This window comes from Sarcophilus harrisii, chromosome 5 (genome assembly GCF_902635505.1).
Source record: "Sarcophilus harrisii chromosome 5, mSarHar1.11, whole genome shotgun sequence".
Lineage (NCBI taxonomy): Eukaryota > Metazoa > Chordata > Mammalia > Dasyuromorphia > Dasyuridae > Sarcophilus > Sarcophilus harrisii.
In genome coordinates, this window is record NC_045430.1 from 17,967,396 (window position 1) to 18,111,574 (window position 144,179).

General features: G+C 39.7%; 3 long non-coding RNA genes across 4 annotated transcripts; 2 read left to right on the forward strand and 1 right to left on the reverse strand.

Moving 5' to 3' along the window:
- Positions 1 to 19,550: 19,550 nt before the first annotated feature.
- On the reverse strand, positions 19,551 to 53,482 carry LOC116419670. 2 transcript variants are annotated; one of them, XR_004229945.1, is made up of 3 exons: positions 53,315 to 53,481; positions 27,026 to 27,090; positions 19,551 to 20,484 (listed from the first exon to the last, which is right to left on the reverse strand). It is a non-coding gene; the product is annotated as an uncharacterized LOC116419670 (long non-coding RNA). The 2 variants fall into 2 exon arrangements; XR_004229944.1 differs by lacking the exon at positions 19,551 to 20,484 and adding an exon at positions 26,241 to 26,465 and having other exon boundaries at positions 53,315 to 53,482.
- Positions 32,362 to 41,408, forward strand: LOC116419672. The gene is made up of 3 exons (XR_004229947.1): positions 32,362 to 32,604; positions 40,378 to 40,439; positions 41,319 to 41,408. It is a non-coding gene; the product is annotated as an uncharacterized LOC116419672 (long non-coding RNA).
- Positions 46,641 to 84,428, forward strand: LOC116419671. The gene is made up of 6 exons (XR_004229946.1): positions 46,641 to 47,159; positions 48,301 to 48,872; positions 51,238 to 51,462; positions 51,708 to 51,864; positions 70,416 to 70,491; positions 83,737 to 84,428. It is a non-coding gene; the product is annotated as an uncharacterized LOC116419671 (long non-coding RNA).
- The last annotated feature ends 59,751 nt before the right edge of the window (positions 84,429 to 144,179 follow it).

The window sequence follows — 144,179 nt, forward strand, 5'->3', positions numbered from 1 at the left end:
GCTGGAGGGGGAGGAGGGGAAGGGAGCGGGGGGTGGGGGGGGGGGGGGAATAAGGGGAGGGAGGCCCTGGGCGCAGGATTAGGAAGCAGCCACCCATTGCTCACCCGCCCCCGCCCCCCATTCTCCCCTGCAGGCCCTTAATAACCTGTTGCTCAAGGCTAAGGGCTGACGTTTCCTCTGCGCTTCTCTAATCTAAGTCACTAGGGAGGGGCGGCGAGGGAGGGTGGGTGTCTCTACGGGGCTCCCCGAAGGGAGGGGGGAGGAGGCGAATAGGCTCCGACATCACCAATCGCTGCAGCCTTTAGGGAGAAAACGAGCCTGGCGGCTGATGCTCGCGAAGCCATGCTCGGCCTACATCAGCAGAGGAGAGCTGGAAGGAACGGCTAAAGGTTACTGGCGCCATCCCCTACCTCGCCCTTCCACTCCCCATCCCCACCCCCACCCCATCCAGGCCTTGCCCCAGCTGAGCTACGCAGCGCGAGGCTAGAAACAGGCGGCCCCCGACGCAACAGCATCCAGCAAATGCTCCACAGTATTTGCTGCTGTGTCGCATCGCTTGTTTTCAGCCTCGCCAACCGGGAGGGTCCCTGGTAAAAATCTGGAAGGTGGGAAAAGTCCTGTCCCTGGAGGCAGAGGAGCGGGCTGGGAATCTTCCTCTGCCCTTTACCATCTGTGAGACGTTAAGCCCAATCCGCCTAAGATTCTTCATCTGATGGTGGCCCCTGAGGGCCTCCAGGCTTTCTATCTCTGCACCTGTGTGACCTTGAGCAGGTGACTTCATCACCCTGGGCCTCCGTTTCCTCAAGTGGAAAATACCCGGCCTCTGAGATCCCTCCCAGATCTAGGATCCACCCTATGATCTTTTAAGGCTCCGGATCTCCCTTTAGATTTCCATCAGATTGAGGAGTTCGGACTAAATAACCTCTGAGGTTCCTTCCAGTTTTGATCTTTAATCCCTGGCCTTTCTGGGAACTCCATACTATTGTCCCCAAGAGCTTTATCCCCACCCACCAAAGCTCTGGCTTTAGAGTTTCAGGCATTTCACTGCATCAAATCCCAGTGTCCCTGAAGTCACACTTGGTAAGCATATCCTTACACAGCCCAGACTGGCCTTGCCTGTCTGCCAAGCAGATGGTAAGGAGAGGCAGCTGGGTGACCTTGGGCACTCTATGTTATCCCAAGCTCCCCCGACTTAAAAAAAAAAAAAAAAAAAAAAGATAAGGCTTGACCAGTTGGCCTCTGTGGCCCTTCCCAGCTCTCAAGCTGTCCCCTTGCCAGTAATAGAAAGATCTCTGAGCTTGGGGAGAGACTTGGATTTCAGTTTTGGTCATCACTCAGCTGCACAGTTCTCATCAAGTCTTCTCACCTCTATGTGGCTTCCATTTGGAAAATGGAGATCTCAGTATCTGCACTATCTCTTCACAGGTTTGTTATGGGGAGTTCTTTCTTCTCCCTAAATTCCCAAATCCCAATCTATTCATACACACATACACACACATAATTTTTTAAAATCTTATTGAGATGCCCTGGTCTAATCATATTCCTCCAGATAACTAAGATTATCCAGCTGTAAGCTTATTAGAAAATTCTTGTATGCCCTGGAGAAAGCCCAAACAGTGGAAATCACTTGTGGGCGATTACCAGGGGGCATCCTTGCTTCTCCTCCAAAAGATCAAAGGTGGCTACAGGTGGGACAGGGATTTCATGGTTTCATGGGTGAATTTCAAAGTTACCTTGAAATTTGAATCCAGAAACTGCTTCAGTGAGGAAAAAGCTGGAACCTCTCTTTTCTAAAGTGGGAGGAGGAAGGCTGGTCTGGTATTTGTTCCAATACAAAGACATAAAGGAAGTTCTAGAAGGCTCAGAGTATGAAGGATAGAGCAGAATAGTAAAGAAGGATTCTGTTAGTCTCCTAACAGAATGGAAAATCTTAAGAAGCTTTGATACTCAACAGGGACCCTGGCACAGTAGGAAATTTGCTGGTTTTTTAAATATTTATTACCTGTGTGACACAAGTCACATACCCACTCTGTACCTCGGTTTCCCCATCTGTAAAAAAGCAGGGGAGATCAAATTCAATTATATCTAAGGTCCCTTCCAGTTCTAATTCTATGATTTTACGGTTACCTACATGACCTCGGGGAAGTCACTTCTCTCCGAACATCTGTTTTCTCATCTACAAAATGAAGGACTTGGATGCCATAATCTTGAGGGGTTTTGCTAGTTCTAAATCCTATGATTTTTCTAAACCTCAGTCCAAGGATCATTTATTTCATGCTTCAAACAGAAACCAGCATAGAAGGAAGTGGCCTTCAAAATGGACTGATGGTGTTCAAAGACAAGCTTTTTGAAACTGAATTGGCTGGGGGAGGAGAAAGAGAAGGTGCAGAGAAAGGGGAGGGCTAGAAGAGACTGGCTTCCTCATCATCCCTTTACAAAAGGAACGCACACTGCAGCTAGCTACATCAGAGCTATGGAAATCTTGCAAAGGCCCAGCTGGGCACCCACTACAGGGAGAGCCCACAAAGATCCTACAAATAGAGTGAGATTTAGAATCTGTACTTTGACAACCCTTTTGATCAGGGGCCCTAAGGCATTCACAGTGTCCTGGTCAGAAATGGTCTGTATTCTCCTCTGTCTTTTTGTAAATCAGGCTAGCCCTAGAATTTTCCCTTCAGAACTTTGGCCTGCAAGGAGCCAGCATCCCTATAAGCAATAATTCCATAATGTTCTGCCAAGAAAGAGTAGCATCCTCTGATTAATGATTCATTGGGTTTTATGTTGGCCTGGGATACCTATACCTATGGGATTGAAGGAAAATTTATAGTTCCTTCAATCATTGGGATTTTAAACCTGGAAAGGATTTTAAAGATTATTTAGGTTAAGTATTTGAGTTTAAAGAGTAGAAGTTTGACCCTCAAGAGAGGTTAAGTACCTTGGTCCACAACACACAGAGCCGATACTCAAACCCAGTATTTCAGCTTCAAATTCAGTGTCCTCTGCCCTTTTACTTCCTTTATGTGCGTTATCATGTGGAAAGAAGATGGAGGGAATGGGAGAAAAGCCATTGTGTTTGGCATAGAGGTCAAGAAAGGATTGTAATATCTCACAAAATGGTCCTAGTTGCCCTCCATCTCTAAGCCATTGCCTAGAATACAGGAAAAAGCCATGGAATGAAAATCAGAGGACCTGTGTTCAAATCTCTACACTTGATACTTACTACTCTGGGAATCTTGGCAAGTGATTCCCCTTCCCTGTGCCTCAGTTTCCTCATCTTTAAATTGAAGGCCTTAGACTAGTCTTTGTAGTCCCTTCCAGCTATAAATCTATGGTCATCTAAAAAGCATCCAACCCTCTTCTACCTCAGTTTCCTCATCCTTAAAATAAGGGATTTGGACCAGTTAACCTCAAAGGTCTCTTCTAGCTCAAAATCTATGATCCAGTTTGCTGTCAAATAAATATAAGATGTGTGGAAATTCAGGTACAGTTTCATTTACTGGTAGGCACTAATGATTTTAGTAAACAGATAATATCTGTGCTTTTTAAAAATCATGGCAGCTATTTATGCATAATATATCTTCTATCTGAAGGGTTTCCATTTTAGGTTTCTGTTACATTGTTTTCCATTCCTCTTACTCTGACAGGGCAAATTGTAAGTATACTAAGATACAGCTATGTCTATGGTACATAAAACATTTTGGATTTAGGTTTACAAGCAAATCTGAGCCCAATGCCTTTATAAATTCAGAATCTGCATTTTGTAAAGGATTTTTAAAAGGAGAATGTGAAGTGATCATGCATTGTTTGAGCATCCATTTATTCCAATCCCCTATTTTTCACATAAGCCCAAGCCAGGTTAACAATTCAATCAACAGGCATATAGTAAGCTCTTGATTATGTGTCAGAGAGTATTCTAAGCTCTGGCGATTCAAAAAAAAATCAAAGACAATCCTTGCTGTCAGAGAACTTACAATCTAATAGAAGTGGCAATACATGCACAAAAATATGCACAAATAAGTACGTCAGCTACATGCAGATTAAATGGAAAGTGATCTCAAAGGAGAAGTGCTGTAAACCTAGGAAATCAGAAAGGCTTTTTGTAGGAGCTGATTCTTAAAGGGAGCCAAGGATTCTAGAAGGTGGAGGTGAGGAGATCGGGCAAGCCAATGCAAAGGCTTGACCAAAAAAATATAGGGAGTTTATAGCAATATGGGATTATGCTTACCACAATGAAGTGCAATTACATTAGCTTGCTTTAGTCAGATTTCTCCTGTTATATTCAGTTCTTTTTTGTACCTTCACTATGAAATTGACCATTATGAATGGTATCTCAGTGGGATGAATGGATTAGATGGATAGATAGATTGATAAATGGATGGATGGATTAGATGAATAAATAGATTGGATAAATGAATAGTTACTTAGAAAGAATGGATAGATAGATAGATGGATGGATAGATGGATAGATGGATGACGTTTCCTCTCTTCCAATCTTCATAGTTCATCCAGGTATGAATTAGGCTAGATATTCTTCAGATCTCTTTACACTAAGATTTTCTGACTCTCTCTGGACCTACAGGAATGAAAAAACTGAGGCTATAGCTCACCAGTGTTAGAGAAGGCAAAATAAAATCTGACTAGTCTTTAGGCAATGCTTGGAGATCACTTTTCTGCAATATGTCAGGAAAGAATTTTGTTCTAGTCTGACCTCAGTGAGAGCACAAATGGCATCCCCTCTCATTTCACAGTCTGCAATCCATAGCCGAGATATCTATAGGACTGGGGATGTGAATGTAACATAGTGAATTGCATCTGGGAGTCGGGTATATTGGGTACAAATCCTGTCTTGGACAATAATTCTATAACCCTGGGGAAGTCATCTAATCTCTGAGCCTCCGTTTCTTTATCTGTAAAATAAAGGGATTGGATTTGGCCTCCAAGTTCCCTTCCACTTCTAAATCTATGATCCTATGACCAGAATATTGGGTCCTGGTGCAGAGGAAATAGATCTGGTATCTAGAATATTCCAGGCATATCATATTATAGATTTAGAGGGTTTGGATGCCTTCCAGCTCAGAGATTTATGATTCCAGCTATATCCCTGGCACATAGTGAGCACTTAATAAATATTTTTGAGTGATTGATAATCTCCAGTCTGAAAATTCAGGCTATATAGCTTCTGTCTCTTCACTCTGCTGACTCGCACTAGGAGAGGGTCCCAGACATTTTGTTCCAGACAAAGGCAGGGTCAGGTGCAGCAGATTTATGTAAAGGGGGAGGCAGGATGAGGTAGGAATGATGGGTCATTTATACCCCAGTCCAGGTCTGACTCTGAATGATACTTCCTGAGGGAGCTGATCTCTGGGAACCTGCTCAAAGAGTTTAAGACATCATCTGCCATTACTGCAGACATTACAGGAAATGGATATTGGCGCTTTGGTTTAATTAGAAGCAATTCTGCAGCTGCCTATTTTCCTGTAATATATAAGATATATGTCTGTGTGCATATTATATGCACATACATAAATACATACACATATACAAGTGTGTATAAAATCATGTTGGCTATGGCTCACTGGAGAACTAGAACACGAGAGGATCAAACTGATGAATGTTCAAAAAGGGTAATTCCGGTGACAATCAATAATCCCTTGTCTTTATTCCTTCCAGGTGAGGTCTAAGAAAGGGTTAAACCACTAGCAACAGCATTCTGCCTTCCCAGAATGATTAGCCAATGAGCATCTTTCCTGATGATGTAATGTCCTGGGCTGACAATTCATTGGTTCCATCTATTGTTTCTCTTTGGGGGGGGGGGTGGAGGGGGAGAAGCCCAAAGGGTTAATTATTCTGTGCACTGGATAGATGCCCTTTTTTTCCTTCCCCCTCCTTTCTGCCAGCGGTGTGTCTGGGTACAAGGCTCAGTGGAATCATCGATTTCTCCTTCTTTCCCAACAAACAGCTGCAGCGCCTTCTCTGTACTCACATCATCCCTTCACACCCAGCAATGAGGCACATGTCCCCTGTAGTACTACTGAAAATAGGGGGTGGGATGAAGGGGGGAGATAGATTGGAGGAGAATGATTTAAGGAAAAGAAAAATTACAGAGTTGAGTAAAAAAATCTTTCTCTCTCCCAAAGGGGAAGACAGTTGGGTTCCATTTTGCCTTCCGAGAACCTGCTGGCAGGCACTATAGAATACATGCTGGTCAAACGGAGCCCAGGCCACCAGCCTAGATGGTGAGAAGTCTCCTAATCTGGTGAGAAAAATCGTATTCACCAACAGCAATAAATAAGAGCCTTTTGCCTGGTAGGACTCCATCTGTACTACTCTGCTCTCTTCTGGGTACCACATTTTATCAAGGGGTATTTTTTTTTAAATCTGGAATGTATCTTTAGGATAGAAACCAGAGGGTCCTCGTGATGAAAGGGAAGGGGGAAAGATGGGGAAGAGAAAGATGGGGAGGGAGGCAGAGAAGGAACAGGAGGGGGGAAAGGGAAGAAATAAAGTGAAGTAAGGGAGAGAAATGCAGATGAACGGGGAGAGAGTGAGAGATAGGAGAGATCTTCAAATATAAGCTTGTCAATCATAAAATAAGCATTTGTTAAGCATTTCTTATTTATATCAACTAGCCCGCCCTGGATTTAGAGAAATAAAGTCAAAAACAACAACAACAACAACAACAAGCACTACTCATAAGAAGCTTATGTTCTAAGAAGCATTTGTTAATCACTTACTTATTGTATGCTTCAGGATATAAATACAATAATTGAAAACAATCTCAAGGAGCAAAATATATAGACACACACATATATATGTATCTATATGTATCTATAATACATATATTATTGTATATGTCTATAATATAATATAACATGAATGTATACATATCTAGATACATATATGTAGTTAGATATGTATCTATAAGTATATCAAATCAGTTAACAAGCCATTTGTCAAACAACTACTGCTTGTCAGAGAATGTTAGGAAACAAGGATACAAAGTTAAACACTAAAGCATCTCAGCCCTCAAGGAGTTTCCATTCTATTAAGTAAAAAAACAACATTGATCCCATATGAAAGGAATTCCCAATTAACAGATAAGAACGCTAAGGCCCCAAAGAGTTAAATGAACTGTGTCAGAAATAAGATGTGAAGCCAGGGTATAAATGAGATCCAAGTGGCATCTTAATAAAATATCAGACTTGCACATTCAAAGCATTCATATGGCAATTGTGGGGATTATACTTTAGTGCCAGCTTCTTAAATTGTGGGTCATAACCCCATATGGGGTCTTGTAACTCAATGTGGTGGTGGTGGGGAATGTCATGACTGCTATTTATTATCAGTAAATGTTTGATTTATATACCTATATACCCAGGGTCACAAAAATTTCTCAGGCAAAAAAGGGTTAGGAGTGGAAAAGTTTAAGAGACAGAGACAGAAATCAGTCCAAGCACGAGGTATAAACCCCTGAGCTAGGACAGTGGTTTGGGTATAGATTGGATTGCATGGCTACCGAGTTTCCTTCCATCTTTGATAATTTATGCAATCAATGAACGAACTTCGGGAAGTCCATTCTCTCAGAATGGACTTAAACCCTTCCTGAAAGTTTGTGCAGTTAAGGCCCTAATCCTTTTCCAATGTCAAAGGCCTGTTTATAGGAATCTGTTTCCCTTTAATTAACTGAATGCAAAAGGCAGAGGTTTAGTTCCTCTGCTGTTTTCTATTTTTTTTTTTTTTTTTTTTGCTTCTATAGATTGCAGAGCTTGAAGAGTAACAGAAGGCTAAGAACATTGACCCCTACAATACTCAAAGCTGGGACTGCCCTTAGAACATGAAATGCTAGACCTGAAAGAGTCTTTAGAACAGACAATGTGATTAGAGGAATTTTAGAGCGCAGTGTCAAAACTGGGAGGGCCTTTAAAACACAGGATCTCAAAGCTGGAAGGAACCCTAGAACATAGGATGTCAAAGCTGGAAGGGATCTTAGAATGGAGAAAGTCAGAACTTGGAAATCTCAGAAGTGGGAGGGCCTTTATACATCACATGTCAAAGATAGAAGGAACCTTAAAACACAGGATATCGAAGCTGGAGGGGGCTTTAGGACAGAGCATGTCAAAGCTGGAAGGAGTCTAGAGAAGTTAGAACTTGAAGGGATCTTAGAACAGTAAATTTCAGAAGTAGGGGGGACCTTAGAACAAGGAATTTCAGAGCCCTAGACCAGAGAATGTCAGAAATAGGAGGGACCTGGGACATCTTCTTGCTCAGTCACCTGATTTTGTAAATATGAAAATTGATGCTCAGAGACCAAAAAAAAATAATTTCTCAAGGCTATATAACTAGAAAGAGGCAATACCAGTACTCACATGTTTTAAGATGTGACCTCTTTATTCAGAAGGTCACAAGTCAGCAAACTTTCCAGAGTAGAAGTCAAAGTTGTCTATATTCTTTTCCAGAAGGCATTCAGAGTTGGGGGCAACATGGGAAGGGTGAGACACTGGGCCCTTCTCTTTGCCATCTTGTGACTAGAAGTGCATTTTCCTTCTCACATTGGGTATATGGAGGAAGAAGGTGGATTCTGACACCTGCCCAGATGGGATGACAATGATCTAATGCACATGATGACATGGCCATAGGGAGATCCATGTTAGAGTCCATATACCACTGAAAATTAGCCAGAGTGCAATTTCAACTTGTCAGTTTTAGACTTTTGAATTCTAGTTTGGATTATTATTATTATTCATTACTAATGTGTCACTGACTGTCATAGGGAAAGGAAGACAATATGTATTTATTAAATACCTACCATGTGCTAGGTGCTTTGCAAATATTATCATTTGATTCTTACAATTCTGAGAGGTAGGTACTATTATTATCCCCATTTTTTTGATGAAGAAACTGAGGCAAGTAGAGGTAAGCGACTTAGCTGGTAGTTATCTGAGACTGGATTTGTACTAAGAGTTTTCTGATTCCAGGACTTAATACTCTAACCATTGAATCATCCAGCTTCCCTACACAGAATCTCATGGGTATGTGCTGATAAGGCACACTTGTAGCTCATTATTTATTAAATGCACTAAATGTAGTGCATTTAAATAATGCAGTACATTATTTACATATTACAGAGTTGGAGGTACTGATGTTGAGTCTCTACAAAGTCTTGGAGAAAAACACTTTAGGAAGAGGCCAAATTATGAATTATGTGCCTATTTGTAGGGTGACTGCAGCTCTGCAAAGTGCTTTTATCCCAACGGCCCTGCAAGGAAGTGATGAATATAGTATTGTTCCCATTTTAGAGATGAAAAAATGGAAAGTGAGAGGAATTAAATGACTTCCCAAAATCATATAACTACTGAATGTCAGGTGTCAGATCTATGATCTAAACCAGGTGTCCTTGGCTCCTCGTCCAATATTCCTTCCACTTTTCTATATTCCTTCCTGAGATATGTAGAGGGAATAAAAAATTCTATTTCTCTCAAGGATCAGTCAGACAAATACAAATATTCCCATATATCAATATTAATTGTTGAATTTGTTTATTTAAAGCACTTTATTAAGCGCTTAACATGTACCAGACACTATGCTAAATGCTGAGGATACAAATATAAGAAAGAAAATCGGTGTCTCCCCTCATGTAGTTTACATTCTAATAAGAGAAGATAACATTTATAAATGGGCAACTGAAAAGGAAGGTACCTCAGGGCAAAGTGATAAAGTTCAGAAAATGAGAGGTGACTGGTCTGGCCCCTTCCCCAAACAATAGAGAGTGAGCCTGGGCTCTTCCTCAAAATGGAGGTCCCAGAAAGAACTCACCAATGAGAGAAAGGACCTATAGAATTGAAGAAAAGCAGCATCTGAGTCATGTTGTGAAGCCCATATTAAACATCTACTTAGTCTAACCTCCTCCCAATGACTTTGTGACACAGTGTATAGTGTAGTTCGAAACATAGCAATAAGTGCTGGAAATATAATTCCCAGGATCCTATAATTCCATTCTTGACATTGGGCAATACGAAAAGATCCCAGAAGCCACCTAAATTGAACCCATCCCATTTTTCAGGTGAAGAAACTGAGACAGAGTGGTTCCATGATTTACCCAGGATTATACAGTTAGTGAACATCTCAGACAAAATTCTAAGCTAGTCAGTTCTCTCTCCTGAGTCTCAGTTTGCTTATCTGTAGAATGAGAGCATGGATGACCTCTAAGGTCACTTCTAAATCTTAATCTACGACACTATTAATGCTAATGCAATTGTCTAGTTTCTACCAGCATGACCTTGGACAAGGAAGCCATTCCATTCTCCAGGCTCAGTCCACTCATCTGTAAAACGAAGGGGCTGGACCAGTGGATTTCTTTGTTGCCTTTGAACTCCAAATCTCGATTTCTCAAAAAGAGATTAGGCCATTTCTATAGCCCAACCAAGAGGAGGAAGGGACCAGTCAATGGAGATGGAATTCCAGGACAATCCCAATGGGCCCTCTAAGAAAGTGACGTTCTGCTTTCTCTGAATGAAGCAAAGCATGTGGGTGATTAAGCTCTTTGGAGGAAAGCTGTTTAAACTGTTGAGGGGGAGATGTGTCAGATGGGAGCTGGTGACCTCCAGAAATAGAAAAAAAAAAAAACGATTGCAGCAAGGCGAGTATCTTTTGACTTCTGGGGCTGAATCGCAGTCCCGAGGATGCTACTGGCTAGGAATGGGAAACAGCAGTGGAGAGCTGGAAAGAGAGCTTAGATCCAGTCCAGCTTCCTTATTTGATAGATGGGGAAATAGATAGATAGATAGATAGATAGATAGATGAATGGATGGATGATTGATTGGATAGGTAGATGGGTGGATGGGTGGATAAGTAGGTAGATAGGTAGGTAGGTAGGTAGAAAGATAGATAGATAGATAGATAGAGATGAGGTTCTGTGGAGGCAGTACCCAGCCAGAGGTCATATTTATAAAAAAAAAAATCAGGATTGAAACCCATGAGCCATAGGATCATAGGTTCAGAGAGTCAAAAAAATCCTCCAAGCCACCTAATCCAACCCACCCAATTTTATAGGTGAAGAAACTGAGGTGTGGAGTGGTTATGTGATTTGTCTAGGATCATACAGCTAATGAATGTCTCAGGCAAAACTCCAAGCTAGGTCTTCCTCTGTCAGTCTTTTCAAAGCTATTGAAATTTTTCAAGCTTTATTTCTAGATTAGAAAAATCCACACACCCCCTCAATCCCCTCTCCTTGACCTTGACACTGTGGTAAAGAGATGCAATGGAATTATGCAAGGTACAGAAAATAATCATAGCTCATCTCAATTAGATAATATGGTTGAAAAGGGATTTTCCACTCATCAGCATTATGAGGAGAGTGGTATTAGAGTGCCGTAACTACGGTGGAGTGACGGACACTTTGCCTCATGATGCTGACAATTCCAGGGTTTTCTTAGCGACGTAGAAAGAACAGAGCCTAGCAACTAGATATTAAAAATAATTTCAAATAAAATTTTAAAAAATTTAAAACAGATGACAGACTAGGTTGAGTTACCCACATGTGCACGTGCACAAACATGCATACACACAGACCAGAGCCATGACTTGTCCAAGGTCACACAGCTAGTAGATGTTTGCCCAAATCTTCTGGATCTAAGAAAAAATATTTGTCTACTGCCCTAAACTCCCAACTCCAAGGCTTTGGTCATCCTTATCTACTCCCACTAATTACCTTTGGCCCTCCTGGATAATGGCAATCCTAGCACCGCCTTTAGGATTCCTTTCTCTAACTGCATGTCTTTTGCACTGCTTGGAAGGCTCAAACAAAAAGCCCGAAAGAAAGATGCTGAGTTGTCCTGCCTGAGCAGGAGGAGGGAGGAGAGGAGCTTGGGAGGGGGAGGGCGGCATAAGTGAGGGGTTTGGCTAGGGACTGACTCATCCAATGGGGCCAGGCTGTTCTCCAGAGAACCAGCGGTGGAGAGAGGGAGGGGAAGGAGGAGGGGGAGGGAAAGGGGAGGGAAAGGGGATGGAATGAGGCAGCATTTTACTCCAATACCAGACTCACAACGTGAGGTCTCTCAGTGCTTTTCTTGCCTCTCCTACCTGACTTCCCAAGACAAGATCTCCCTCCCAGTTCTTCAGATGTTACTTTCCTATAAAATGGGCTCGATATTTGTTCAAGATGAATCTTTTGGGGCTGCCGGGATCAAAGACCAAGTAAGTACATGATTTTAATTCTAGTCCTAGGCTGTAGAGCTGGGAGGGATTTTAGGGACTCTGTTCCAACTTCCCTGGGTTTAAGAGAAGAGAAAATATAAAACTCACCCTGGGGAGGTGATTGCCCATATTTACACAACCTGGAACCAGGGGTTGGGGCAATCCATTACCCTTCTATTTAGCTATAGAAGGGACTTCTCCCCTCGCCATCTACCTACCTTCAACTTAAGTTAGCATTTATAGCTATCGTTATTTAATTTATAGTTTTTGAAGTTATTTAATTTAACTCATAAAAGTACTGTGAGATGGGTGCTACTATTATCCCCATTTTAGAGACGAGGAAACTGAGGTTGTGTTTTTATGATTTGCCTGGTTCCTTATAGTAAATAGACTGCTCGTTTTCAGGAATATCTTATTTCAAAATCTCTCTCTTGATAGCAGCTTTAGCTCCTGAAAAAGTCCCAATCTCATTGAGCCTCAGTTTCTTGATGTGGAAATAAATGAGATGGATTGATGGCTTCTGGGGTCCCTTCCAGCTCTGCATCTAGGATTCAATGAGCTAAGTAGGTTGCTCTAAGAATTATTGTCTGAAACGCGGATCTGTCCGCTATCTGCCTGATAAATGAGGATTAGATCTTGGGCAGTGAAAAGATTCCTGTTTATACTAGCTCTTGGGAAGGGGGAATCTTTAGGGATTCTGCCTGTTCTGAGGGTGAGGGGCCTGAAGCAGGCAGGTGTCCTGCCATGGGCCTCCCTGGATTTTCTGGTACAGGAAAAGGAGAGGGAAGAAGCTGGGAGGGTTGATGATGCACACAAGGGAAGGAGGGCCCCAGTGGTCCCTTTGAAAGTGGGCTGGCTTTACCTTCAGCTGCATTCTCAATGCGGCGGAGACCTCCATCCACCGGCTGGTGCACTGCTGTTCCCTGCAGGAACTGGGGGAGGGAGGAGGGAAGGAGGGAGGGATGGCGGCGGCGGCAGCAGCAGCAGCAGAGGGGGGAGGAGGAGGAGGAGGCAGCTTGCTGCAGCAGCAGCCTCGGTTCTAGGGCTGAAAAATCCCTTTGTTGTCTGAGTGGGACAGTTTGGGCGAGATGCCAGGCTCTTGGGGATGAAGGGAGTTTGAGGATGGCTTGGGGGGCTTCTTATGGCAGAACGGGGGAGTTCTCTGCTCCTGCTTCTCAGGTCAGCCCTCCGGATCGCTGGCTCGGTCTTGGGGAGAGAATGATTGCTGCCTGGCTGGGGCCCAGATCTCTGAGATGTGCCACTGGAAGCTTTTTCGGGGGAGAAGGGAGGTGGTGATCCGGCCTCGAGTCTGGGATCCTTCCTCAGCCCTGCCCGCTCCCTTTATTCAGCTGCAGCCTGCCTCTGGGGCTCATGCTCTGGACTCCACAGACCTCAGTCTTAATCCCCCCTCTGAAGCTTATTGGCTGTAGCATCGCAGCTATCTGGCACTCAGTTTCCTTCTTTGTAAAATATATTTTATCATGAATATACATCAGAAAGGCTGCATGGAGTAGTGGGTGGAGAATGAATCGGAGAGTCCTGGACTTCCATTTCTTTTTTGCCTAAGGGGAAGAGGTAAGGAGCGGAGGGGGGATCGTAGTGGAGAAAGAACCTGAATTCAAATCCCACATAGATACTTAATAATTATAACCGAGCAGCACCTGTCTAGCCTCTTCACTCTGTTTTCTCATCTATTAAATGGGGGTGATAATAGCTATATACCTCCCAGGGCTGTCCTGAGAAGCAAATGAAATTACAGTGGTTTTCAAACCTTTAAGTGATGTAGCTTGTGATCCTGTGCTTATTTTTGTTTTGAAACCTTGAATTGTTATAAGAATGCTAATGATTCTATGTTTGTTAATTTAACAAATGTATATTTAATAGGTACACTTTGAAGCACATAGTATAGTCTGGCTGTTATAACAGGATTCCTTTTATTTTTTCCCAAGGAAACTGGGACCCAGAGAGGGACAGCCACTTCCAAGGTCACACAGCTTAAACTGAGTGGCCACTTGCCCCAAACCCTTCGGGGCGGTTCTAGAATGGATCTGTCTACATCTGGGAATGCTCTCATCCCCCAGGGGTGTCTGTCTCTCCTTTGGCCTTTGAAGCTGCTCTTGAAAGATTTTTTGATTCAGCTTGGCCAGAGTAGAAGGGCAGTGCTGAGCCTTCTGGGAATTCCCAGCCCAGAGGCTCCACACTGATAAGAAAGGGGACAGTGAAGGCTCCTGGAGGAGAAGGAAGGGAAAGAAGAAAGAATTGGAAGGAAAGGTAAGTGGAAAATGAGACACAGTGATGAACAGGACATCTTGACTCTGTGGGTGGAGTGCAAATACCAAGTTCCTAGAACTTGGAAACTCAAAAATTATCTTCTCTCTGTCTCTCTGTGTGTAAGTGTATGTGTGTTTGTTTCTGTCTGTTTCTCTGTCTCTTTTTCATCCCCCCTCTCTCTATTCTTTTCCCTCCATCTCCTCTTTCTTCTCCCTCTCCTTCTCTCTTTCTCCCTTTCCCTTTTCCTTTCTTTCTCCCTCTCTCCTCTCTTTCTCCCTCTCTTTCCTCTCTCCCTCCCTCTCCACCTTCTGTCTCTATCTCTCTGTCTGTCTCTCTCCCCCCTCCCTCCTTCCCTCTCTCCCTCCCCCTTCTTTCCTCTTTCCTTCTTCCATCTCTCTCTCCCCATCCTTCCTCTTAACTTTCTCCATCTCTCTCCTCTCCTTTTCTCCTCTTTGCTTTCTCTTTTCCTCTTCTCTCTTCCCTCTCACATGCCTTTCATTTCCCTTTCCTCCTCCTCCTCCCTTTCCCCCTCTCTACTTTTTTCCCTTCTTCTTTTTCCCCTTTTCTTACACTAGAGGTAGCTGAACCCCAGGAGGTGAATTGACACTCATCTGGTCACCAGCTAGTCAGTTGTACCACAACTGGCTTGGAGCCAAGATCTTTTGACTCCAGTCTCAGAGTTCTTTCCACTCCACTAACCTGCCACAGAAAACCTGGGAAATGCGGTTGATAACTTTGTACAAAGAGAAATGGGATTTGTTGCCCTTAGCATTAACTTTGGAATTTTTAATTCTCCACAGTGCCTACTCTGTCGCAGGCAATGTGCTAAATTCTCTTCACATAAATAAATGTTTTGTATATATTTATATAGTGGAAGAGCAATATCTATGTCTAGATACATAATCTCTATTTGTATATCTGTCTCTATACACATATACACATCTATTTTTGTATATATGTATTATAAACATGTATTAGGTATACACACATGTATATGCAACATACATATACATGTATTCTATATGTATATTGCACTGCATATAATATACACATGTAATATACCTATATACATGAATCATATGTGCATTTATGTATACATACACATGCACAACATATGCACCTGTATACATATATATGGAATCTCAGTTGATCCTTACAACAGTCCTGGGAGACAGGTGATAATATCCCCATATTACAGTTGAGGAAATTCAAATTGTAAGAGATTAGATGACTTGCCCAATGTCACAATCTGTTTTAAGGCTAGATTTTAACTTAGGTCTTCTTGACTTCATGCTCAGTGTTGTATGCATGGGACTACCCAGATGCCTCCGTATTTTTTTTTCATTTTAATAGTTATGAGACAGAAACTCCTCTCTCCTTGTCTTACATCCATTCCTCACTGAGGTTTGGAAATTTAGGACCTGTATGATGCTGAATAAATCAGTTCTCATCTGTAGCTCTCATCTCCTCATCTAATAAATGAGAGGATTGTATTGGATGATCTCTGAGCTTCCTTCTAACTCCGGATTTACAAACCTATGGAGGGAAGTAACTTGCCCAACCTTCGCAGTCAGTAGTCCATCACTCAACCAGAAAGCATCTATTAAGTGTTGACTGTGTGCCATACAGTCTATTCAACACTAGGAATACCAAAAAGGATTAAAAATTATTACAACAAAAATTCCCTGCCTTAGGGAATCTTACCATCTAGTGGGGAAGACAGCATTTAAAGAAATGGGACTATCTAAAATATATTCTGATTGGATGAAAACAATCTTTAAAAAGGAAGGTATTAGTGACCAAGCCTAAACTTGACTCAGTTACACACTATGCTATCTCATGAATAAATGCAGTCACATTTACTGAGCCAGACACTGCCTGGTGATCAATCCAGAACTAAGGGCGTTTCGCCCTCTCTAAGGTGTCTAGCCCCCCAGGCTCTAATTGTAACTTTCTTCCTTACTTGTAAAATGGGGTGATAATAGTAGTATCTATCTCATAGGGTTGCTATAAGGATCAAATGAGGTAAAATATCTGTGAACTGTTTTTAAAAAGGTAAAATGCTATCTATTGCTACTATAAGAAACTAGAAGATTAATTTGGAACAGAAGGCATGTAATTTTTAAAACATTAAGTAAATAACAAGGAAAATCCTCACACACACCCCCATATATACATGAGCACACTCTTCTACAGATTTCCACTGCTCTGGTGGGAGAAGCAATCTACATAAAGAACACATTTAACTTAGGAACACATATGGGAGAATGTGATCCACTCAATTCATATTTCTAGGGTTGTATCCCAACTGAAATCCTCCTCTAGAAGGAGGGACACAATATGATTTAGATTTAGAGAAAATTTCAAAGGATTCTCAAATGGAATAAATAGGATCCCATGGAATCAACTTTTAATAGGAAGTCAGCCCAAGAGAAATGATGTTCTCTCAAGAATTAAATTCTGAAGACACAAAGAGAAACATTTCTGTTAAGGAAGAGAAGGCAAAGTTTTTAGCAGAGGTTGATTTAAAATTCACAAGCAACTCAATGACCAATTTACTTTCTTTTCAAGTTTACTGGAGGGAAGGTCCATTAATTGAGGATGAATATAAAATTATGACATGATTCCATAAGAAAAATGTCAGCAACACTAAAGTTGAGAATGCTAAGTGTCACAATAATTCATAATTTTAAGCTTTAGGCCATATGATGGCCCCTCATGTCCACGTGGTTCCCTCTTATACTACCTAAGGGACGTTTTAGATGTAAAGTTAAGAACATAATCAGAATTGCTCCGAGTCTTGAGTTAGGGGGAGAAAACACTTTGTCAAAGGTTTAATTCTCTGTTTTACATTAATATTTATTCCAAGTTATCTTTGCCTCTTTCAATTAAGGGAAAAATTGGTTTATGAAAAATATTTGGATTAACAGAGAAAAATTAATTTTCAATGTCTCTTGATGAGCATTGCAAGGGGAAGCTTAGGAGAAAACAGACTTTTTTGTTTTTTATCTTTAATTTTTTATAATGCCTTTCATTTATTTATTTAGTACAAATGGTAGAAACATCATAATCCCTTCTCCATATCTCCCTTCTCTGATACCACTCAGTAATATCTTTCTCTTTCTGCTTTTGAGGTTCTCACTACTTCAGCTCTGTATGTCTCTACTCCATCCTTTCCAATGCTATATCCTCCGGTTTTCTCTCCAATTCAGAGACACCTTCTTACTATACAAATAGCTCAGGGTATGGCTAAGCCCTTCACTCAATACCTTTATTACTTCAGTGACCTTTGGGAGCCACATTCTCACCAAGTTCTAGTTGACTAATTCATTCAAGAAATATCCTTGCCTTACAAAGGTAATTACTTTAAAGTGGGATGGGGTGAAATCAGTAGAGGCTTTCCATAATATTAAGAAGGCAAAAAGAGTTTCACCTATAAAATGGGAAAAATGGAGACTCAAAGAATGAAATAAAACCATTGCTAGTGGTGGTTGGGATGATAATGGACAGAGCCACTTATCTTTTATTTGAAATTTTTGAGGTGGTTGAGTTTTGTTTTGTTTTAACTAGGTGGACCATTTGACTTCTAGGATCTCCTCCTACCCCAAGATTCTGTGATTTGGTAATTCTGTATTCCAGAGTAATGTATGACTATCCTCTAAGACATTAGTACAGATGATTGTGAACCACACAATCCAGGGCAGAGTCTATGGCCATTATGAGTTGATAGAATGATAGAGTAGCCCAAAAATGTAATGAATTCATACGATGCTTGGACAGGTATTTAGAAAATATAGGTTATGATAATGCAATTTCATGTTCTGATCCGACCACACATGGAGTATTGTGTATAAATCTCAAGCATACATTTTAAGATGACTTTGACAAGTTCAGCCTTATCTAGAGAAGGAATATGGCCAATGAAGTACCACTCTCTGAGAATAAGATCAACACTACACATGACATAAGACCAACCAGCTACAAGAATCCTAATTATAAGCAATCTCTTCTCCAATAGGATTTGGCCATGCATAACTGATGAGATTAAGCTACATCCCTGTAAGTCACTGGGAAGCTGCCAACCTCAATGGTAAAACAATAGGTACTCTTTACAAAAGTACACAGAAATGAAGGATTCTGGGATGACCAGTGCTAGCTTATATACAAAGGGAATGAGGAGGTGGAGAAAGAGTATTAGAGATTAGAATTCTTCATTATTTCATCCATTTTAGTCCATGGAGATTCAGACCCAAGAGGTAACTGGTGTGATAGAGAGGAAAGAACAGGAGACTTGGAATCAGAGAACTTGACTTCAAATCCAGGTTCTGAAATTACCATGTGAATAATAAGTCAATTCCTCTTAGTCCCATTTTTCTCTTCTGTAGGATGTGATCAACATAAGGAATATCTTTGATTCTAAAGAAGCAATGATAGAACATGCTTTATGCATCCTAACCAAGAGGTGATGGATTTAGGATACATAATGAGACCAATTAAAAAATGCAAACATAGCCAATTAGGGAATTTTTTATGCTTAACTATACATATTTTTTCTTTTATTTTTTATTAGACAGAGGGTGGAGATGAGAGAAAATAGATTTCTGTTCATTTAAAAGAATTTTAAAATGTGAGGGTTAAGCTAAAGCATGTCTAAGGCACAGCCTGGCTATAAATCTATTATGTTATAATTTCATATCTCCAGGTAATCAGTCCCCAGGTCTTTAGTCAGCAACTACTTGATAGATTTGACACACAACAACAATCTAGACAGAAAGTCTTTAAACAGGCAGCTCTTTAGAGTAGAGTAGAGGTAATTCATCAAATTTTTAATAGCTTGATAGAAAAATTCCTGAAGGACATGCAACTCTGTTCTAGTGATGCTATTCAGTGAGCTATCTTCTTATCTGGAATTTGGTTTCCTGAGCAGTAATTGTAGTAAAGATAGATGGAACTAACTAGTTGAACTTTGGAGGGTAGAGGAAGTATGATGCAATAGAATGGAGAATGAAGTTGTTATTGGAGGACTTGGATTCAAATCCTGCCTCTGACACATACTGATAATGTGGTTATTGGCAATTCACTCTAAACCTTGGTTTCCTTATCTTTAAAATGGGGGAGATGGGGTATTATCCCCTATATCACTTACTTCTTGTATTAAAAGGAATAATATATGCAAAGCATTTCGTAAACATTAGTGCATTATGAAAAGTTTAATGACAAATACAATTATTGTTGATGATGATAAAGATGATGATGATTATTCTAAAGACCTTTTTCCCCTAGCTATTGAGGTATTGACTTTCTGGTATACAGTGGTCTCATGTGAGTGAGAGCAAACTGAGGTAATTTCTTTGATTAGACCATTGGCTCTAATCCTATCATCTGCTTGTAATACCAAACAGTTGTTTTCTATTCTTTAAATTATAATTTATTCATTCCTTTTGTTTTGACATCATCATCATTTTCTACTTTCATGTACCACCCCTATCCAACAAATCATCCATTGTAACAAAAAATCAAAAAATGGAGAAAAAAAATACAGTGAAACCAGCAATCAACAGAATGTACATGATTCCTCATCCATATCCCCCATCAAAAAACAGAGAGAGCTTCAGATACTTCAGGGGAGCTCTTGTGTTTCCTCTGAACCTTCCCTTCTCCAAGGGAAAAAAAGGGGAAAGATAGATTTACTCGTCTCTTCTTCAGGGTCAAGTTGTGGCACTATAATTACATAACATGCAATTGCAGGTTTTTGCTCTTTCCATTTGTGTTGTAGTCCTTGTGTATATTGTGTCCTGGCTGTACTTGTTTCATGTTGCATCAGTTCACTTAAGTCTTCTGGTACTTCTCAGAATACTTCATATTCATTTCTTATAGCATAGAAATGGCATTCACGTCCCACCTTTTGTTTAGCCAGTTTCCAATCAATGGACGTTGATTTTATTTGCAGGACTTTATTATCACCAAAATGACTGTATTTCTTTGACCTCAGCCAGCTGTATTTAATGACGCTCCCCAAAACTGTGAAGCAATCCAAGCAATAGATTGTCTTAGTATCCAGTGATCGCTTTAATATTAATGTTCTCTATATCAAACTGCCTACTACCTTGAAAAGAAATGGAGGAAGGGAGAAAAATTTGGAATTCAAAAACTGGTAAAAAATGAATATTAAAATTTTCTTGACATGTAATTGGGAGGGGGATGAAATACTATTTTTAAAAAATGTTAATGTTCTGTACCTGGCTCCATATCTACCTTTTCCCTGCTTCTCTGGTTCTTAAGGGCTTCTCACTGATAATTATGAACACTTTTGTTTCAGACTCTCTGCCTTGACTATGTATTTCCCACTTTTCCAGGGTGATTGTAAGAATAATGGAATCATAGATTTAAAGATGGAAGGGATCTTAGAGATTTCATAGATCCTTTTGGAGGTCCAATAAAACCTATGGCTCTCTTTTCAGAATCATGTTTGTTAATACATGAAATAAAATACATCAGGTGTCAAATGAAACTAATTATGTTGGCAGTATAAAAATATTTGCTAAAACCACATTTTACAGACACCCCCCCCCCTCAGTTTAAGAACCATTTCACGTAGTCCATCCCTCTCATTTTACAGATAAAGAAACCAAGGCTTGGAGAGTTCAGTTTTCCAATGTTATATAGCCTGAAAATGTCCAACGCTGAATCTGAACCTCAGATGGCTCTGAATTTTTCAAACATTTGCCGACAGCAAAGCACCATTTAAATGTCAGATTCGATTACCTACCTTTTGTTACCTCTGTTCTTTTGTTTTCTGTTGGCCTACCTGGCCTACCTTTTCCAAAGCTTAAGAACAGAGTACTCTTTGGTACATAGCAAAAGTAAAAGAGATGTTTCCATTGAAGGAACGGAGGATCTTCCCTTGGAGAAGGGAAGGTTCAGAGGAGACATGAGAGCTCCCTTGAAATATCTTTCATATTAGGGATTCCCTTTGTTCTGCTACCTCAAAGGTTGGGACTAAGAGCATGGGAGGGAGGAAGAAATTGCTTAATTATAAGAGAAAGCTTTCTAATAGTAAAAATGTCCAAAAACCAAACAGACAAAGAGTAAAAGAGAGCTCAGTCCTGACTGTCAGGCTACTGGGGAAGAATTCTCCCTCTCTCCCCAGACAATTACTCTATGGTCTTACCTGGTCTTAGAGGGAGACAAGGATACCCCAGGGTACATTAAAGAGAGCTTTGTAACACAACAGTTTAAACCCACGCTTTTTAATAACATAACATTCCACAATGTATAGCAACTAAGACAAATGCCAAATACTGACCCCTGGATTTATGATTTCTAGCTATGTGATTGATCTTGATCAAGATACTTCCTCTCTCTCATCCTAAGTTCCCTCATTTTTAAAAATAAATGTTAGGTTAGAAGAACTCAAAATTCCCTTCCAAATCTAAAATCTATGATTCTAAGATGGGTAAAACTATACAAAACTGGACTGGCAAAAGTCTATATGAAAAAAAAAGATATAGGGGTCTTGGTGAACTTGCATGCTCAATATGTTGACATTTACAATATGGCCACTATAAAAATATATATAATTTTAGTCTCCATTAAGAGAGATGCTGTGTCCAAAACTGGGTGGTTGATGTTGCCACTGCCTTCGGTCACAGTCAAGCGACACAGTAAATGTTTTGTCCAATTCTGTGTCCTGTGTTTCAGAAAGAACATTAACAATCTGAAAGTTCTCCAAAGGGAGGGCAAATGAGACTCTAGCAAGGTTTCTTAAACTGTTGTTTAACAACACAATCGAATATGGGGTCATATAATTGAATGTGGGAGTCATGAAATTATGATTTATTACCAGTAAATGTTTGATTTGTATACCTGTTTTATATACTTATATACCTGGAATTGTGTAAAAATTTCTTGGGCATAAAACATTAGTGTGTAGAAAAAAGTTTAAAAAGGCTTGCTGTATAGACTATGCTATATGATGATTAGCCATCATATTTTCTGGGGATATTTAACCTGTGACTGGGGAAAATGAACAAGAGCTCTTTTTAAATATTTAAAAGGTTTTCAGGTAAAAGAGGGGTTAAAACTCATCCTTCTTGATCTTTAATGGTAAAACGAGACCTTATGGGTACAAGATAAGGGAGACAGAATTTGGTTTGATAAAAGGATAAACAACTTCTAAATAAATTACTGCTTAAAAGCAGACTTGACTGCCTTCACAGGTGGTGAGCTTCTCATCTTATAGATGTTCAATAGGAGAATAGAATGATAACCAGCCCAACCTTACCATCAAGGGTATTACATCAGAGATTCTTATTCAGATTTGAGATGAACTAAGTAAATCTAACTCATCTTGCTTATTTCCTTCGAGACCCAGAGAGTCATTTTATCTCCCTAAATCTCAGTTGCCTTCTATGTCAATAAGAGGCTTGAACTCAATACCCTCTTGAAGCTTTTTCTAGCTGGCCCCCGGTCTAGGATTCTGTTAATCCTATGAACTCTGACCTATCTCCCATCTCTGAGATTCAGTGCTTTAAGGACCCAGCATCACAGCTGATCAATTTTTCCATTTTGGGAAGACTTTTGAAGTCATTAAACAAGATTCCCTAAGGTCATCATAATCTCCTGTCAGCAGAGACTCCATTGCAGGTATGATTTCCTGCTCTCCCTCAACATCAAGGGAGCAGTTGTACTAGTCCTAATGAGAGTCATCAATCATCCCAACTTCAGCCCTAAGGCCTTGAAAATTAAAACCCATAAATCTGGGCCCCAGCTGCCAGGGAAAACAGACCTTGGCTATTGCTTTGTAGCAATGATGTTAATGCTTTAACTAAACCCCTGGAATCTGTGTTTGGGGGATTCTTTTAACTCCACTCAAAGAGGAGAAATGCAGCCTGGGAAGTTTATGTAAATTAGCCTTCCCAAAATGGGCAAAGTCTTGCAAGGAACCAGCTGTTCAGCCTTCCTTTCCTCTGGGATGGGATTTCCATTTTTCATATTGGATATATGAGAAATTAGAGATAGCCCGGGTATTGGGGAAAGGGTGATGAACCAGGAGTGAAGAGACAAAAATTCTAATCCTAGCTCTGCTAATTTATAACTGTATGACCTTAAGGAATTCACTTCCCCTCTGTTCATTAGTTTATTGATCTGTAACACAGTATCTGCTACCCCTTAAGCATTTAATATGTTTGTTGATTGGTTGATTAAAATATTAAATCCAGGACCTTGGATAATGTCAAGTCTCTTCCTTCTCCAAAATGGCTAAATTCTCTTTGACTAAATAATTCTCTGTCAAGAATACAGAAGGATTCATCCCACCCCTGGGAGGGAGATGGGACCCAATGATATCCAAGGCTCTGTCCAATTCTAATGTTTATATGGTGAATTTTAGCACGCCAAGTTCTTTCTCATCCATTATTTCCACAGAATGTAAGCTCCTTAAGGGCAAGGACCATCTCAATTTTGTATTTACCTATTTATTCATCACCTCACACAGTGCCTGACAGAGAGTAGCTGCCTGCAAAAGATGCATTGATGGATCTCCAGAGCCTAGTACAGTGCCTGGCACATAGGAGCTTCATAAATGTGTGTTGATTTATTTATTGATCTCCAATGCCTAGCACTGTGCCTGGCAATAAGAGCTTCATAAAGGAGGTGTGGAGTGATTCGATCTTCAACTGCTTAACCAACGTGTTCATTGATGTATTCCTTTCAATGCCTAGCCCGGTGCCTGGCACATAGGAGTTTCATAAATGTATGTTCATTAATTTATTGATCTCCAATGCCTAGCACAGTGCCCGGCACATAGTGGATACTTAATGAACACTTGTTGAATTCTTTCATTTCCTCATCGTATTTACCTGTGAGATTACAGTAACCTGGAAAAGAAAACACTGGTGGGAGTGAGCAGATGAGAGGTCACTTTGAGCTCTCTAATAATGGGGAATCCTCTTGTTCACCAGCTGGCTCATTACTCATATAAAGATGCCCTCGTCCTCCCCATTCCCAGAATGTACTTCCTTCTTTCCTCCACCCCAAGGATCCTTTTCTTTAAGGTATAACTCAGTTACCGGCTTCTATGTGAAACTCTTTCTGCTCCCTCCCACCCCATATGTCCTTTCTCCCAAATTACTATGTATATAACTACTTTACAAATATATTTGTGTTTATTCATTTTATCTGCATCCTGTATGTATATATGAATATAAATTTTATATATTGTTTGTATTTGTCTCTCTGATTAGACTGTAAGCTCTTTGTGAGTAGAGACTGTACTTTCTATTTTTTGACCTAGTAGATGTTTTATAATCGCTACTAGTTTGTTGATCAATTAGATTTAGCTTAGAATACTTTTACAACATTTTGGGGGATGTCATCATCTGCCGTGTGCTGCAGCTGGCTGATGTCTGCCATTATCTTCCATTGTTCTCTTTTGTTTATTTTCAGTAAGTTTTTATTGGTGTCTGTTGTTTTTTTTTCTGAGTATCACTCGCTTCCCCTGCCCTAAACCACTCTAAATAACTAGTAGTGTTTCTATTATTATTATTATTATTTTCTGCTGAGGAAATTGTGGTTAAGTGACTTTCCCAGGGTCACACTCCTGGGAAGTGTTAAGTGTCTGAGACCAGATTTGAACTCAGGTCCTCCTCTGCTCTATCCAGTGTACCACCTAGCCGCCCCTACTAGTAGTGTTTTTAGACAGAAAGGGGGTAAAATAAGTAAACTGTTTAATACATTAATGAAAAAAAGAGAAGGATGGAAGGGAAGAAGAGAGGGAAGAGAAAGACACACAGAGAGACAGAGACAGAAAGAGAAGGAAAAAGAAGAGGGAAGAAGGAAAAGGAGAAGGGAAGGAGGAGAAGAAATGTGGGAAAGAGAGGGAAGAAAAAGAGAGGGGTGGGGGAAGAATGTTCAGTAATTGTGTGCCTCCCACCTCTGCAAAGACTTGGGAGACACATTATCCTCTTACATCTCTTCTGAGCCATGTTTGTAATTTTGTAACATTAACTTTTAATATTTCAATAGTGACTTCCATTTACATTATTTTCAACACATCTTTTTTTTTTTTACTGTGTACATCACTCTGCATCAGTTCTTGTAGATCTCTCCGTGTTTCTCTGTATTTGTCATATTTGTTATTTCCTACAGTTTAGTCATATTCCATCACATTCATGTACCAACATTTGTTTAGCCATTCTCTAATCAATGAATGTCTACTTTGTGTCTGATTCTTTGCTATTGGAAAAAAAAAAGTGCTGCTATAAGTGTTTTGATGGATATGGGAACTTTCTTCTTATTATAACTGACTTCCTTGGGATACAAGCCTAATAGTGGAATTTCTTGTTCAAAGGATAGCAACATTTTTTACTTTTTAGTGTCCTAATTCCAAATTGTTTTCCCCAATTATTGTTCATTTCACAGCTCCAACCAACAATGTCTTAGTGTGCCTATCATTCCATAATCCAAGATCGATGCCATTTTTTGTCATCTTCATCAATTTTCAGAGAGTATTTCAAGTTACTCTTATTATTAGTGATTTATACCATTCTCTCATGTGGTATGAAAACTTTGTCATTCTCTTGAAAACTGGTTTCATATCCTTTGGCCATTTTTCTGTTGGGGAATAACTATTAGTCCTATGTAAATCTGTTATCTGTTTTCATCTGTTTTAGATCTATTTAATACAAAGGTGTTATGTTTTATTTTATTTTTCTTATTTGACAGCTCCCTTTCTTATGCTGGAAGTATTCATGTGTGGAAGGTTTTCAGTTTCCAAGTTCCTAAATGTCTTAAAGAAAATTCAAGTATTTCTTTTGCACAGATATAAAGGAAACACAGTCACTGACTTATCAAGGCCCAGCTTTGAATATAAAAAGTATCTGGGGTTTACCCATTCTACTCATTTGATTACAACATTTACAGTTAGTTAGACTCCCAGTTAGAGAAACTTCTAAACTTGAGGACCAGTATCATGTGCAAAGTAAACATCCAGGAGGCAGTTCCTATGGAAAAAGAACATTCATCTGCTTGCAAACTTTCTCATATCTACTCTGCTTCTCTCCCTCTCTTTTTCCCTTTCTTCCTCAGCCTTATCTCTCTCCACCTTTTTCTCTTTTCCTCTTTTTTTTCCTTCTCCCCACTTTTGTCTCCCTTCCATCTTTTCCCCCCTCTTTTCTTTCAAACTCCACTTTCTCTTTCCCCCTTTTTCTTTCTCTCCTTTTCTCTCTTCCATTTATCTCTCTTTTTCATATTATATCTTACTTCCTCCCCACTATCTCCCTCCTTTCTCTTTCTCTCTTCTCCTACCTTTTTCTTCTCCCACCCCTCTCTTCTTCTTCCCTCTCTTTCCCACATTTCTTCTCTTCCTTCTTCCCTTCTCCTTTTCCTTCTTCCCTCTTCTTTTTCCTTCTCTTTCTGTCTCTGTCTCTGTGTGTCTTTCTCTTCCCTCTCTTCTTCCCTTCCATCCCTCTCTTTTTTTTCTTCCTCTCCTTCCTCTTCCTCTCCCCTACCTCTCATCCCCTCCTGCCTTCTCCCATTTTTTTCCTCTTTGATTTGACTTTACCTTTCAGTGCTCTGGGCAACTCCTTAAGACTATCCATTGTGGGGCAGATACAGAAGCTCTCTTTGCTGATGAAACCAAAAATTCAATAAAAACAAAAATAACTCATTAATGGAGAATTTTAAGATTTACAAAATGGTTTCTTCCCAATGGACTTGTGAATTAATTGATATATAGTTATCATTATCTTTATATATAAGGAAACTAAGACAGATGAATAATCAGTGATCATTATAGTCAATAATCATTTATAACAGTGAGTGTTTTCATATTTTATGTTTATATAGTGACTATTTTACATGTGTTATCTCATTTGATCCTCACAACAAATCCAAGAGGTAAGTACTCTTATTATCCCTCTTTTCCCTATTTCTCCCTATATTTTCTCCTATATTTCCCTATTTTTCAAATAAGAAAATTGAGGCAAACAGGGGTCAAGTGACTTTCCAAGGATTCCCTGCTAATAAATCTCTGAGACTGGAGTTGAACTCAGGCTTTCCTTGTTCAGGGCTCTTATGTATTGTCCCCCAAGCAGGCTCTAGCCCAGTGTCAGGACAAGTATGACTGAGAAATTTCACTTGTAAGAAAGAAGTTGTGGGAAAATCTGTATATGGTAAAAACCCCAAACAGAAGCTTCAGAAAGAATAGTGGAATAATAGAATGTATCGACAAACGGTCATAAATGTCCTGCTGGACTTGGAATCTAGAAAGCTTCTAATCTCCTCTCTGATGTTCACTGACTTAGGATCATGGGACAGGCCATCTCACCTTTCTTAGCTTCAGTTTACTCATCTGCAAAACAGAGCTGATGATGATGCTTCTTCCTTTACCTTAGGTATAAGGAAAGAGCCCTGTAGGTCTTACTGTGCTTTAGGGTATTAATAATAATACAATAATTATGAGTTAATTATTTGTAAAGCACTTTAAGGTTCACAAAATGTTTTCCAAATATTTAGCCACAACCTTGTGAGAGTATCCCTCTTTTATAAATGGGGAAACCAAAGTTTATAAAGGTTACATGACTTGCCTATGTGAATAGTATTAAACTGAAACCTTCCAAATTACTGGTCAAACATTTTATCCACTGCACCCTATCACATAAATGTGGGGCTGACAGAAACTTGAGAAATCATTAAATCAAATCCAGTTTATCATTTTACAATTGGAGAAACTGAGGTCCAGAAAGATGAAGGAACTCGCCTAAGTTCAGACAGGGATTAAGAAGCATTCTTTGAACCCAGGCTCTTTGATTCTAAATGTTGTATTCTTTCTTCTCAGCAATCATGTCCTGCTCTAGTTTTTTTTCCCCTTTCAAGGCTAAATACATCACACATATAAAGACACACACATCCCGGCTTCTTCAAATCCTAGGCTACATTTCTGTGACTTCAGTGCTGGTTTCTTTCCAGAAATCTCTTGAATGTCTTTATTCCCATGGTAACTCTGCTGACATGCCTTATGAATCTGCTTAGGGCCCTGACATGTAATCTCCTTGAAGTTTTAGACGACTTGTTGAATTTAGATAAATAGATGCATAGAATATGCATAGATAGAAGGATAGAGAGAGGGAGGGAGTGAAAGAAGGAATGAGGGAAAGAAGAAGGGAAAGGAGAGACAGAGGGAGGGAGAAAGGAAGGGAGGAGAGAGGAAAGGGGGAGAGAGAGAAAGAGAGAGAGATAATGAGTAGAAATATTGGTGGATAGGTATATATGGATGGATAGCTAGGTAGGTAGATCAATAGATTATGGAAAGATATATATATATATATATATATATATATATATATGAGAGAGATGGATGGATGGCAGAGAAATATATATATATATATATATATATATATATATATGATAGATAGGTAGATCCATAGATTGTGGAAAGATTGAGAAAGACATGGATGGGTTGACTGTAGTGATAAATAGTTGATAAGTAGATAGATGGATGGATAGCTATGTAGATAAATCAACATATGAAAAGATAGAGATGGGTGGATGGATGGATGGATGCATAGTAGAGATAAGTAGATGATTGATTGGTTATGGATAGATAGGGAAAGAGAAAAAGATGACTGGGTGGATGCTAGAGATAAATGATAGATGGTAGGTATATAGATGAGAGATAGCTAGGTATGTAGATAGATTCATAGATTATGGAAAGATTGAGAAAGATATGGTTGAGATAGATTATGGAGAGAGGAGAGAGGGAGGAAGACGAGGGGAATGGAAAAGAAGGGAAAAGGGAGGGAGGGAGGATAGATGTGGATAGGTAAATGGCAGAGATGAATAGATGAAAGGTAGGTAGACAGATCATCTGTTAAGCACTTCATCATTTGTCAGGCACAATTACAAATACGAGTAAGTAAGATGGTCCCTGCCCTCAAGAAACTTAGAATGGGGAGGATAGCACGTAAAAGGGAATGGGAAAACAAGAAGGAATTGGTAGAATTGAGACTGGTAGAATTTGGAGATGTCTAAGAAGTTTGAGGTCAAAACCTGGATCTGACAAGATGGGATGAAAAGTCTCCAATCAGTCCAATGTGGTTCTGAGAGCAGAATTCAAGGTTCTTTGAATTTTACCACATCATTTTGAAATTCCCCAGAAATCTTTTGCCCACCACCTTTTACATGTTGGGTTTTCCCATTAGAATGGAAGCCCCTTGAGATCAAGAGGTATTCTACTTTCTTGTATTTGTATCTCTAGCACTTAGCATTATTTCTGGTTTGGAATAAATGCTTAATGATAGCATAATATATTATAGAACATATATATTACATAGCATATATTCATGCACACACACAAATACATATACACATGCATATCCATCTATCTTAGGTATATGATTTCCTGTTTTACTTATAGACTTATCTCCTTCCCCTTCCATGTTCTTCCTTTTTGCATAGCTTGGAAAGGGAAACCAATTTCTTCCCTTCTTGCACTTTGAAACTGATGGCTCTTGAAGACAAACATCCCTTTGCGCTCAAGCACAAGGTCTGGTACATAGTAGAAAATTAATAAATGTTTGTTGTTTGTTTGGAAGCTACTGAAGACCCTATAAATATTCACGGAATGGACACTGGCAAACTTTTACAATTGCTACACGTGGCAGTTCCAATAATGACTGTTGAAATCACTCACATCACCCTCTGGGTCTAAGGGAAGAGGCAACATTCTTATATTTTTGACCTAGCAGACAAACACTGAAATCCATACGTTCTTCTATAAAGAATTCTGGACTTGAAGTCAAGAGACTTTAGTTTAAAGATCATGTGACATCATGGGAATCACATATCAAACCCGGCTTCAAATCCCAGCAGAACATAAACAAAGTGAGACAAATAAGGCTTTGCCCCATGCAAGTGGATTTTTGGACCCAAACTATGATTTCACTCTTTTGTGTAACTCCCTTCAATTAAAGAAACTCCCTGTACCAATGGAGAACAGCACATGCTCTATAACTTGGTGTGTTAAGAATTGTCAAAATGCCCCAGAGGCACTGAGAGAGCATATGCTTGTCTCAACTTTGGAGAATGATGGAGGAAGTCAGAACCAGGGACTCTCCTTTGTTCTTACATCCCCACTGCCTCTTACAGTACCATACATACAGTTGGTGCTTAATAAATGCTTGTTGATAGATGTCTTTCTTCTAGGGGCTTTATTTCCATCTCTCTGGACACCTAAGCAGAGACTGAGGAGGAGGATCCAGGTACCTGAGTCTGGGGGAAGGTAGGCGAAGCATGGGGTTAGTCTGTTCCCTATGAACAGACCCCAGCCTGGCCTTTTCTAACAGGCACTCCCTCAAATACACTTGAGGGGTGGTTTTCTGCCTCTTCATACATATTCAAAAATTCTTAATTATGATTGGAACTTTGGTTCTCTTGGAGGAATAGCTTATAATAGCCAGAAAGCAGGGAAAGGATCTTGGATCTGGATTTGAGGGTTTTTTTTTTTCCAAATTCTGATACTTATTAACAATATTAACTTAAACAGGTCATTGAATTTATCCTGTCTTCAGTTTCCTCATGGAATTAAGGAAATCCAGATGTTTTCAAGATTCTAGGTCAATGATGCCCATGATTTTTGTAACTTTGAATAAGTCACATTGCCTCTCTTTGAGATTTAGTTTCCCTATATGTAAAATTAAGAGGTTGGACTAGGTGGCCTTTCATAACTGTAGAATTTTAATTACTTTTACTTTGAGCAAACCACTAAATTATTATATGACTCGGTTTCCAGATCTGCACAATAAGAGGCTTAGCCTAGATAGTTCTGATAAGCTCCAAGTCTGGAGTGTTTGGAACCTGGACAAAATTTGTTGTGACTTTCGGAGTTTCATGAATTATATAGGATTCAAGCCCAACACAATAGGCAAACAGGAGCTAATGTACAAATAGCTTTTGACCAACTAACTGGTGAAGGTCAGTATGGAGAGAATTCAGAACATATTATTTATTATCCCATAACAGTGTATGAGCAAATTTCTAAGGCTGCATTAAAAGCTTGGAGGTCTCTCCCTGGACAGAAGGATGGAAGTAAAGCCTTTACAAAAATAGAGCAAGGTCCCAATGAACTTTTGCAGATTTTGTGGGACGTTTGCAAATAGCTGTAATAAGAACCATTGGAGATAATGCTGCCACAGAAATAATGACCAGACATCTGGCTAAGGAAAATGCCAATGAGGTTTGCAAAAGAATTATATGGGGACTAGACAAAGATGCTCCTTTAGAGGAGATCATAAGACGCTGCACCACATGTGGGCTGTTTGACTGGGACAAGGCACTTCCCCTCTCTGTGCCTCTGTTTCCCTAACTATAAAATTAGAAGGATGGACTTTGAAGTTGAACTTCTGAGGACTCTTTGTTAAGGAAATGAACTCCTAAGGCTAGATTTATCAGGAACAAGCCTTTACTATAATATTGTAGGGAAGAGAGATCCCAGGTCAGAATTTAGAAGGGATGTTCTCTCTGCAGAGACTGATATTTGTTCTCTTCCAAGAAAATATCTTTAACAGCTTACAGAGAAAAAACAGATACAACCAAGAGAGAGAAGAAGAACCATAGTTAATTCCCTTGAATAGTTGACTTCCATTCTGGAGGGATAATAAAGAAGTGTTCCAAATTTCAAATAACATTTCCAATTCTTATAGTCACTCTACTGCTTCTACAAGGTGAGTCTTACTACTCAATTAAGATTCAGAAGTAGGTTTTTTTATTTCTGTATAAGATGTCCCCTCTGGGATTTATTGATATGTTTTATATATACATAAATAATTATATATTGTGTTTTAATTATATTTCTTATATATACATATATTATAATACATTATAACATAAGGAAACATATGTAAATATATGTATGTATAAATATATATGTGTGTGTGTATCCTTAAAATTTGTAGCCAGGGACTATCTGTATAAGAATCTTTTCATTGATAGAGATTGATTGACAAGAGTTCAAGAGCCCTTGAAAGAAGAGAGATTTTGATCTTCTGGATTCCAGCTTCGAGGGAGAGAAGATACCTGGTTCCTAATTTGTCTTCGAAGGAAGGTCCCTGCAGAGAAAGAGAGACTCTGGAAAGAAGCCAACAGGTAGAAGGGCCCACACCTTAATCATATCCCCAACTCCAATTTGCTACACTAGAGACTTTAGGGGATTTCACATTGGATAAAATCTAGGACTATTGGTTGAACTGAGATCTCATTCCCAGTCGGAGAGCTCATTCACCCTGTGTTTGTTTTGTATATTCTCATTGATAACTTCTTGATTTCTGTTTGTTCTCTGCTTCGATAAATGAGTTCCTCTGTTAAGAGATACTGATCAAGAATATAACTTGAACTTCACATTTTTTCCATTCTCCAAAGGTTGGCAAGCTAGAGACCACCCCTGTTTGTACTTTAAGCTAAGAATTCTTTATAAATACAAAGAAAAACCTTGTTTAGAAATATAAAAACCATTATTGGAGCTGTACAAAATAAGGATATGAAGTTTACCAACTCTTGCCCTAAAATAATGATATTGGAGGGGGCAGGCAGATATAATTATGACTGGGTACCCCACATCCCCACAAATAGACAGATCAGCTTTGTGGCCCCAAATTCATCCTTTCTTTCTGGCAATATTTAAAGTCTCCCTTGAAGAAAGGTGGGCTGAGAAGACCCTCGAGCTGATTATACCTCCCCAGCAGCCTCATCTAGACATATGCATACATGTGGATACATATAATGTATGTGGACAACACACAAACACATACTCACCCCCCCCCATACAGTGAATAAATGGGAGTGTTCAAATACATTTTTCTCCTTATTGTGGATTTTTAAAGCATATTTTATATCATAATTCTGGCATCAGGTTTTAAGAAGATGGAAGTGTTTCAGAGTAATAAGACAGTAAAATTACAACAATAACTTCTTTTTAGAGAATTTTAATGTTTGCAAAGTGCTCTATTAGCATCCCCATTTTCCAGATGAGTCAACTTAGCCTGAGAGGTAATATGACTTGTCCAAAGCCACACAGGTAGGAGATATATGTTACTCATATATTTCAAACGCAGATCTTCCTGACCTGAAGTCAAGTATCTCTAAACCAAAGAGCACAAAGATGGTGATTTGAAGAATTGAATTGCCCAATGAGGATTTTTGTTGACAACAAATTATTGTTAACAACCAATTATTGTTAACAATATTTATTAAGAAATTATGGTTAACAACAAATTATTGAGGCAAGGGTTAAGTGAATTGTCCAGTTACACAGTTACTGGTGTCAGGTGTCTAAAGTGAGATTTGAACTTAGGTTCCCCTGAGTATAGGCTAGTGCTCTATCCACTGTAACACCATCTAGCAGCATCTCAGAATTTTTCGGCAAGCAACATGGAGAACAGTAGAAATTTGAACAATAGAGTCCTTTATCCTGTTACCCTTAGCAAGGCAGGCTCAATTCAAGGCTGTCTGGTGAATGCAAAAAAATTGTAAAATATTGCCAATATACCTGTTTTGGTCAGGGGCCTTTGCTGATAGAAGAAGAAGAAGAACATGGTTAATTAAAACAGTATTAAAAGTGGTCCATCAGATTTTTATTTGAAAATCATAGACTGACCTATTATAGCAATAATGGGACAAAACTGCCCCATCTCTGTTTGATTTCAGGTAAGAGTCACATATATCTTTTGGAATGGCACTTAATGCAGCAGAAGTCCACATCATTCAAATAATATTATAGCCTAGTCCATAATCTAACAGGTGAGAAATTTTCCCATTAAAAAGCAATTTGTCACAGTGGAGAAACTGAGTCAGGAAGCTCTTGCCATTACCTTTGTACGGTTCCTGAAATGCCTATCTAATCTAGTTGACTATGTTATTTGGAGGTAATTTTTGCAGTGGTGTTTTCTTTCCAATGGCAGGCAACTAACTTAATGATATTTCAAACAATTTTACCTAAATTCCATGCTAGGTGGTTCAAGTTGGTAGACTGAAAAAAAATATGCTCCCATTTATTTTTAAATTAACCTGGATCAGATAATTTAAGGGATATATTAAGTCAAGGGATTCAAGGACACTAAAATGAATAACCACTCCCTCCAAGGGATTCCTCGAAAGACTGGGTCATTAATTAAAAACTGCTAACATTTACATAGAATTCAAAGCACTTTACCTATGTCATTTGATCTTCCCAACACCCCAGTGACAGAGATGCTTACTATTATGGGGAAACTAAGTAAAAGAGATTAAGTGACTTGCCGATCCTCACACACTTACTGAGTATCTGAGATGGGATTTGAACTCGGGTCTTCCTCATTTCAAGTTCACTAACTAATACCAATGAATTTCCTCTGTTTTGGGGAATCTGTTATTGCCTCTCAGAAATAACATGAGCCATAAAAATTAATTGCATAGCTATAATTAGCAGTTAGATGAATCATGTCCCAAACATGTCAAGATTATATTAGAAAAACAAAAACACAGCAGGAATATCAGAATGAGGAAATTCCAGATGAACTTTTTCAGAACGGAAAATAGTGGCTGCATTTAATTTTCAGAGCAGGTCCCTTCCCATTAAATTGAAGTCAAGATTCTCAGAGAGGAAGAAGGCACGTTCAGTCTTAGGGGACCATTTGCATGGTAACTGAAGGAGAAAAAATAGCAATAAGAGGCTTTTCCTCAATATCCACTGCTTGGATCATATGAGAGGTCATGGGAATATTGTGGCAATCGATAGCATCACTTAAAAAGAATTCCAGACCGGGCAGCAGGAATTCAGGAATTGGGGTTGTGTATTGAGAGGGAAAAGATTAAGTCATATGAGTGTCCCACATTCTTTTGATGACATCAAAGAGTTGAGTTTCCCAGAACATAACAGCATTTTCTTTCTACCTCCTTGAGAAATCATCTTTTTTAGTACATTGACCAATGTCTGGAATAACAGAGGCATTTTCTATGACTATAATTCCAGAAATCCTCTAATAGTCTGTTATAATCATCAAAAGGTTTTTGTCAGGTGTCTATTTACAGGCTACAATTTGGTTTGCATCAATGTGTGGAGGGCAAATCCTAAGAATTGTTTCAAAAAGATAACGGTGAGCATCTTGGAGGATTTGGTCATTTTGAATATTTGGCCAATTGACAGATCGCACAAAGATGTCCATTACTTATTGGATGGCAGACATGACAGTAGTTGGTACAAGTTGGTAGACTGAAAAAAAATCTGCTCCCATTTATTTTTACATTCACCTGAATTTTTAGATAATTTAAGGAATATATTAAATCAAGGGATAATGACAAAAGATAACCAGAGCACATGGACCAAAATGACACCATCCTTTTAAGGATTTGAATGCTGGTAGAGAGATATTTAAATCTTGGAAATAGTTTCACATTGGATTAGCACAGGGATCATCTTACAGATTTCATCTCTGAAAGAGTCACTTGATTTCTTAAAACTGATGTTGAAGATCTACTCAAGAGCCATATATATCTGTCAATAAAAAGTTATTTAAAAAAAAGAGTCATATATAGACTACTTCCCAATTATGGATTTTTCAAGAAGTCAGATTCACTTTAAAATGGGTCCTTTGGAGTATGAACTATAATAAGGAATTCATTTTCAGAGTCTTGGTGCTTCTCTCTGAGGAGTTCAAGTTATTAGGAACCCAAAATTCAAAGTGGATCCAAGGTTCAAAAGTCTGCCTTAATCAGAGCCAACATGGGAGAATAAGCTGACAAAGATGGGTATATAGGGGAGATAAGAAATAGAAATTTGTTCATTCCATTGGAATTTCAATTTCAGTCTTAATTTTGCTGCTTTGTTTTGGAGGCATTGGTACCATTGCTTTTCTGACTTTGTGTCTCCCATGGTAGCTATACCCTCATCTGTTACAAATGGGATCTGTAAAAGATTTCATGATCAAAGGATCTTTCTAAAGTTTCTTTGTGACAAGGATCCCTCTGACATTCTTGTAAAGTGTACAGACCCCTTCTCAGAAAAAATACTTTTAAATAACTGAAAGAAATGCCAGATTTCCAACAGAGGTTAATGAAAATAAAGATATAAATTTTCCCATGCAAATTTATGAACCCTCCGAAATTTATCCAGGAATCCTATGGAGCCTAGGTTACCAACTCCATTCTGAAGAAAACTATAGTTAGTTAAGTTAAGTAAAAACAAAAAATGTGGGACTGGACACACATATAATTAGTATATCAAGAATTTTGAAAAGAGGTTTTGGAACCAATTTCTTGCATTACTGAATCTTAGAAATTTTCCATGTGCCCCTCAACATGAGAACCACCGTTGTTCTTGAAAAATTCTGCTGGTTCTTAATTAATTCTAGTTGGTCTTGACAAATTTTGGTTGCGCCTGATGGATTCCAGTTCTTCATAACAGATTCTGGTTTATCTTAACAAATTCTTGTTCAATATGGACAGATGATTCCAGTTGATCTTGACAGATTATGGTTGCTCTGGACAGATTCCCATTAATCGTGACAAGTTCACTAAACTACCACACTGACCCTCTCAAGGTTACTGACTCACAGTAGTCACAGGGTAGAGGCTGACCTCTCAAGTCTCATCTGATAACTGGGCTAGATGGATCTGAGGATCAACAGCCACAAGAAAGATCAAAGCCGGGGAACAAATTGGAAACAGAAAATGTGTTTATCTAGATCTCACCCCTTGAGAGGCCTTTTGTCATCCTATTGCCATTTTGCCTTTTGACACCAAAACTGTCTAGGAAATAAATCCCTAAGGCCAAATTTATCAAGAATATGCCTTTACTTTATTGCCAGAAAGAGATTCCCCAAAAACTGAGTCCCAGTATACATATCCGAGAGAACAAAGACTATCGATTAGCACCATTAACAGCAAATGGGGAAAACCAGATACAACACAATTTAGAAGAGAGGAATTTCAAAGAAGAGTAAGCAGACTCTTGAAAAATTCAACCTTGCTGAGAAAATCCCCTTATATATGTAGTTAACGCAAAGAAGCATTCTAAAAATTACAAATTTCTGAAGTTACTTTATTCCTTTCCCAAATGAAACTTATTTTTAGATAAGTTAGATTTTTAGATAAAGACATTTTTTAAATGTCTTGATCACGAGCTTCAAACCATTAAGTTTTTGATTTCAGCTCTGGTATTTACTATTGTGAAAAGTGAGGAAAATGCTTTTATCAACTTGAGTTTCACTTTCTTCGAGTATGAACATGAGAGAGTTGGTTGGGTGGCTTCCGATTTCCCTATAGCTCAAAAGCTGTGATCTTTCTCTGTGGTCCAGACAATTCAGCCACTACATACGCATTTATTATCTGCTAACTCTGTGCCTGTCACTGTGCTAATTAATATTGGATGGTATCAAGAAAAAAAGGCAATTCCTATTTTCATGAAGCTTATATTCTCATTATGTATAATTTATCTACTAAATTATAGGTGGATATATTCTTCATAGATGAAGGAAGTTCCCATAGTAGAAATTCCCTAAACTGGTCAAAGAATGGCTGACTTAGAACAAGAAAAAACTATGAGACTATCAACTAAATTTAGAAACAATTAATCCAAGGCTTCTTAAACTTTTTCCACTCAAGACCCTCTTTTCCCCAAGAAATGTTTTCCCTCGTCAATTAAATTAAATTAAAACAAACATTTATTAAGCATTACCATGTCTTTTGTTGGGTTTTAGGGATTCAAAAACAAAAGATAAAAACAATTCTTCTCTTAAATGGCCAAGAAATTTTTATGAGAACTGGGCATATGAGTATATAAAATAGGTATATATAAATCAAACATTTACCGATAATAAATACATTTTGTAGCCTCCACATTCAGTTACAAGGACTAATCCAAAGTTTAAGAAGCTTTGATCTAATCTATATTTTATCAGTGAAGAAGCAGAACCCCAAAATGAAGGGACTGGCCAAACATTTCATGATGACTGGTGGCAGAGTCAGAATTTGAACATAAGACCTCTATTTATTTTCCTTCACACACTAACTTGCTTAGTCTTATAAAAATAAAGGAGGTGGTGGTGATTATTTTAAAACTGGATGAGGGGCAGGGATATGTAATTTATGACCCTTCAGAGAGACCGAGTCTGAGTATTCCCAGTTCAAAAGACTCAGTCAAAACTACTTGAAGAATCTGTCTGGAAACTCCAACCCTTCCATCTGTTCTATGCCCCTTTGTTCCTGAGAAGGAAGACCAGAGAAGAGACTCCACTGAGAAGAGACCATGTAAGCCAATAGGAACTCTTGGGAGACCACAGTGAACCTTTGATGGTAGAGTACTCCTGCTGAAAGAGACCTGGGGAAGAGAGAGGAACCTGATCCTCTGATGTGGGAACCAAACAGTCTTTCAATAGATGGCTTTATTTGACCTTTCCCAGGAAGGGAAGCCTCTCTTCCCTTGGCCATTTCATCCATCAGTTTCTGCTGTTGACCTTCAGTCTTCAGCAGAGTCCTTTGTTGCCTGTGGTCATCAATCCATCAGCAGGATGGAAGGTATGCTCTGGCTATGAATTTTAAAATTTTCTCCTGATATGGAATGGTACTTCTGAATAACACGAGTGGAGAAAGAGGACATCCTTTAATATCCATCTCTTTTGATACCCAAAAAAAGAATGTATAGGAGGAGAACATTTGGGGGGAAACAAGTAGAGAGAATTGTACATCCAAAAGATTGAAGGCTTAGAACTGGAAATGTCCTCAAGTTATCTACTCCCATCTCCCAATCCCATTTTTCAATTTCTAGCCTAACCAACTGCTCACATTGTACCTGAGCTTCTATCTCCACACTTTTGTGCAGACTGTTCTCACACATTAAAGAGGTCATTGAGTCCCTAACTTCCTTCAAAACTCAGATCACTTGTCTAAGCTCCCTCCCCATACCCGTTCCCACTAGCACCACTTATCATAAATCAATTTTGACTATCAGTTACTTTGAGTCTACTTGATACATATTTTGTTTTTAATTTTCCTTGCACACGTTGGTTCTCCACAATAGAATGTTGTTTTTATTGTTTGCCCTTTTTTTTTCTCAAAGAGAATCATGGTTTCAGGGAAAGGAACCATGATTTGCAAATAAATTGGACTTAAGTGAGGGAGGGCTATGCAAGTTTACCTGCCTCACTTTCCCCTCAATGAGTCCAATGGCCAGAAAAGAGATCAGGATGACTGGAAGTGCCCCTGGATGCAATGGGAGACATTCCCTATTTAAGCTAAGGTATTCATGTTTCTACTGTCTAGCATGGTGTTAGTAGGGGCTAATTAAGAAATTGAATGAATAAACTCACAAAAGTTAGTAGGGACCTTAGAAATCATTTGAAACAAAGCTTCTTAAAGTGTGGGTTGCAACTCCATAGGGAAATATGTGAAATTATGATTTATTATCAGTAAATGTTTAATTTGTATACTATACACACACATATAGGTGAACACTCTTGTGTATATGTAAGTTACGTAAAAATTTCTCTAGTAAAAAGAGGTTGCAAGTAGAAAAACTTTAAGAAGCCCTAATCTAATCCAACCCTAAAATTTAAAAAAAAAAGATTTTTTATAAATCTTTATTTTTACATCACCTTCAGTTTCTAACATATTCCTCCCCTTTCCCTACCCAGGGAAATTTATAACGGGGGAAATGGTTCAACAAAATCTAACTCCTCAACAGAGTCCAAGGATATATGAAGTGTTCCCTACCTCTACAAAGAATAGAGAAAAATAAGTCTGTTATAATTCCAGTGGATTCTGTTTTGTAATTTTGTTCATTTCATTTACATTATGCCGATCACTGTTTTCTTAGTTCTGTTTACTCTCTATCTATTCATATCAATGAATCAATCATTTTAGCATTTATTATTATCCTCTGTGTTCCAGGAATTGGGTGTATAAAGACAAACTGAACCATTGCTGTTCTCAAGATGTTTACATTCTAATGGGTGAGGAAGCATGTACCTACACAAATAAAAACTAATTATAGACAAACTAAACATAAGATGATTTTTTTTTAAGGGAGGGCATCTGTGGCTGGAGAGGTTGTTCTCTGAATTCTTAAGATTATGATTTTAAGCTGAAAGGGATCTGAGAAACCATATATTCCAAACCTCTTCATTCTTCAAATGGGGAAACTGATAGCCAGGGAATTTCCCAAACTCATCCAGGTGGCAAGCATTGGTGGCAAGCATTAGGGGCAGCTCATCTGATGGGAAAGCAAATATTCTATGAATTTCATATGCCACACTTGAGCCATTCTGCAATCAACAGCCATCTCAATTATTTCCATTCTCTGCAATAACCAAAATTCTGCTTTTCATATTTTGGTACCTATGGAGTCTTTTTTTTTACTCGTTACCCATTCTTAGGGGTACATGCCTAGCAGTGGAGTGGCTCCAGTGGCACCTTATACAGGAAACATTTCCTGATCCTCTTCCCCAACTCTATTCCTAGCTGCTCCTCTCTTTTACCCTAAGGTTGCCCCAATATTTATTCTGAAAGTAATTTCTATATGTATATGCATGTATGTATATACTCCAAAATATGTGTAGAAGAGAACATTTGGGGGGAATTGAGTGTGTGTATGTTTATTTTTTCATATGTATATGGGGAATCAAGTATGTATATGTGTGTGTGTATATATATATATATATATGGAATCAAGTGTGTGTGTGTATGTATATGTGTATGTATATATATATATATATATATATATATATATATATATATATATATTATCAGGGAAATGAGCCATGGTTTGCAAATGAATTGAACTTAAGTGAGAGAGGGCTATGAAAGTTTACCTGCCTCGTTTTCCCTTCCAGTGCCATCTGAGTCCAATGGCCAGAATAGAGATCAGGATGATTGGAGGTGACCCTGGATGCAGTGGGAGACCTTGCCTTTTTAAGCTGAGGTATTAATTCATTTCATTTATATATATATATATATATATATATATATATATATATATATATATATGTGTGTGTGTGTGTATGAATATATATGTATATATACACATACACATATATAATCATATATATTAATAAATATTTAATTTAATGTGTTAATATTAACTATAAATAACAATATATTAATTAATAAAAATAACATACATGGGGAATCGAGTATGTATGTATACAAACACACACACACACACACACACACACACACCCCTCTCAAAATGTAAGCTCCTTGAAGGCAGGACTTTCTCTGCCTTTGTCTTTATATCTCCACTACCCCCCCCCCCCCCGTACAGTACAGTTCCTAGTACATAGTAAATGCTTAATAAGTTCCTGTCAATTAATTGACATTAGGGTCTCTGGATCAAAAACTATGCACATCCTCTTTTTCTTAGCATGATTCCAAATTGTTTTCCAGAATGGTTAGACCAATTCATAGCTTCCCCAACAGTGTATTCATGTGCCTGCCTTTTTACAGCCCCTCCAGCATGGATTATCTCCATCTTTTGCCATTAGCAGCAAATTTCTAGATGTAAGGTAAAATCTCAGAAATTATTTAGAGTTGCATTTCTCTGATGATGAATGGTTTTGAGCTATCTTTCAGATGGATGTTAGTAGTTGACAAGTCTTTTGAAGACTGTGTTTATTTGACCATTTATAGGGGAAATAACTTTTGGTCTTATATACTGAACTAACCTAGATATGTACATGTATGCATATGTATGTAGACACATATATATATAATATATATATATACACACTCTCATATATATATATATATATACACATGTATGTGTAAATAAATACATATATTGGAAATAAATATAATATATTTATATAAATATATAAATTATAGATATAAAATTATAAAAATATAAATACATTTGATACAATTTCAGTCAGTCAACAGACACATGAGACTTTTTTTCTTTATTAAAGTTTTTTATTTTTCAAAACACATGCATGGATAATAATTCAACATTAACACTTGTAAAACCTTGTGTTCCAATTCCCTCCCCCTTTTCATACCCTCTCCCCAGATGGCAAGTAGTCCAATATATGTTAAACATGATAGCAATATATGTTAAAACCAATATAAGCATTCATATTTATACAATTATCTTGCTGCACAAAAAAATCAAATCAAACCAGAAAATAAATGAGAAAAAAAATTAAATGCAAGCAAATAACAATAAAAAAGAGTGAAGATGCCATGTTGTGATCCACACTCAGTTCCCACAGTCCTCTCTCTGGGTGTAAATACGCTCTTCATCACAAGATCAGTGGAACTGGTCTGAATCATTTCATTGTTGAAGAGAGGCACATCTGTTAGATTTGATCATTGTATGATCTTGTTGCTGTGTACAATTATCTCCTATTCTGCTCATTTCACTTAGCATCAGTTCATGTAAGTCCTTGCAGGCTTTTCTGGAATCATTCCACTGATAGTTTCTTACAGAACAATAATATTCCATAACTTTCATATACTACAACTTATTCAGCTATTCTCAAATTGATGGACATCTATTTATTTAGTTTCCAGTTTCTTGCAACTACAAAGAAGCTGCCACAAACATTTTTGCACATGTGGGTACCTTTCCCTTCTTTAAAATCTCTTTGGAAGGGCAGCTAGGTGGCTCAGTGGATAGAGCACCGGCTTGAAGTCAGGAGGATCTGAGTTCAAATCTGGTTTCAGACACATAACACTTTCTAGCTGTGTGACCCTGGGCAAGTCACTTAACCCCAGTTGCCTCAGCAAAAATAAAATAAAATAAAATCTCTTTGGGGTATAAGCCCAGTAGAAACACTGCTGGATCAGAGGGTATGCACAGTTTAATAACTTTTGGGGCATAGTTCCAAATTGCTCTCCAGAATGGTTGGATTCATTCACAATTTCACCAACAATGTATTAGTGTCCCAGTTTTCCCACATCCCCTCCAACATTCATCATTATCTTTTCTTGTCATCTTAGCCATTCTGAGACATGCTCTCAGAGTTGTCTTAATTTGCATTTCTCTGATTAATAATGATTTGGAGCATCTTTTCATATGACTAGAAATAGTTTCAATTTCTTCATCTAAAAATTGTCTATTCATATTCTTTGGTCATTTATCAATTAGAGAATGACTTGAAATCTTATTATTATATTTATATATATATAATATTATTATAAATTTGAGTCAATTTTCTATATATTTTAGAAATGAGGCCTTTTATCAGAACCCTTGAATAACACGAGACTTTAAGCATTATGATTACCCATTCAAACAAGCTAACTTTGGAATAACAAAATTTCCAATGTATTATAGGAAATTCTTGATCCTTTTACCTAGCATGGTTCTTGACATATAATGAAGTTGGACAGTTAGATGGAGAATGTGTTGGACCACAAGTCAAGAAGGTCTGTGTTCAAATCCAACCTCAACTATTTATTGGTTCTATGGAGAAGTAGTTTAACCTCTGTCTGCCTCAGTTTCCTCATCTGTAAAATGAAAGTGATAATAACTACTTTCCAGGATTGCCATAAGGATCAGAGGAGCTAACTTATGTAATGTTTATATAAATGCAAACTATTAATATTATTTTCTAATAATGAAGTGCCTGTTAATTGACTGACACTCAATAGGACTGGCCACCCATAATGGAGAAGGAGATGTCTTCTTATTTCCTAATGAGCTAGTTGCAGAGAGCAGGAGAGGGAGGGGGAAAGTGTTTCTCTTAAGATAAATGAGACCCAAAGAGAGGGATTAATTAATCCAAGCTCGTTGACAGAACCAAGCCATGCTCTTTCAACTACAGCAGACACTCTTGGCGTATAGGATTCAGAGTCTCTTCTTTTCCTTTAGCTAGTCCCTGGAACAAGTTCCATAGGTACCTAGTGAGTTCTGAACCCAAACTGGGAGTGTCCTATTTCTTACATGGCCACTGTCTCCCTCTGGTGTCCAATGCTGAGAATTTTCATTGAAATCTTCCATTGACAACCATCTTAGTTAACTGAGGATGCAAGTGAGAAATAGGGGGGAAGCATATTCACTGTGCAAAGTTATCTCCTAGGGCAGTGGTTCTCAAACTTTTGTTTTCATTATCTTTATCCTATTAAAAATTATTTAAGGATCTCTCCAAAGAGTTTTTGTTTATCTGGATTATATTTATAGACATTTACCATATTGGAAATAAAAACTATTTTTGAATTTGTAGATCCTCTAAAAGGGTTTCAGAGATCCCCAGGATTCTCTAGACAATACTTTGAGAACCACTGTCATAGGGAGGTCTCACAGAGCCCCAGGATGGTAGAATTGGGAAAAAACCTATGAGATCATATAGTCCAATCTTCTCACTTTATAGATATGAAAGCAAAAGTCCAGAAATATTCAAAGATTTTACCAGCTGGAAGGTTCAGAGAACAATCATTTATTAGTTTCACCTAACTTCGGAGTGCCTCAGAAACCTTGTCTTCCACAGACCTCTTCACCTGCTCGGCTTTGAACATCCCAGTTTGAGGAGGATAGTGAGAAAGCTGAAGATTGTCTAGCAAAGGGCAAAAAGGGTGATAAAGGGCCTTGGGGGGACGTGTCCTATGAGGATCATTTGAAAGAACTTAGGATGTTAAACCTGGAAGGGTAAAGATGTAGGGTAGATTCAAAAGACTCTGCCATTTGTTGTAGACATTATCCTATCAGCCTAAAGGATGAATTAGAGAAAGGAGTTAAAGAGGGCCAAGGGAAGTCAAAGGTTATCAAAATAGTCCTGATGGATGGTGACATTTTGAAGAAGATAGAGAGGATAAATGCAGGCTCATGGATAGATGATAAGGAAGGGATCACTATGGCCCCATAACTCAGCTCTCACTTGATACATGAGGAAAGAATTCCTGGGTTGGTTAAATGATTTTCCCAAGATCCCCAAGGTGCCAGAGGCAGAATTTGTACCTAATTCATGAGAGAACAGCTGGATGGTGCCATAGTGGACAGAAAACTGGACTTGGAGCTAGGAAGACTCATTTTCATGAGTTCAGATTTTCCTCAAGCACTTATTGTCTGTGTGATTGGGCAAGTCGCTTCACCCTGTTTGCCTCAGTTTCCTCATCTGGAAAATGAACTGGAAAAGGAAATGGCCAACCACTCTAGTTGAAAAAGGGGTAAGCTGAATCTGCACCGTGTTGAGGTTGAGGTACCAGTGAAGTAAAGTGGAGGTGTGGGCCTGGAACCCAAAATCAGGACAAGGACTTAGAATAGAGATAGGAAAATCAGTTTCAGAGATGATAGTTGGAGTCATGGGAGGCAATGTTACTACAAAGGGGGAGTATATAGAATTGAGAGAAGACAAAGGAGTTAGGTGGTTCAGTGGTTAGAGTGTTGGCCCTGGAGTCAGGAGGACCTGAGTTTGAATCCTGCCTCTGATGATTACTACCTGTGTAATTTTGGGCAAGCAAGTTAGTCTCAGTTTTCTCATCTGTAAAACAAGAAACACGGACTGGATTGACCTTGGAAATGCCTTCTGTCTTCTTGGCAAATGACTTTACATCTTCCTGCTTCAGTTTTCCCATCTATAAAATAAGGGACTAGATCAGATGGCTTGTAAGATCTCCAACTCTAGAGCTATGATCCTATAAATTCTCACCTTGAGCTTCATAAAAAATAAGAATTAATAATAACTAGTATTTATATAGTGCATTATAGTTTGCAAAGTTCTTTAAATATGTTATCTCATTTAACCTTCACAACCTGGGATGCTATTATTTATCTCAATTTTTCAGGTAAGGAAATTGAGTCAGGGTGAGATTTATTGTCAAAGGTCACACCGCTATTAAGAGTCTGAACTAAGATTTGAACTCAGGTCTCCCTAACTCCAAAGGTTCTCTACTGTATCATCTAACTACTCCCAGAGCAATCGGTGAAGGAGCCAAATATTCTAATACACAGAGAACAGAAAAGAAAATTACAGATGAACTGATAAGCTTCTATTATATACAGTTGGATTTTTAAGTGTATATTAAATTTAATATGATAGTTCAGGACAGTACACTTCTCATCTCTGTCCTGAATGTCATTTGGTGCTCTACTATGTTCTTTTAAAATATTTCACTAATACTAGGTGGTGCAGTGGATAGTGCCCTGAACTCAGGAGGACCTGAGTTCAAATCTAGCCTCAGATACTTAACACTCCCTAGCTGTGTGATCCTAGGCAAGTCACTTAACCCCAATTGCCTCAGCAAAAAAAAAAATTCACTGATATTTTCATTTTTGCAACCTCCTAATTGTATCCCCTTCTCCATTCTTCTCCTTTCATTTCTCATGGTGCTATAATACTGCATTGCACTCATGTAACCATTTATTCAGCCCCTCCTTTGATTCCAGTTCTTTGTTACAACAAAAATTACTTCTGTAAATACATTTGTACATATGGAATCTTTCCCTCTGCCTCTCATATTTTAGGAAATGTGTCTAGTAGTAATGCCACTGGCCCAGTGCTCTTGTGGAAAGAGATTGTACAATTGAATAAATGGGTCACAAATGGTGATTTTGTTGTTTTTAAGGATTGAGAATTTATAATCTTATTTACAGGCAAATGAGAAGAGATCTCAGGTAAAGGAGAAGCTAAAGATATTTGAGAGACAGAGGAAATTTCCAGAGCAGAAATCTGGAGAAGGGGAAAGAAAATGTGATCATGGTGTCAAATGGGTAGAGGAATTAGTCTTATCCTGAGGTAAGGATATCTTGCAAATATCATCTTTTATTTTTTATTTTTATCTTTTATTAGCTATTAAAAATTACATATTCAGCTGATGTTCATTTCTCTCAGAAGAATGTTCTAATATAGAACTGTCTAGTTTTGAGATAGACAAGGACATTTTAAAATTATTCATATCTATTGTTTTTTACATCTCCTTCATTTCCAAATGTGTTCTCTAACTAAAAAGCCCATTCCATGTATCAAAGGATAAAAAAGAGAGTGGAGATGGGGATGCTGAAAAAAAGTTATAAATAAAGATGAATTTTAAAAGGAAGGGGGGAAATAATAACTACTCAAGAAAATTAGTCAACACATCAATTGAATTGGACATTATATGCAATGCTCCATACCCCAAGCAAGGGAAACGTTTTCTTCTCTCTCCTCTGCAGGGCCAATATTGATTATAATTGCACAGTTTGTGTTTTAATTGTAGTATACATAAATCTGTGTGGGTGTGTGGGATAGGAAGTAGATGTATGAGAGGGAGAAAGAAAGAGGGAGGGAGATAAAGGGAGAAAGACAGAGAAAGAAGGAAATGGAAGGGGGAAAAAAGATACATGGCAAGAGAGGAGAGAAAAGAGAGGAAGGGGAAGGAGGGAAGAAAGGAGAAAGAAAGGGAGAGGGACGAGAATGGAGAGAGAGAGATGGAGGAGAGGAGAAGGGAGGAAGGGAGAGAGAGAGACAAACAGTGTGTGTGTGAGAGAGGGAACAGAATTATGAGGGAAAAAGAGAGTGGAGGGAGAGGGAGAAAGGAAGAGAGAGAAAAAAGGAAGATAGCAAGAGAAGAGAGAGAAAAAAGGATGGAAAAAGGAGGGAAGAAGAAAGGACAGACAGACAGAGATAGTTAAACATGGTGGGGGGAGAATGTGTTTTCTTGGTTCTGTTTAGAGAAACATGGTGGGGGGGAGAATGTGTTTTCTTGGTTCTGTTTATCTGTTTACATTATTTCATAGAAATCTTTCCCTACTTTTCTGTAGTCTTCATTGTTTATTATAATATGCAGTTTGTTTAGATATTTCCTAGTCACTGAGCATCTACTTTGTTTTCAGTTCTTTGCCATTATAAAAAGTGTTGTTATAAATGTTTTGCTTTGTTTTTTTTTCTTTGTCTCCAGCTTCCTTGAGGTATATGATAGCAACAGAATCTCTTGATCAAGGAGAATGGACACATTTCTCACTTTATTAACAGAACTCCAGATTGTTTTCCAAAATGTTTGAAGAAAAGGTAATTTCCCCCTATTTTTTATGGTTGTTTCTACAGAAAAGGAAAGACACTGAAATTGAGGAAGAGGCCATTTTTATAGGACTCTCCTGAAACATTTAGCTCTCTCCTCTGGCCAGTCTCTTACCCAGGTTGTCCTTGACCTTTGACTTTGATATACTTATCCTAGCCATGAAGGACCCCAAATACCACTATGAGCTTCCTCCAAGGCTGCTTGACAGCAGCTTCATGGCCAACTTGCCAACGTCTATATGATGGACCCACGTTGTTCTAGCAACCAGTGATGGCGAGAAGGCACCTGCACTACCTCTGTCTTCTTCCTCTGGCTCCAGCCCCTTCAGTTCCCTCTCTAGTGCCATGAACTAGATCATACAAGCAGCCTTGAAGATGATGGAGCCTCCATTACCCACCCATCACCCAGAAATTCAAGATCCTGTTGGTAGTGGATGATGGACATACAGACTGGTAAGCAATGAACTTGAGTTATCATTTAGGATCTTGTAGAGACAGGTGATGTACCTTTGAGGTACCCTGAGGTAATAATGGGAAAGGTCTGCCAAAATCTCAGAGCCTCAAGCTGCCACTGTCTCATAATTTGGTGGCTCAGGACAGGAAGTGGGAATGGATTCAGTCTTTGTATTTGTGACCATAGTTCCTAACACATAAGAGGTATTGAACAACTGCTGATTGATTGATTGAAGCACAGAAATTAAAACGTTTCTCCCATGAAATCCAGGATCCTTTGATTCAACACCACACACACACACACACACACACACACACACACACACTCAAAAAGTTTGATCTTAGGACAAAAACATTGCCTAAGTGTTGCTGATTCTGGGGTTTAAAAAGGAAAGAGGTTAAAGTCCCTAGAAATAGAATCATAGAGCTAGAATGAAAAGCGATCCTGAAAGCAACTGCCTTGTATAATTAAAAACAACAGAGATTAAGTGACATGCCCAATATATTACATGAGTTTTAGACATCAGGTACTAGATTTGAATTGGGAATCTCTAACTCCCAGTGTTCTTAGAGTAGCATAGGAAATAGAGGATTGGCCTGGAATAAGGAAGTTCTGGCTTCTTAGCTCAGACACATTCTAGCTATGTTACAAGCATATTATTTACCTTTTAGTACCCCCATGAAACTTTAAATTGTTAAGTAGTCATTGATCTGTATTGGGGGATGGAGTTACCACACTGGGAATTCCTCAAACTGATGCAATCACCAGTACAGACCAACAGCATCATGGTTCTCTACCTGAGCCAGTCATACCTAGAAGATTGGTTCGGTTCTAAGTACTACATTTTGGGAAGGAAAAAATACAGGAAACTCAATTCTATACTACAGGATTCTCAGTTTAAGGAATCGAGAATGTTTAAGCTGGAGAAGATAAGACTTAGGTTAGATGGGACTATTGTTTTCAAGTATTTTAGAAGTCCTTATGGTCCTACTGGATTCACATTAAAATCAATTTGTCCCTAGCAGGCAAAACTAAGAATAATGTTACATATGTCTGTGTAGGTTTAAAAAGCATTTATTAAGAGCCTACTGTGTGCCAAGCACTTCATAAATATCTCACTTTATCTTCATAACTCTGGCAGGTAAGTGCTATGCTTGTTTCTGTTTTACAGCTAGGGAAACCAAGGCAGAGAGAAATGAGATGACACACAGGGTCACATAATTAGTAAATAAGTTTATGAGGCCAAAAGTGAACTCAGATCTTTCTGACGCCCACTTCAATGGGCTGCCATTTTCCTTTTGAAAGAGGCAGCCTTCAGTCTAAGACAAAGGAAAACATAATAGTAGTTATAGCCATCCCCAAGTAAAATGGACTCCTTTAGTGGGGTCATATGTTTCCATAATGATGTCCTTAGATTCTCATTATTTTTTATATATTACAGCTGTCTCTCCTATCTAGCACCTGCCTCTCCAAGGATCTTTGAATTTTTGTAAGGATCATATGAGGTATTTAATTAATATCAACTGCTTAACAAGCCAAAGTCCTATGTGAAATACTCATTATTTCATGAGAACCAGCAGTTCCCATAAGCTATCAGCCCATTATTACTTAACATTCTTGCTACAAACTCTCTTTTTATTGTTATGTATCACTCTGGTCAAGGGAGCCTAGATCTAGAGCTAGAAGGGACCATAGAATTTATCTAGTTATGTAATATTCTGGTCATAGGAGCCTATATCTAGAACTGGAAGGAATCATAGAGTTTATTTGGTCATATATTACTCTTATTATAAGATTCTTGATATCTAGAATTAGAAAGAACCGTAGAGTTGATTTGGTCATATATCACTCTGATCATAGGATCCTAATCTAGAACTGGAAAGAACCATGGAGTTCATTGAGTTAGAACCCTCTCACTTTATAGATCAGGAACCTGAGTGCCAGAAAGATAAAAAGGGCTCTCAAAAGACTTGGGTATTAAGTGTCAGAGTTGGAATTTGAATTCAAGACCTCTAACTAAGTTTAGCCACACTGCTTCTCCAAATAACCCTTTCCCTTGTCACTCCCCTGTATTTTTATAGAAGTCTCTAGATCTCCTTTCAGAGCTTTAAGGGATCATCTAATGCAATCCCTTCCATTTATAGATGAGGAAAGTGGCAAAAAGAGATAAAATTACTTGCTAAGATCTCAGCAGTAAGTCATAGTGAGGTACAGTTGGAACCTCAAGCCTCTGACTTTCAGAGCTATTGCCTTTTCCATGACACTATTTTTCCTTCCTTTACTACTGGTCCTTCCTTCCTTTAAGGACCAGTAGATCTGTATATGGCACTGTAATGAATGCATGAATGCATACTGTATTTTCAGCAGTCTTCTGGCCATATTTGAGACTCGATTGGATGAAGACATGTGGAAAATGTCTTTTTTCACACATTCAACTTTGCTTCTGTGCCAATTCAATTCAACTCTCATTCAGTAAAAGACAACTGTGGGCAAAGTACTGTCCCAGGTGCTGAGGACACAAAGTCGAAAATGAGACCTGCCCTCAAGAAGATCACGTCCTACCGGAGGGATGAATATTCCCATTCACAAGTAAGTAAATGGAAAGTATTGTCAATTACATCAAGCAATTTCTTTAAAATTTTTAAATTTTATTTTGTTACTAATTTATTTTTATCTTATTTTCCAATTTTAAATATTTGGTTTTTCTTCTCTATTCCCCCAAAAGGCACAACAACAAAAAGAAAACCCTCATAAATAATCATAATTATGAAACAAAGTCTCTCATTGGTTGTATCTAAAAATGTCTGTTTCATTCTGCATTTTGATCCCATCAGCCATCCAGGCAAGAGGGAGGCAGCAGACTTCATCACCAGGATCCTGCTTTGTTACTACATTTCCTGGAGTTCTAAAGTTTCATTGTTATCAAGCAAGTTTAAGGGGAAAACGTTGACTCTGAGAACGAGAGGGAATCAGTCCACACAATGGCACAAGGTAATTACTCTGTCGCTAGACGGCTCTAATGTCCCTATATCTTTTGCTGACAAAATTATGGGAAACAAACTTGCTTGTGTCTATACCCAGTGTCTATATACCCTAATTGATCCTCAGATGCGGTCAGAGGAATACTGCTGAAAATAAGTCGTCATTGCAATGCTCAATATGACCACCAGATGGAAGTCATGTCTCACTTTCTCCCTTTGGATCAGTCCTACATGAGCAGAATTTCTGATGGTCAAGTTCTTCCCGGTTCCTTCCTTCCCCTAGCAAACAACCCGACCTTGTCATTTAGGACATTTACTCAATGACAAGGGAGAAGTCATTAGGTAGAAAAAGCCAGCCCACATGGCTCCCATTCTTTCTCTGTTGAGAGATTAAAATGGAGAAGGCAGGGAAATGATAAAATGATATACATGTGAACCCAGAATGCAAAGCTGGGGATTGCCTGAGGGCCCCTGTAATCTTAGAGGAGGAATTTGGCCTCCTTCTCGCAGTCACGCTGGGCCTGAGCTTGGGATCAACTCCTTAGATCTCAGTTATTCATGCAAAGATATTTGGATCTCTGTGGGGACTTGTGGGAATATTCCTGTATTGACCTTGGATGCTCACCAGGTGGGCCATCGGTCCTAGTTAGCCAGGATTAGTAGATTTTGAGTAATCAGGGATACTTGGCAATGGATTAAATATCCATTGAATGAACTTTAGAACTGAGCAGAAGCTTAGAACACAGACTGTCAGAGCTGGAAGTAGTCTCGGGAACAGATTATGTTAAAGGTGAAAGGAACCTTAGAATATAACAAAGTGACATAGCTGGGAGGTTCATATATCGTCTTCATTTCACACTTTCCTTACCTGTAAAATGAGATTAGACTAAGATCTCTTCCAGTTCTAATTTTTTTGAACTGGGTCCAAAATCTGAAATTATACTAATTGCTAATCTGACGTCCCTTCTACTTCATCACATACAATCAACCGTCTCATTCAGGGCTTTGGACAGGAAAGCATGGAAGGGACCTGAGGGGGGATGGTGAGAACATCCATCCTCCTCTCTCCCTGCTCTCCCTTGAAATTAATACTTTTCACTGCTCTGAAAGGTCCCTCAGAAAGCATACCTATCAGCTGACTTGTGATGGACAGAAAGTTGAGGAGTTTCTATTTTTATGGACTTATTTCTATTTTTAAATGGCTGCTCTCTTGATGGTGGTAAAACAGGCATTTGGGGCAACTATGCTCAGCTGTTCCCCTTCCCCCTCCCCGGCTGCTTTATGAGGCTGTGTGTGTACAGGTTGTGTGGCTGAACTGTATAGTGTGTTATGTTTTCAATCCAACACCCTGAAAAGGAATAAACAGCAAACCAGCTTTAGAGAAGCTGCCCCGCCTTGGATTGAGGTTTGGGGATGGGCGGTGGGTGGGGCAGGGACATGGATAGGAGGCTGTCTCCTACCTGAGAAGAACATCCCTGATCTTGGCCTGCTTCAACATAGACCAGCCTTCCTCCTTCTAAAGCCGCAGTGAGGCCGGATGTTCTGGAATGCTGGCTGCCCTCTCCCTTTACCTCACCCATGGCATTGTGCCCGGAATGTCCACTATTCCATTGGAACAATGACCAATTCTTACCTTTGCTTTTCCCCAGCCCCTACTTATTGGTTTTCCGAGAGGTAAGAGAAGGGGGAAATTTCATATTGGAAAATTCCACAGCTTCCTGCTCACTAGCCAGTTCTGTCTCCTTTTTCTGTCTCCCTCACCCCTTCTTTTCTCTCTTTCTCTTTTTCTCTCTCTCTTCTCCTTCCCCTTCTCCCTCTCCCTCTCTCTTTTTCCCTCCCTTACTCCTGCTCTCTCCCCCTTTCCATCTCCTTCTCCATCTTCATCTCTATCTCTGTGTTTCTTTCTGTGTGTCTATCTCTCTGTCTCCCCCACCCCACCCCCAGACTGGGGAAGGGGAAGACATTTTCCTAACATAGTTCCAACTTAAATTATAATTTGCCTGAAATTGGAGCCTCTTTTCTATGCATTTCTGCATCCTTAGAACTACTGAGTTGCCCCCATAGAGCCCTCTAACACCTTCTCCCCAGGCAGCCCTTCTCCCTTACTTCATTGATATAAAGGCCACTTCTTCTGAGTTCTCCTAAGACCTCAGGGGTCCAAGATGGTGACAGTCTTAGCCACCATCCTGGACTCTTTTCTCTTTCCATTGAACACTCTTGCAATTGATGATCTCACTGGCTTCCGTGGATCAAAGTAACATTGCTATGTGGCTAATTTCCAGATCTGTATATTAAGCCCTAATATCTTTGTGGATCCCCAGAGATACATTGCCAGATGCCTCTTGGATATCTTAAACTGGATGTTCTCTAGATATCCAAATTCGGAACTCGTCGTCTTTCCCCAAAACTCATCTTTTGATTGGTTTTCCTCAAAACCCTCTTCCCTATAACTTCCAAACTTCAGTCTCTTAGAACCCAGACTCACATCCTTGGGCTTATTATTTATTCCTACATTCGCTCCATATAGTTAATCCATTACAAAATCATCTTCTTTCCAATAATCCAACATGGTTCTTATATATTTCCTCCTCTCCACTTATACAGCCAACCCTCTAATTAAGGCCTTCATCACTTCTTGTGAGCCTCCTGCCTCCACTCAGCTGCCAAGGTGATTTTTCTAAAGCATAGGTTTGATTACATCACTTACTCTAACTTAATGAGCTACTTATTTAATCATGTCCAACTCTTCATGACCCCATTTGGGTTTTCTTGGCAGAGTGCTTTGCTGTTTCCTTCTCTGATTCATTTTACAGATGAAGAAAACTGAGGCAAACAAGTTTAAGTGACTTGTCCAGGGTCACTCAGCTATTAAGAGTCAGAGATCACATTTGAACTTAGTTCCTCCTGACTCTAGACCTGATGTTCCATGTTCTATGGCACCACCCTCTAGCTGCCCTAATACCTCCAAGATGAAATATAAATTCTTCTCTTTGACAGGTAAAATCACTTATAATCTGGGCCTGTTTTTAGCTTTCAAATCATCTTACACTATATTTGCATTCATATTATGATCTAGTTACACATACTTAGTTACAGTTTTTCTTTGAACATTTTAGCTCCCAACTCTATACCTTTATACTGGCTATCCCTCATGTCTGGAATGTTTTCCCTTTTCACTATTATTGCCTCATTTCAGATCTTCTTTTAAAACTGAATTCACATCCCATCTTATTTATTTTCATTCATTCATTTGCAATTAATTTTATTTATTATTATGTATTTTATTTTATTAAAATATTTCAAAAATTTTTGAATTCCAAATTCTTTCCCCCCTTTCTGGTCCTTTCCCCATCAACCACCTTCAGGAAGTCTTTCCCAGCTACCCCTCTTCCCCACTTCCACTCCTTATAGTTGCTAAAGTTTATCCCTAGTCACACAATGACTCTGTCAATCTTGTACATACATAGTTGTCTGCATGTCTTCTCCTCCAATAAATTATGAGCTCCTTGAGAGCAGAGTCTGGTTTTTGCCCTTCTTTGTTTCTCTAGCACTAAGCACAGTGCCTGACTTACAGTAGGCATTTAATAAATGCTTGACTGACTCATCATTAGACAGTCTTTGAGAATGCCCAAAACTGAAATATTCAGCCCCCTCCAACCTCCACTAGGCTCCAACCAGCCTAGTGATAGGATTCTCTAACTTAACTAGGCCAGCCCCTCAAATAATTCAGGCCCCAATCACCTCTCCTCTAGATTACTGAAGTAGCCTCTCAACTCATCCTATCTCATCTCCCTTAATCTGTCTTCCACATGACTGCCAAAGTGATTTTCTTAAAGTACATATATTCTCTTTACTCAATAAATTCAAAAGGCTTGCTGTTGATTTTGGGATTGAGTATAAACTCCTTTGTTTACCATGTACATCCTTTCACAACTTGTCCTACCACCTTTCTAACTTTCTAATAAGGTATTTCCTTCTAGGTCCCTTCATTCCAAGATGACCTTCTCATTGATCCTTTTACACAACTTTCCATCTCTTATCATTCAGGCTGTATCTTCTGCCTCCCTCCTCCCCTTGAGTCCTTAAAACACTGAGCTCCCCTCAAAGTTTACCTTAAATGCCTTCTGATGCCTCCAAAAGTACCTTCCTTCCCTAAAGCATTTTGATATCTAATTGATATGAATTTTGTGTGTGTGTACTGTATACCCATTTATAGGTCTGCTGTATACACAATGTATGTCTTCTGTGTATACATTGTATATATCTGCTGTGTATACGCTGTCTATATCTGCTGTGTGTACATTGTATGTCTGGTGTGTATACACTGCATATATCTGCTGTGTGTGCACTATATATGTCTGCTGTGTGTACATTGTATATGTCTGCTGTGTGTACATTGCATGTATCTGCTGTGTATACACTGTATATGTCTGCTATGTATACATTGTATGTCTGGTGTGTGTACACTGCATATATCTGCTGTGTGTACACTGTATATGTCTGCTATGTGTACATTGCATGTATCTGCTGTGTGTATATTGTATATGTCTGCTGTGTATACGCTGTCTATATCTGCTGTGTGTACATTGTATATGTCTGCTGTGTATGTACTGTATATGTCTGCTGTGTATACATTGTATGTCTGGTGTGTATACACCGCATATATCTGCTGTGTGTGCACTATATATGTCTGCTGTGTGTACATTGTATATGTCTGCTGTGTGTACATTGCATGTATGTGCTGTGTATACACTGTATATGTCTGCTGTGTGTACATTGTATGTATCTGCTGTGGGTACATTGCATGTATCTGCTGTGTATACACTGTATATGTCTGCTGTGTATACATTGTATGTCTGGTGTGTGTACACTGCATATATCTGCTGTGTGTACACTGTATATATCTGCTGTGTGTACATTGCATGTATCTGCTGTGTGTATATTGTATATGTCTGCTGTGTATACATTGCATATATCTGCTGTGTATACACTGTATGTCTGGTGTGTATACAATATATACACATACACTATATGTCTGCTGTTGATATATTGTATAAGTCTGTTGTATACACATTGTTTCCACCAGTAGAATGTAATCAACTCAAGTTCTGGATTTCACTTATGTCTTAGTGTCACTAGTGTCTAACACACTGCTTGGAACTAATTTTTTCCTAGACCTGTGATTTCACAAATGTAAGAAAGATTCTACTCATACAGGCCATTCATTCCCTTATGGTCTTAGAAAATAGTCGGGGGGGGGGCAGGAAGGGGGAAAGAAATGGTCCAAGGGCACTGGAGATTGAAAGAACTTAAAAACTCACTCAGAATCACACATTCTGTCTGTGTCCAATGTAGGACTTGAACTTAGTCTTCTTGACTCTCTGCCCAGCAATCTGTCCCCTACATCAACTCTGCTCCTACCTGATTTAAAAAAAAACCCATAGATAAATGTCTCATTGAATCCACTTCTGGTGGATTACACCTTCACAAATCTTTCTTTCCAACATGGCAGTCCCTGTCAGAATTTACCTTCTACCAGCATCATCTGCAGTACCCCAAGATAACCTCCACATTTTTGATAGCAGAGGAAATATAGGTAAAACCTAATTCCTAATGTACAGTTTAAATGATTGATAATCACAGAATCTCAAGGTTAGAAGGAACCCCAAAGGCCAACTTCTCTAATCTGTCCCCAAACAGGAATCTTTTCTATGTCCTCAGTATTTGGGTATTTTACTTTAAAAACCTCTAGTAGGAAAACACCTACTACCTCCCTTCCAGGAAACTCCATTTTGGTGTCACACACAATTTCTCTTAAAGACATTTGTTATATTACTGCGGGGGTTGTTAATGGAAACTCCCACAGCCAGAAATGCCTTAACCTAAAGGAAAGCATCATTACCGGCTCTAATAGTATAATTTCAGACACCACAGTAGGCCAGTAGGAGAGCCAAGCTTTCCAAGGCTCCACACGTCAGGCCAAAAGCCTGTTCTAATTAAGCATAAGTTTGGTGTAAAGCCTCAGTCTCCTAGAGAGAGGACAAACCCAACAGACTGTTGTTTCTAGGAACATGGTAGTTTGGAGGAATGTAGAGATGATCTGGTCTGGTCCCTTCATTTTACAGATAAGGAAGCAGAGGCTGATAAGGCACTTTGGCCAAGTGCTTTATTTGTCCAAGGTTATAGTAAACGGTGGGACAGGTCATTTGGCTTCAAATCTTTCTCACTGACTCATGAGATATAGACTGAAGTTCACTGGTTAGAAGCAAGTCACCATTTCTCTGTGCTTCCATTTTTTTTTCATCTATATAATGAAAGAGTTAGTCTTATGTGGCCTTGATGGCTTCCTTCCACTCCTTCTCTAAGTCTCAGTTTCTTCATCTGTAAAATGAGGGGGATGCACTACATGACTCCATGGGTGCCTTCTAGTTCCCTGATCCTACTTTATTTACTAATTATAATTAATTTAATATAATTGATTATGGTCACTCGTTAATTATAAGACTACGCAGTACAGTGGAAAATGGGAGACTTGAGTTCAAATCTCAGTCCAACCATGATCCCAGAATCTCAGACCTAGCAGGAGCCTCAATGTGCTTTTTCTCCAACCTAAATATCCACAGGGATCTCTCTCTATAACATCCCCGACAAATGGCCAGCCAACTACTTCAAGAAGAACTCTATTCAAAAAATACTCACTATTCCTTGAGGGTAGATCCTTAGGGGAAATGTTATCCTCCATTGAACCCAAATCCGACTCTCTGCAGCTTCAAGCTACTGCTTCTAATTGTACCCCTTGAGGACAAATGGAACACAACCAATTCTCCCAGATGGCCTTCCAATGACTTAATAGTGATTGTCATGTCTCCAGGGTCTTTTCTTCAGGCTAAACATTTATTCAGCAAGTGTTTATTAAGTATAGAATCTGTGGCAGGTAGTCTGCCAGACGCTGAAGATATAGCAGGTAAAAAGAGAGATGATCTCTACCCTCAAGGAGCTCCTGTTCTATTGTTGGGCCAGAAAAAGAAGAATGACAGCATGTACATAGATAATTAAGTGCAAAATGTGTGTGTGTGTGTGTGTGTGTGTGTGTGTGTGTGTGTCAGAGAGAGAGAGAGAGAGAGAAGTGGAGATAGAGATAAGAGACAGAGATGAAGAGACAGAGAGAGTTGAATAGTGAAAGACAGAGACAGAGATCAAAAGAGAAGTAGAAAGAAAAAGAAAGAGATAGGTGGAGAAAGGGGGGAGAGAGAGAGGAGGGAAGTGGAGAGGTGGAATGGGGAGAAAGACAGCAAGTAGGCAATCGTTTTTGTCAAAAAAAGTTATTTATTTTTAATCTTTTATATTTTGAGTGTTATATTCTCTCCCTATTTTTACCGACCCCCACCCACTGAGAAGGTAAACAAAATGATATCAATTATATATGTGAAATCTATTTCCATATTAGCCATATTAATTTTTTTCTTTCTTTTTTTCCCATTTTATTTTTTTATTTTTTTTAAATAACTTTTTATTGACAGAACCCATGCCTGGGTAGTTTTTTTACAACATTATCCCTTGCACTCACTTCTGTTCCGATTTTTCCCCTCCCTCCTTCCACCTCCTTCTCCCGATGGCAAGCAAGCCATATATTTTTTAAGTAAAAAAGTTATACTTTAGTCTTCACTGAGTTCATCACTTCTGTCTTTGGAGATAGCATTTTTTCTTTTTTTTTTTCTTTTCCTTTTTTGGGGGGTAGGGGATTTAAATAGTCTTTTTTTTTTAATTTTCCAAATACATGCATATAGTTTTCAACATTTACCTTTGCAAAATCACAGTCATTTCAATAGACATGGTGGGGGTGGGAGAATCAGCCAGGCAAGAGATTATATTTGTACTGAACCCTGAAGGCAGCTGCGGATCCCAGAAGGTGAGGAAGATGCTCCTTGTAGGTGTGGGGAACAGCCTGCTCAGAGGCAGGAGCTCTCACTTTGTAGATGAGGAGCAGCAATTAGGACAGTTTGTATAGAACACGGGGAGCATACAAAGGGGTGATGTACAACAAACCTACGGAGGGAAACTAGAGTCAGATTGTGAACATCTTAAAATGGCAAGTGGGGGAGTTTGTGTTTTTATCCTGAGGGCAATAGGCAGCCACTCAGTTATCTGAAACAGGAAAGGTATACAGTCGAACCTGAAGCATTAGGAAAAAATCACTTTGGCAGCAGTGGGGAGGAAGGATTAGAGCAGAGAAAGATGATGGTGATAGGGCAGGTGTAAGGTGAAGAGAACCTGGACCAGGGAGGGCTGTGTGAACACGGAGGAGGATAATGACGGAGGTGATATCCTAGGGAGGGATATGTCAGGCACTGGCAGTTGATTGGATGTGGGGGGAGAGGTAGGTGTGAGGATGAGGCCAAAGCTGGAGCCTTCCTTTTTTCCCCTTTCCCTCCTTTTCCTTTTTTCTTTCTTTTCCTGCCTTCCTTTTTCCCCTTTCCCTCCTTTTCCTTTTTTCTTTCTTTTCCTTCCTTCCTTCTTTCCTTTCTCTCTCATTCTTTTTCTTTTCTTCCTTCCTTTCTTCCTTCTTTCCTTCCCTTCTTTCTTTCCTTCCTTCCTTCCTTCCTTCTTCCCTTCCTCCCTCCCTCCCTTCCTTCCTTCACCCCTTTCCTTCCTTTTGTTTCCCTTTCTGTTCTCTCATACTCCGTCCCTTTCCCTTTCTCTCTCTTTTTCTCTCTATTCCTTCCTTTTCTCTTCCTTCTCTCTCCCTGCCTGTCTCTCTATATGTATCTTTCTCTCTCTCTTCCTTCTCTCTTTCTGTCTGTCTCTGTGTGCCCATGTCCTTGTCTGTCTCTGTCTCTTTCTGTTTCTCTGTCTCTCTGTGTCTGTCTTTGTCTCTGTCTCTCTCTGTGTGTTTCTGTCTCTGTGTGTATGTGTGTGTCTGTCTGTCTGTCTCTCTCTGTATCTCTTTCTCCTCTCTCTCTCTCCTCTGTGTGTCTCTGTCTTTCTTCTTTCTCTCTTCTCTCTCTATCTCTGTCTCTCTGTCTGTCCCCCCCTTCCTCTCTCTTTCTCCCTCCCCCTCCCTCTCTGTCTCTACTTCTCTCTTTGTCTCTGTCTCTTGATTTCCCTCCCTTTCTTTTTTCTCTTTTACCCCCTTCTTTCTTCCTCATCCATCCATCTCTCTCTCTCTCTCTCTCTCTCTCTCTCTCTCCCTCTCCCTCTCCCTCTCCCAATGTAGAATAGCACCCCCAATTCTCCATCTTATAGAGTTTCCTGTGGCCACTGGGAGATTAAATGGCTTGCTCGGAATCACACAGCTCTACTGTGTCAGACAGAACTCAGGTTCCGTCCTGTTGGAGGCCAGCCTCTCTCCGCTGCACCCTCATGTTCCCCACAACACAGAGCAGGCCCCTAATCCTTGGTTGAGAGATCTTGCCCCTCCTCCATGCCTTGGCGGAGTAGACCTGTCCTAGGCTGCCCCACCCTCCTTCCACCCTGGAACAAGCCAATATTCTTTGTATGCTTTGTGTTGGGACGGAGCCCGCTGCCAGGAACAGGATTCCAGCAAGCGCGTGCACACACACACACACACACACACACACACACACACACACACACGTACACGCACACATACATGGGAACATGAGGAAATGGGGTGGCAGGACTCCATGTTACTCCAAAGCAGCCAAGCTCTGGCTCTCTCCTGATGACCTCAGCCCAGGAGGAAAGTTCCCCCTCAGGCCTGCCTGACCCACCCTGATGGGGCATGTCAAGCAGCTTGCCACTGCAGGCGGGAGAGCCGTATCTTCAAAGATGGAAAGAGTTAGGAGCTCACTTTATAAAATTGTATCCTTTGAAATACATATCTGCCTCCAAGAGAAGTAGAAAACTTTTTTTTTCCCTTCTCTCTCCTAAGAAGCAGCCGAAAAGCCATACACATGTGGACAGAAAGCTGGTCCCACAGTCAAGAGGACCTGGGTTTGAGTTCAGCTCCAAGGCATTTAGGCTGGAGGACCCTAAACCTGTAGGGGAAAGAGAAGGTACCCAACTTCCCTGGTTGAGGGGAGTGCCCACACTATTAAACTCTGGTCTAGTGACATCTGACAGTGGACTTTCTAGGCCCTCAGTTTCCTCATTTAGAAAGGGATAGGGCCAGCTTTTCCACTCTCTGCCAAATGATATTGAGCAAGTCAAGTTCCTTCTTTACCTGCATAATGGGAAGGAGGGATGATCTACATGCATTGGGTTACATAGTGAAATCCTCTGACACTCGCTCAACTCCTCTGGCCTCAGTTTGTTCATGTGTGAAAAGAGAGAGTTGGGTTAAATACTCCCCAAAGTACCTCCCGCCTTGTCATCATTGAAAGGAACCAGGTTTGCTATTGGCTACCTATGTAACCTGGAAAAAAATCACTTAAGAAGAAGAAGGATGGATAAAAGAAATTAGGAAGGAAACGTGCATTTATTATGCACCTACTATGTCCTGAGCACTTTACAAATATTATCTCATTAGATTCTCACTGGGACATAGGTGCTACTATTGTCCCCATTTTTTGAGCTAACCTTTATGTAATTTCTCAAGGTTTGCAAAAGAATATGCATGTATATGTGTATATATATGTATATATTTATGTATATATATACATTTGCATATACAAATGTATTTGTAATACAAATATTATATATGTATATATGTAATCTCATTAAAATATGTACTCCTTGAGAATACATTTTTGCATTTTCTTTGTATTACAAATATTATATATGTTTATATACATATATGATCTCATTAAAATATGTACTCCTTGAGAGTACATTTTTACATTTACTTTGTATTAAAAAGAATTGTTCTTTGTATTACAAATATGATATATGTATATATGCATATATGATTTCATCAAAATATATATTCCTTGAGAGCAGAGGCTGTGACATTTTCTTTGTATTCCGAACTTTTCTCCTAGTTGGTGCCTAATAAATGCTTGTTGATTGCTTGATCCTGGGATGAAATGCTGCCTCATTTTACAGATGGGAAAACTGAAACTGAGAGCAGCTACATTATTTGCCCAGGATCATCCAGCTAAATGTCCGAGTTGGAATGGGATTTGAACTCAGCTCTCCTTGAATCCAAACCCAGCACTTGAGCCACTATATCCCCATTTGTAAAATGAATGACTTGAGTAAGGTGGTCTCTAAGATGTTCCTCTGATTAACCCTTTGACTACTTCTGTTGTTGCAGTTTCTCATCCAAGTTCTTCCCAGCTACAACTTTATGTTCCTAGCACCATGTAGGGCAGCTTGTGGTGCCATAGTGCCTAGGGCCCCAGAGCCAGAGTCGGGAAGAGCTGAATTCAAATCCAGCCTCAGACACTTGTTAGCTGTGAGATCCTGGCAAATGACTTCACTGTTTCCTCACCTCTAAATTAAGCTGGAAAGGGAAATGATAAACCGCTCTAGTGTCTTTGCCAAGAAAACCCCAAAAGAATTGGACGTTACTTCAGTGACTGACAGTTCCACATAACTAGAGAGCAGCAAGTCCCTCCCAAGCCTTTTTTCTGCCCTCCTAGTCTTTCTCTCTCCAGAGCATAAGCCTTCTTGAGCAGGTGGGGAAGGAATCGGTCATGGGCAGATTCTCGCTCCCTGAAAAAAGCTCCATCTGCCGCTGGAGATGCTCCTGAGCTCTCCCCTTCCCTCCTGGGCATCTGACTCATAGCAATACTCTCCTCCTCCTCCATCTCTGCCACGGCCCCTCGACTCCAAGGACTGGGAACATTTGAAAACGGATCCAGCCTAGAACACCAAAGAAATTCTTACACACGTTTTCCCAGGTTTCCAAACCCTGAGACTTGGATAATCTTCTCTTCCTCCTTAGCTTGGCCCATGATGGTGTCTAGGGGCCGGGGCAACACGCCACCCAGTAAGCCCAGGCAGCTTCTCAGACTTAACAGTGGCCCAGATTCTTTGGTTTGAGGGGGAGTGGGGAAACGAGTGATTTTTTTTGAAATGTGTGACTTTGGCAGGCCTGGCACGGAACCAATGGGTGTGAGTCCAGGCTTGGGCTCTTCGGTTGGGGTATCTGTCTGGTAGCAGGTGCCCTTGGCACTGTGCTGTGGTGAGGACTGCCCATCACTGCCAGCAACCATTGGCGAATGAGCTCCTGGGGGTGTCTCCCTGCTTAACTTCCTCCCCCACCCCCATCAAGGACAGTTTCCAAAGGGAAAACCTGGCAGGGAGTGAGTGAAAGGGGTGTTTAAGGATTCCTAGCAGCCTCCTCCTTCTCGCTCCTTTCTCCATCCCAAGCTAAGACAAGAGGAGGTAGCAGAAAGTTTGTCCCTTTTCCCATCTCCTGGAGTTTAGTTGAGATAATCAACCTCCTAATCTTAGGACCTTTATAGACAATCGGCACCGGGGAAATTAATCCCTCCGGAGTTTTTTTTTACCAAGCTCACTAACCGGGCACCAGACATGTCCAGAATGGGAATTAGGGGCGTCACAGGAAAACTGGCCCTGTCGGTTCTTGCCACAGCACCCCTACATTCCTTGATTAAAAAGGGGGGGAAACACCAGCAGCAGCCACGAGTCCATGGTCCCTATTGCTTCCCTCCTCGTTCTCTGTCTCTCGGTGCCCACCACCACCCAGCCTTAGCAGCCACATCAGCTCCAGGCCATCCCGGGTGCCAAGAGAAGGACCAAGGTAGGGGGGAAGGGGACTGGGCATTCCGCAGCGGACTTGCCAGTAACCTGGAGACGGGCTTCTGTTTCCCAGCCTGGCCTCTTTTATCTGGGGAACAATAGGGGCATACAGGGAAGGCCTTGTGCGGCACCCAAGCCCCTGGGCCCTTTGACTCCAGGAATTTTTTAAGTGCTGACCTCCCTCCGTGAGGTCCCTTGGCCATCCAATCCAAAGGGCCGGCTCCTCCAGCTGATTCCTACCCTGCTCTGAGCGGGGGCATCCCAAGCTTTTATTCTGTACCCCTCCCCCCCAATGCCCTGGGTTCTTAGGGGAGTGCTTTGCTCTGAGAATCCCCTGCTAGGGAAATCAGATGATTCTATAATTCAAAGGGGAAGAGAGTTTTCTAAGTGATTGTCCCCTTCTTCTTCTTTCCCTCCATGTCTCATCTACTTTTTCCATAGAAAAATCATCCATCTTCCCAGAACAAGTAAAAGATCCCTGAATTTTGAATCAGAGGATCTGGTGTCCATTCCCTACTCTGCCTCTTCCTACCGATATGTTAATATTGAACAAATCACTTTTCCTCTCCGGACCTCAGTTTCCTTATATGGACCATCAAGAATGTTGCCTAAATGGCCTCTTGGATTTCTTACATCTCTAGATTCTATGCCTTGGACTCATAAGAGCACAAAATGGACCAGCCCCATCCCTCATAATCTTCCCCTACTAAGTTGTCTCCACAGCATCCAAGCACTTCTTTGGTGGTTTGGAAGGAACCACAGGGATGAACGGGTAATCAATAAAAAGAAAAGCATCTGGTCCCTAGAGTCCTTGTTCAATCCTTTCCAACTCTCCATGCCCCCATTTGGGGTTTTCTTGTCAAAAATACTGGATTACTTTGTCATTTCCTTCTTCAGCTCATTTTACAGATGAGGAAACTGAGGCAATGAGGGATAAGTGACTTGCCCAGAGTCACACAGCTGTCACACAGCTACCAAGTGTCTGAGAGAGCACTTAATCAATGTTTATGGGCCGACCCAATGACTGACTTCTAAGATTTTCCATCTGCCCTGCGGATGAACTTTTTTTTTTTCTACGTGTCGTTTCCCACAATTAGAGTATGGGTAACCCTCCAAATGAAAAACAGGGACTGTCTGGATTTTTCCTTTTGTATCACTAGCATTTAGGACAGTACCCAGCACATAATAAGCCCTTAATAAATGCTTTTTCATTCATTTAGCCATTCATTCGGATGGTGAGGGAAGAATGTGAGTAATAAATACACGCCAGCATTCAAATCTGACTATTCTGCCTCCGATCCAGTGCTTGTCACCTTCCCTCAGAGAGCATTTTGGTTCCATTCTCTTCTCGATAACATTATAGAATCAGAAATCAAAAGCATAGAATCAAAAATCAAAAGCTATAAATGAGCTCTAACTCCCTCATTTAACAGGTAGAGAATCCAGGAATCAGAAATATTATGAGGCTTACTCAAAGTCACATGGCAAGTCATTATTGATGTTGACATTGGATTCCAGGCCTGTGAACCAGCTCTTCTCTCCGCCTCCCGGGGAACTATGTGCCGTCTAGAACCACAGCCAAATCCGACATTCTGGGATTCTTTCACTGGGCTTCTTTCTTAATCTTTAATCTTCTTTCTTAATTCTTCTTTCAATCCCTTTCCAATGTGAGAGTCTCTGCTCAGGGTCCACTCTCCAGAACGCCCATGTAGAAGTGACCAATGGCAGGGCAGTACAGGAGAGAGAAAACAAGTCTTAGGGTCAGAGAATTGGACTCAAGTTTGGCTTCAGACCCTACTGATATGACCTCACACTCACTTAACTTGTCTGGGGCTCGGTCTCTTATTGGAAAATTTAGGGGCTCAAGCCAGATCTTAGCCTAAGACTTCTTCCCGCTCCAAATCGGCAATCCTTAAACCCTGGCTGATGGCAAGAGTTTTGCTTCTTTGCTCCGAAGCTGAGTTTCACAAAAAGTTCTGCAAAAAAAGGACCCGTCACTTTCTCATCTGCCATCAAAATGTATCTTGGATTGGGAGTTAAGAAATCTGAATTTGAATCCTGGCTCTGTTCCTACCCAGGTGATCTAAATGCAACTTATTTCCCTGATTTAAATTTTAGTGTAGAAGTAACTGGATTTGATGGCCTGGCTCTGAAGTCCCTTCCTTCTTTGGCTTATGATCCTGAAGAGTGTCCTGGGCACTGCTGAATCATATAGGAGGGGAAGTGCACATCCGTTTTAGCCTTTGAGAGGCAATGTGTCAGAATGGAAAGTGAACTGGGTTTGCAGTCAGAAAGTCCAGGATTTATATCTTACACTGTGTGACCCTAAACAAGTCACCTTATATTTCTAAACCTCAGTTTCCCCATTTGTAAAATGAGCTGCTTGGATGATATGGCTTCCCCTTTCAGATCTAGAAATAGGATCCCTCTTGACACCTCAAATTTCTCATCCACAAAATGAGGGAGATTGGACTAAATGGCTTTTGAGAGATCTCTTCCAGCTCTGGGGCTGTGATCCCCATTCTCTGAGCCTCGGCTTTCTTATCTGTAAACTGAAGGCAGTGGCTCCTCTAAATCAATAATCCTATGATCTAATTCAAATTCTTATTCCTTTGGGAGTCAAAATTTTCAGTTTATGCCAAATTTGCTGAAAATTACCCATCTGTCAGCAAGCATTTATTTTTGTATTGTTTTCTTTTTTTCTAGTTTTATATGTTTATTAACTTTTAAAATACACATTTCTTTTTTCTTTAATCTTTATTAATAAAACTTTAAATGTTATAAAAGTATTTAATGAAATATTGAATTTTGCCTCTAAGTTTTGTTATTTTTCAAAGCTGTACTTTGGTATCATTATCTGGGCTCTAATTAGGAGTATGGTTGTTTTTTAAATCTTCTGAAATGTATTTCTTTCCTCACTTTTTTTTTTTTTTTGCTGAGGCAATTGGGGTTAAATGACTTGTTCAGGGGCATACAGCTAGGAAGTATTAATTGTCTGAGGTCAGACTTGAACTCAGGTCCTTCTGACTTCAGAGCTAGTGCTTTATCCACTGTGCCACCTAGCTGTTCCCCCCCCTTCTTCACTTTCTTAATTCCCCATCCATCCCAATAGCTCACAGAACTAGGTCTGAGTATTATCAGTAACTGCCTCTTCTTTTTTATTATTATTAAAGGTTTCTATTTTCAGAATATATTCATGGATAATTTTTCAACATTGATCTTGTGTTCCAGTTTTCCCCTCCTTTCTCCCACCCCCTCCCCTAGATGGCAAATAATCCAATATATGTAAAACATGTTAAAATATATGTTAAATCCAATATATGCATACATATTTTAAATATATATTTCTTTATGAATCATGCTGGGAGAGAAAAATTGGAACAAAAGGGAAAAACCATGAGAGGAAAAAAAAAAAACAGAAAAAAAGTGAACATAGCTTGTGTTGATCTACATTCAATCTCCATAATTCTTTTTCTGGATGCAGTTAGTGTTTTCTATCCAAAGTTTATTGGGATTGCCTTGGATTACTGAACCTCAGCAAACTTTTGTTAAGAACCTATTATGGGACTGCCCACATAGGACTAGCTTTTTTTTTTTTTTTAACTAGGTGGCACAGTGGATAGAGCACCTGAAGTCAGGAGGACCCAAGTTCAAATCTGGCCTCAGACACTTAACACTTCTAGCTGTGTGACTCTGGGCAAGTCACTTAACCCTGACTGCCTCAGGGGAAAAAAAAAACTATACTAAACACTAGAGATATAAAAAAAGACACACAACAGACCCTGCCCTCAAGGAGCTGACTATCTAAAACAAATACATAGGAAAGAAAAAATATAGGGAGAAAAAACATAGGGAGAAAAACAAATACATAGGATAAGCTGTATACAGGATCAGTAAGAAATAATTAACAGGAAGGCACTAGAATTAGGAGAGATTGGAAGGGCTTCCTGTAGAAGATGAGATTTTAGTTGAAACTTAAAGGAAGCCGTGATATAAAGATGAGGAGGGTAAGAATTCCAGATATAGGAGACAGCCAGAAAAATTGCCTGGAGCTGAGAATTGGGGTAACTTGTTGAGCCCAGTCAGGAGGCTGATGTCTCAGAATCAAAGAATGTGTTGTGGGGAGTAAGGTATAAAATCACTGAGAAAATAGGAAGGAAGGTTATGAAGGTCTCTAAACACTAAACAGAGAATTTTTAAATTAATGATGCCGGAGGCAATAAGGAGCTACTAGATCATACCTATGTTTTAAAACAATTGCTTTGGCAGCTGAATGGAGTAGGGACTGAAGTGGGAAGATACTTGAGGCAGACAGAGCCACCAGCAGCTTTTGCAATGTACAAGCATGAGATGATGAGGGTCTGCATCAGGTTGGTAGTAATGTCAAAGGAGAGAAGAAGGCATTTTCAAGAAATATTGCAAAGGTGGAACTGACAGACCTTGGGAACGCTTGAATGGTGGGAAGGGTGAGAGAGAGAGAATGAGGAATTGAGAGTGCTACCTTAGGTTGGGGGACAGGGAGGATGGGGTACCCTCTATAGCAATAGGAAAGTTAGGAGTGGGAGAGGATTTTGAGGATGGTGAAATTAGTTCAGTTTGGGATGTATTGGATTTAAGATGTCTACCAGACACCCAGTTCAAGATATCTGAAGGACAGTTGGAAGTACCAGATTGGAGGTCAGCAGAATGGCTGGGGCAAGAAAAGTAGATCTGAGAATCATCACCATAGAGGTAGTAGTTAAATCCATGAAAGCTCATGAGGTCATGTAGGGAAGAAATATTGAGGGAGAAAAGATAGAAGGCCCCAGGGCTGAACCTTGAGGGAGACCTATGGTTAGATTGGTTATGGTGTAAAGGAGAAGCCAATGAAAGTGACAGAGAAGGAATGGTCAGATAGGTAAGAGGAGAAGCGGGAGTGGGGGAGGGGAGTGGGGAAAAAAAGAAGGGGAGAGAGAAGGAGGAAGGGAGAGGGACAAGAGGAGGAGGGAGGGAGACAGAGAAAGACAGAGACAGATTATAAAACAGTGGCAAAGACTACAAAGAGGTTAAGGAGAAGAAAAATGGAGAAAGGTCTAATAGATCTGGCAATTAAGAGATAACTGGTAACTTTTGAGAGGACAGTTTTGATGGAATGATAAAGACAGAAACCAGATTGTAAGAGGTTAAGGGAAGAAATTGTACACTGATTGTAGACAACTGAAATGAATAGATCTGAAGTAACCTAAACTGTCCTGGGGCAAAAGCTTCAGTAGCAATCAGTATGGGGATATTGGACTCTTATCCAGTGAGTGGACTTAAGTCCACTTAATCAAAGGATTCTATTACTCATTCCAACAATTTTTCATAGAACCGTAGATCTAGAGCTGGAAGGGACCTCTAATCTAGTTCAGTCCTCTAATTGTACATATAAGGAAACTGAGCCGCAGAAAGGTCACAGGTTCATAATTCTAAAGTTAGAAGAATTCTCAAAAGCCCCATTATTTTTGTTGTTCAGCCATGTCCTATTCTTCACAATCCCATTTGGGATTTTTTGAACAACAATACTGGAGTGGTTTGCCATTTCCTTCTCCTGCTCATTTGACAGATGAGGAAACAGATTTAGGTCTCACAACTAGATGTCTGAAGTTAGATTTGAATTCATGAAGATGATTCCAAACTCAGTTCTCTATTCACTATGGCACCACCTAGCAGCCCCTCCAATCTCCATATTTTTTACAGTTAAAGAAATCCACACTCAGTTTAGAAATGAGATTACAGAAGGGCAATCCAATTGAAGGAAGAGTCCTGGGGTTAAGAGAACTAAATTAAAATCTCACCTTGAGAGAACTCGGAGACTTTGGGAAAGTCACTAAAATCAAATACTCATTTCCTTCATATCTATTATTTTTATAGATAATAAATAAAGAAGATATGTGGACAAGAACACTGAAGGATTTTACCTTCTATTGAAATGGAAACAAACCCACAGGTAAGATAAATAAGAAATATATAAACACATATATACAAATATATAATCATATATAATATGTAACATGTATATATAGTAAATGTAGCTATTATGCAAAATATACAATGAGGTCATGTATATAAAGTGCTTTTGAAAGTTTTATGCCACTAGGTAAGTGCCAGTCATTATTATTCTTATTATAATTCTTGTTCTTAACTTCTTTGATGGGGTCCATGGAATAAATCCATCAAATTCCCCACCCAACTTAAAGTCAATGAAAAGATGCCCTGGTACTTTAAAGAAGTGAGAGCAAGTCTCAACCAACCAATCATTCCCCTAACAGATGATTCTAAACAGTAAGGGCTCTGGGGGACAGCCTAATTAAGGTTTGTGAGCTGTACAGCACCAGAAAACTTCCTCTCCCTCAAGGCTAACCCTAGAACCCTGAAAGGGTCTTACCAAAAAGGTCTGGAAATATGATTCATCAGGGTAAGTGGGAGCCAGAGCAATGACCTGAGAGCATATGCTTCATCCTATAAAGTTATTTGGGAGCGAGGAAAATGCTAAAAAAAAAAAATGGGGTAATTACAGAAGGTTTCATACAAGAGGTTGTCCTTGAGATTAATCATGAAGGGAACTTGAAGTCCCAAGAGGTGACATGGGGAACGAGGATATTCCAGATATGGGTTGGGCAAAGGCAATGTTTGAAATGGCACAGAGGGTCAGACTGGCTCATTTTTCATATCCTTTGTAGCTCTCCAAAGATGGTCTGCTTCTCTAGAGAGGCAACAGCCAAATTGTGAGCAGAACCGGTCCCCTCCCTTTCAGCTGGAGACTGGCTGACCATTTGTCAGAAATGCTTTAGAAGGGACTCTTTTCCAAACATGGGTTAGACATATACTAATTCATAGGAAAGTTGTGATCTTTTTTTTTTTTTTTTTTTTTTGGTAGAGGGAGTCACCACACCAGAAATACCCCAACTCTAACAAAACTATGATTCCTCATATTTGAGTAAAGAAAGCATTTCAATTGATAAGGAAGGAAAGAAGCATTTGTAATAATGCTGTTCAGTCTTTTCAGTCATGTCCAATTCTTCATGAGCCCATTTGTGGTTTTCTTGGCAAAGATACTGGAGTGGTTAACCACTTTCTTCTCCAGCTCATTTTACACATGAGGAAACTGAGGCAAACAGGATTAAGTGACTTGCCCAGGATCACACAATTAGAAAGAGCATGAAACTGGATTTGAATTCAGTTCTTTGGTACTCTATTCATTGAGTCACCTCACTGCCAGTATAATAATAATATAAATCGTTTATATAGTAATTTATGATAATAGCAAGAATTAACATATATCATGCTGAATACAATTAACTTCAAACAGTATAGAATGGAAAGCTCCCAATAATATAGAGCTTGTAGTTCAAGAAGTCCAAAGGATGTGGAAAGAGGTTGAGATCCACACAATCCCTGTTGGTCTTTCCATTACTAGAGCTGGTCTGAGTGGATCTCCAGTGAGAAAATGAGGAGACATCTCAGGACTTGTATTATATAACATCATTCTAGCCATTTGTGCATTATTCTGCTTAACAATGGTAGGGTGGTGACTTGGTCCATTTCTAGCTCAACACGATCAAGATGGAACAAGAATTATAAAAAGAATAATAATGACTGGCAGTTATATAATGATACAAGATTTCCAAAAACACCTTAAACACATGACTTCGGACATTTCACATTACAGCTAGAAATTTATAGATTTACAGAAATTTGTATAGAAATAATAGAAAAATTGTATAGAGATTTACAGAGAGCTCCAAAAAGGGTTGCAAGCAATTGACTAGATGAGAGAACAAAATGAAATTTGGGAGGAGAAACCAGAAATAGGGGGCAGAAAATCAGAGACAGAAATGGTTTTGGTTTGGGTCTGTATCACCAGTGTCTATAACATAGTGAGTGCTTAATAAATGCCTATGGATTGATCAGTTGATCCTAAGGAATATAAACTTCTTGAGGGAGGAAATGTTTCCTTGGTGTTTCCAATCTTAATGCAAATAGGAGGCACTTGATACTTATTGAAAGAATGAATAAACAAATGAATGACCATTACTGGGAATGACATATCAAGTAAAATACTGGATGACTGCTAATAGAGAATATTATGGAGGAAATTTCTTAGGTTGGATTAATGAGCCTGAGCTCCCTTCCATCTTTGAAATTCTAGGATTGTGCAAGGGCAGCCCCAACCCTTCCACACTCCCATTCTTTGATACTAACTGTCTTTGGAACTAGAGATACAGAATAGCTCTTTTTATGTTCTGTCTTGTAAGCCTGTTTAATTTCCCTGTGCCCAATGAAGGTAATAATAATTACAATATTAAATAGCTAATAACAAATAAATAACAAATAAAAATTAAAACAATATTAAATACAATTAATAAATAAATACACACTCATATGGATATATACATATATAAAATATTTATATGCTTATATAATTTTAAACATATGGAACTGTGTTTCCATTATTTTTGGTCTAAGTTTTTGATTCTTTTAGCATTGATTTCATTGATATTATTTTATTTTATGATCATCTTGTTATTTTTGATGTATATAAAATGTGCATCAGTTTATGCCAGTGTCTCTGTTTTGCTCTCTCTGTTCCTGTTCCTCTGTCCTTGTTATAAAAATGTTTTCCCCTAGTCTAGTTACTAAAACTCTAAGCCTTAGAGCTCCAGTCCTAAAGTCAGGAGGACCCTCAACCTTCAAGACACGAAGCCCTGTGGATGTCTTGTTGGGTAATGGAATAAGAAGGAAAGGGAACAGAGACCTGGGAAATTTAAGACTCTGAGGTATATCTTGAGGCAGCCAGTGTTGCAGTGGCTAGAGCAGGGCCAAGCCCCAAATCAAGTATTCCTGAGTTCAAATCCAGCCTTAAATACTAGCTGTGTGAACATTCACTTAACTTCTATCTGCCTCAGTTTCCTCAGCTGTAGAATAGAGATAATAATACCATCTACCACTACCATCCCACTGCCAGGATCATAAGAAAGATTCGAATGAGATAATATTTGGAGCGTGTTTGCTCAGTAACTGGTACATAATAAGGTACCATATATAAATGCTTATTCCCCGTACCCACTTACCCTCATTCATTTCTATAGCAAAAAATAAAATGGTTTTGGATGAAGAAACCATGAAGCTTTAAATCACAGAGTCCCAACAATTTACTGTAAGATAAACAAAGTTTCATAGAGTCTAACTAGATGTTGATTGCAGAAAATTAAACCAGAAATCACATGTATTTGCTGTCCTTAAGCATCAGCGTCTTCTCTGATGGCAACCCAAGCTCCAGGGGGTTCAATGTTCAAAAAGTAGAATTAATCCTGAAGAGACTAGTTAGCAAGTAATGGGCCTGCTCTGTTTTCTACAGTAATCACTTGGTAGTTGAGGCTGTCTCCTACTCGGAGTTGAAAAACCCGTTCTTACAATGGATATGAAAAAAATATTTTTAAAGAGAAAAAAACAAAAGGAACACAAAGAAATGGTTTTTTCCTTCTTGATTTTAAATTTATTAGTTAGTTTCTCTGTGTGTTCATTCATCAAATATAGATCTTTTCCCTTTTTATTAATTTTCCTTTTATTAAATATTAATTTATTAAAAATTAATTTATTAAAAATTAATTTTATTTTGACACTTCTTAACAAAAAGTTTCTCACCCCCAATCTTAACTCCGTTCTCCCAAAAATGCTTTTAAAAATACCTAATAAAATGATTGCAGCTGATAGTAAAGGCCATTTTCTAGTTTGGGCTTAGTTTGTTAGAAGAAATAAATACACACTCATATGGATATATATATATATATATATATATATATATATATATATATATATACATATATAAAATATTTATATGCTTATATAATTTTAAACATATGGAACTGTGTTTCCATTATTTTTGGCCTAAGTTTTTTATTCTTTTAGCATTGATTTCATTGACATTATTTTATTTTATGATCATCTTGTTATTTTGATGTATATAAAATGTGCATCAGTTTATGGCGGTGTCTCTGTTTCTCTCTGTCTCTGTTCCTCTGTCCTTGTCACAAAAATGTTTTCCCCTAGTCTAGTCACTAAAACTCTAAGCCTAGAGCTCCAGTCCTGAAGTCAGGAGGATATGAATTCAAATGTGGCTTCAGATACTTAACACTTCCTAGTTGTGTGACCCTGGGCAAGTCACTTAACCCCAATTGCCTCAGCAAGGAAAAAAAAATTAAAAGCCAAGTTTTTTCTGATTTTTTCTTTACACGAGATGTAGGAGAGCTGAATGAGCATGGCAGAGTCCACTCTTCCCTTGAGGAAGAGGGAATAGCTAAGGGTACCAGTGGATCAGCAATCAAAGGAACTGCACCCACCAGAGACCCAGAGTTCCCAGCAGATTCTCTGAAGGCTCCATGTGTAATCTCCATTGGATGCTGAGTTTCCGCTGGGGCTGATTGTCAGAAGTTAGAACTATCTCAATTCTTACAGATCCAAACTCTCAGCATTTTATCTCCTTCATGACATAAAGGGGGGAAGTGCCTCACTTTCTTCTCTATTCTTCTGTAATCTCTTTGGAGACCTTTGGAAGGCAGAAAGCTTGAATGACATCTTCTTGACCCCTTCCTCCCTGAGAAATCTATCCTTATTGCTTCCCTGGGAAAACTGGAGCCAGGGATAGCCTCAATTTCCTCATCTATAAAATGGGGATAATAATAACAACTATCTCATAGGGGAATTCCAAGATAAAATACACGCAAACCATAAAGGGCCATATAAATGGCAAGCTTTTGTTATTATTTCTGGTAAAATCCCAGACTGATTTATTCGAAAGCCCCTCTCTGACAAAAAGCAAATATTATTTATTCTAGTTCTCCTCTTTCTGCAGCCGGAAAAGATCTGAGCTGTCTAGTCATAAATCCTTTCCTACTTTTGCCTTTCCCAAACAAGAAACTTCCCAGAATAAGCGAAGCTCGTTTTATAATTCTCCCTCTCCAAATGTCTGTAATAATAGCATCAGCACTGGAGGCCACACGTGGTGTTAATGCCTTCTGAATGCCCAGGGGTGGGATGCTCCATCTGCCCAGGCGTAACCTGAGGGAGGAGGAAGGATTTCAGGGGGAAGGAGCCAGGAGGTAAGGCTGGAATCCAGGGAGCCGGAAAAAGAATGCTTGATTTGCCAGGGGTCACCCAGCTGAGGCAGTGGCAGAATGGGATGAATTCAGCAAAAGTTGTCTCCTATCTCAACTCCAACCGGTCTCTACCATCTGCCCATCTGGCGGGGAAACTTCTCAGAGAGCCCTCCAGCCTGATCTGTATGTTAACTAAGCTAAAAGACCTCCGGTGGAGGTCAGCTCTGTGTGTGGCCCGGAGGAGGCTGGGTATGGCTTTGCAGCCAGGCCAGGGATGGACTACATGACCTCTCTGCTGTGGTCCGACTGAAATTCCAGGAGACGGTTCAGAAAGGTGCAAAACAAACAGCTTTCTAACAGAACTTGGGGGTAGGAATTGGGGGGGGGGGCTCTCTCTAGTACAACTGCTTCTTGGGTGGTATAAGTGCCTCTGCCTTCTTAAAGTCCCTTCCAGTTTGTATTCACATTCATTCATTGGTTCATTCATTCCTTTGTTCATTCATTCGTTCCACAAACAGTATTCAACATCCACTGGTTGCAAATTGTCGTGCCCTAAAACTCCTAGTGCTGGTACCTCTGCCTCGGGTAGCTTTGTATCTGTTCTATTCATATTGTTATTCATATAGATAGATAGATAGATAGATAGAAATATATATATATATATATATATATACATACATACATACGGATATATACATATGTGTGTAGGTATTCATTTATGTAATATATGTATGTATTTATGTATATATTATATATATGTATTGTTTGTATGTGTGTATATGTATGTATACACATGGATGTATATGTATATATAATACATACATATGGGTATGTATGTTTATACACACATATAACACACATACCCCTATATATATATTTTTTATATATAGCTTTTTATTTACAAGTTATATGCATGGGTAATTTTTCAGCATTGACAGTTGCCAAACCTTTTGTTCCAATTTTTCCCCTCCTTCCCCCCACCCCCTCCCCCAGATGGCAGGTTGACCAATACATGTTCAATATGTTAAAATATAAATTAAATACAAAATAAGTATGCATGCCCAACAGTTATTTTGCTGTACAAGAAGAATAGTGTACAATTAGCCTGTGAAGGAAATCAAAAATGCAGGCGGACAAAAATAGAGGGATTGGGAATTCTATGTAGTGGTTCATAGTCATCTCCCAGAGTTCTTTTGCTGACACCCCTATATTTCTGCATTTTGTCTCCATCATTAGAATATAGATTCCTAGGTGGTTCAGTGGATAGAGCCTTGCGGAGTTTAGAATCAGGAAAACCTGAGTTCAAATCTAGTTTCAGACACTTCCCGATCCTGACCAAGTCACTCAACTTCTGGCTACCTCAGTTTCCTCATCTGTAAAATGGGAATAATAATACTCCTCATCTTCTACATTACTATGAAGCTAAAATACTTTGCTCAGTGCCTGGCAGGCAGTAATCACTACATAAATGTCCCCTATTATTATGGTTACTATTATTATCAGTGACTTTCATCACAGTTTGTCAACAGTTATATCTTTTTTATTTACTTTTCACATAGGAAAGTCAATTTTTCAAAGTCCAAGTGAAAAGCTTGTTCAGATCAAGTGCCCCACCTGGATAGCAGTTTACAGGAAGGAGATAGAAGTGCTAGAGAGTCAGTCAAGCATTTATTAAGCTCCTACTAGGAGTAATGTTTAGGAGAGGAAAATGAAGGTGAGAAAGGCCTGGAGTCCGTTCCCTAAGAGAATCCATGGAATTGGGCAGGGAGAAAGGGAAAGCCCAGGCAATCTCTGTATTCAGGCATTTGAAAGGCTCTTTAGAAAGAGGGATTAGGTTTCTTCAGCTTGACCCCTGAGGCAAGAACCAATGGGTAGCTGGTATTAAGAGTCCAAAGAAGCTTGACTCCAGCAAAGCCCTCTTAATACTTACTTTGGTCCTAGAGAGTAATGGGTTGCCTGAGGAGCTGGGTGGAGGCCCCCCAGGAGGTCTTAAATCAGAGACTGAACGGCCTCAGGGATTCTTATTTAAATCCAAGTCAGGCTTGTGGCTAGACCCTCTCTGACTCAGAAATTCTGAGATTCCCTCTAGGAAACATTCCCATTCCCTTAGTCATGATCAAAACCATCAAGAGCTGGCAAAATTAATAAACATTCCAAAACACAGAGGCCGAATTTTCCTTGAAAGATAGCCTGGCATGGTGAAGAAAGCACTGGATTTGTTGTCCCCTGGACCTGGATTCAAATCCAGCCTCTGATATCCATCAGGTCTGTGTCCCTGAACAAGTGACTTTAGCTTCTGAATACCTCAGTTTCCTCTTCTGTAAAATGGGACTAACCACAGCTCTTAACTTCCAATACTGTTCAAGAATCTGATGAGCTAACATATATAATGTGCTTTGTAAATATTAATTATATTAATGTCAGTTTTTCTTTTTATTCTCATAATAATTCATCTTTATGGAAAGCTTACAATGAATTTTACAGAGTGTTTCCAACAGGCCTGGGAGAGTAACTTCCCCTGGACTGCCACAGCTAATGATTGTCAGGAATTTCTCATTTTTAGTATTCTCTCCACCAAATTACCACCCTGGCCCCATTTAGTTTAACTTTGTAAGATATATACAAAATGGGTGGTACAAATGTCATTATCCCCTTTTAAACTGAACCTCAGAATGGTCAAAACAGTTGTCTGCAGTGAGAACTCTGGGTGACAGGATCCGGATTTGAATCTACAACTTCTGATCTCAAATCCAGTTTCTAGGGACCATATTCCCACATCCTGTGTCTGTCTCTATCTCTGTCTCTCTGCATCTCTGGGAAGGCCCAGAATGAGTAGGTTTTTACCTGCTGACAGGGTTCAAGGTCACAGCTGTCTCTCCCTTTTCTGCATTTCAGAAGATAAGAGAATAGATTAGGAATTGGGGGGGGGAAGTCGAGAATGTGGGGCAGAGGATCCCATTTACTCCCACCCCAGTCCCCACCACCATCTAGCTGTATCCTGGCTGTGATGGATAAAATTTTCAACCCACCACTCCCATTAATGTCAACAGAGGGGAGACAGCTGCGGGCCCCTCCTTGGAACAGGGCCAACCCCAAAGCATCAGGTTGTTCCATTCACAGAAGGGAAACCGGGCTGATGAAGGGTCTTGGACCCTGGCTTCTTGAGTGAAACAGTCTAGAACTCCCTCTGAGATTTGGGCAGGAACTAAGCCTTCTAGAAGCAGAAAATCTGAACAAATTACCTCAGAAATCCAAAAAGTAGCATACCCCCTTCTTCAGATACCTAATCTATAGCACGCTGCTTCATTTTGAAATTTCTGGGCTATTTTCACAGTAACAAGATAGTGCTCTTATTACCACGTTAAAAAAAAATCCACAGACTAAGACTTAGAGTTCAGATCCTGCTACAGATATTTTATGGGATCCAGCCTCAGTTTCCTCATCAGTAAAATGGGGGTAATAATAGTGCCTACTTTAACAGGTCAATGAGCCCATAAGCTTATCCATGTCAATATCTCTTCCATGGGTACAAATCACATCCCACCCAGTTAGCCCTTCTCATGCTCTGATATTCTCACCTCCACGGAGCATCTCGCTAGCCTGGAGAAGACCCTCTTGTGTCTCTCTGAAAATTCCGCAGATGAACAAATAGGACATTTGGAGTCCCTATTATATTTCTCATTCCTGTGATATGGCCAGGCTACTTTCTTTCCTGTGGTCCCATTTCCATGGTCATTGCTTTCATAGCAACTTTTATACAAGTCACAAGTTGAATAGTTATTTAGCCACCACTAGCTACTATTCCCATCCATGAGTCCCATGTACTTGTGGTCAGTTTTGCTGTATTGATTCTTGTGATTTTGTGATATTCAATGATTCAGTCATGGAGCTTTAGAGGAAGAATGGGAGGAATAGATAGTATAAACCTGCCCTTTGGACAGGGTAGATATATTCTCTATCAAAGAAGATTGTTATCTCCTTTTTTATTTCTCATTCACTTCCCTTTGTCTCAAACTTCTTGTGAGAAATTGGGTGACTTTCTGGGAAAAGATTTGAATTCAGGTTTTCCTGGATCTAAATTGAGTCCTTTCACAATTCTCTCTATCTTCCACTGAAAGAATTTTTTAAAAAGCAGAATTATGTTGCAGAATTTAGTTTGGGGTGGTTAAAAACTCTGTACAATTTCCAAAAGTGCCATGGAACTCAATTCTTCACCTTCTAGGGGGATAAACCAGGTAGTATAATACGTAGAGCATTGACTTCAGAGCTGACACCATGTGATAGTTTCCCTACGTGAAACTAAAGCTGCATCTACCTGACAGGGTTGTTCTCAAGATCAGTTATGTGGTCCAGGCTAGATGGAAGCCAGCAATTAGAGGAGACCCACCATGAACTGTGCTGCATCCAGAGACACTCAGGGCGAACTTTCGCTAGACATCAGCAAAGGCACAGAGTTTTGCAAAATTGGAAGGTCCCAGGGGAGAGCAAATCTTATCCACGCTTGGAAAATTCAAGAGCAACAAGAAATATTCCTGAAGTGCCCAGGGTGCCAGGCTCTACACTAGACTAGGAAAAAACAAAGATAAAAATGCAATTGTGCCTGCCCTCAAGGAACTTACATTCTGTTAGCCAGTTCTCTAATTGGCTTTAGATAGTAAGAATTTTTATGTTCTCCAATATCTCCTGTATGCTCTGTCCCTTCCCTTTTTGTATACTATTAAATCTCCTAATTTAGTCTATATTTCAACTGGTTCCAACCTGTGGTTTGAATGGTAGCTCCTTCTTTCCTCTCTAACTCTCTCTTTCCCTCCCTCCCTCCGTTTCTCTCTTTCCTTCCTTTCCCCCCTCTCCCCTTTCCCTCTTCCTCTCACTCTACCTTTCCCCCTTTATTTCCCCCCTTTTCTCTGTGTTCTCTATTTTTCTCATTTTCCTCCTTCCCTCCCTTTTTCTCCCTTTCTTCCCTCTCCTTTTCTTTCCTCTTTCTTTTTCTCTATATCTGTTTCTTTTTCTCTTGTCTTGCTTTCTCTCTATTTCCTCCCTCCCTTCTCTTTCTCTCTCTTCTCCTTCCCTCTCCTCTTTCTCTCCTCTCTCTCCCTTTTTTCTCTCTTTTTCTCTGTCTCTCTTTTTCCCTGTGTATGTATATCTGTGTCTGTCTCTATCTGTGTCTCTCTGCATCTCTTCCTCTCTGTCTTTTTCTGTGTCTCTCCGTCTCTCTCTCCCTCCTTCCCTTCCTTCCCTTTCACTCCCCCCTTAACAATGTGATATTTTCTCCCTTTCTATTTTTAATCTCCATTTTACAGATGAGAGTTTGAGGGTCAGGGCGACATAGCCATAGGCATATAGATAGTAAGTAGACCTCAAAGCAAGAATCACACTTGACAGGTGGTTATCTATTCTTTGCCTGAAAACCTCCCATCATTCATGAGAAGCATATTGCCTAGTACAAAGGAAAAAAGTATGAGATCTAAAGAACCCAGGTTCAGATCTCTTCTCCACAACTACCTGGTGATATTGTGCAAGTGATTCTCTCTGAACCTGTTTCCTCTTCTGTAAAATGATGGAGTTTAACTACATGCCCTCAACCTCTAGATCTAAAGTCCTAAATTTCTTCCTATGTAAAATGACGGGATCTGAGTAGATGGCTTCTGAGGTCTTTTCCAGATCTAGACTTGGAGTCCAATGTCCTATCACACCTTGAGAAAAGCAGTGTCAAGAAATTTCCATGGAAATCTAGCCACATTTTACCTCTTTGCAGTTTTTACCCATGGATCATTATTTTTCCTTCTGGGACCAAACAGACTAAAACTCTCTTCAAAATGGCAGCCGTCAACTGCTCCCTAAGGTTTTTTTTTTGCATAATAAAACTTCCTGATCCTGTCAATTGACCTTGAAGCATGAGGGAAGAGAGGAGGCAAAAGAAAAGGAGAGGGAGAGGAAAGGGAATAAGCATTTACATGGCACCTATTGCATGCCAGGCACTGTGCTCAATATTTTATCTGTATTATCTGATTTGAAATGAAGGGTTAAGTAGGGAAAACATACCAGGTATGGAGAGATAAGCTGTAAAGTAACAACACAGATCTATTGACTTGTCTTTGGGAAAATCACTTTAACTCTCTGGACCTCAGTTTCCTCATTTAAACAATGAAGAAACAGTAACAGATGATCCTTTAACATCCTACTTGCCCTCAGCAGTTAGGCTTCGAGAAGGCACAATTTATTCCCGGAGACAGAGGGAAATAAAACAAATGTTCTGTTATACCCTTCTCCTCATTAGGATCATCATGCTATAAAACCTTGTCTGACTTTGGTTTGGGGCACTTATTCCTTCTGATTGATAGAGGAGGCGGTGATCCCTAACCTTTCCTTCAAGGAGAGGCTGCAGGAGTCCTGGGGGACAACCTAGGAGCAATTTCTGCTCATGCAAGGGCTAGACAAGATTAACACTTAATTTCCTTCCACCTTGAAGGTTCTGTGGAACAGGAAGGGAGGAAAGGACATGAAACTAAGAAAAGGGGAGAGGAGAGAGAATGTAAGAAAAATATTTACATTCCTGCAACATGGCCAACCCTCTTCTCCCTTCTTTTTTTTCTTTCCTTTTCCCCTCTCACTTTCTTTCTTATACTCCTTCCTTCTTCCCCCTCCCCACTTTTCTTCTTCCCTTCCATCTGCTTTTCTCCTTCCTCCTCCCTTCTTCCTTCCTCCTCCTTCTTTCCTTCTCACCCCATTTCTTCTCCCATTCTATCTTCTCCTCTCTCCAATAATGGATCCTCAAGGAGCAACTTGTCCCCATTTTACTGTGATACTTATTTGCTAAGGGCATGGTGGAAGGGTCCTAACTTGTAATATCATCAGTCTAGGACATTCCCAGTGAGGTGATTCCCCCTCTTTCCAGTAATTGTTCAGGAGCTTCTTATCCAGCTGTTTGGAAAGTGGCGGGAGATTCAAACACTCATCAATGCTCAGCCATTTATTAAGTGCTTCCTATATGTCCAGACACTAGGATAAGGAAATAAAATTATAAGCAAAAGATAGTCCCTGTCCTTGAGAAGCTTTTGTTTTAGTGGAAGATGACAACATCTAAAACAGAAGTAAAAGGGTCTAGGAAGAAGGCAGAGGCATGGTAACATAGAAATGGCTGCTCTGGGGCCCTTCTCCAAAGTGGAGGTCACAGGAAGAACTTCCTAATGGGAGAAGGAGCCCTCAAAAATCCTATGACTTTAATGCCCAAGGTCTGATTTCCCATATGTTAGTGGTAGGATTTGAACTCATGGCTCCTTGACTCTAGAGTCAACTTTCAACCCACTACATGCACAATAGCCTTCTGGATGGTCTCCTTGCTTCATGTTTTTTCACACTCCAATCCATAGTCACCAAAGTGATTTTCCTGAAATGTGGTTCTGATCCCATCATGTACCATCCTTCTAATACACTCCATTTACTCCTTATTAAGGATGATGAAATCATCATTTGGCCTTTAAAGCCCTTTATAACTTGGTCCTGTCCTCCCTTTCCAGTCTTCTTACACCTCATCCCCTTCCAATACTCTGTAATGGTGGTCTTACCATTGTTCCCATGAGACACTCCATCTCCGGTTTCACTGGCCATTCCCATGCATAGGATATTTTCCTTCCTTAACCTCTGGGCTCCCTGAGTCTCCCTCATATCCTCCCTTCTGGAAGAGACCTGTCCAGGTCTCCCCACTTTTACTGACTTTACAATGATCTCCAATTGACTCTTGACAAATAACAATTGATTGTGTCTGTATCATTATTTGAAAATGGTCTCCCTCTTTAGATTCTGAGATCCTTAATATTAAGAGCATTTTTTTTTACCTTCTTTGTACTCCCAGTGCCTGGAACAGAGTAGTGAATTGCCTGATTGAGCAACTCTACCTGTTTTGTTGTTGTGTTATTGTTGTTGTTGTTGTTGTTTGTTGTTGTTGGCAGGTTCAGTTAATAACTTAGAACACGCTTGCATATCAAGACGCAGATTGAGGATGTCATTGTAGGGAGCTGGTTTAGGACTAGACTAGAAAAGAGTAAATTTTCTGCTGACATCTAATTAACTTCTTTTTTTTCTCCTTTTTCTCAAAGGACCAATTATTTCTACAGAAAGAAAGTGAATGGAGAGATTGAGATTCAAGCAGAACAGGTCAGTAAAAGCCAACCTTTGTACAAAGGGTGCCATGGTCAAGTGTGCCATTATCCATTACCATAATGCCCTTTGTCCCTAAAAGATACAGGACAAGAGAAAAGGGAAAGGGAGTTAGTTATAGGAACCCTCCCTGGATAACCAGTTTGTGTTGTACTTATGAACTAAAAATTCTCTGGGCAGGCTGTGAGTTCATAGTCATAGCAGCTTGGGGACTGTTTCACCTTTCCTCAGCTAACCCCCTGACCAGTCCCCCCCCTTCTCTGCCCAGTCTGTTAATCTCTTCTAATGCATACCAGATGGTTGTTAGTTACATTAAATAGCAATTTCCCCTTCCAAGGGCTCTCCCGCCCCCATCTCTATATTTCATGTTATAAACTCATGTCTTTGCAATGACCCTGAGAGATACAGCAGGAACAAGGAAACCTATTTTATATGTGGGGAAATGGAGGCACAGAAATATCAAGGAAAGAGTGAAAAGACCATCTCACTAATGTGTTAGTATCCCCAATGTTTAGTAACTTATCTACCACATAGTAGGGATAGTTCTGGCACACAATAGCTGTAAGAATTGAGGCTGAAACTGTCATATCATTCATGTAAGGAACTCTCTAATAAAGAAATGCCTTCTACCAGTGCAGATTGGTACCTTCTCTGGAACTTATACTCTTAGCTTATTGCCTAGTCTGGTAAAGTGAATGTAGTTAACCTGCCTAAAGTCGCACATGCTTGCTGATTGACTGATCTATATATAATGAAGTCACAATAAGGAGACAAGTCTCCTAATGCTGGTGGACATTAAAACTACCATCTTTATTCATAGGGATACAGAGATGATAAAAAATTATTTTTAAATTCAAAAGAAACTTAATAGTGATTGAGTTCAATCCCATTATATTACAAATATGGAAACTGAGTCCCAGAAAAATGAAGTGACTTGACCAATATCGTGCAATGAATCAGTAACATCCTTGTCCTTATAACACTATTATTGTAATAATTATTTCAGTTCTTTAAAGCTGGAGTTCTTTCTTAATTTTTTTTACATGGACCCCTTGGGCAGTGTGGTGAAATCTATGGAGTCCTTATAAGAATCACATTTTTAAACACACAAAACAACTACAAAGGAAACAAATTATATGGAAATAAATATGTATTTTTTTTCTTTTTTTTAATCCAAATTCATGAATCCCACGAAATGCATCCATAAATCTCTTGAGGAATCTGTGGTCCCTAGGTCAGATGGTCAATTGCATTAGAATAGGTGTTGCTTTTTACTGATGTAAATCACAACTCCTCTCCTCCTTAGTACAAGGTATTTCCCCCAATAGGACATAAGATTCTTGAGGAAAGGATTGTTTCATGTTTTTTTTTCTTTTTATTCTCAGTGCCTAGCACCTAATAGAGAGTTAATAAATGCTTGTTATTTGACTCATGAATGTCTGTGGCCAAAAATATGTACCACTTGAGATTTTGTGTTAAAGACATGAGGACCTGTGGACTTGACTAGGCTGGTGCTCCAGTGATAGACATATAAGCAATCTTCAGACTTGTATTCTAAGTTAATCGAACAAGAGTCTGGACTCTGCTGTAATATCTTTGAATGAATGAAAGGGGGAAAAAAGCAATTATTGAGTGTTTGTGGTATACTAGACACTATTAAACACTGAGTACACAAATACAAGCAGACATGCCAGTTCCTGCCTTCAAAAAACTGACATTCTAATGGAGGAAGACAATACCTGTGGTGAGCAATGGAAGGGAAGGAGTGTTTTAATGATTGGAGTCATAGGGCAATTGATTGATGTGATTTTTTTCAGGAATCATAATGGTGTTGGCTTAATTACTGGTCTCAGGGTTAGAGTTGGAAAGGAGGAGAAGGGGTAAGGAGGATGTACATTGAACAAGTTATATCCTAGCATGGAGGTGGTGGGAAATGTAGTTGGCAATACTTCCAAATCAGAAATGAGGACTATTTCTAAGTGAGAAAGACCTTCCTTCAAATCCAGCCTCAAATAATTTGTAGCTGTGTGATACTGGGTCTTCTCTCGGAGATGAATAACCATTTATACAGCATATATCTTTTATGTACATAATCATTTTCATCCTGTTCCCCCATGGGGATCTCCTTGAGGATAAGGAATAGGTTTTTGCCTTTCTTTGTGTTGTAGTGGTAAACACAGTGCTTGGAACATGGTCACTTAACCTCTTCCTGCCTCGGTTTCCTTATCTGTAAAGTGAGGATAATAATAGTACCTACTTCCTAGAATTGTGATGAAAACTAGATAAAATCATATTTATAAAGCATGGAACAGTGCTCAGCACATAGTACACACTTAATATTTTTTTTCTCCCTCCCTTCTTTGTCTGTGTTCAAATCCCACCTCAGACAAATGCAAACCTTATGACGTGAGCAAATTCCTTAAATTTTCTGGGTCTCAGTTTCCTAATCTGTTAAATAAAAAAAGTTGGAGTCTATGATCTCCACGGTCCCTTCCAGCTATGAGCCTCTGATTGTATGATTCATTTCACTTGGAACCATCATCACTTAAGAGAAAAAAAAAGGAAAGATCTGGGGAACGCTAGACGTGACAAGCTTTGTTCATTGTTTCCATCTCTTTCCAAAGAAACGAACCTTTGGCTCATTCATTTGGCCTCTCCACTGGCTGCTGGTTGTCCTGTGGGGTCCAGTCTGTTCTTAGAATTATAAAAACATAATGTTCAAGTTGGAGAGGACCTTAGAATTCATCTGGTCCAACTCTGTTCACATTTGTTTATTGGTTGGTTGGTTGGTTTCATTGGCTGACTGGTAATTTCATTGGGATGGGGAATTAAGTCCACCATTTGTTCAACTGTTCCTCATTCAGTGGAAATCCACACATACACAAATGATGATGAATATTGAGGTCTAGAGGATGGAGCCTTTGTATCTTTGGTCCATCTTTCCCATTCCTTTCACTTTCTTTCTTCTAGATAGAAGACCTGAAGCCAGAAAGGGTTTTAGAAATCACTTTGTCTCCCTGCTCATTCAGTTTACAGATAAGGAAACTGAGACCCAAGCTCATGTGACTTCTCCAGAGTCAATGTAACAATGTCAAAGATCCCCAGATCTTTGCTGTTGCCTTTGAGGTTCATCCTCCATACCTGGGATATTGTTTCTCCTCTCTCCAAAGAAATACAGCATATCAGTTCTTTGTTATAAGCTGTCTCTCTGGGGAAAAAAGTGAAATGACTATTAGGAAACGAATATTAGTGGAATGAATATTAGGAATATTAAGAAGTGGTATACTGGAAAGAATACTGTACTTGGAATTAGGAAGTCCTGAAGTCAAATCCAACCCCAGACACTAGTTGTATGACCCTAAATAAGTCATTTGACTCCTATGTGCCTCAGTTTCCTCAACTGTAAAATGAGAATAAAAACATCCTTGAAGGATTGTTGTGAGGCTAAAATGAAATAATATGTATAAATATTGTATATATAATATACATGTATTTATATAATATGTGTAAATATGTGGTAAATATATATATAAATAACTGGCACAAAGTAGGCTTTTATATAAATATATACATATATATTTATATACAAATATATAAATTTTATATACATGCTTGTTCCCTGCCTTCTATAGGGAGAACTTGAGACTATATAAAAACAAAATAAAAGTTAAGTTAAAAAAAAGCTTTATCATTCACTCATACCTGGAATTTCTCCCTCTTCTCTGTCTCTTGGCTTTCCTGGCTTCCTCTTAGACTTGGTTGCTAATCTTATTTTCCTCAAGAAGTGTTTCCTGGTCCTTCCCAGCTACCTTTCCTACTGCTAATGCCTTATTTCTGAGATCCTTACTCATTTATATATCTTATATGTACATAGTCATTTGCATCTTGTTTTGCCCATTAGTAAACTCCTTGTGGGAGAGACTGAGTTTTTGCCTTTCTTTGTGTTCCAGTAGTAAGCACAGTTCTTGTAACACTTTTCTTGTTCAGTCATTTCCAGTCATGTTGGACTCTTCATGATCCCATTTGGGGTTTTCTTGGCAGAGATTCCATAATGATTTGCCATTTTCTTTTCCAACTCATTTTACAGGTGAGTAAACTGAGGCAGAGTTAAGTGACTTATCCATGATCACACTGCTATAGTAAGCACTTAATAAATGTTTATTGACTGCTTAGAGACATTTCACCAAGCAAACTCTGGCTGACTCTCAGAGAAATTTGCGTGGAATTAGGTCCATGTTGCTATAGGTACTGGGGAGTGACATAAGGGACGTTTCTTTACATGTGCTCATAATTTCGTACCAGAAACTGTTATAATAATAAAGATAGTATAGAAATGTATATAATTTTTCAAGATCTACAGACATATATCATTAGATCCTTACAACATCCCTGGGATATAGGTACTATTATTATCATCCCCATTTTACTGATGAGGAAACTGAGGCTGAATCATATAAATTATTTGAGGCAGCATTTGAACATGGATCTCTCTAACTCCAAGTCTATTTCCATAGTCTGTGGGCATTTACTTGGTGATAAAAATCATATCTTGTTACTGTGAAAATAGCCCAGAAATTTCAAAACTTATCTCAATGCATTCTCCCGTCTCAGCTCTTGATGATACGCTTGCTCTGGTCGTTAGAAATTACTTCCATGTGCTTATTTGTGGTGACTCGAGGGCACTGAGAGATGCCTTGGTTTGATTTCTTTGCTTCTAGGACAGTAGCTATGAGGAAACCTATCACCTGTGCAGAGTTCTGGTGGGCACCGAGATACCTTCTATATAATTAATGGTGATTAGGTTCTGGTATTTATGAAGGAGAGAGACAGAGTGAGAGGAAGAGGGAGAGAGGAGAGAGAGAGAGAGAGAGAGAGAGAGAGAGAGAGAGAGAGAGAGAGAGACACACAAAGAGACAGAGAGAGAACAAGACAGAGAGATGGGGAGGGAGAAGAAGAGGGAGAGGTGCAGGGGAAGGGGAAGAAAGAGATGGAGAAGGGAGAGAGGGTGAAGGGAGATAGAGACTTGCACAGAGACACAGAAACAGAGACAGAGGGAGAGACGAGAGAGACAGAAACAGAGACAAAGGAGGGAAAGGAGAGAGGAGGGAGAAGGAAGGAAGGAAAGCAAGGGATGGAGGGAGGGAATGAGAGGAAGGAAGGAGGGAGGGAAGAAGGGGATAAAGAAAGGAAGGAGGAAGGGAAGATGAGGAGAAAAAGAAGGAAGGAGAGAGAGAGGAAAGGAAAGAAGAAAAGGTAGGAGGTAGGAAAGCAGGGAAAGGCAAGAAGAGAAGAAAAAAAGGAGAGGGAGGGAGGGAAGGAGAAGAGGAAAAGAAGGATGGAAGGAGGAAAGAAGGAAGGAAAGGAGGGAGGAAGAGAAGGAGGGAGAAAGAGAGGGAGGAAGATAGGAAGGAAGGAAGGAAAAGAATGAGGACAAGAGGGATAGAGGGAAAGGAAGGAGAGAGGAATACAAATACAAAAAGTGAGACAATTCTTGTATAACAAAGGCTTCTCAAAGGAAGAGAAAACACTTATAGGGGAATAGTGGGAAGCAAAAGGTATTTTGGTCTGGGAAGCAGGGAAATAAGTAGTCATAAGGCCATCCCTTTCAAAAACAATTATATTATTGGTGGATTACTCCATTCAGAGCAAGAGGTGGAAAGTGGGGGTAATTTCCCCTGGTGCAATGGCACTTCCCGAGTCTAGATGGCCTTAGTGAGCAGCTAGTGAGCTAGTGGTCAGGACCAGCTCTATTCCCTGGTCTAGGCACATTTGGAATTACTCCATCACCAGTTAACGGAAGTTAGCCCAGGATAGAAAGGTCCTGAGCTCAACAGATTCACTTTTCCTTGGTCTTAGGGGTGTGGGCTCTGGGATCCAAGAGCAGAAGTGTAGGGAGGGAGAAGCTGGACGCAGTGCCCAGCACAGTGGTTGACAAAATGCCCCAAAAGTTGGAAGGCTGTTAATGGGAAAAATCATCTGTAATTAGAGGCCATCTGGAGTCTTTGGTTCATGGTGAATTAGTGAAAAGGTGATTAGCCATGAAAGGTGGACTGTGTAAAGTAGGGGCTCTTAATCTTTTTTGTGTCATGGGCCCATTTGGAGTCATCCTAATAAAGGCTAAGGATTCCTTCTCAAAATCATGGATTTTAAATACATTAAGTAAAATGTAGAGAATTATGAGGAAAACCAATCATTTTGAAATAAAAATGTAATCATTTTTCTGGTGAGTTCACGGACTCCTGGGGGGATGTTGGGGAATAGACCACAGGTTAAGAACCTTTGCTTTTAAGGGGAAGCAGCAAAGAGTCAGAAGTCCTTAGAGTTAGGTTCAAATCTCAACTTAATCATTTACTACCCATGTGACCTTGCTCAAATCATTACCTCTCTGGTCATCAATCTTATGCTCTCAAATAAGATTGGAATTGACGGCCCATGTGGTTGGTTCTTTAGCTCTAAATCTTCTGATTTGATAATGCATCTGGACATTTTATGCTACTCAATACCCTCATTATCCATCCCAACCCACCATAACCAAGCTGACTCAAACCAACTAGGAGACTAAATAACCTGGATTTCCCAGCTAGGTTTGTACAAGTACTATCTCTACAAAAATGTCACATGTGACCATGAACCCCAGGGAAAAGTCTTGGGGACAAGAGTCACTGCTGAGCCTGAACCAGCCTCGTATTTTTGGAGCCTGTCTCCCAACTAAGTGCCAGATTAGCTAAATGATTGCCCTCAGCAGACCTAAGAGTGCAGAGAGAATGAAAAGTCTGTGGTTGTCCCCCTTGCACCCCCCTAGCAGCTCTGAAACTGCTCAATTCAGCCATTTCTGAGCCAGGAATTTTAAATCCCCAAGGGGAATGCCCTGGAAGGGATGCTTCATTTGCATGACATTACCCAGAATGCTCTCCTGGCACACCACTGTCTTCCAGCAGTGTCCTGCTAGAAACCTGAACATTCCCGGTGTGGCTGAGGCAAAGGGTCTCTCCTTCACAAGCCCACACCGCCACCCCCTGTGTGCCTGAGTTATGAGGCTGATGAGTATATTAATATTAAACAGTCCCACAATACTGGAAGACAGCGAGGGAGAAAGAGTTAGGGGATGATAAAGAAAGCCCCAGCCAAGATTCTGGGGCTTCAGGCTTCTTCCTGCTCTAATTGGAAACATGTTGATATGATGAGAGTCAGGCAAGCAGTAAAGTTAGCATCCTCTCCTGCTCATGCCCACCACTGCACAGGGCACTGTGGAGAAAGATAGAAGCCCCATCCTTAAAGTGCTAAGGAAGAACATAGGACAAACACATCCAGAAGCGGGGAAAATCCCAAATAAATGCCATTTTATTATTCTGCAAACTCCTTGAGGGCAGAGATCTAAATCATGTTTGCATTTCCCTCAGTAGCACAGCATAGCACTCTAACTTGTTTTAAAAAGTAAAGGAATATAGAATTGAAAAGAAGATGTGGAAAGAGGGAAGAAAGGACAAACAGGGAAAATGGAAGGGTAGGAGAGAGGGAGAAGAGGGGAAGAGAAAGGAAGGAAGGAAATAAGGAAGGAAGGAAGGAAAGTGAAGGAAAGAGAAAGAAAAGAGAAAGAAAGAAAAGAGAAAAGAAAGGAGGGAGGAAGGGAAAGGAAAAGAAAGGCCAGATGAGATTTGGAGAAAAGGGATAGAGGAAAGGAAAAGGGGGAAATAAAAGGAAGTGGGGGGGAGAAGGGAAAGAGGATGAGGAAAGGGAAGAAGGAAGGGAGGAATAAGAGGGAAGAAAAGAGGAGAATGTAAAAAAGGAAAGAGGGAGAAAAGCAAGGAAGGAGGAAAAGGAAGGAAGGAATGAAGAAAGGAGGGAGGGAAAGGAAAGGCCAAATGAGATTTGGATAGAGAATGGATTTGGGATAGAGAAGAGGAGAAAGGAAAGGAAAAGGGAGAAATAAGAGGAAGTAGGTAGGGGAAGGAAAAGAGGATGAGGAAAGGGAAGAAGGAAGGGAGGGAGGAATAAGAGGGAAGAAAAGAGGAGGACATAAAAAAGGGAGGAAGGAAGGAAGAAAAGTGAAAGAAAAATAAAGAAAGAAAGAAGAAAAATAAGGAAGGAAGGAAGAAAAAAAGGAAGACCAGGTGGGATTTGGGGAAAAGGGATAGAGAAAAGAAGAAAGGAAAAGAAAGGGGGAAAATAAGAGGAAGTGGAGAGAAGGAAAAAAGAATGAGGAAAGGGAAGAAGGGAGGGAGGGAAGGAAAATAAGGAAGAGGAGGATGCAAAAAAGGGACGGAGGGAAGGAAAATAAGGAAGAGGAGGATGCAAAAAAGGGAGGGAGGGAAAAAAGAAGCGAGGGAGGGAAAAAAGAACAAGGAAGGAAGGGAGGGAGGGAAAGAAGTAGGAGGGAAGGAAAGAAAAAGGGAATATAAGAGAAAGGTGAGGTGGAGAAGAAAGGAAGAAAGGTGAAGAGAGGGAAGAAGGAAGGGAGGAATAAAAGGGAAAAAAGAGAAGAATTTAAGAAAAGAAAGAAGGAAGCAAAGAACGAAGGGGAAAGAGAAGAAGGCAAGGAAGGAAAGAGAAAAAGGAAGGAGGAAAGAAAAAGGAAGAAGAGAAGAAGAAAAGGGAAGAAAGAAAGAGAAAGGGAAGTAAGGAAAGCTAAAAGGAAAGAAAGAGAAAGGGGGAAGAGAAAGTCAAGAGAAAAGAAAAGAGATAGAGACCAAAAAGGGGAGGGAGGAAGAAAAAGGGAAGAGGGAGGTATTGAAGGTTTCTCACAGGGTTTTCTTATGAAAACAATATTTTAGAAAGATTTCCTCTATTGTAAATACAAGTCAAGCTGGATATGTGTGTATGTATGTATGTACATGTAGATGTATGTGACTGACCTGAGAAAAAAAACCTTTATTTCACATATTCAATATTCTGACTTGTTGGCCCTTGATTGATGTGACTCAATGCAGCCTTTTTCTAAGTACTTACTATGTATCCTTGATCTCCTCCCCTCTACCCCCCACTCTCCCATTCAGTGATTTATCTAGCTACATTTTCTTTTCAATCAATATATAAAAAAGCATTTATCCAGGGCCTCAGTGTGTGCTACAAAGGCAATGGTGAGAGAGCCCCTACCCTCAGGAGCTTCCACTCCATGGTCCCCTCCACCTTTCTATTAGCCCACGCCAGTTTCTCCCCTCCATCATCTTGGTGAGAAGGAAGCAGACTTCTCACGGACTTGGTCTATTTAGCAGTGATGAACTAGACAGATGGAAATAGGCAGTGGTGCCTCATGGACTCAGGAGTCCCCCCAACCTGGAGTCTAGCCTGGTTAATGGCTTGCTGCTGGGCCCAGTCTGAGATGTCGAGGCTCCCTTCTGAACCTCTCCATCATCCCTCTCCCTGCGTGACCTCCTAGCATCTGACATTAGCCAGAGCTTGGCGTATTTCTGAGCAGGGTTGGGTCCTCCAGAGCTCGGATCCCTCACTGATCTGCGCAGAGCTATTTGGTTAACACAATCATGCAAGATTTATTTGTTTGCCTTGGCTTCCTCTGACCCAAGAGGGCTCGTTCTGTATTGCTTTACAATTGTGCACATCTCTATCCTTCCTGGCAATCGATGCCTTGGTCTTTGTAAATCAAACAACTAACGAAAAATGAAAAATGAACGGTTCCTTGGGATGAATTAGCGGGAACGTGATTTAGCGAGGCAGCCAAGTGCCTGTCTCCCAATATGGCCCTTGGTGGGGGCCTCCTCAAGGTTCCGTATTCCACTTGGGGCTCCCCACTTGGAACTGAGATGTGGAAAAATAGAGAAAAGAGAGAATGTGGAGAGCAATTAAAAAGGAGCTCTAGTCGTGTTTTCATTCTTTACAGCTCCTTTCTTCATTGTCTCAACTAAAGCTCTTGGGGATAATTTCTACCCCTTTCCTTCATTTTATTGCTCATAGGTAGGTAGTGGGTTGAGTCGTTTTTCAATTATGTCTGACTCTTCGCAACCCCATGTGGGGTTCTCATGGCAAAAGTACTGGAGCAGTTTGCCATTTCCTTCTCTGCTCATTTTTACAGACGAGGAAACAGGGTCCTTATACTAGTCAGTGGCTGAGGTCAGGTTTGAACCCAGGAAGATGAATCCCATCCTGTCTCTCTCTCCACTGGGTCACCTAACTGCTTACTCTTCAGAAGAGCTCCCACTTTTACAGTCCAGGCACCCAATCTCACCGCCACCCCAATAACCCTATGAAGTAGGTAGTTGCAGATGTCATCGTTCCCATTTTACAGAGGAGGAAGGTGAAATTCCAGAAGTCAAGTGATTTTTTTGGGATCACAAGACTAAAATCAGTAGAAGCCAGGATTAGAACCCTGGACCCTCTCTATTATTCCACTCTGTTTCTCCCACTTGATCTCACTCTGATCTATCTCAGCTCTGTCTTGTGATCTTAAAATTCTGTACTGGGTAATCCTACTTTGATTTATTATTATTGTATAGACTGGGTCTCTCAAAGTCTTAGTGTACATTTTAAGAGCTTGAAACCATTCTTTTGGGACTTTTGGGGCAACCTGCTCCACATACATTACACCAATCAATCCTCTTGTATTTTATTTTACTAAATGTTAAATTGATCTTATTAAATGTTAGCTATTCTTATCAACTATGTATTTGGCTAAGTGTATTAACGCCCCAATTTACAGATCCTTGGGCATAGAGTTAGACTTGGAAGGGACCTCAGGAAGGGACCTAACTCATCCCCCCACATTCTCTAGATAAGGAAGTAGAGGAAATTAAAAGATTAGTCCAATAGTATCACACAGTAGTCAATAGCAAAGCCAGTGTATGAATCCCCTTAACTCCTGGTCTTATGAGCTTTATATTACACTCTACTCCCTCCCTAGGGTACTACTGCAGAGCCAATCTCCTGTTCCCAATAATCTTTCTTTCTTCTAAATTACATTTGCACTTATTCCCTTGTATTATCCTGACTGTTCCAAAAGTCTTGGTGCACTTTTAATCTATACTCTGTATTTGTATTCCAATGGTATGTAAATCCCTTGAGAATAAGCATTGTTTTCACTTTTGTCTGCATGTCCTTAGTGGCTGGTACATTGTTGGTGCTTAATAAATGCTTGTTGACTTCAATTTTTATACTATATTTTTTACATGAGACATATAAGGCAAGTTTGAATATTAATAATAATAATAGTTGATAATAATAGCTAACATTTAATAAGATTTAATAAGATCTATAGATTTTATTATGCGCCCAAAACTGTGCTAAGCTTTTTGCTCAATTATTATCTCCTTTGGTCTTCTCAACCACTCAACTATTATCAACCCCATTTTACAAATAAAGATTCTAAAGCAGATGGAGATCTTCGGTGCCATTTATTGCATACAAGTCAACCTAGACAATGTCCCCACAAACTATTTACACCCACCCACCACTGTGCTTTGTGTCAATGACAAATTTGCTGGAGACTGTAATATTCCATAACTCACATTTTACATGATATTTTAATGTCCATAAAATAGTTTCTCGATAATAAATCCTATTGGATGAGTAACCATGTTATCTTCCTGATCTTACAAATGAAGAAACTAATCAATCGATCGATAAATATTCATTAAATACTGGGTATCAGGTAATGTACAATGTTTGGCTAAGTGGTATTAACCCCCCAATTTACGGATGGTTGGACATAGAGTTAGACTTGAAAGGGACCTCAAGAAGTGACCTAACCATGTATATAAATACAAAGAATGGAAGAATCCCAATCTTCAAGGAACTTCCATTTTGGCAAGAGAGACAATATATACCTATGTCAGTATTTTTGTTGTGGTTGTTCAGTCTTTTTTTTTCCAGTCATCTCAGATTCTTTGTGATCCCATTTGGGTTGGGTTTTTTTGGCAAAGATAATAGAGTGATTTGTCACTTCCTTCTCCAGCTTATTTTACAGATAAGAAAATTGAGGCAAACAGGATTAAATGCCCAGGATCATTCAGTTAGTAAGTATCTGAGACCAGATTTGAAAACTCAGAAAGATGAGTTTTCCAAACTCTAAGCCCAGCACTCTCTCCACTGCACCAATGAACTGCTCCTGATACAGGTATACACATTCTTTATTTAGAAAATGGGTGGATTGCACTAGAAGAGCATTTCTTAAACTTCTTCCATTCACAACCCCTTTTCTTTTTTTTTTCTTAAAACTTTTTATTTTCAAATCATAGGCATAAATAGTTTTCAACATTCACCCTTGCAAAACCTTGTGCTTCAAATTTTTTTCTCCCTCCCTTGCCCCCATCCCTTCCCCTAAACAGCAAATAATGCAATACATGTTAAACATGGGCAATTCTTCTATACATATTTCCACAAATATTATGCTGCACAAGAAAAATCAGATCAAAAAGGAAAAAAATGAGAAAGCAAACAAAATGCGAGCAAACAACAACAAAAAGAGTGAAAATACTGTGTTGTGATCCACACTCAGTTCCCAGTCCTCTCTCTGGGTGCAGTGGCTCTCTCCATCACAAGACTATTGGAACTGGCCTGAGTCACCTCACTGCTGAAAAGAGCCACGTCCATCAGAATTGATCATCATATAATCTTCTTGTTGCCCTGTATAATGATCTCCTGGTTCTGCTCACTTTATTTGCATCAGTTCATGTAAGTCTCTCCAGGCCTTTCTGAAATCATCTCGCTGATCATGTCTTACAGAACAATAATAGTCCATAACATTCATATACCACAATTTGTTCAGTCATTCTCCAACGATGGGCATGCACTCAGTTTCCAGTTTGCCACTACAAAAAGGGCTGTCACAAACATTTTTGCACATACAGGACCCTTTCCCTCCTTTAGGAGCTCTTTGGTTTACAGACCCAGTAGAGACTGCTGGATCCAAGGATATGCACAGTTTTATAGCCCTTTGGGCATAGTTCCAAATTGCTCTGCAGAATGGTTGGATCCGTTCACAATTCCACCAACAATGTATTAGTGTCCCTGTTTTCCCATATCTCCTCCAGCATTTATCATTATCCTTTTCTCTGTCTGTGTGTTTTTTTGTTTTTTGTTTTGTTTTGTTTTGTTTTTTTGCTGAGGCAATTGGAGTTAAGAGACTTGCCCAGGGTCACATAGCTGAGAAGTGTTAAGTGTCTGAAGTTAGATTTGAACTCAGATCTTCCTGACTTCAGGGCTGATGCTCTATCCACTAGATCAACTAGCTGCCCCCTTTTTTTGTCATCTTAGCCAATCTGAGAGGTGTATAGTGGTACCTCAGAGTTATCTTAATTTGTATTTCTCTCTCTAATAGTGATTTAGAACATTTTTTCATAAGACTAGAAATGGTTTCAATTTCTTCATCTGAAATTCATCTGTTCATATCCTTTGACCATTTTTATCAATGGGAAAATCACAACCCCTTTTCACTCAAGAAACTCCCAGGTTTATCAGTATATAAATTAAATTTACAAATCAAATATTTATAATAAGTCATAATTTCATGACCTCCACTTTCAGTTATTAGTCAGGAACCTCAGTTTAAAAAGAGGGGACTAGAGGATGCCTAAGTTCACTTCCGGGTCTAAATCTGTGGTCTATATATTCATATACTACCCATGTGACTATGAACTTCACCTGCTTATGACTCAGTTTCCTCATATGTAAAATGAGAGGTTTTAACTCAGTAGTCTATAGGTTCTCCCAGCTCTAGATCCAGGATCTTAACAATCTTGTGATTGTTTTATGAAGTTTTATATGATTAATTACTTCCAAAGGGTGAAGACAGAAAGCCCTGACCAGATGTTATATATCCACAGTTAAGTGACTATCAACATTTCTGAACTCTTCTGGGGTCTCATTTCTCAGTCTGTTGATGATTCAATGTCCTCACCTCCTTCCTCCCCAACCCTCTCTTGCTGTACAATTCAACCCTCTCATCATTCATTAGAACCTTCGATAGAGGCCCTCAAAGCCAAGTATTCTTCCCTGGAGTTTAGGTAAAAGATTGGGTGGACCCAGCAAGGATCATCAGAGCTACTGTGGAATATTAGACGTAGAAGGGATCTTAGCCCATCTAGTCCCACTGTCCTTGTACAGCTGGAGAAATCAAGTCTAAGAAATAACTTATCTCAACTCTTTTCCAGAGTAATTCATTTGGGGCATTTTAACTACACAGCATCCAATTTTACATTTTCTGTTCTTTCCATTAATGTTGTTGTCATTGTATAGATTGTATCCCTTACTTCACACTGCATGAATTCATATATGTCTTCTTATAGTTCTCGCTTCCTTCAAATTCATCATTTCTTGAGGATATATGTGGAGTGTGTGATGACAGTGGCAGATTCAGTTTGAAATGTCCAGTTTCCTGCCCTTCTCCCACTATTTGAGAAGACAAAACAATATATCAATTATATATGTAAAGTCAGGCAAAATATTTACATATTAGCCATGTTATAAAAAAACCAACAAAAATCAAGAAACATAGGATCCATTTCACCATCTATATTCTATATCTATAATCCTGTAATTTTTTTTTTTACCTTTTCATCTTTAAGACAGAATGGCATAGAAATAAAACTCAGAATTTAGAACTGGATTCAAATCCTGTCTGGCGATTAAGAATGAGCAGGTCACTCAAACTCTCTGAAGTGACTTCCATAAAAATAAACAAACTATACTATAACTTGATTCTCGAAGTTGTTGTAAGGAAGCCATAAGATAATTCTTGTAAAGAACTTCACATACTTTAAGAAGCTAGACAAAGAAATGTATCATTAAGATGGCATCAAAACTGGTCACCATGTGGCCAACCTTGTAACAGAGTTCTTCAGATTTCCATTAGATTGTAAGTTCACCCATTAATTAATATCTAGACACATTCATACTCCATCCTAGGCACTAGGCTATCTACTGATAGAAATAAAGACATTTACATTCTGCCTCTACTTGATGATCCTCTAGTTTGTAATGGCCTTTGAGAACCTAAGGGTACATGGACATCACAATGAGCCACCTTGATGCCCTTCAGAGAGGTGAGTTATTTGCCCAAGGTCACAAAGGTAACATGCCTTGCGACCTTTTATATAACTGCGACAGACTACCATTCTCCCTTTCCCATAGCTGGAATGCCTCTCATGATCTTTGTACCCTTCCCTGACACTCTTGCCCCCTCTTCCTATCCTCGTCTTTCTCCATTTGTAGCTTTGCCAATTCCAAGGCAGCACTTTGGGTTTCCCAGATTATTTATTCATTGAAATGGATCATCCATTTGGGACCCTCTACTTTTGTTTCTTGTTACCTTGAGAAGCAAATGAGGGACACAAAGGATAGTTAGGGAATCATAGTCATTTATCCATTTGAGAAGCAGGATTTTCTGCAGGAACATGGGAAGGGCACCCTATGACTACAACCTCCTAATTATTGGCTTGGAATCAGACTGACCTCACATAATGTTGCCTCAAACCTCTTTTACAAAACCATCTTGTATCAGTAGTTCTGGCTCATGACATACACCTAAAAGATCATGGAGATATCTGGATTCAAGTCTTGGATTTACCAAATGGATGTCTATAATGCAATCTATAGCGAACCACAAAAACATCTTGATCTCCCTGAGTCTCAGTTTCCTCATCTCTAAAATGACAAAATGTTGGACAAGATAGCTTTGCAGGTCATAGGATTATGGACGTGAAATGGAAAGAGACTTCAGAGGCAAGCCAGTTTAGCCTCTGCAGTCAAGACCTCTGAGCTCCAAGTCTGTAATACTCCACTGAAGCTGACAATGTCATTTATAAAGGCAATATCACCTATAAAGGCAATGTCATCTATAAAAACAGACCCATCCAGAGGAGGCAGGACAACCAAACAAGCCCAAAGTTAGTAATAGTGGGAAGGTGACCAGAAACTCTTCCTTCTTGTTCACATACTGATAGTACTTCAGCAATAAAATGCTTGTCATTTGAAGACCTTCATGATCTGATTCTGATCTCTCTGTCTGGGCTTATTTGCCATTATTTTCTCTAGCCTATTTGCTAATCCATCTCCCAACACTATTCCTTTGCAGACTGTGACTTCTACCTGCACCTCTTAGAATCTCTAGCTCAAGGATTATTCTGATCCTCCTCCTCCATCCCTTTGTATTTCCTCTGCATGTGAGTGTGTATGTATGTATATATATTTAATTTACATGTACATATGTTATGTTTAGAATGTAAGATCTTTTAAAGCAGAACTGGCTTGATTTTTGTCTTAAATCCCCCACACAGTAGCCAATCAATAAACGCTTGTAAACTTCAAAGTCAGCATTTTTTCCTTCAGGCCATTCAGATGGTGTCAGACGGCATTTGAGTGAATAAATAACCTAATGAACAAATGAATGATTAAAAGAAAAAGCATTTATTAAGTGCCTACTACACTATTACTCATATGTGCCAGACATTAAACTAAATTCTGAAGATACAAGTTCTAGAGATCCTCCTCCCAAAATTACATTTTTTAAAGTGAATTTTAATTTTTCTTTTATTTTTATATCTTCTATATGATCAAAGAATTTTTCAAGAGAGAATTTTTTAAAAGATTCGGCAAAAATAACCAACACATTGAAAAAGTCTAATGTTAGATATAATATTTCATATCTGTGGGTCCCCGACATTTGCAGAGAAATGGAGGGACAGGGAAAGAGGTAGGAGAGACCTACCTAGATTTCTTCTTTGAAGACAATCTTTTGTCATTAATTACTTCATGATCCTTTTAAATTAGGTTGTTTTAGTCATTGTGTATGCTGTTTTCCTGGTTCTGCTTATTTTGTTTTGATAAATTTATATCAGTTTTCCTATGATTCTCAATTCTTCCTATTCATCATTTCTTACATTTCAGAAATATTCTTTCCTATTCATGAACACAGCTAGATTAGCCATTTCATAATCAATGAACATTTACTCTGTTCTTTGCTACTGTTAAATTACTGCTATAAATTTCAATGTATATGAGACCTTGCTTTTTTTTTTTTTTGCCATCGATCCCCTTGGAATTTATTTCCAATATACAATGGAATCTCTGGGTCAAGAGATATGGAGATTTTATTCACTTTCTTCACAAACTGCTTTTCCAAAAAGTTTGGGCCACTTCAAAAGGAGGTTATATTTACGAGGGAGACAATGAATAACAAGGAACGCTGGTCAGGGAAGAATATCCTGGTCTGGGGAGTTACAAGCATAATGAAGAGAATTATTGGACAGTCCAATGACATGTGTTTTCCAGAAGCAGTAACATTCCACTGATGACTGAGCCTTGAGTAAGAAGTGGAAAGGGGGTAGGGAAGCTGACATGTGTGGCCACAGGGTTGATGGCAAGATGGCCAGGCAAGCCTATGAAACATGGTATGATCTGGCCCCAACTACATGTGGTAGGCTACATCAATTTCCATCCCCAGACCGCTCAGCCCCAGGGCAAGAGTTAGAAAGCTGAATGGCTCAGCTTCCCCAGGAACTGGCAGGCTTTGTAATGGAGTCACCTTGGGGATTTGGACATTTGCTGGAAAGTTACTATTGCTCAAAAGATTTCCTGGCTTCCATTTGGGAACCGTTGGCAGAGTCGGGTTACAAGCCAAGCAAGACCATTAGTGTCATTCCTTTCAAGGTGTATTTTTGATTTTGGAGGGTAATTTTTGTTTTTGTTTCACTAGAAGCACAAGTATCCACAGTGATCGTCCCATCTCATTCACCCACTTGCCTCTCAAAGACTTCCAGCTATATCTAAAGATTAACTTCTCCCATTCATAGAAGAGAGACTTGCTCCCTTCAAGAAATATTTTTTAATTGCGATACAAACACTGAACAAAATACCCAAATTTCTTTCCCCAAACTTCAAGATTGTTTATTTCATCAATGTGGGTGGTCTCTCCACTGACCCACATCAAAAAAAGTTCTCTACAACTTTGAGGATTGCAATGATTGGATAATTCATCACCCTGGGGCCAACCCAATAATGAGCCAGTCTGGCCACTCTTGGTTAGACTACTCCTAAAACATAAAGCCTTTCACCACTATATAAAGAGAGCTAGACCTGTAGTTGAGGAGTTTGGGGTTTGAACCCCAACTCAATCACTTATTTGTATAAGTCACTTAATTTCTGGACCTGTTTCCTCATTTGTAAATTAAGAAGGATTCGTTATGAAGTTCCCACACATGAAACTTTTTTATTATTCAATTAGATAAATAAATCATCCCCACAAGCCTTCCTTGTTTGCTTTAAACCTTCCCCAGAATGCAGTTTGCCACTCTGTATAGGAATTATCTTGAGGCTCTATAAGCAGTCAGTTGAGCAAACATTTATTAAGCATGTGTCAAGTAGGGCAGCTAGGTAATGCAATGGTTAAAGCACTGGACTTGGAATCTTCCTGAATTCTAATCTGGCCTCTGATACTTATTGGGTGATCCTGGGCAAATCGCTTCCTCCAGTTTCCTTTGGTTTCCTCATCTGTAAATGAACTGGGTGGGGCGGGAAGAGAAGAGGGGCGGGGAATGGCAAACATTGCAATATCTGTGCCAAGAAAACCCTAACTGAGTCGGGCACAAATGAGCACCGATAACCTTAACCAATTTAACACAAAATATTTTGATTTATCTACCACCTTGAATTGCAAAGGCTAAGGAGTTAGGGCCAGAAAAGTCAGGTAGAGCTGTGACCTTTTTGCTTTTTCCTCACCTAAGAGGCATGGATATTGGAATGGTAACAGATGAACCCGAATTGTCGAGGGCTCACAGCTGCTCATGGTGATAAACTGTTAGTTACCATTCCCTTCCTCACATTTTCTAACTCCACTCCCACCACCATCATCACTACTCCTATCATCCAGTACTCTCTACCATCACTATGGAGAAGCAGGGTGATTAACGGTTGAGCAGATATGTTGGGAAACTGACCCAAAAGTTTGTGATAAAATATAAAATGGAATTTGAGCCTGCAGAGTTGAGTAAATCTAGTATTGATTTGAGTAACTTGTGGAAGCAGAGGGAGTAAGTAATGAATGACACAATTGTATGAAAGGTTTGGACTAAGTGATTTGTAGAAAAAGACTGAAATGCTAAGCTTTAGGAGCTAGATATCTGAATCTAGGCAATGTGAAGATGTATTTCAAGACTTCAGAGGAGAAGTCCTGTGTGCTCTGTTTTCAGAGGGACTGAATGAATCTTGAGCTGGAGTTTCCTCAGGAGAGTGTGTTTTGGAGAAAGAGTCGATAGGGTTCTGGCTTCTACTTCTAATCTCCATGAAATGATAGAAGTATTCAGAGAGCCATGAAGTTAAGTCTTAGAACAAGAACTCTTAAGAGTTTGAGTTTGTTTGTGTGATGTCTCTGGGAAAGTCTATGGACTTTCTCAGAATAATGGTCTTAAATGAATGGAATTGCAAAGCAAACTAATTATATCGAAATATAATTTTCATATATTGGATTATTTGCTGTCTAGGGAAGGACGTAGAGGAAAGGGAAGGAGAAAAATTTGGAATGCAAGGTTTGAAAACAAAAGGCTATTATTAAAAAACAAAAATAAATAGTTATAATTTTTTTAAATTAAAGTTCACAGACAGGTGAAGAATTTGTGCTGGGTATTAGATCCTGATACCCAATGAGTTTCCAAATGGGAAAAAGTGTTGGGAGGAGAACAGCAGTATAAACAGACCCCAAGGGTGAGAGAATGAGTATTTGTGAATGGGTCTTCATCATCAAAAGCCATAGATTGGTATGTCAATGAGTCCTTTATCACTCCTTGAGGAGAAGAGGACTAGTGTTATAAAAGCTGATATTCATATTCTGTTTTATTTCACACTGTAAGAAAGACCTCATAGGCTTATAGACCGAACTAGAAGACATGTCAGAGCTCATTGAAAATTAATGTTAGTCAAATAAATATTAAAATAAAATTAACGTTAGATCAGAGTAGGAAGTCTCTCCAATCCTTCACATTTAAGATAGTTTTTTGTTTTTATCCTTCCATAAAGCCTATGAAAGAGTCCTCTGCTGTCCTTAATATGCTGTGGCTACCATATTTGATATTTTGAGGCTACTATGCAAAGAAATATGGAATACAGTCCCTGTCTCCAGGAGCACACCTTCTAATACTTGGGCTGGCTCATTTATATATAAACTTCACCTGTATACCTCCTGATCTGGTTAAATGTAGAAAAATTAAAGACAGTGGGGATCTAGTTTCTCCATTTGGTCAGGAAGACACTCAAGTTCAGATCCTCCTTGAGACTCTGGCTGTATGACCCTGGACATGTCACTTCACTTACCCTCAATTTCTTTATCAGTAAAATGGGGATTAGTAATAGCACCTACTATGTGGTTAAGGGACAGCTGGTGCCCAGAGCATCAGGTCTGGAGTTGGGATGACTCATCTTCATGAGTTCCAATCCAGCCTCAGACACATACTAGCTCTGTGACCCTGAGCAAGTCACTTAACCAGGAGTCCTCAAACTACGGGCCGTGGGCTAGATGCAGGAGCTGAGGACAATTATCCCCCTCACACAGGGCTAGGAAGTTTCTTTATTTAAAGGCCCACAAAACAAAATTTTTGTTTTTACTATAATCCGGCCTTCCAACAGTCTGAGGGACAGTGAACTGGCCTCCTATTTAAAAAGTTTGAGGACCCCTGCGCTTAACCCTGTCTGCCTCAGTTTCCTCATCTGTAAAATAAGCTGGAGAAGGAAATGGTGAACCATTCCAGTATCTTTACTATTTCACCTGAAGTTTTCTTGGCAAAGAGTTAGACATAACTGGCTAACAGCAACAACATGGGACTGTTATGAGGAACCAAATAAGCTAACATTTGAAATCCTTTGTAAATAAGGAGGTGCTATTTACATTTTATTCTTCGTGGGTGATACAAGGAAATTAAAACACAGAAACCACTTCAGGCAAAAATCATTTCATCTCTTGCCATTCTTTAATCTCATTAGGCCTCATCTGTAAAATGAAGCTATTATACAAGATCTTTAAGGTTTCCTGCAGCTATAAATATAAGAAGAATACTCAAAAAAGTAGCATTTATATAGTACTTTAAATATTGCCTAATTTTATTCATAAATATTGCCTTATTTTATTCATAAATATTGCCTTATTTTATTCTCACAACAATGCTAGAAAGTAGGTATTTATTATTATTTTTTGTTTTTTTGTTTTTGTTTTTTTTTTCCTGAATCAATTGGGGTTAAGTGACTTTCCCAGGATCACATAGCTAAGAAATGTTATGTGTCTAAGCCCAGATTTGAACTCAGGTCCTCGTGACTTCAGGGCTGGTGCTCTATCCACTGCACCAACTAGCTGCCCCTGGTATTTATTATTAACCCCATTTTACAGATGCAGAAATTGAGTGATTTGCCTAGGATCACCCAGCTAGTAAGTATCTAAGGTGGAATTTGAACTCAGGTCTTCCTTTCTCCAGGCCCAGATTTCTATCTGCATTGCCACCTGGATTCTTATTATTCTTGCCAATCAGAGACGTGAATCTCGACTCATTAAACGGAGAACAATATCAGAAAGAAAAGTGAGTCTTTAGAAAGCTTGGCCTGAGACCTACTTAAATCAGCTCATCCCAAGAACATTTGGCAGTGGAATGAGGAAGTATTGGGCTATCATATTGACCTGCCCCTCATTCCATTTCTTTGTTTTTCTTTCTAGAGGTTGGGCTCAAGTCCTACTGCCTCAGCACCCATCTTAGCCTTGGGGAGGCTTTTGAATAAATGGGCAAAATCTACCAATTCTGCACGTCATCTGCTAGGAGCTCTGGGGACCCAGAACTGGGGGTGGGCAAGGAGAACTGCTAGCAGAGCCCCCTAAATAGCACCCACTGGTTTTACAAAAGTTTGTGATCAAAACTCCTCAAAAGCAAGTTCTTTGCCATAGAAGTCTTTGAGACTAGTAGAATCCTGACTACAAAGATGCTTGTTTTTTTTTTTTTTTTTTTTTTTTTTTTTAATAGCCTTTTATTTACAGGTTATATGTATGGGTAACTTTACAGTATTGACAATTGCCAAACCTCTTGTTCCAATTTTTCCCCTCCTTCCCTTCCCCCAGATGGCAGGATGACCAGTAGATGTTAAGTATATTAAAATATAAATTAGAGACACAATAAGTATACATGACCAAACCGTTATTTTGCTGTACAAAAAGAATCAGACTCTGAAATATTGTACAATTAGCCTGTGAAGGAAATCAAAAATGCAGGTGGGCAAAAATATTGGGAATTTAATGTGATGGTTCTTAGTCATCTCCCAGAGTTCTTTTGCTGGGTGTAGCTGGTTTAGTTCATTACTGCTCCATTGGAAATGATTTGGTTGATCTGATTGCTGAGGATGGCCAGGTCCATCAGAATTGATCATCATATAGTATTGTTGTTGAAATATATAATGATCTCTTGGCCCTGCTCGTTTCACTCAGCATCAGTTCATGTAAGTCTCTCCAGGCCTTTCTGAAATCATCCTATTGGTCATTTCTTACAGAACAATAATATTCCATAATATTCCTATACCACAGTTTATTCAGCCATTCTCCAACTGATGGGCATCCACTCAGTTTCCAATCTAGCCACTACAAACAGGGCTGCCACAAACATTCGTGCACATACAGGTTCCTTTCCCTTCTTTATGATCTCTTTGGGATAATTCCAGGAGAGACACTGCTGTGATCAAAGGGCATGCACAGTTTGATAACGCTTTGGGCATAGTTCCAAATTGCTCTCCAGAATGGTTGGATCCATTCACAGTTCCATCGACAATGTATCAGTGTCCCAGTTTTCCCACATTCCCTCCAACATTCATCATTATCTTTTCCTGTCATCTTAGTCAGTCTGAGAGGTATGAGGTGATACCTTAGAGTTATCTCAACTTGCATTTCTCAAATCAAATAGAGCTTTTTTTCATATGACTGGAAAATGGTTTTAATTTCTTCATTTGAAAATTGTCTGTCATTTGATAGTAAATTCTTAATCATTATCTATAAATGAATTGATAAATAGACCTACCCTTTGGCCAAATATCAGTTCTTGAGATGACCTCATAATCTGTAGTGAAGAGCTATGTGATTATTCCCCATTTGGGATTCTTCTCATCACCAAGATTTTTTTTCTGACTGGTTCCCTGCCTGCCTATTTGGTTTGCATTAGTGCAACTGCATTTGGGGTCCATATGAATGGTTGTCTTGCCCATCCCCTCATCCCAAGATTCAAGGAAGAGCATATCTGCATTCTAATGTCAGGGAACATCTGGGTAATCTTGAAGCCTCAGCATTTGTTCAACACATGTGCTGGCCCGGGGCCCCCCGGCCTGTCTCCCTAGAGACTCCCTAACAGCCATTTCTCATTACCACCCTCCATGCTGCCCCTTTAGAAGGGGAGGGTGGTGGTGGAACAGACAGACTGACTGACTGTGTGTAGGGGGGGTCACTAGCTCTAGGAAGTCAGTCCCAGAATATTTGCAGCCAATTTATTGGAGCCATGATCTCCTCCCATCAGTTACCTCCAGACTCCCACATGCAGGAGTCCAAGCGGGCAATGTGGATCTACTTCATTGACTTCCTACCAGCCTTCAGAGAAAGGGTATGCATTTTTTCAGGATTTCTCTCCAGCTCTTTTTTAGACACAGAAATCCTCTGCCTGCTCCTGCTCTGGCTGAAAACTGAGCTAGCTAGGAATAAGAAAAGCACTGAGAAGAATTATGTTGAAAAAAACAGTCAATCCCAGTGGAATGGCTGATACTGACAGAATGACTCCCCCTCACTTTACCCCAAAACCTTTCCCCTGCTCTGAGGGGAAAAATATACATTCTATTTTATACATATATACATTCTACCCTCCTGAGAACAGTTATTTTCCCTCTCTTAAATTTTGGTGATTTATTCCTCTTGCAATTGTACCTGCAAAATATATATATATATATATATATATATATATATAGTTATGATATATAATTATATATATAAATATAAAAATTATGTAGTTATGATGTATAATTAAAATGACCAAAAGAGAAGATAAGAATATATCTCCTTGACTTCATTATCAGCCCTCCCTCACTTAAATCCAATTCACTTGCATATTATGGTTCTCTTTGAGAATGAAGGACAAACAACAATAATAAATTAGGAGACACTGGGGGTCCTGCACTCTACATAACACTGAACCTGATAGTTGTGTTGCTTACTTTGGCTCATTAAAAAAAAAAAAAAAAAAAGATTCTTAGGGAAAAGGAGCTATATGTACAAAAATGTTTGTGGTGGCCCTTTTTGTAGTGGCTAGGAACTGGAAACTGAGTGGCCGCCCATCAGTTGGGGAATGGCTGAATAAGTTATGGTATATGGATGTTATGGAATATTATTGTTCTATAAGAAATGATCAGCAGGATGATTTCAGAGAGGCCTGGAGAGACTTGCAGGAACTGATGCTGAGTGAAGTGAGCAGAACCAGGAGATCATTGTACATGGCAACAACAAGATTATACGATGATCAATTCTGATGGACGTGGCTCTCTCAACAATGAGGTGATTCAGGCCAGTTTCAGTGATCTTGTGATGGAGAGAGCCCTCTGTACCCATTAAATGTGGATCACAACATAGTATTTTCACCTTTTTTATTGTTGTTTGCTTGCATTTTGTTTTCTTTTGCATTTTTTTCCTTTTTGTTCTGATTATTTTGGTAGCATGATAAATGTGGAAAGTGTTTAGAAGAATCGCACATGTTTGACATTAATCGCTGTCTACAGGAAAAGATGGGGAGAAGGGAGGGAGAAAAATTTGGAACACAAGGTTCTGCAAGGGTGAATATTGAAAATTATCTTTGCATGTATTTTGAAAATAAAAGCTGCTATTTAAAAAAAATCTTTGTAGTGAGGAGAATCTCTCTGGGAAGGGAAGGAACATATTAGGAAATCAAAATAATATTTATTATTTTACTTTTTATATGTTTAAAAGGAAAAGAAAATCCAGTTATAGAATTATAGGACCTTAAACTGGAGAGGTTCTTGGGAAACAGCTATAGTAGTCCATTGCTTTCATTTCAAAAATGAGGAAACTTGAGATTCAGAGAAGAGGTGTTTGACTTAAAGAAGAAAAGATTTGGGTTGGAGGAGGGTCATAACAACTGTCGCAAGGAACCAAGAGAAAAAGTCATAACATCATGAACTGAGAACTGAAAGGGACTCCCAAGATCATTTAGTCCAACCAGCTCTTTTTACAGACGAGGAAGCTGAGGCTTATGGGAATTGTATAAATTGTCCAGGGTCACACAGATAAGAAATCAGATCTCAAATCGAGATCTGCTGATGTCAAATCCAAGTCTCTTTCTGAGCTCTCTATATAAAATGGCTTTGCAGTGGTTCAGTGAATTCAGTGCCAAACCTGGAGTCATCTTCCTGAATTCAAATCCAGCCTCATACACTTGCCAGCTAGGAGACCTTGGGCATGTCACTTCACTCTGCCTCAGTTTTCCCATTTGAAAATGAGTTAGAGAAGGAAATGGCAGCACTTACTGGCTGAGTGATTCCAGTTATATCACTTCACCCTGTTTGCCTCAGTTTCCCCACTTGTAAAATGATCTGGAGAAGGAAATGGTGACATTTTACTGGATGAATGATCCTGGATATGTCACTTCAACATGTTTGCCTCAATTTCTCCATCTGTAAAATGAGCTAGAGAAGGAAATGGCAGCACTTACTGGCTGAATGATCCCAGATATATCATTTTACCTTGTGTGCCTCAGTTTCCCCATCTGTAGAACAAACTGGAGAAGGAACTGTATCTTTGCCAAGAAAACCCCAAATGAGACCACGGAGAATCGCACATGCCCGAACAACAGCAAATAAAAGGCAGTAGACCCTTCCTCTCCACAAAAACAAACTCTCCCGGGTGCCCTGAACCACAGAAAAATCCTACCGGGCAACACCCTGGATCACAGGGGTTTTCAAGGGAAGCCAACGTGGCCCGCCCTCCCACTCCCTACTCTGAGATCATCCAGTTGACAACGCAGTCCTAAGTGGGAAGGGAAGGTTTGACAGGTCCATAATGCTAATGGAATACGTTTGAAAGATGTTAAACAAATAGTGTCCTGGCAAGGCGGGCCAGGGGGGAGAAGAGTGGGGAGGGAGCCAGGCTGTGATGTGGAGGCCCCCACCTTGGGGATCTGGGCATTCGGAGGAGGGGCTGTAAAGAATCTGAGGAGACCCCCATGGGCATTGATGACTCAGCCCCTGGAAGGCCTGAGATAAAGCCATTAGCAACGTCAGTCTCATCAGCAGATGATGACTTGGCTGAGCCCTCAATGTTTATGGAGAGTACTGAGGCAAGCCTGTTCATCTTTTCCCCTATAAATATGCTATCTTCCAGCACTAGGGCCCCATAGTGAGGTCTCCATAGCAACTTGGGCTCTGAAATCAGGAGGCTGAGCTTTCCCGGGCAGAGTCCAAACGAGAGGCGCTGTGGTGCCGCGGAAAAACACCTGGCTTTGGAATCGGGTCTAGACTTGAGTCTTTACCCCATGTGTAAAATCTGGGGACTCCGGCATGTTACAAAAGAAGGCACGTTCTCCAGCTTGAAGGAAATCCTAGCTCTGACCTGGGGCTTCGAATGCTTTTTGTATCTTAGACACAGTCTGGGAAAGCCCATCAACCCTTCTCATGCTTTATTGCCTCCATTCATCATTTAAGGGAACGCAAAATTTCACTTAGAAGGTATGGAAAATACAGATGGAATTTTTTTTTCCTGTATATGTTCACAGGTCTCTTAGACTCTTCCTGTGAACCCCCAGGTTAAGGACCTCAATTTGGAGCTAGAAGGGACCTAAATTTAGAGACCTCAGAGTTTATCTAGAGCAATTCTACTGGAGGGGAAACTGAGGCTGATGGAAATCACAGATGCTCAGATGCCATTTAGCATCTTAAACTTTTTCTATATGTGATTCCTTTTCACTAGAAAAATTTTATAGAAATCCAGGTTATATAGGGATATAAAATAAGTATATAAATTAAACATTTACTGGTAATAAATCATAATTTCATGATCCCTACATTCAGTTACCCAACTGTGGGGTTATAATCTGTAGTTTAACAATTCTACAGGAGGGGAAACTGAGGTTTATGGAAATCATAGATGCTCGGATGCCATCTAGACCAGGACTTCTTAAACTTTTTCTATATATGACTCCTTTTCACCAGAAAATTTTTTACAGAAATCCAGGTACACAAGGATATAAAATAGGTATGCAAATCAAATATTTACTGGTAATAAATCATAATTTCATGATCCCCACATTGTTACCCAACTGTGGGGTTGTAATCTGTAGTTTAGCAATTCTACAGAAGGAGAAACTGAGGCTTATGGAAATCATAGATGCCATCTAGCACCTTAAACTTTTCACCAGAGAAATTTTTACATAAATCCAGGTTACATGGGGATATAAACTAGATATTCAAATCCAACATTTATTGGTAATAAATCATCATTTCACAATCTTCACATTCAGTTACCCAAATGTGGGGATGTAATCCATAGTTTAAGAAGCTTTGATCTAGCCCAACTTTCTAAGAAGCTTTGATCTAGCCCAACTTTCTCATTTTATAAAAAGGAAAGTGGACTGGGGAAGTAAAGTTTCCTAATAAATACCACTGGATAGACCCAAAGGATCAAAAGGAAATATCAGGATTTGCAGCAGGAAGATCATTTAGTCTAACCCTCTTATACTACAGATAAGAAAACTGAGGCTTAAGGAGTGACTAATATATCCTAGATAAGGAAAATACGGGATCCAATGAGATAGGAAATCAGAAGACCTGAGTTCATCACTCAGGAGTGTGAACACTTAGGCTCTCTAAACCTGTTTTCTCATCTGTAATAAGATTGGACTAGACCTTCAAGATCCAATCTGTGCTCCTACTTAACACTACTCATATCTTATACTTCTGTAACTCTACTAGGCATAGGAACACCTTCATGCTATAGTGACCACAACTCTTATTTCCATGTCTTTTTAATAGAGGAGGAGGGAGTACAGTTCCTTGTCCAAACTCACACAGCTGATAAGGGTCAGAGCTGGAATTTCAGTCTAATTCTTCTCAGTATAACATCCTTCCTTGTCCCAGAGCTGGGCTTAACCTCATAAGACAGAACTAAGGAGGATGGCACTGTGCATAAAGGGCTAGACCTAGGCCCATCTTTTTGAGTTCAAATCTGGCTTCAGACACTAGCCGTGTGACATTGGGCAAGTCACTTAACTCTCCTTGCCTTGGTTTCCTCATCTGTAAAATGAGCCGGAGAAAGAAATGGTAAATTACTTCAGCATCTTTGCCAAGAAAAAGCTAAATGGAGTCATGAAGAGTAGGGTACAATTGAATAACAAAAGGAGTATGGGGAAATGAAGTAATGGGAAAAATAAAAAGTAGAGCTGGGGGATACTGCTAAGAATCTGAGAGGGGTTTGAGTCAAATTCAAGAAAATATTTATATAATAGAGGCTTGAGTAGCTGGGCCATTCCTAGATGGCATTCCCTATGGAATTCAGGAAGGACATGGAGTTAGCCTCCCTCAGTACTTTCCTATGACTGAAATCAAGTTAAAGTGTACATCAAAGACTATGAAAAGAGAAAATCTCTCTCTTTTTTTTATTTAATAGCCTTTTATTTACAGGTTATATGTATGGGTAACTTTACAGCATTAACAATTGCCAAACCTCTTGTTCCAATTTTTCATCTCTTACCCCCCCACCCCCTCCCCTAAATGGCAGGACGACCAGTAGATGTTTAATATATTAAAATATAAATTAGATACACAATAAGTATACATGACCAAACTGTTATTTTGCTGTAGAAAAAGAATCAGACTCTGAAATATTGTACAATTAGCTTGTGAAGGAAATCAAAAATGCAGGTGTGCATAAATATAGGGATTGGGAATTCTATGTAGTGGTTTTTAGTCATCTCCCAGAGTTCTTTCTCTGGGCGTAGCTGGTTCAATTCATTACTGCTCCATTGGAAATGATTTGGTTGATCTCCTTGCTGAGGATGGCCAGGTCCATCAGAACTGGTCATCATATAGTATTGTTGTTGAAGTATATAATGATCTCCTGGTCCTGCTCATTTCACTCAGCATCAGTTCGTGTCAGTCTCTCCAGGCCTTTCTGAAATCATCCTGTTGATCATTTCTTACAGAACAATAATATTCCATAATATTCCTATACCACAATTTATTCAGCCATTCTCCAACTGATGGGGCATCCATTCAGTTTCCAGTTTCTAGCCACTACAAAGAGGGCTGCCACAAACATTCGTGCAAATACAGGTCCCTTTCCCTTCTTTATAATCAAAAAGAGAAAATCTCAAAAAAAGGCAGTAAGAGATAGAAGGGTGTCAAGTTTCTTTTCTTTTTTGTTTTTGTTTTGTGGAGAAGAGAAGGGAAGCAGGGCATGGTTTATTTTTGTACAAAAGTCTGGAGTTTTCCTTCACTTATTTTTAAATTTTAATTTAAGATTAAAATGTTAATTTTGTAATTTAATTTAATAAATAATTAATTTAATGTCAAATGGTATTTTTTGTTTTTATATCACTTTCATATTCAAATCTATCCTTCACCCCCTGCTACCAAAGGATCTATCTCTTGTATAAGGTTTTTTTTGTTGTTGTTGTTCTTGTTAATAAGACAAAAAATCAGCCCCAACAAAACCAACATATTGACTAAGTCTGACAGTATAAATGTAAATATTATTGCACATCCATAGTCTCCAACCTATGCAAACTACATGTATTTTTTTAAAGAGGGAATAATTTATTTATTTTTATAAAGCTTTTTCTTTTTCAAAACAAATGCACAGATAATTTGACATCACTGACCCTTGCATAGCCTTGTGTTTCAGATTTTCTCCTCCTTTCCCCCACCCCTCTCCTAGATGTCAAGCAATCCGATATATGTTACACATGTTAAAATATTACATGTATTTTTTTTCATCCTTCTCCAGTACCAACCAGTAAGCTATTTGCAGTACAAATGAGAGGAGATTTTTATAGTTCAGAAAAGACACAATTTCTGTTTTCCTTCAGCTTTTGGATGGAGGGGAGAGTGGAAGTTGGCACTAAGATCCAAATCCCAACTTAGATGAGGATGAGCTGGGAGTTCTTCTTGGAGATGCATTCGCGGAAAGGGGAAATCTTCTTGGTGGAGATGATCTGTCAACTTTTAAATCCCTTTAGAAATGGAAGCCCCACCAAAGATTTCTTTGGTTACCTCCTCTTGGCTCAGAAGTGAACCCTACTGTTCAAAGGCCACTTGTTGGCCCTCAGAGCACCCCCCGTTTCCACATCTGTAGAATGAGAGCATCCTCTGGGGTCCTCTGGGCTCTAGCTCTACATCCTATGCTTCAGGTCTGCACCCATGTCCCCCCATCTCCTGGCCCCAGTTTCCCAGAGTAGCTACAACCCCCAGATTCTTCTCACTTTGTTTCTCTGTGGGAGGGCCCTCTGCCTCCAGGTATGGCCTTTTAGTCTTAATTGTATCCATCCCTCTCCTAAGTACCTCCAGCTGCTCTAAACCATGCCTCCCAAGGCTTCCTGGCTCATAGTGGGAAGGCGGGGACCTCTGCCCCCTCCAACAGTGGCCAAAGAGGAAGGACAAGCCCTGGAATATGCGACCTTGATTCAGATTCTGACATTTATAGGTAGAAAGCCTCAGTTTCCTCATGTATAAAATGTAGATGCTGATTTATGTAATATTGGGGAAGTCGTATTACCTTAATGGTCCAATTTGTGTCATTTCAATGGTCCTCAGTTTCTCCTTTTGTAAAATTAAAGGGTTGAACCACATGGACCTTTCCAGGCTCTCTTGGTTTCACCTGTTAACTTTTCGTTCTTCAACCAGAAAGGGCTAATCAGGCTGAGAATAAGCAACCAGACTGCACCCAGTCTGATTCCCATAAGGAAATGCCCTTCTCACCCAAAGCCAATGAATCATGTTCCCTTCAGCTCCAAATCTAAGGCAGATGGGTAAACCGGCTAGTAAGCCTTGGGGAAAAGGCATCTTAAAAGAAGCTTAAACTCCCATTGCTTGCCAGTGTCAGCAAAGCTGCAGAAAGCATTTCTGATTATATTAGGAGATTATACTGGGTGTCCTCTAGGGTCCCTTATAAACTATGATTCTGCATTTCTACATGACACAAAGTAAAAATTGGACTTTGAGGAGAAAGAAGGGATTCTGAAAGTGAGGAGGTTCAGACCTCAGGAAAACGGTGCCTCAAAGGGCTTCAGTTCAGGTGGCTTTTAATTGTTTAAGGGTCCTCAGAAGAACATCTAATCCATCTATGTCCAGCTATACTTCAGATCTGTACCCTTATTTCTCCCAGATCTCCTTTTTCAGATGAGAAAACTGACCCATAGAGGTCACAGAAAATGGCAAAACTGAGATTCAAGCCCAGATTGAATCTGGGACTCAGATTCGCAGATTCTGGAACTGGGAAAGTTTCTCCCTCTTTTTCAAATAAGTTCTGTTCAGATCTTCTATTCTTTTTTTGAGGGGGGGGGAGGCTGAAGCAATTGGGGTTAAGTGACTTGCCCAGGGTCACACAGCTAGGAAGTATCTGAGGTCAAATTTGAACTCGGGTCCTCCTAACTTCAGGGCTGGTGCTCTATCCACTTAGCCACCTAGCTGCCCCCTAGATCTTCTATTCTTGTTGACTCCTTTTCCTTCACATCCAAAGTATGTATTTCCCATACATTTTTATTAGAATATAAGTTCCTGGTGGGCAGGGCCAATTTGGTGGTAGTTGATGAATCCTATCAGTCATGTCTGATGCTCTCTGACCCCATCTGGGATTTTCTTGGCAGCTTTTGTATTCTCAGAGCTTAATAGGTGCCTAATAAATGCTTAAATAATTTCTATTATATTTAATCCTAAATTGCATATTGTTCTATATCATTCCCCTCTTTGTTTAGGGATTTTGGTCTTCTCTATTCCCGGTCAGGTCTGTACCATAACGGTCTGTGGTTTTATTATTATTATTATTATTTTTTTAAGCAATTGGGGTTAAGTGACTTGCCTGGGGTCACACAGCTAGAGTTAAGTGTCAAAGACTATATTTGAACTCAGAATCTCAGAGCATGCTCTATCCACTGCCCTATCTAGATAGTTTTTCCTTGAATAGGAGTGGGGTGGGTATGGTATACTAGTTTTGGAAAATTGATTATCAAACTTTCATCGTGAGCATGTATACCTCAGAAACTGACAAATGCTACCAATCAGGTCTCAATTTCTTGTTTTGTTTGGCTGGCTAGACTTGAGAAAGTGATAGAAAAAGTGTTAGCAATGCAGATTAAATTTAAAAGGATCAAGTGAGTTTTCAGGTAGCCTGATTGATTCTCCCCACCCCCTATCAGATGTCCTGAGTTTATCTAGCACTGAGACCTACTACCTTTGCGTTCTTTGGTAAAATTCTTTTTTATTATTATTATTAAAGCTTTCTATTTTCAAAACATTCACATGGATAATTTTTCAACATTGATCCTTGCATAGCCTTGTGCTCCAAATTTTCCCCTCCTTCCCCTACTCCCTCCCCTAGATGGCAAGCAATTTAATATATGTTCTACATGTTAAAATATATGTTAAATCCAACATATGTAAACATATCTGTACAGTTCTCTTGCTGCACAAGAAAGATCAAATCAAAAGGAAAAGAAAATGAATAAGAAAACAAAATGCAAATGAAAAACAACAAAAAGAGTGAGAATATTTTGTTATGATCCACACTCAGTCCCCACAGTCCTCTCTCTGAGTATAGATGGCTCTCATTATCACAAAATCATTGGGACTAGCATCAATTATCTCATTATTGGAAAGAGCCACTTTCATCAGCACAAGTATTTATTAAGTACCTTCTTATCATCTGTGTCAGGTATTATGATAAGGGCTAGATTCCTTCTATTTTGTCCTGGTGGATTTCCTTGATTGTTGGTTTTTTTGGGGGGAAGGGGGTTAGAGGGTCCCTCAAAAAAACTGGCAATATTCCTGAAAAAAAGATTTTTATTTGGCATATTGAAGCTCACCAATCAGATTTCCTAACTAACTTAGTACTGAAAGCACCTCAGATGGCACCTTCTCAAACTCTTTAATTTTAGAGAGAAGGAAAATGAAAAATCTGAAGGATAAATGACTTGTCCAGTTACACAACATTATTCAGTGTCTGAGGGTGGATCTGAACTCGGGACTTTCAGACTCTAGATCTACTTCCTAGAGCCTTCCTGGAGGTGAAGTGATCTGCCCGGATCCCAGTGCCAATTCAACAATCTTTACAAGTTGACTGTTTCTGAATTCTGAGATGAGAAAAAGGGGAGAGAGAGAGAGAGCTTGCCTTGCCTGTACTTTGTCTCCCCTGTTTCAGGCCCCACAAATGCTCAGTTTGGCAGGGTGGATTGCTCTCAATTTATACACTTCTTTCCCCCTGCCCACCAAACGTAACTAGCCATTACCCGCTCATCTGGGTGCCCATTTCAAGTTAGAACACAGCAAAGGATTTGGGGGTTTATTTTTTTTATCTGTGAAAGAAGATATCTGGAGAAGCTGAAGCATCTTCTCAGCGTCATGTTCCTTAGAAGGCTTGTGCACTCTCATTACTGGCAGGAGGCCGTTCATAACCATGAGCTCTTTGTGTGCTGAGAACAGTCGGCACGGGAGTCTGCTCCCTGTGGATGCCTCTGCCTTGAAACCCGAGGGGATCAGAGCACCTCCTTATCTTGGCCAGAAAGACTGGCGAGGGCCCGGAGAGTAAGCAGCAGGATCTAGCAAGTCCCCTCCTGCCACATGAATATGATCGCTGATATTAAGTCTTTGTGCTGTGGCCTGGAGAAAGGAGTGCTAGGGTGGCTCCAGGAATTGGGGTTCAGTTCCCAACTCTCGTGGATGACTGCCACCTGTGCCCTGGGTAAGACACAGTAGAGCTCAGTTTCTTTATCTGTAAAGTGAAGAGTTGGACTAGGCGTCCTCCAAGGTCCCTGTAAGTTCTAGAGCCTTTATGCCATATACATCCTGAGACCATTAGCTCTCCCTTAAAAAGCTCCTCAGTTTGTGCTAATCCCTCCTAAAACTTGATCCAACGGCTCTCTTTGCCTCAAGGACAGAATAAACTCTTCTGTTTGGTGTTCAAAGTCCTTTTACTGGGCTCCAGTCTCTCTCTGTATAGCTGGACTAGTCTCCTTTCTGTTTGTAATATATGACACACACTCTCTCCTGTAAATATTATTTGTATGAAGCTGCTTGCATATTATCTCTCTCCAATATACTAGAAGCTTTTTGAGATCAGGGACTCCCTTCTTCCTTCCTTTCCTTCCCTCCATTTCTTCCTTCCTTTCCCTTCCCCTTTCATTCCTTTCTCTCTCTCCCTTTTGCCTCCTTCCCCCCATCCTTGCCTCCTTCCCCCCATCCTTGCCTCCTTCCCCCCATCCTTGCCTCCTTCCCCCCATCCTTGCCTCCTTCCCCCCATCCTTGCCTCCTTCCCTCTTCCCCCCTTCAATCAAGCCTCACCTTCAGTCACTTTCTCCCACAGACCCTTTCCTGATCCTTCCTTGCCCCTGTTCTTAGGCAACATCCCAAATTAATTAGCATTTATTTTACCTAGATTTCCTTCTCTAGGTGCTTGTCATTTCCCACAGGTAGAATGTAAGCTCCTTAAGGGCAGGGGCTAAACTGTTTAGGTCTTTGTTCCTGCCGGACACAGCCCAGATCCTGCCACAGAGAAGGGTTTCCTGCATTAATTTAGAGAACTGAGCAGCCTGTAGTCATGGAGAGGCTGCAGAGCACAGTAGATACAGAACTGAGTCAGAGGAGCTGGGTTCAAATCCTGTTACTTCATCTCTCAAGACTTTATTTTCCTCACTTTAAAATGAGGGGTTTGGATTAGGTGGCTCCAGCTCCAAATATATGATCTATAATCAACCTGATCTTCAGTTTCCATACCTATAAAATAAAGTGAGTTTAAATGGCCTCTGAGGTCACTTCTCTCCCTAAATATCTCATCCTTAATCTAGAGCTTTATTATAAGCTTCTAATTGGCTGTCACTCCTTAATTTTGTGTCAGGAAAAGGATGTTTAGTTCCCCAAATCATAGATGGGCACCCCCTCTGAAGAGTTTGAGTTTGGGAAATTCAGAGAGTGCCCACAGCTAATCATTCCTGGCTTTCAGGAAGCCTGAAATAGGAAATCACTTGGGACAGTGAGCAGAGGAAAAAAGAGTCTACAATTTATATTCTGTCCCTGTTGGACACCGCTCAGCCACAAGGCCTTGCATCCCAGAGGGTCTTCATGTTCACTCAGGCAGGTAAAATGGCTGTCTTAAGAAGGAGAGCTCAGGGGGGATTTCAGGATCCTTTATTTCCCATGAGACATGAGAATTTGGTTTAGCCCCTCAAAAACGTATCTCCACAGCCTCAAAGACCCAAAACAACTTGGAAGGCCATAAAGTCAGCTGACTTTCAGAAAGGTCCTAAGACAATTGGAACGGCAGTGATTCTGTTTCCTGGTTTGGTGCTGGTAGATGGTCACACAGCAGTGAGATCAGCACGAGGGCTCTGTAGACCTTCAGTGGGACCATCTATCTTCTCCCACACTTTCCTTTGGAGCTTCCCAAGCCCTGGGCTAGCTTTAGCAGCGCACGTGTCAGTCTCGTTATCAGCGTGGACATCCCTGGAAAGTAGGCTGCCAAAGTAAGGGAACTTCTTCTCCCTTAACTGTCATAGTGGTTCCACATGTGGATGCTGTGGTGCTGATGGAAGATCTGCATTTTCTTGTTAGTCAAAATTAGCAGAGAATTGATCCATCCTTGGGGGCATCTCCACTTGGGAGGCTGCCTCGAGTGCACGGTCATCTGCAAACAACAGCCATGTATCCACCAGGATCTCTTCTGTGCTAGCACCCTAAGGGATGGGCTTATTTGTGGGATTCCTCCAGTTGTGTCCCACTTGGGCTACTAAGACAGAAATGGCCTTAAGGATTAGCAAAGTCCTTCCCTTTTTTAGGGGCATATTATGGGGACCACCTCGGGAAGACCTGGCTTTGACCCTTATTTATTAGCTCTTTGTCCTTGGGCAGGTCCCTTCATCTTTTCTCTCTGAGACTCAGTCTCCTTCTCTGTACATTGGGGAAAATAGTACCTTCTTGCAGATCTCTTGCAAAGCCCAGATGTTAGCAGGGAATGTGACACTGTGGAAGGAGCTGTGACTCTGGATTCAAACCCCAACATTGACTGGTATCCAATCCCCAGCCTTTCAAGATGAGAAAAAAAAGAAAATTTATCCAAAGTTACACAGCTAATAAGTGGCATTCAAACCTGGGTCTTCTGGACTCCAAGTCTGAGAGCCTGCTGCTCAGACAAGTGACCCCGACCTCTGTGGGTCTCAACTTCTTCCTCTGTCAAAGGAACAGATTGCACCTATTGGTCATCTGGCTCCAAATGGATGATCCTTTAATATCTGTAAATTGTTTGCAAATTTTAAAGGCAGTCAACAAGCATTCTTTTCCTGTTAGATGCCGAGCATTGCCCCTCCTGTTTTCCCCCTTCCCCTTATCTTCTTCTTTCACTGTCTTCTTGCTTCTCGCCCTCCTCTTCTTGCTTCTCGCCCTCCTCTTCTTGCTTCTCGCCCTCCTCTTCTTGCTTCTCGCCCTCCTCTTCTTGCTTCTCGCCCTCCTCTTCTTGCTTCTCGCCCTCCTCTTCTTGCTTCCCCCTTCTTTTCCCACCTCTCCTCTTTTTGCCCCTTCCCCTCTTCATTCTTTTACCTTCCTCTATCCCCTCTTCTTTTTTCTTCTCCTCTTTCTCTTCTTTTCCTTTCTTCTTCTGCTCTTCTTTTTCCTCTTCTTCCTTCTTTCTCTTCTTCCCCTTCTTGTCTCTTCCTTCCCCCCTCCATCTTTTCCCTCCTTTTTTCTCCCTCTCTCTTGATCTTTTACTTCATCTCAATACTCATTTACACACATCTACATGTCTATAGAGATCTCTGTGTGTGTGTGTGTGTGTGTGTGTATTACAATACTATTTAATCAACCATCATTTCCCAGACTTTCTAGGATCCTACTTCATTTGAAGCCAGGTAGTCCAACCCCTTATTTTACAAATTAAGAAACCGAGGCACAAAGCTGAAGTGACCTTGCTAAAGGTCAAAGAGGAGGTAGTAAGTGGAGGAGCTGAGAAATAAGACCAGATCCTCTGACTGTCAATCTGGAGGCCCTTCCATTTCCCCATGGGCCAGCAGCCAGGAGAAGGAGCTGGGGGGCTTAATTCTCCTCCCAGGGACCTCAGTTGGCTACTCAGTGTCCTCATCTGCATTAGGAGCAGACGGGCCTGTTTATAATGGAGGAATTTAATCTGAGAAGGTGTTGGAAGACCAATTGTGTCCCTAGTCCTGAAGTGGGAGGAGGCAGTGGGGCCCAGTCCCCATCCAAATAAGTCCAGTGCTTATGTTAAGAAAACATTGGCTGTGCCGAGGAGGCAGCGGAGGGTATATGGAGGTCCTGTTAAGGCTGGGCTATTTAGAACTAAGAAATAAGGTTTGGGGCAAAGGGCCCCCCAAACTTTCCTCCGTTTGGAGGAGGGAGCATCTATTTTTAACCGGCGTGGGTGTTCTTTATGGTTCAGGAAAAGCAGGCCCGATTCTTGGCCTCCCACTATGTTTGACATCTCATCGAGACTGGCTCTAAGAGACTTCAGATGGTGTAAGAATATATGGCATTTCTGCTGCTTAAAATAGAGGTGCTTTGGAGCCCTTGAGCAAGGAGACCAGAGGGTTTGGCCCAGTTCTACTGGCAAGTGGGGTAACCACTTGCTCTGTCTCGCCATCTCCTCAGACGGGCCTCTCTGAACCAAGTGTCCTCATTTCTCGTGCCAAAGCCAACCCTCCTTGGAGTGCCCCATTTTTATAGCCGATGCCCTCATCCTCATCACTCAGGCTCAGAACCTCAATTAACCATTCTGCTTGGTTTTTGCTCAGCCCCATGTCTCTGAACTACCGCAACAAAAGCACACCAGTTTGATGGAGAGCGTCAAAGGACCTAGATTGGAATCCCAACTCTGACCCTCCATAACCACGTTGTTCTTTTACTTCCCTAGTCCTTGGTCTCCTGAAGTTGGACTTGGGCTTGGAGGTCTCTTCCAGGTCTAGATCTATGATCATATGATTTAACCACCATGGATCTCAGTTTCCTCATCTGTAAATTTAAAAAGTTGACCCATACAGATTTTAAGGTCTTTTCCAACTCTGTATCTGTGATCCTCTACTAGCCTTTTAATTCCCACTTTCATCCTCCCTCTCCCAATCTATCCTCTCACCACTCTCAGAACCCCGGTATGATAGTCCTTAACTTGGTCATGTGATTTATTATTATTTTTTTAATCTTCAGCAGCTGGATCTTACCTCTTGAATAAAGTTGGTGTGTTTGCCTCCAGAATTCAATACTTTCTAACCTTTCCAACCTACTCTTATGTTAATCCCTTCCATGACCTCAAAATACCAACCAAATTGGAATAATATCTTCCCCCCCCAAAAAAAAATCATGTTATTTGATTTCTACCTCCATTCTTTTATTCATTCATTTATGCTCTGCCTGGAATGCCCTTTCTAACTCTTTGCCTATTGAGTTCCTACCAAGCAGGATATAGTACAGAGAATGAACTTTGGAGTCAGGAGACATGGGTTCAAATCTTTCCTCTCATACTTATATCATGAGCAGGCCATTTCCCCTCTATGGGTCTCAGTTTACTCATCTGTAAAAAGAGACATTAGACTCAAAGGCCCCTTGGATCCCTTTCAGTCCAAGGTCTTGGTCCTTATGATCCTACACTCTGAGTTGGGCATCTACAATTCTAGACTAATATAGACTGAAAAATGAAACTTAAACTCTGCATAAACTAGCTCCCTTTCCCTATCCCTCCTCCTTTTTCCTTGCTTTCTTCCTCCCTTCCTCTCCTTCTCTCTCCCAATCTCCCTTTCTTCCACTTCCCCCTTTCTCCTTGTCCCCTTCTTTTCCTCTCCCTCCCTCTTGCCCCTTTCCCAGGGAGCTTGGGTAGGCAGACATCCTTATTAGGCAATGCCAAATAAGCAGGACACTAAGTGCTGGGAGCCACAGAAAATGGGGACTGCCTGTAAGATAACCCTTATGAGAATCCACTCATTTCACACTTATCCCAACACTGCCTTGTACTCTGTGTGTGTCTCTGTATGTCATTTTTTCATGTTGACATCATCTCCCCACCTGTATAAATTCTCCTGGGCAGGGTTGGCATTTTCTTTTTTTCTCTGCCGCCCATTGTTAGCACAATCCTTGTACATAAGTGGGTACTTGGTAAAAACTACTTGATAAGGATCAGATGGACGATATCAAAAGTCTCAACAGGTTTTAAATCCTATGATCAGACTGTAGCCTTGTAGTCCTGCTTTCCCAAAAAGGAGAAGATGCTAAATTCTTCAAATTATAGGTCAGTGAATTTGACTTGATTCCTGGATTCAGACAAAGTTACCACCTCCAGAGAATAAATTAAAAGGATAAACTGTGAGCTTTCCACAACAAAAGAAGTGATCACTGAGAACCAGCAAGGGTTCATTGAGAATCATTGGAATATAGATTTAGTGTTGATTGAGACCCTATAGGTCATCTCATTCAACCTCTCCTACCTTTTTTAAAACAATGAGTCATGCCAGACTAGCCCCGTTTTCATATGGGATAGTGGAAGAGGCAATGGTTTTAGAATCAAATTCATGCTTTCCCTTTTGTTTCAGCCGGTAGGTCGTGTATCTTCAGTCCTCAGATTCCACAATTATCAAAAAGCAGAGATTTTTATTTGACCTTTGAGATTATTTCCATGTTTAGATCAATGATCCTGAGATTTTCTTGGGGGCAGGAGAAAAAGGAGAGGGGAGAAGACAAGGGGTTTAAGAATCAACGAATTCTAATCAACATGTTTACCCCTTATTTTAGCTGGCAGGTCATGTATCCTCAGACCGCAGGTTCCACAATTATCAAAAAGCAGAGATTTTTACTAGATGGCCGTTGAGATTATTTCCAGGTTTAGACCAATGATCCTGAGATCTTTTTTTCTTTTTGAGAGGGGGGAGAAAAGGGAGAAGACAAGGTTATTGGTTTATTAGAAAAGGAATTCCATAGATGAAGTATATTAGAATTTTACAAGAAATTTAATAAAGCCTCATATAATAACCTTGTTGACAAGATGGAAAGACTTGTGCTGTTTGATAGTACAGCTAGATAGATTTAGAACTGACTGGATGATCAGCTTAATTATTGAATTAAGGACAATCTGGAGGGACGAAGTCATGAAGTGACACAGGAATCTTATTCTGTTTGATATTTTTTATCCATCACTCAGATATAAAAGTATTAATGTTATACTTCTCTAATTTGTGTATGACATAAAACTAATATACAGGAGGATGCAAAAAGAGTCCAAAAGGCTAAACGATACATCAGATAAAATTCAGTAGTTGGTTGTTCTTTGTTCTCAAGAGAATCAAAATGGCATCACTGCATAGGAGTCAAAATAAAATTCAATAGGGATAAATGTAAAGGAATAGCTTTTAGACTATCTAAAGTTAGAAAGAAATTAGTCTAACTAAACCCCTATTGTATTTGGGTTCCAAAATCCATGATAAAAGGGCATTTAGGGAAAAGTGGCCAAAGAGTTCACATGAGAGAGGACCAGAGTCCTAATGGACTACACATGTTCAATATTAGTAAATTAGATCATGTTGTGAGCAGCCAGGATAGAGAAGGAGCAGAAATCCATGCCATATAAAAACCAATTCAAGGAATTGGAAATGTTCAGCTTGAGCAAGGGAAAATTTAGAGGAAATAGGATTACTGTGGTCAGGAGTTGTCCATATGGAAAACTCATTCATCTTCGCCCCAGGAGCAAGAACCAGAACCAAGGTGAAGAGAGGGCTCCAGGGAAATGTACTTGACTTAAATTAACCAAAAATTTAAATGTCATTTAAAGCCTCAACAATGGAATGGTTTGCCTTGGAAAGTATAGAAGTCATAATTAGATGAGCATTTGTTGAAGATGTGGGAGTAAGGTAGTTGGAGCTAGATAAGTTCTGTGGGCCTTTCCGGCTCTGGCCAGATTCTCTGCCTAATTTCCATCATAACTAACAAGTTTTCCACACCCATCCCCAATGTGGGAGGTTAGAGACCACCTAGAGACATAAGTCAATAGAATTCCTAAAGCAGTCTGCCAGTAATAAGACTTCTATACCTGATGTTTATGTGCTGATAGAAAGTTTGTATTACACAAATTATCTTATTTGAATAACCCTGTACAAGTGCTTAGTTAGAATGATCCCCTTTTAATAGAAGAGGGTCATAGAGGTAATAAGTGGAAGGATTTTAACACAGTTTCTCTTGTTGCCAAGGACAGTGTTCTATATATTGCTAAATGTTACCTTTCTGGTCTCAGAATCCTAGACAGAATCTTCTTTGTATTTATGTATATTTTGTAGCACATTGTACCGGACCTCATTGATCACCACTATACAGAGGGGACTTTGGGGAAGTCCTGAACCTTAGTGATAAAGATGTAGGAGGCTGTGGATCACTCAGCTGATCTGGTCCATTTGCTGCCACACTCAGAATTCAACAAATAATCTACTGGTGCTGGTGATTCTAACCTCCCTGCTTCTCGTCTTCCCTGGGGAGCTATTGCAGAGTGATGTCTCTGAATTTGATTTGAAGGAAAGCAGTTCATGAAATAATCTAAGAAAGGCTGCACCTCTAGCGGATAGCCCATCCTGCCCTTGGGTGACAGTGGGGGCCATGGGGTGTTTCACTTTAGGTCATCGACATGAGCTAGGATTCAGGGACTCTGGAAGAAAGTGGATACCTATTGGATGTCCCATTGATCGTTGCTCTAGATCATGTATTTAGAGGTGGCCCTAGAGAATCTGTGCAATGATTGACCAAGTCACCAGAAGCTACTCTAATTGGTCTAGACTAGTATTGTTGGGGAAAGAAAAAAAATTAAACATGCAAAAGGTGTGGTTCTCCATAAATGGTAGATGAGTATCGCTGAGGAAGATACAGCGCCCTCACCTACATAGGGGTGATAGAGGTAAAGCTGAAAGAAACTTTAGTGGCCAAATCCCTCATTGTACAGAGAATGAAACTGAGGCTGAGAACGAGATCTACTGAAATTCATAAGGTAGTTTTTATCAGAGACAGGACAGCTGGTAATTGATAAATTGTGTCTGAATGAATGAAGAATGAAGCATCAATGGGTGCCTGATGTTACTTGATTTTCAGGAATATCCTTTGGACCCTAGAAAGCAAAAAGTTTAATAAGGCTAGGCAAGGCAGGAGATCTTTGAGCATGAGAGCATGAGTCAGATGCCTTGGCAAAGGAGCCCTTCCTTACCAACTCCTTCCCTTAGAGATGAGACAGAAGGGGCCCCTGATATCACCCAGCTTCCCATCTCAAGGAGTTCTCCTCCCCAGCAGCCAGTGTGCCTGGAAGTATTTACTCTGAGAACCCTGACTGGGTATGATTACTATGAAATCATTCCCATACTATTTTCAATGATTTGTGTGCTGCCAGTGTTAGGAGGGACCCAAATTGCTTTCCCATATGTTCCCTCCTCTGACCAAAGCTTTGCTTCCCACCGCTGCACATCCCTCATACCGCTGGGTCTAGGTGGGTAGGGGAGTCCTCGATGCACATTGAGTCCCCTGGTATCCTGGTATCTTTTCCCTCTTTGCTCTGTCCAATCAGACTCCCACCTGTCTTTTTAGTCTTCACATTTAGTCATCTCTCTGTTCCAAATCAAACCAGCCTGCCAACTGTCCCCCAGATATGGCATCCCATCTCCTACATCGTTGCTTTTGCCCAGATTCTCCTCACATCAAGAGTTCCTTTTTCCTTCTCAATTCTACCTCATAGAACCCCTAGCTTTCTTGGAAGTAGACCCTTTCCTGATATACCCATTCGCTAGCACCTTTATTCTTTTTTTTGTTAGTTTTGTTTTTGTTTTTATTTTATAGCTTTTTATTTACAAGCTATATGCATGGATAATTTTACAGCATTGACAATTGCCAAACTTTTTGTTCCAATTTTTCCCCTCCTTCCTCCCACCTCCTCCCCCAGATGGCAGGTTGACCAATATATGTTAAATATGTTAAAGTATAAATTAAATACAATATTAGTATACATGTCCAAACAGTTATTTTAGCACCCTTATTCTTGAAAGAGGGGGATGGGACTTAGACCTTCAATCCTCCCAGATGAAGAAACTCCCTTCACCAATTCAGATTGCTACTTTCAGTACAACTTAATCTCTTATTGCCCTAGGCAACTTGTTAAGAGTTTAAGTGACCTGACCAGGGTCACACAGCTTGTCAGTCAGACATTGAACCTTCCACCTCCCCAAGTAGAATGTAAATTCTCTGAAAGCTAATAGATTTTTTTTTTTTTTTTATTCCTGGTTCCTTGTACATAGTAGATGCTTCATAAGTATTTTTTTAATTGAACTACAGTGAACTGAAGTGAACAGAAGAACAAAATAAACGAGGTCTTTAGCATCCTTTTTGAATGGAGCAATGGTAAAAAAATGAATGATTGAATATAGACAAATGAATTAATAAAATTTAAAAGAGCCCCAAAGCTAGAAAAATGGTATACTAGCTGCTGGGAATTGGGGAGCAGCAGGAAATGCTGTGGTCCCTTGTGAAACAATTGCCACTTAAGTGTCATGGGGGCAGGAAATGGGTGATTTGGGGGTAACACTCAGCAAGACCCCACTTAGCAGCTGCTGATATTGAGCAGACACCCTTGTGCTAGGCGAATGTAAAACAGCCTTATTTAGCGCATGGAAAAATACTTCCATCAGGTGGAATTTTTCCATCGAGTGAGTTGATAAGTGAACTCAACTGTTTCAACTTGTTCTAAATATTTAACCTTACTCCCTGTATATTCCCATTCCCAACCCGCCAGCACATGGGATGGATTGTCTCGGTCATATCCTTCTGCTGTTTTGGCCCAGCTAATATTTGCATATACTATACATCCTTCTTTGTTTAAGACTCATTCCCCGTCAGTCCTCTCTGTGGCCACCATTTTTTAATCTGTAAAACAGGGATTTTTTCTTTTCCCCTTCCCTTTTTCCTCCCCGCCCCCACCCCATTTCTTTGGCATCCTTTCCAACTGCTGCTGCCGAACAGCTGCTTGGAGGGGCTGTTTCTCTCATTGGGCTGCTGCCCCTTATCTCCCAGATGAATAATGTCCCCCTTCGCTTCTGTAGCAGCCTGGCGGGCGGCCGACGTGCGAGTAGGATGCTGACAGTTATTGGGAAAACACTTGGGGTCATGGCAGCTGCTAGAAAGCTGGAGCCACTCTTCCCTAAGAAAACACAGAACTTTTGGCTCCATTCATCTCTGAATGGTTGTGTCCATTGCCCTTCAGATAAAAATCAAGTAGACCCCACCTGTCTTATTCCTTTTATCACTCCAACATGGCAGCCAAGAGTGGGAGTCATTGTAACCAGAATGGGTTGTGGAGCTGTTATGTTTTCACTGGAGTTTTTCATTTCCATTCTAATAGATGGTCCATATCCTTCTAGATCCAACTCCATTTCAAGTAATTATGGTGAGTCACAGTCATGGCTTACTTGTGCCTTGGAATCTTCATTCTACTTCATTTTAATTATCATTAATAAGTATACTCCAATATGGCAGGAAGAAAACAATCAACACATCACTCATACCTACCACTCATTGATCTAGAGAAGATTTTAATATAGAATAATACAATAATATTATAATATAATCCCCAGTGCTTCTTTCATACTTCCCATCTTCCCCTTTTGAGTTAACTCTATGCAAATTTATGATCCAATCCATATCCTGGTGGTTATTCTCCTATCCCCAGAACATTCTCCTCTTTTTTCCTCTCTATTCCAGTTCTCGCCCTCATATAAGAGGACTTAGACGTCCCTATTAATATCTTCCCAAATATTAGATTTCCTTTTTTTTTTAATATGTTAAGTTCTCCCTTCCATCTTTTCTTCTTTCAAAGATGGCCATGTCCTTGTTCTTGCCATTACTCTATTTCCATGATCAAGAAGTTTAAATTTCCTTTATCCAATGATAATATATCATTTTATCTCTTCCTATATCTCTACTAAAACCATTCTCTTAACAAATTCTTGTGGATTGATTTAGTTCATTTTCACTGTGACTACCACCAACTTCTTTCCCTCCATTCTTCTCTTTCCCATTTATCATCTTATGTTCTTGCTACAAATTCCTCCTTTCCCAATAACTGCCCCTTAGTGAACCAGATCAATTTTATACTGTTCTCTATTATTTGATCCTTTTCTCCCTTGTCCTAATACTGACCATACCTTGTCAAACCCCATCTCTCACCTACCTCTTCCTTGCTTGCTCAGATATTACTAAACGGAAAAAAAAAATAACACAACTGTGCAGACTGATCTCATTTCAGTTTTATGTCCTCCAGTCTTAACTGTGTCACTGATAGAGCAAAGCAATACATTTGTCCTTTTGCTCCTACCTAACTGATCTACTCTCCTTTTCAAAGCACAGCTTCCAGGATTCCTTGCTTCTCTCCTTAAGCCTCCCACAAGACCCCCTTACTCTGTCCTCTCAACTGACAAGTTTAATTCATACTTGATAGAGAAAATCAATTTCATTTTCAGAAAGCTGTATCTCATCCTCTTGAATTCGCACTCCTCCACCGCCACTATTTCTTTCTTCCTGTCCGACATACTGCCCTTTCCATTATCCCTTCTGTCTCTTATCTTCAGTCTTCAATCTACTATTTTGTTTCCCAATTCCTATAAATATATTCACTTTTGTGTATGCTTAAAAAAACCAAAAAATTTAGATCCACCATCTCTGATAGCCATTATCATCCATCTGTTCTCCCTTTCTCCTTGACATATATATTAGTTCCTCTCTTTCCTCTCCCTTCATTTTCTTAATTCTTTATAATTTAACTTCCAAATTCCATATTCAGTTAGAACCATCTTCTCTAAAATTACCAATGATCTTTAATTAGCAAGTCTACCGATTTTTCCTTTTGCTCCATCCTTCTCCGTTTCTTTGCAGACATTGACATTGTTGAGCACCCCATTCTTTTGTGCACACTCTCTCCTTTCGCAATACTATTTTCTCTTGCTTTTCCTCTTCTCTGACCACACTTTCTCATTCTCTTGCTGGATCACCATCTATGTCAAATCTACCCTATGGGTATTTCTTCGGGTACTCTAGTGGCCTTTTTTTTCCTCTCTATGCTTTTTGACTTGTTGTTCCTCCGATACCTGTGAATTTAATTAATTTCTATTCAGATGACTCCCATTTCCAGATCTATTTATGAAGTCTGTGTCTCTTTAACTCCAGTCCATCACATATTGCCCAGTAGGCATCTCAAACTGGACCTCAGGTCAATGTATCCAAAACAGAACTCCTTATCTTTACCTCCAAACCCTCCCTGATTCCCAGTTTTCATATAACTCTTGAGCACAACACCACACTCCCAGTTATTTAGGCTCACAACCTCAGTTCTGTCCTTGACTTCTCCATTCTGACACTCCGCGCATTTTATTCTTAGTCAAAACTTGATATATCTAACTTAAGAACATTTGTCCTTTTGTCCTCTGCACTTGCACAACCATCATTATAGTAGGGACCCCCAACACCTCTTTCCTAGACTATTGTTAACAGGCTCCTATTTGAGCTCCCAGTCTTTTGGTTCCAATCTATCTTCCTCTTAGGCACAAAAGTGATTTTCCTAAAGTGTGGGACTAACCATGTTACCCCCATTCATTAAGCTGCAGTTCTTTCCCACCCCCTTTTTAGTATCAACTCTAAATTGCTCTGGTATTTAAATGACTCAACAACCTGATTCCTTCCTATTGTAGCACATGCTTTAGGTATATGATTCCAAATCATGATCACTTGGGCAAGTATAGTCCCCAACATGTGTTCATAACATTTCTCCTTATGGTCTAAGGGGAACCCCCTGAAGGATGCACTATAGACCCTGAGCCCCCAGTCTGTTTCTCCAGTGATCATCAGTAGATATTAGTCAGACAACTTTAATTCATTTTTCATATGTAGGGTATTCTCTATAAAATGAGGCTACTAAAATATTCTATTTCCTCTTCTGTTAATCTGGGCAAAATATTTTTATAAATTTTTATAAATATTCATCTATTTCACTTAGATTGTCAGATTTATTCATATAGGATTTTTCTAAAAGGAGAGTAGTAAGAAGTAAGTCATAAAACATCTCTCCAAAAGTCCTTCCAGATATTAGTGCCTTTCCCTCTGTTTGCTTTGTACCTATTTTATGTGTATTTCGTCTACTCTTCATAGTATGCTTAAATAGAATTGTTTGCATATTGTCTTGCCCATTATACTGGGCGCTCCTGGAGAACAAGAACTATCTTTTATCTTTCTTTGTATCCCCAGATCTTAGCACAGTGCTAGGAATATAGAATGCTTAAAAAGTGCTTAATTGGTAGCCTGACCTACTATGTGTAAAGCAACTAAGATTCAAAGATGTAAAACATTCCTCCTGCCATGGATGGTTTATATCTACCAGAGTGCATATGTCTGTACATAGATAATTATAACTGAAGGTATAACAGACTCAAATGGAAAATATAAAATATTGCTCCAAGAAAATGAGAGGGAGAGAGGGGGAGAGAGAGGAAAAAAGGAGGAGAAAGGGGGAAAGAGAGGAAGAGAGAGGAAAAAGAAGGAGAAAGGGAGAAAGAGGAGAGGGGAAGGGGAAAGGTGGGGAGGAGGGAGGGGAGGAGAGAGAGGGAAGAGAGGGAGAGGAGGAGGGAAAGAAGGGGGGAGAAAGGCAGAGGAAGGAGGAGGAGAGGGAGAAAGAGGAGAGGGAAAGAGGAGAGAGAAAAAAGAGGAAGAGAACAAGAAGGAGAGGATAGGGAAAGAAAAGGAGAGAGAAAAAAGAGGGAGAGAGCAAGGAGAGGAGAGGGAAGGAGAAGTAGAGAAAAAAGATGAAGAGAGCAAGAGGGAGAGGAAAGAGAAAGAGAAGGAGAGAGAAAAAAGAAGAAAGCAAGAGGGAAAGGAGAAAAGAAAAGAGGGAGAGAGAGAGAATATGTATTGTTAGTTTCCGTTGAGCCCTCTTAACCCTGCAAGAATCAGGAAGTCTTGAAAAGCAGATGTTTCCTATCATATTTTAGGCAACTAAACAAAGAGAAAAGATTATTGACTTGGATCTTTAAAAGGGCATTGAAGAGAGAATATTCTTAGCATAGTCTCAGCAGATTGATGGCAGCAGAAGCCAGGTTCCAGGGGGTTAAAAAGGAATGAGTTCATGAGAACTGGAATACAGATGAAGATGCCTCATTTGTGAAATCTGGAAGTAAATAGAAGGAGAAAAATGGGACAATCCCTAGATTATAGTTTTAACTTTTTTGTTTGTCATGGAACCCTTTGGCAGGCTGGTGAAGTTTATGGACTCCTTCCCAGAATACTGTTTTTAAAGACATTTTTAAAAGATATGGGATTATAAAAGAAATCAATTCTATTGAAATTAAGACATATATTTTTTCCCATCCAAGTTCAAACTCCCTGAAATTTCAGGTTAAGAACCTCTGGGCTAGAGAGATCAAGAAGGTCAAGTGGAGACACTTTGTTTTCTTTGTCAAGATAATGAGACCTGTGTCTAAATACTGAAGTCCCTGGAGAGGAAAGGGAAGATGCAAGATAAAGATGGTGGTCTGATGATGGTGGGGGCAGGATTACTGGGTATTACTGAAGGAACAAGTTTCTACAGAGATAGGATAGAATAGAATGTCCAAGGAGAAGGGAATTCTCTGATCTTAGGTCCTAAATTTCTTCCCTTTCATAAAGGGAAAGAAGAAAAGAGAGGAACAAGAAAGGATTTTGATATTAAGGAAAAGGTGGGGGGGAAAAGTGAGAAGGGAAGTATTTATATAATCTCCCTACATTCCAAGTATTGTTCTAAGCACTTTACAAATATCTCACTTAATCCTCATCCACAAAGTAGGTGCTGTTTTTATTCTTATTTTACAGATAAAGAAACTGAGGCAAATAGAGGTCAAGTGATAACTAGTAAGGGACTGAGACTCGGGTCTAGTAAGGCTCTTAAACTCAGGTCTTCCTGTCTCCAAGCCCAGTCTCTATCAGCTTTGTCACTTAGATGTGAGAGTCAATTCCTTCAGGTAATTTTTTTAAATCAACATTGGAGTAGACCAACCAGTGCAAACACTACCACAACTTCTAGGAAAATTTAACCTACTTGCTAAACAAAGCTTAACAAATTGCTTCACCGACTGATAAAAATCATTTCTGGACTGATGCTCAAGCCCAAAATGAACATTGGCATAGTACTAATACATCTGTTAGGCTATAAGCATCAGAGAACCTAAGTCAGTCCTCCCATTTGTCCTACTAAATAGTCCAATTAGATTGGAGGGATGCAGGGATGGAGGGATGGAGGGATGGGGATGCAGGGATGCAGAGATAGATTGATAGACAGGTAAGTGTAGAATTTATTAAGCACTTACTATGTGTCAGCTACTATATTAAGCACTGGTGATACAAATATAATTGGGTACCAATGAGTACAAATAAAGACTTACAGTAGAATGGTCACATTATTCAAATTTATACTGAATACTTCCATTTGGCTGGGAGCAATTACCATATTTTATCAAGTTAGAACTTAGGATGGTATAAATTTTAATATGAACCTCTTTAGAGGATTCATTATTTGTGTAAAAACAGCCAAGGCAATCCCTGCCCTCATGGAGCTTACATTTTCATGGGGGAAGCAAACATATAAAAGGGAAGCTGGAAAGTGGTGGAGGGGCAGGGTAAAGGTGGTGATGATGGCATGGTTGGAGATGCCCAAAGCTCTATGGAAGCCCAGAATTGGCCAAGGTGGGGCCCAAACTGACCTATCAAAGGCCAGGTTGGTTTAAGGGGCCTCTGAGATGGAGATGATGGTTAAATGGAATCAAGGGAACTTCTCATTCTACTGACATTTTTGTTTGCCAAACACCTAATTTCTTTTTAATCTGAACCAGGTTTGTAAGAATTGGCAGGAATCTCAAAGTTCATCTAAATTTTCTCCCTCATTTTAGAGATAAGCAACATCTCTTACTTATGCAGATTATTCCAGACCCTCTGACAACAAATCCACTTCCTTTTTCACCGTTCCAGGCTTCTTCTTAACATTTTAAGTGTCTAAAGCTTCAGGGACCATCTCTGATGTGCAGAATTCTTCCATGTTTCTGATTTATAACTTGTGCCTTCAGTCTCTGCCAAATACTAAGGAATTCATGAAAATAAGCCAGTGTCTTTATCGGATCATAGATGTAGGATCGGGAAGGGCTTCTGAGGCTCTCTCTCTCCCCTTCCAATCACATGCCCCTCTCATTGGCAGACAGTTTTCCTCTTTTTGGCTTCCTTCCTTCCCAAATCAAAATTTCTGGGCTTTTTTAAATGAGGGTCTGGGGTAATGAGGGGAAGGAAAACTTAGCAAGTACTTTTCTGAAAAAGGTTAGCTAACTAAAGCTTGAGCCAGCCAAGTCTGATTATGGAAGGGCAAGCTGCTCTCCTGCCAACATCCAGATGGGCATGGATGGCGATATCTCTCTTTCCCTAACCCCCATCACCTCTGCCATAATTCTTTGATTGGGAAACAAGGAAAGTTATGAAATCACTCTCGGGCTTAGAGGATAAAGAAGATTTGAGTTGGCTGTTAGAGCTGAATTGTTAACTGGGTCAGGCCAGCATCCGGACTTGGACCCCCCCCCCCCACCCAGGGATTGCAAAATTGGAGGATTTTTAACTATGTGTCTCAGGTGCTTATAAGTCAGGTTTTTGGCTCCCTGATTCATCTGACCTAAAGCATCTACCAGTCAGATGTAGTGACTCAATTTAATTTAGTACAATTCAATTCAGCGAGCATTTATTAAGCTCCTATTTTGTATTAAGCAACACAAAAAGAAACAGTATCTGCCTTTAGAAAAGTTCCATTCTTCAATGCAGAAAAAACATATATGCATAGGAGTAAATACAAATATATGCAGATATATATATCTGCATACATATACAGAGAGAGATGGGAAGAGATAAATGAGGAAAGAAATGAGGGGAATGAGAGGGAGAGAGGAAAGGAGGGATACTATGAGGAGAAAGTAAGTCTATCCATCTCCATTGTAGACTTTCCCCCTACTTCTCTTTTTTCTACTATAGTTGTAGGCTCATCTTGTACACTAAAGAGAAGGAAACAAGAATTTGTTGGCTCCCTACTGTCTTCAGGCTCGGTATTTCCAGGTTTTTATAAGTTATATATATAACTTTTTAATATATTCTTATAAGTTAACTATATTATCTCAGTTCTTCCCCCTCTCTCCTTTTTATCTTTTTCTGAAGTGTCTGAGATCAGATTTGAACTCAGGTCCTCCTGACTTCAGGGCTGGTGCTCTATCCACTTCGTCACCTAGCTGCCCCTCCCTCTCACCTTTTTAGAGGGCAAAAATTGCCCTCTTAGTTCTCTCCACTTTGCATTTGCTTGAATTCAACTTCACGGAATAAGATGTCCCATTTGCCTTTTCCTTCCATGTCCCACTTTCATTGTAAGCTCGTTGAGGGTGTGGACTATCTTTTATTAATTATATCCCCATCCCTTAGCAAAGTGCCTGGCACATAATAACACTTAATAAATATTTATTGGGTTGGATGGGCTTCCTGACTCAAGTTCAAGGGCACCACCAAGCTCCCAAAGGGTCATGGGAGTACTAGGCTGATAATGGCCAGTGAAGAGTCTGAATTCCTCCTGCACCTTCTCCTGTTTTCTCCTTTCCTTGGACAGGAAGAGCCATCCAATATCCCTTAGCTATACTTGTCAGCCACAATAAATCTAGCCCTTGGCTACTTCCTGATGGCCCAGAACTACTGCTTCCTACTCACTCCTCTTTGACATTTTATTTATACCTCAACTCACCTTTTTAGCAAAAAAAAAAAAAAAAAATCCATTCATTCTTGTTGATCCAGACTCAGACTAGCCAAGAGGCAGATGGAGACTGGAGCAAGAATTCCAGAATCATGGGATTCAGAGATACGGAGGCTGTCAAGTTCTATCCCACATTTTTTAGGAAGGAAAACTGAAATGCAAGGATTGAGAACAATTTATTTCAGATAACAACCTCTAATTCCAAATCCAGAGCTTTTTTCTGGAGCTTTATGCTTCTTCTCTCACCCTGGGTAAGTGTTTTCCCTGCAGTCTGTCTCCATTTCCTTAACTGTAAAATGGGGATATAAAAGTATTTGCTTTGCAAGGTTATTTTGAGGATAAATAAGATAGGAAGGAAGGGAGGGAAAAAGGAAGGAAAGAAAGAAGGGGAAAAGAAGGAAAGAAGGGGAAGGAAGGACAGGAGAATGAAGGAAGGAAGGGGAAAAAGAAGCATGGATGGGAGCGGGAAGGAAGGATGGACAGGAGAGGGAAGGAAGGAAAGAGAAAGAAATGAAGGAAAGAAAGCAGAGGGAGGGAGAGAAAGAGGAAGGAAGAAAGGGAAAGGGAAGAAAATGAAAGAAAAAAGTACCTGGAACATAGTAAGTGTTATATAATGCTTATTCCATTCCTTTCCCTAAAAAACTCTGAAGACAGTATTATTTTTTCCTCAGTTTCACATACAAGGACACAGATAGGGTTAAGTGACTTGTCTAAAGTCATTCTGTAGTAAATGTCTTTGGGCACATCTTCCAAGTACATCACTGTTTACTATACCCTTGTTAGGATTCATTTAGTTTCATCTCTTCATTTTACAAATAAATTAATTTTATGCATACTCTTTGACCCAGTCCCATTACGGGGTCTATATCCCAGGGAAATCATAAAGAAGGGAAAAGGACCCACATGTGCAAAAATATTTGTAGCAGCTCTTTTTGTGGTGGCAAAGAATTAGAAAAGGAGTAAATGCCCATCAACTGGGGAATGGCTGAATAAGTTATGATATGTGAAGGTAATGGAATATTATTGCTCTATAAAAATGATGAACAAGCCGATTATAGAAAGGCCCGGAAAGATTTACATGAATAGATGCTGAGTGAAACAAGAACCAGGAATATATTGCACACAATAACAGCAAGAATGTGTGATTATCAGCTATGAAAGGTTTGGTTCTTCTCGGTGGTTCGGTGATCTGAAGCAATCCCAATAGACTTTGGATAGAAAATGGCATCTACCTCCAGAGAAAGAACTAAGGAGACTAAATGTAAATTAACACATATTATGTTCACTTCTTTTTTCTGTTTTTTTTTTTAATCTCTCCCATGGTTTTTCCCTTTGCTCTGATTTTTCTCTCCTAACACAATTTATAAAACCGCGTGTGTATTAAAAATAAATAAATTCAAAACCGGGGGCAAAAAAGCAAATAAGTTAACTGAGGTCCCGGGAAGTAAAATGTCTTACAAATCTACTAAGTGGCAAAGACAAGACTTCATTGAACTTAGGTCCTTTCACTTCACCCAGTCTGGCCCCTTGTAGATTTAGAAGCTTTCCTGGGTTAAGAACTGGAACTAACCTCATCTCCTGAGAAATTCTTGTTTGGGGACCGCCGATCAATTAGAGTCAATCAGAAACTACAATGATACCTCTTATGCTATGCTGAAGCCCAATAAGGAAAACCTTGGCCTGGTCTCAAGCCAGAATGAGCAGATGGAAACAAGAGGCCGTCTTGTCGAGACATGAAAACCAGAAGTCTTTGGGTCATTGACAAGTTGAAGGCAAGGAGAGGGACGTTCAAAGGTTTCTGGCATATTCGTTTCCCTCCCTAGGAAGTGCTGGGACATGCAGAATGATGACAGAATCTTCGACTTGACAGAAGGAATGGAAGAGCCGAGGATGAAGAAGGACTTGTGGCCAGCCCCTTGCTCCCGTGTTAATACCCAGCATTCTTTAATAGTGAACCCAAGCAACGCCCTGTGGGGAAAGAACTACCATTCTACATCCCTGCCTAAGGCAACTTCATATTACATCAATCTTTTAATTTACATTTAATTTACATTTTTAATTTAATTTACATTAATCAAAAGTCAGATTATGTTATCTATAAAATGAGAGAGTAGGAATAGATAACTAGTCTCTTTGAGCTCTAAACTTATGCTCAGTAGAAAGAATTTCTTCATCTGGGAGTTCCCTACCACAGCAAAAATTTCAGGTCCAGTCTCCATCCTTTTTCAAAACAAACTGGATATAATGGAAATTCACTGTTTCATATATAATTGATTCTGTTATTCTTTGTATTTGGGATATTTGTGTTTGCTGATAATGTCATATTTTTTCATCAAAATGTTCATAAGAAAAAATTTGTTAAAGCACTTTGGAGAATTACAAAGCAAAGTAGTATGTGAGCTTTTATATATATATATAAATATATATTTACATATACATAAGTATATATATATATTTTTTTTTCCTAAGGCAATTGGGGTTAAGCCCAGGGTCACAGAGCTGGGAAATGTTAAGTGTCTGAGGCTAGATTTGAAGTTGGGTCCTCCTGACTCCAGGGCTGGTGCTCTATCCACTGTACCACCTAGCTGCTCCCTAGACTGCCTATTTTCAAGTCAAGAAATGACCCATTTTTATTTTAGCATACGTAGAAGTATTGGTGGGCTAACTCATTGGTAGCTAGATGGGCCATAGAGAGAGACGTTGACAGGAGAAGGCCTTTGTTGAATTTAAGTGGGCTTTTGTTGCCTGGTTGAATTTCCATAGTTACTCTATACAATCAGGAGGCCAAGCTATAGAAGTCCTATAAAAGTAGCTACATAAATCCCCTACTTCTTCATTAACTCCTTTTTGGAACTTAGCCAGCCAGTCATGGGGATAATAATAAAATCTTTGTCTCTTGATTTGGAGATGCTCTAAGCCTATGAATTCTTTTGAGACACCTCACAACAGTGTCTCAGTATCCCAATATTTGGGGGGTTCAGCCCTTGTACCCCTTTAATAATATCTAAAAGAAAACTGGAAAGGCAAGAGATGGCAGACTACAATTGGAGATAAGCTACTTAACCTACTAACTTCCAAGGGCTGATCTCTTCAGTGCTGGAGGCTGTTCTACCACTTTGGAAATCCCAGCTGTTTGGTATATAGAGACTTATCAGTTTTATTAAATGTAAACTCTTGGTTTTTTAGCATTGGAGTGAGATCCTGTGAAATATGCCTAGGAAGAGGCACTCCCTCTTCTCCACTTCCAGATGTCTCTGGACCTTTAGCTCTGGGTGCTGTTGAGTTCTCCATGAAACAAGAAAAGAGAAAATAGGATCAGCCCTTCCTGAATTCATCCTAGGCACAGGCAGGCAAGAGTTCTTCCCAATACTGAAAATGTCTCTCCACTGATTTCTCTGGCACTGTCTCTTCTTGAGGGGAAGTCATTCTGAAGATTAACTTCTAGAAAATCAGCTTTCCCTTCCTATCCACAAATCTAATCTCCTCCAAGACCATCAACAGCCAAAAGTAAATATAGATAGGGCAGCTGGATGGTGCAGAGACTAGACTACTAGGCTTGGAGTCAGAAGGACCCATCCCCATTAGTGCAAATCCAACCTCAGACACTTACCAGCTGTGGGGCCCTGGCAAGTCGCTTAAGTCTGTTTGCCTCAGGACCCCAATCTGGAAAATGAAGAAGGAAATGACAAAACACTCTAGTGTTTTTGCCAAGAAAACCTCAAATGGGGTCAAGAAGAGTTAGACGTGACCAAAAGAGGTCCATACAACTGGAGATTCAATATTTGTATGTCTCTTAGGAATATATATATATGTATACACACATACATATATATATATATATATATATATATATATATATATATATATATATACACACACACACATAAAGAGCACATAAGTTCCCTTATCTCTAAAATAAGGGAGTGGATCTACAAGTTTTCTAAGATCCATTTCAATTCCCTAAAGCAGGAAAGAAAGAGCAAGAAATGCTCTCTAATAAACATTCCAGAATTCATCCATCCAGATGAATGACCATCCCTTTACAAGAAGTCACACTGGAACTCTGGGTCCTTATGGCCAGATTTTCTTGGCTCAGGGTATTTCTGGAACTCATGTGGGATGGGGGTAGGTCTTTCCTGTGAAGACAAAGCTACTTAGAGATTCCGCCCATCTTAAGTGGTGGAAAATTTTCAGGCACATTTGAATTTTTGTACAAACCAAGAAGTATTTAGAGCCTGGTTGGGCAGGAAGATGAATAGGTAACCCCTTATTGATTCTAGAGTTTTCTTCCAGCTCAAGTGCCATCTCCCATCCAAGGATTTTCCTGACCACTACCCTTTTTCTAATGCCCTTCTATATCCCAATGCCATCAAATCAACAAATCTTTATTAAAGTATACCTATCACATGCCAGACAGCATGCTAAGGGTTGAGGGATACAAATATTAGAGAGAAAAATGACAGTTCTTGCTCTTAAGGAGTTTATATTGTGATAGAATTTGGGGAAGGTGGTGAAACCTGGAGAATGGTACTTTGAATTTATTCTGTAGATAATTTGCATTTACTTATCTAGGTATATGTTGACCTCTCTTCCTCTTCCTCCTCCCTCTCCCCTTCTACTCCTTCCTTTCTCCCCTTCTACTCCTTCCTTTCTCCCCTTCCCCCCACCCCTTGTCTCCTTTTCCCCTCTTCTCCTCTCCCCTGGATGGATTATTTCACAACTCCACCAACAATGCATTAGTGTCTCAGTTTTCCCACATCTCCTCCAACATTCATCATTATCTTTTCCTGTCATCTTAGCCAATCTGAGAGGTGTGAAGTGATATCCCAAAGTTTTCTTAATTTGCATTTCTCTGATCAATAGTGATTTAGAGCATTTTTTCACATGACTAGAAATGGCTTTAATTTCTTCATCTGAAAATTATCTGTTTACATTCTTTGACCATTTATCAATTGTGACATTATTTGTATTCTTTCAAATTTGAGTCCACACTTTATATATTTTAGAAATGCTTCTCTTTTAATCTTGAGTTGCATTGGCTTGGTTTGTAGCACTCACAATCTTGATAAAATGACTACACTCTCCTTTGTTACAGTTGAATATTTGTCTCTAAAGGACAATGGGGTTGCCATAGGATCATAGGACCAGACATACAAAGTTAAAAGGGACTTAGAGACCATGGAATCCAATCTTCTCAATTTGCAGGTGAAGAAAATGAGCCCCCATTGGTGTTAAGTGATTTACTCAAGGTCACACAGGCAGTTAAGATCAGAAGTCAGATTTGAATCCAGATCCTCTGACTAGAAAGGCAGTTCTTTCTACTACACCATGTTGCCTTCCAGTTCGCTGGTTCTGGTGTCAGGAGATCTGGATTTAGATTTGGGCCTCAGTTTCTTCATCTGTAAAATGAGTAGTTTAGACTAGATGGGCTCCAAACTTATAAACATCTGATTCTCCATTGAATTTGTATAAATTCTAAGAGAATTCACAAAGTACTTTTTAAGTTCAAGGATAAGAAATTCCTTTGAAAAGAGAGAGTGTCTCAAGTTCATGGCCCAAAATTGGACCTGTAACATTTGCTCAGTAAAAGAAATCTTAATCTTTTATATAAAGTCACCCATTATCTCTTCTCAGATCTTCAAGCCCAATTTTGTTCTGGTTCAGCAGCATACCTAGAGTATGATCCTGGTGGAAGATTACTGCAGCCTAGTCAGTGGTATCCAATATGGCAGACTCCCCTTTGGAAACTCTTTGTACTCCATTTACACTTTCTACAGAAAGCCCCAGTGGTAAGTGCTGAGATCATACATAAAATCAGAAGAGGATTTTCTCTTGAAAGTCTAGGGTGAAATATAGAGTTGGATAGGTTCTTTGTCAAATGGCGGTATATCGCACTTCATGTTTTGAAACCAAGCTTTAGCAGGACCCATAGGATCAACTAAAAGAAATCTCCAAGATCATCTTATCCAACTGTCTTTCTCCCTGCCCCCTCTCTCCTCTGTTTCACAGAGAACATAAATGACTTTCCCCAAATCAATAAAGTTCAAAGTTGGCAGGATTCTAGATTTAGAGATGAAAGGAAACTGTCATTTTTTTGGACCAAATCCATCTTCTACCATTTGGAAAAATAGACCACCAGATTAAAGGAAGTGACTTGCCCGAGATCATAAAGATCGAAATATTTCAGAGGTGGGATTACAATTCATAGAATCTCAGAGATGGAAGATGCTCCAGAGGCTGCCTACTCCAGCTCAAAAGTTTGGAAAAAACCCTTCTTTTTATAAAGAAATATATTATTTTCCCCATTTATGTGTAAAAACAATTTTAACATTGTTTTGGGTTCCAAATTCTATTCCTCCTTTCCTCCTCTCCCCTTTCTCTAAGTGAGCAAGTAACCTGATATAGTTTATATGTGTGCAATCACATAAAACATTTCCGTATTAGTCATTTTGTGGAAGAAAACAAAAAGGGGGAGAATCAAAAAATGAAGGATGCTTCAGTCTATATTAAGTCCATTCAATCTTTCTCTGAAGGCCAATAGCATTTTTAACCATGAATCCTTTAATTGTCTTGGATCATTGTATAGCTGAGAAGAGCTAAATTTATTAGGATTGATCATCATACAACATTGCTATTACTGTATATAATTTTCTCTTGCTTCTGCTCAATTCTTGTATCAGTTTATATAAGTCTTTCCAGGTTTAAAAAAAAATCCCTTCTATAAAAAAGAATGAATGAAAAAGTAATAAAAATACTCACTATATATCAAGTGTGTGATACATTAAGGATATAAATACAAAAGGCAAGATAACCCCTGCCTTCAAGGAGCTTCTCTTCTATTATAAGTAAATAACATATATAGGAAAGCTGTAACCAAAAAAGAGAGGTGGGATTTTTTTGTGTGTGATAGTAAGTTGATTGGCCAAGTGGTCCACAGCCTTACAGAAGCCATGCTATATTACTCCGATTACCGCAGCAAGTAACTTTGTCTAATTGAGTCCAAATTTCCTCATCTGTTAAATGAGAGGATTGTCCTAAATGACCTTCAAGGACACGTTTAGCCTTAAACAGGTGACCTTACCTCAGAACAATAGGTAGAAAGCAGAGGTAGCTGGTATAGATGTTGACCGGGAAATGGCAAAACGGTATGATGGCTGGAATGGACATCCAACATTATATCACTACAATGATTCAGCTTGATAATTCCAGGTTGTGAATACATAGCAAACCTTCTACCCAGCACCTAGCAAAGTGACAGGCATGCAAATGGGCACTTATTAAGTATTTACTGAATACTTTTTTGTTACAATCAGACATAATAGGAAAGCCACTGGATGTGGAGTCAAAAGTCAAATCCTGGAGGTGATCGTAATAGTTAACATTTATATAGTACCTGTCATATACATTACACTGGGCTAAGTGCTTTATAAATAATTATCTCAGGGCACCTAGGTGGTGCAGTAGATAGAGCACAAACCCTGAAGTCAGGAGATCTGATCTAATCTGATTTCAGACACTTAACCCCAATTGCCTCAGCAAATAAACAAACAAACAAATGAATAAATAAACAGATAAACAAGTAGAGAAGTAAATAAGTAAACAAACAAATAAATATCTCATTTAATCCTCACAACAGCCCTGGAAGGAGGAAGATATTATTTTCTCCCCATTGTACAGATGAGGAAATTGAGGCAAACAAAAGGCAAATACTAAAGGTTGGATTCAAACTCAGTTCTACTTACAGTACCACCTCACTATCCTTTACCACTACCTGACTTTGTGCAAATCCCTTTATCTCATCTGTCCAGTGAGGATCCAATCCCACCTCATGAACTGATTTGCTAGATGCTAGTTTGGAAAGAAATGAACAGGCATTTATTAATTACCTGCTGTATGCCAAGCCCTGTGCTAATCAAGAGAAAAGAAATAGATATGATCCCTATTCTCAAGATTCCCTACTCTAATTAGAGAACAGAAGAAATAAAGGGATTATAATGGGTAAAAGTAAGCTAGCATTTCATACAGATCCCTGCCACCGACTCTGGCTTTTGAAAGACTTATTATCCCTTGGAGCCAGATATAGGTGATATGGATTGGAAAAGTGGTAGTTTTAAGGTTATACTAAGAATAGACAGAGGATTCTGTTGCTTGGGGCTGTCACCAGGAAGACATCTTTCCTCTCCAATGTACTAGCTTTAAAATATTTAAACAATGAAGCCCACCCCTGCAAAGATCTATCCTGTCAGAGTTTCTCTTAGCAGCCCACTTAGCCAGAAAACTCATTTGGGCATTCAGTCAGCCCAGGTTTTATCAGTTTGGAGTGAATTCAGGTATGTGCTGAAGTTATTCCTGTGATCACTGAGGGTTGAACTGACTCTGAGATAT